The sequence below is a fragment of the Haliotis rufescens genome, unplaced genomic scaffold, assembly GCF_023055435.1.
Source record: "Haliotis rufescens isolate VD_foot unplaced genomic scaffold, xgHalRufe1.0.p SCAF_8, whole genome shotgun sequence".
Lineage (NCBI taxonomy): Eukaryota > Metazoa > Mollusca > Gastropoda > Lepetellida > Haliotidae > Haliotis > Haliotis rufescens.
Genome location: NW_025964372.1, coordinates 39,564,989 through 39,686,119, shown reverse-complemented (window position 1 = coordinate 39,686,119; position 121,131 = coordinate 39,564,989). Strand labels below are relative to the sequence as shown.

The following is a 121,131-nucleotide window of genomic DNA, read 5'->3' as shown; positions in this document are numbered from 1 at the left end:
AATCCGATACCTTTGTATCTTTGAAATAAGACTGTTTCTTTAGTGCCCCCCACATAGTGTTTCATTTGACCCCTACTGAAGTTCAGATATATTTTTAAACAGCTCCCTCCTCCACTGAAGTTCAGAATTCAAACTGTGAACCCCCTTTGACACACACAACCCCACTAAAGAATTTGAACCTGCTCCCTTTAGGAATTCCTGGATCCAACCTATGTGTTTACGATACCACTGTATATTTTGTATTGTTTCTATTTGAATCAGTAAACATATAAAGCCAGATTGTTTTGTCTTTTGTGATTTGGCATGAGCCAGTGGATAGATTCTTCCTTTCAGATTGCAGCAGACGTTACAGCAAGTGAATGAATGAATGTTGTGATATTTGGCTTTTGAGGTAGCTGGATTTAACACTGCTGTGAACAGTATACCAGTCATATCAGCTTAATGTTGGTGGAAAGCCCCAAGTGATGCAGGTCTCAAGACGTTTACCATTTTGGTGAAACCCACAAGCATGGATATGGTGTTGACAAACCTAGTACATGAGGGACTCCAGTCCATAATCGTTGATTTCTGGCGTGTCCAAAGGGGGCAACTCTGCCACCCATTCCCACTTTTGGCTTTTGACTCAAAAACTAAGCTTTGGAAATTGGATGGGGAATTTATCCAAATAGAAAGGAGATAATAAACACTAGATAATGGAGGATGTCATTGCACCCACAATGCAGATCCTAATCAGTCATCTACGAACAGCATGTTTTAAGGTTATACCTGAATTTGACAACCGATACTGGGAGGTTTTGGAACCACACAGGACTTAAGGAAATAGCATGCATATCTCCATTATAAACCTGGAAAATGTTTTTGACACATTGACAATAATTCAAGAATTTATGGTAGGTCAATGAAACTTGGTACTTCTTTCTTAGGGCAGGTCCAAGATCGTAAAACGTCAAGAGTGACCTATGTAGGTCAAGGTCATACCAAAGGTAATTTATAAGGTGTCCACCCAGATATTGACCAAGTCTTACACATGTAGCATGTTACTATAAGAACCGTTACCCTGTAAGCCGTCGCAACTGGTTTTCCGAACCACACATTTTGTAAAAATGTTGGAGACTTCATACCAGATACCTCCAAAATAGTCAATGTCACACCACATGTCAAAGCAGATTGTGTACATGATAACAAGAGTATTCATACATGAGTAAACAAGTAGGGGAATCCCAACATCAGATTTTGGGTGACCTCCACATAAGGTCAAGGGGTCAATTTACAAAACAGTTCAAATTACATTAACTTTTGTTTCATTCATGTTAAAGTTACACATTATAATGTAGGGTTCTTGTAGTAATATTGTGCTAGCCTCCATACACTCGGTGCATTTCGAACAAAGTCACTTGCCTAAATGTGCTTCAGTGTGGGTCAGGACTGATGCCCTAGAAACACTGCAGAACGAGGTCACCCATCCAACTACTCTCCCAGACAGACATTGCATTACTTCACCAGTGCACAGGGACACGTACCAACACATTTTCCCATCATTTGAGATAAATTTACATTAATGAACTCAATACCTGTCAAATGTCAAAGTTCCTTTGAAGGTCACTTACTCATATGACTGTGACACCATGTAAGTTTGCAACAAGTAACACATTACTTAATGCAATCTTGCGTGGTGTTTCAAATTTCCAGCATGGGACTGGATTACATTGAACGTCAAGGTCACTTGGTGTGAAGAAGACGTCCAAAATATTTCTATAAATCTTGAGGATTTATAAATGGTATTTGATATTCATAATTTCTAAGCAGTTCACGCATATCAATGATACTCCTGGTCATGATACTGGTAAATACATATATGTAACAAATGATATCCAAAGGTGTCCTCTTCAGGACAGCATGATACTGTTATAGCAGCACATTGTGTCAGGCTAGTCACTGCTTGGGGACTGACAATTTGATATTCTGAGGGAGAGCCTGGGATTTTATTGGACAAAAAAATAAGTTGTTCCTGAAAAATATTGAAAATAAAATATATATGCTTGTTGGAAAAAAATAAAATTGTCTGCCACAATAATGTCAATTGTTGCAATGTGTATTAGAAAAAAATATTTTGGTTTTTAGTTTTAATCAAAAAAATATATCTGGGTTTTGCAGCTGAAGCTGAAAAAATGTCTGGTAAAAAATCCCAGCCTCCTGCTCCTCCCCTCCACGAAGGATACGAAGTGGTTGGTTCCTTACTTGTTTATTCCATTTGCTATATGGATTCAGGGAAGCAACAAGTATATGAAAATCACTGCCAATCATTCCTATTCATTGGGGTCCAACTGAGATCTTCTTGTTTGTCAACCAGCAGGAAACAATATATCATTAAGACTATCATATATATATAACCTTCATCCATGCCTTTTACATATTGCCATCAGGTCATTTATACAATGCATCACTTGTCTCAAACTGAACTTTGTCAAGTGACATGTTCATCCCTGATATACCAGTCTTGAAATGAAAAAGCAAACAATAACTTTATAAATGTACAAGCATTTTTATTTTTTTCATTAGCTACATACAGCTGTAATTTGCAGCAGCATAGATCTGAACATACATACACAAACATACAAATGATTATCTTTCTTCAGACCCATTAAAAAAATGTCAAAGCTGGAATGATTGCTCATCGTCCAAACTTTGAGATTTCCAGTTTGAAAAGTGTTGAGATGTACTCTGGACAACAAATGAGGGACATTCACGGATTCAAACCACGGGCTAAATACAACAGGCATAGTACATTCCTCACACACAGTCTTGATTTATCAACTGTGTTCACGCACTCACCCGATAGATACATTTATCCCACATTCGATCTCTCACTTGTAACATGCTCAACACAATTACTATAAATTAAAGTTAAAACAGTGAGGAAACACCTATTAGTTAGCTAGAGAGAACCCACAAGGCAAGCATGTCAGATCCGCTAACCCGGGGCACTGGGTTGTTGCAGAGTCTGAACACACTGCCAAGCCCCCTTCACAACAGGGGTATGGTAGTTCAGTTAGTAGACAAGATTGCAGGGGCTATGCATCCTGTAAAACATCTGGGGGCACCATAGTTCCTTAGAGGAATTTCTTTCTACACATTGTGTGTAATAAAAAATTTGATCGAACCACAATTTTCAATCGCCATTTTGGTAAACATCTTCATCATTAGGACCAGGGTGACTCTTTACGTCAATATATTACTATAGATTGAGTCACAAACTCTACCAGTTAGACCTTGGTATTGAGCCATAACACCTTACTCCACCTTCCCACATCATAAGAAATACTTATACCACAGAAATGTTATTTCTCCATCATGTTAAGAGATCTGGCTTTCATACAGAGATTTTAGAACAAAGCCAGATTTAGGGGCATCGAGCCAATGTGTACACAAATATACTTCCCCAGCACATAGCTGTCTAAGGCTTTGATAAGCATCATATTTGCCCATCTCCCACACCAAGTATTTCTTCTATGGGCACGTCATATTAAAATCATCAGATGCTATCAAGACACCTTACCACCTTTCTCTTAACCACTGCCACCTTGCACAGGACACTTGGGGCTATGAAACTGCTCAAGTAAACCTTACAGACTCGACAACACCTGAGATTCGTTTTCTTCACACATTCGGTACTTCACCCTACCTCATTAACACAATGTCCAATTCACATTCCTTGAGCTGCGAGTGCCGATTTCACGCCTGGATGGTTTATCAGCCTATAATACCGCATCATCTTGGCACATATCACCTTCACCTCCACGGAAGCGCACATAACTTGACGAGTAAGGTTCTTCAGGCAGTCTTAATACACATAAAAATCCAACACTGAACATGTCCGTGAAAAGTCACACAGAATAATATTCATCAACACAGTTTCTAAAAGTCAATGATGCAACTGCTAAACAGAAATGTTCATCACAGTAACATTGGTTTGGTACACTACACAATAGTTTCTAGTGGTTACACATTTGTATTATGGAGTTCGGAGACTCGTCACACGTCACTTGAAATCACATCAGAAATAATTTAATTCTTAAACTCTTCAGTTATCATAGAATATATAGTCCACAATAGAAACAACAGGTTCCCAGGTTACTTCTTATCCTGGGAGACATCTGTAGGTTTGGTTTCATTTGTGTTTGTGGTTGTCGCAGCAGCAGAAGGGTCAGTCACACTGTCAGCCTTGGATGTGTTTTTCATCGTAGTTTTGTTTTGCGGGTTCAGGAAATTTTGGGCTAGAGCCAGAGCTTCCTGCCTCTGTTTGGCTTGCTGAGCTTTCAAGGAGGGTGACTGGGTTGTGTGTCGTGGTTGCTGCTGCTGCTGCTGCTGCTGCTGCTGTAGCTGCTGTAGCTGTTGTTGCTGCTGTTGTTGCTGTTGTTGCTGTTGTTGTTGTTGCTGTTGCACTTGGATCTGTACACCAGGTCGCTGGATTGGGTTTGGGAACGTTGGTCTCTGCTGGGGAGGGGGAGCACTGGAGCGTACAATGTTCCCTACCATCATCTGATGTCTCACCACTGGAGCAGCTGAAATGGGTGAGAGTACATTAACCAAGTTGCAATCAACCAAGTCAGACCCCCTGATATGTATCGTAGACAAGCATAGGTTGCTGGTATTGGTATCATATCATATCTGTTACAGATTCAAAGTATTATTTCCAACAGTGTGTGTGTGGTGTGTGGTGTGGTGTGGTGTGGTGTGGTGTGGTGTGGTGTGGTGTGGTGTGGTGTGTGTCAAATAACTATAAGTCTGCAAAACAAATTGAATCAAAACAAACAATCATTACAACATACCTTGAGTCTGCATGGGCTGTCCCAAAAATTGAGAACCAAATTTTGGTTGAAACTGCTGAACATTTTGGAACCTCTGTTGAGTTGTTCTGTTGGAGATCTGCCCACTAAAATGCTTGGCATTGGAACTCTGAGACTGCGATGAAGAACTCAGCAAGTTCCCCGACATGCTCTGAGGGGGAGACTTCATCTGCAGGAACACAAAACATCAGTCAGTATGTAGTGACAATTTCTAAACAATTTGTTTGTTGTTTAACGCCGCACACAGCAATATTCCAGCTATATGACGGTGGTCTGTAAATAATCAAGTCTGGACCAGACAATCCAGTGATTGACATCATGGCATCGATCCACGCAATTGGGATCGATGACATGTATCAACCAAGTCAGGGAGCCTGACATCCGATCACGTTAGTAGCCTCTTACAACAAGCATAGTCGCCTTTTACGGCAAGCATGGGTTGCTGAAGATATCTAAACAAATGACTTTGTAAAAGTACAAGTGGAAGGTACATAACAGTCAATGGTTACAGCTATGGACACTAGCACCTGAGGCACCTTGACCGCCCTATCTAAAATTAAGGATGTGTGGTTCCTTGAGCTAATCAAATGTCTGCTTTCTAAAATGATGTGGTTTCATTTCTTTGCCACTTCAACTTGGAAATTTCTCTTGTAACAATAGTAAGCACATGTAGGACACAAATATGCCTTCAATGGTACTCTAGATTGTGTCATGGGGATACTGAATCCCTCTGGCACAAAACAAAAATGACTACTATAGCATAGGCGATTGTCAACTTACTGGAGTGCTCTGTGGTGACTGCTGCTGCAGTACAGGGTTGTTATACTGTTGTGAGGACTTGCTGGGCTGTTGTGGGTTGAGACTGAGCCCCTGACCATGGGTGTGACCAGGGGGTGTAAGAGCAAGTCCAAGTCCACCCTGGCTCCCAAACGTCTGCATTGAGAACTGCTGGCCAGCTGCCGCTTGCTGGAGAGCACCCTGGACAAGAACAACATATTGTACAGGAACCCATCAAAAACATCATAGTGAGGGAGTTGGGCTTAACACCGCTTTGAACAGTATTCCAGTCATATCATGGCGCATCAGACTGACGTGGGAGGAAAGCCTGAAGTGATGCAGGTCTCCAGACATCTATCATTTGGTGAAACCCACGAGCACGGGTATGGTGCTGACAGAAAACACTAAACATCACACACATCAATAGAAACTACATCACTTAATATGGACTGGAAAAGATTCCAATATGTTGAGCATGAATATATCAGCAATTTCACTTCAGGGGACACCAGTAATAGACTTCACACATGTACCAAGTGTGGAAATCAAGTACAGGCCAACGCTTCACCATTAGGCTACCCACTGCCCTCCAAGATGCTGAGTCTATAAGGACTGCATACAAATGTCAAAATATTTCACGGGAGAAGTGTGTAGAAGCATCATCATCACTTTCATTAAATTATATAAGCTACTATTTCTACCTGTAGTGCCGAAGTCGGCTGCTGAGCAAAGAAGTTCTGCTGTAGTGAGGGTTGCGTCTGTTGGAAGAAGGATGACGTCGGCTGTACAGGTTGCACATTCTGTACTGCATTCCTGAACACAAACAATATGGTTTAATCTTAGTCCCCTTCAACATGGGATGTATTACACCAAGGGAGCTAATGGAGAGAAGCATGACCTCACAGGCAGGATTCAGAAGCCATAATATATTCATATATTCAAATCACTGTTTAGACCAAGGAAAACAGTGGACGACAACATTGGTATGGGAAATGGTATCATTGTTACAAATAGATATTCTGATCCAAAACAGGTCACATTTTCCATGAATTTGACAACAAGCATGTTTCCACATTGGATCAAGAATAAAGAAGAAATGCATAGTGTGAGATGGGAAAAGTTTCAAAATTTCTTTTCACAACTATCATGAAAGCATATACACCAGGCCTTTTCAGTTGAATTCAACACTTGCTAGATACACAATGTTAATCCACCTGCAATTAGAAGTATGAACAGAATTTATGGTTACCTAGGCTGCATTAGCTGTGAGCTGAGAATCTGCGAGTTGTTCTGAGGATTCTGTGTACTCCCTAGTAAGGGACTTGTACCAAACAGCTGACTAGGGTCATATTGAATGAACATCTGTGATGGCTGCAGGGAATTGTTGTTAAGATTCTGACTGAACTGCAGCGAACTGGGGCCCATGCTTGGCATACTCTTCTGGAGCTGACCTGAAAGATTGAAAATGTATGTGAAGATGGCTACTACCATTCAATAAACACAAACGTTCTTCACAAATAGTAAACAGAGCTGTACAATAAAGATCATGATCAAGAATCCACTGCAATGTTTGCATCAAACTTAATATTTTCTGAATCGAGATTACGAGCACCAAGCTAAAAATAAACCTACACTTTGAGTGAGTTTGGTTTACGCCGCTTTAAACAGTATTCCAGTTATATCACGGCGTGTCAGCTTAATGTGGGAGGAAAGCGCAAAGTGATGCAGATATCAGACGTTTACCACTTCGGTGAAACCCACAAGCACGGGTATGGTGCTGACAAACCTAGAAACAAATGGGGCAAACCAGGATTCGAACCCACAATCATAGGTTTCTGGCATGCCAAACGGACGCAACTCTGCTCAGCGAATCGCGGCGCCTTAGACGTCTGGGCCATCCTTGCCCCACTACACTTTGAGTCAACTCAAAACCTGAAATCGTCTGTGCATCATTATGTAGATGTAGACCACTTCTCCACTAAAATTTTACACCGCAGTCAGCAATGTTCCAGCCGAGGACTGGTGATCTCTAAATAGAAGCCTGAAGCAACGTAACCGTTCGAGGATTACTTTATTTGCTGGAGTAATGTGGATCTATTATGCTACAGAATCCCATGGGTGCCCTCTATAAGTGTGTATGTCAACATAACATCACACTGAGCTATGTTACAAACACATGCCAGCAGCCTGTAAACAACAGTCCATACAAACGAGGGAGTGATATCATGAGCTACATTATATCTTTAACACCCAAGTATATGAGAAGGCTCAACCTACTGTATGCATTCTGTGTTGGTGGTTTGATTGTTGTGGACATGAGAGAGGAGGTAGCTGAGGACACCATGATGGTGTTCTGTTGTGCCGTCTGTCCATACGGCTGGTTACGAGCAAATGCAGAGAGCTGTGACGGGAACAGGTCCGGCTGTGTAGGAGTAGTGGGCAGGAAGAGACTAGGCTGTGTCAGAGTAGCCTGTCCGATCTGCGCCTGAGGTTGTGACAAACTGAACCCGTAGTTGGGCTGTGAGAACTGGAAAATGTAGAGTAAGAAAACAGCATTATTTCAAAGACAAATATTTACAACAAAGGTAGTGTTTTAATTAAAAGAGGTTCCGGAGTCCTTGAGGTTTGCTGCCCTTTATTGACAAGGATCCCTTGACTTTCAAACTTAATTTCGAACCCTGGCAGTATTCTGCAATTTTACAGTTTGTACATGTCAAAAACAGAAAAGAAACAAGGCCAAAAGTGAGCAGGGCTCACTTATACCCCTGACTTCCGACACCAACATATTTCTATGTTCAAAACATGAAAAATGCAATATTTTCTCACAAATTTCTCTTATCGAAATCAAACTTTGCACTGAACCTTTCCTATTAGAATATGATCAAGGAAGTAGTTATCAAGTTATAGGTTGCACAAATGTTGAAGCCATAAAAAACCATTCAAAGTTCAAAACGTAAAAATTCATATTTCCTCAGAAATTCCAAATATCAAAATCAAACTTCGCACTGCACCTCTTCTATTGGTATAGAAAGTGTTAACCAAGTTTGAAAAGATCTATGCAGTAGTTTTCAAGTTATAGGTCGCACACAAAAATGTCCTTGTAAGGGAAGACAGACGGACAGAACTATATACATACCCCACCATTTTAGTTTGGGGATATAATAAAAATCTAAGAACTTAGCCATCAATTTTATGGGTGATGACGTTAACAGCACTTTAGATGCATCTGCACATTTTTCTTTCAGCTAGTGATGGTAATGTGCTGCACATTGTTTATAAGATTTCTGATTCCGTGGTGAATCAAACTGATAATCATCCTTGCACCATTATCACAAGCAAAATGACTTACCCGAGAGGGCTCCTGTGTCAGCAGTTGTGACCCCAGCTGTATGGGCTGGAAAGGATGCTGACTAGGCAGGACGACGGGGGGACTGGGTACAGCGGACATGTTCTGGAGCACATTGGACGTGGGCTGGCCCATCGAGTTTCCACCGCCACCGGCACTGTGAGGCTGAAACTGTTGAGGCTTTACCTGCAAGATGGGCAGACCAGGTTGTGCCTACAGACTAGTTAATTGAATGGACGAACAGCTAGCATGACAAGCAATGGAAGACAATGAATGTGACATCAATTACAGTTAGCATGGATGAACAAAATTCAAGTTATTTCATCTGAATGTTTGCAATACAATAAAACAAATAATTTGAAACACGAATGTCATGTTTAGAAAAGGATAGGAATTGAGCAGTTTTCAGAAAAAATGCTGGAATCATACTTGGAAAGTGTCAGCATCATAGGCTTTGTGGTTTCACAGATGTCAAAACCTTTCTACAAGAACAATGAGCCTCTACATAGGCTCACATGAAGCTTTGGTTCAGATGAGCAAACAGAACACACAATTCATATATCTACACTCTTAATATTCATTCAAGCTTAAAAATATCTAATGCTATCAAAAGTGAGTTATTTCAGTTTAACAATGCACTTCAAGTATTTAAGTGCCTCGTAAAAGAAGCTGAACTCCGCAATATTCCAGCTACATGACGGCAATCTGTAAATAATCGAGTCAGGTCTAAACACACAATCCAGTGATTGACGTGCATCGATCTACGCAAATGGGACACGATGATATGCCTCAACCAAGTCAGCGAGTCTGATCACCTGATCGAGTTAGTTGCCTCTTACGACAAGCATGGGTTAGTTAGGATGAGTTAAAGTATGGCATACTTACTTTGCAGACATTAGAGGGCTCAGCCATGGGCATCTTTTCATGATGTTTGAGGTCAGGCACCTCTGGTACGAACACCTGTATGTCCTGTGGTCGAGGCGACAGCGTGCTGGGACCAGGAGACAGACTGCTGGTGTTCTCATTACGATTGACAACTGTTTCCAGGACAACTGATGTTGCTGACACAATGGTCTCCACCTCGGACGTGAACGTAGGGAACGTGTTGGCGCTAGCCACGCTGTCACTGTTTGTTGACAGAGCATTAGCCAGAGAACATCCACTTGAGATTCTGGAAACATCAATTATCATACAAATACCTCTCAAGGAAGAGCAAGGCTACATAGGAAAATAAATTTTCAAGGTACAAAACAAATGAATGAAGGATATTAAAAATACATACTATTTTAATCAATCAATTCCCTCATGTCATCCATTGTTTCATGAGTAAATGTTTTAATCAGCTACATCACGCCCGCCACAAAATATTCAAGTGTGGGTAAGAGAAAGCAATGGTTGATTGCATTAGCAACGATCCATGCTGTCAGGGTACAATGATACACATGACCAGCAGATCATCAGGAAGTCGTACAACAAGCATGGGTGATGAAGCCGATTCTGCCCTGGATTCCAGAAAGGGGCTTCGTTCCATGATGCTACTGCATTCCATATAGATATCAAATATTACCAGTTACATACTGAAACAAAGACTACTACGAGTCATGAACAGAAAGTTAGCCAGTAATTAAGTGATTATTACCAATCACAACCTCACATCACGCTGTTGTCCCCATTCACCTGCAGACGAGTGAGTATGGTTTTACGCAGCTTTTATCAATATTCCAGTAATATCCACGGGAGACACCAGAAATGGGGTTCACACATTGTACCCATGTGGGGAATCACACCCGGGTCTTCAGCCAAAGACATTTGTGTGTGTTCCCTGGTTTCTTTACTTGATGGAACAAACAATATCAGTAAAATCAACCGTTAGCCTTCACAGGAATCACCATTTCATGTTCACAGATGCCTTGAACAGGTTAAGAATTTTCTAAAAATGCCTCCTATTTCGCATTCATAAAACTGTGGAAGAACATTTCAAATTAAAATGACCATAAATTGGCTAGGGCATCAATGAATATTTTACAAGCTGTCAACTTACGGTTGCTGGTCAAAGGGACCAGGTGCCATTTCCCACACACTCTTCACTGAAGCTATCTTTAGGTTAAGGTCCTGGGTAGCATGGGCAGTGGGGGAGTTGATACCAAGTCCATTTGCTGAAGTAACATCATTGGATATTGTCACAGACTTCGGGGGTTCTGCAATCTCAGTTTTCTCTGGTTGTTGAGGTTCAGCCTGGTAGCTCGTCAGAGCTTCATCAAACTCAAACTCCAGTTTCAGCTCAGTATCATCACTCTGTAAGTTGAAAACATGAACTGTTCACAAAACACTCTTTTCACTAATCAATTACCTCTACCTGAGGGAGACCAGTGAAGCTGTCTGCACATTTTCTAAAAATTACAAGTATTTAGCACATATACAGCATATAATCTACACAATCTCATTAAAATCAGATCTTAGTTCTCACCATCGCTAAACAAAGATCTGAGGACATCCCATTACGGGTCATGTCAGAACGACCTTTCATCCGACCAATCAAAGTGTCGCTTACCAGAAAACCTTGAAAACATTAACACGGTGTATTCAGAACGACAGTTACGGCCTGTACGACTGATTCCGTCAAAATTATCGTCTATCTCTCAATTCCGAGGGATAAACATTTGAACGGAGGAGGTGTTGCACAGTACGTGAGAAGCACTGCCATACAATCTCAACCATATATTACACATTCCAGAATGTTTGTTTGTTCAGTTTTCAAAATTTTAATCAAGAACTGTGTCAACATATTTTTCAAGCGTAGTTTGAAATGGAAGTCGCCAGGTTGAAACGAGTGCCGTAAAGCTCGAGAAAGCTGCTTTCTAATTGGCTGATGTCGACTTCTTGTTAGTCATATCAGTTGTCGGTCAAAGTTCGCGAAAGGTCGTTCTGACATGACCCATAATTGGATGTCCTCAGATCTTTGTTAAGCGGCAGCGAGAACTTAGATTTTAATGAGATAATCTACAATGCAGTATTGTAATCAATAGTATGAATAGTTAGTAAAATATCTTAATTGTTGGAATAGGTCACAAAAAGACTCAAAATTACAGAAATGTAAGTGTTTTAAAATAATTCAAAGGATACATGTAAGTACAAGCTACATTCAAAAGCACTATTATGTTCAATCATTATTTAATTCAGAGAAACACTAACGGCAATAAATATTACAGCAATCCCCAGTGTTTGTCTGCCTGATGAGGATAATGAAACATCTATAAGAGCTAGTGCCAGAACCATGAGACATCCAACCAATTATGGTTCAGCTTGAACACAAACTTGCCTTGAAGAAGCGGTCTTTGATACTAGGCGGCATCTGAATGGGGTCGGGCTTCTTATCTTTGACCAAGTCGGGTTTCTTCACAGCCTTGTTGCTCTCCTTGTTCAGGGCCTCCTTCACACTCATTTTTTCACTGCGGCTTGGCTGAAAGAAACACAAATCTTATAGTCTACCCAACATGAAGTGACTCACACAGCAATTAATGAGAGTAGGTTTTTATGCCACTTTGCGTATTATTCCAAATATATCATGGATAGGACACGATATTTGGGCTTCACACACTGCGCACACATGGGCCTTCGTCATGGTGAGGCAACACTTCAACCACAAGGCTACCCCACCAGCCCTACACTCCAATGGATGAACACAACTAAATAACTATTACTTAAAGATTGACCAAGACAGTGCCTCACATGAGAAAACTTACCATGAAGCGCAATGCGCATCATCAAATTTGCTCATGTGAGGCACTGTCTTCATTGGCTGATAAACATCAACAAATACAACTTCAATCCTTTTTTGACAGATACATAAATCATAACGAAACAAGCCTTAAACATCAAACTTTGGATGTGCATTTGAGTCATACTAAGGCTAGATGAGTTGCTGATGACAGGGATGACCACTTGAGGCGGCCTGGCTTTAAGTCCCGATGCCTACACGACAGTGTGGAGCTTAGTGATTTCTTTTGGTAAGTAAAGCATTCTCGGTTGTAACGTCAAATGAACACTTCATTTTCGTGACTGACATATAAAGATCTGTCTGGCTTCAAAGCCTGCATCATTTCTAGCCTGAATCGCATGATGATACCGACCCTATTTGACGATATTTTTAGATAGAGGAATTCCCCTTAAGAAGTTCACGTGACATGCTGACGCTCATCTGAAAATGAACGACAGTTAGCTTGGTAGTGTTCATCTAGGCAAGGTTACCCACTCCTGTCAATATATCACAGAAATATTGTTCACTGGTTGAAGACAACTACCACTTTCTTAAAATTCATGAGCTGGGCATGAAGCTGCAAGTGTTTTGCGGGAGACAAATTGCATTAGGACACTTTATTAATTGTATAAACTTTTGAAAAAGATCTTCAGGCCATTTTAGTTGACAATCTGTCAATATGTTAATTAACTAAGCTGATAGCCTATACTGTTTGTTAGTTGTTTAACGCCGCTCTCAGCAATATTCCAGCTATATGACGACGGTCTGAAAGATTATCAAGTCTGGACCAGACAATCCAAGGATTGACATGAGCATTGATCGACATAATTGGGATACGATGACATGCAACAACCATGTCGATGAGCCTGACCACCCGATCCCATTAGTCACCTCTTGCGACAAGCATAGGTTGCTGAAGACCTATTTTACTCCAGATCTTCACAGGTCGATAACCTCCCACAGGCAATTGCGATTTGAAAACTGTGCCACTAGTGCTGTTTACGCCACAAAGGTGGACAGACAAGCACATGGCTGAAATCACACCTACATGCATCAAGAGAAACTAATACAACCATGTGAAAATCGAGAACTGATCATTACCCAAGTAACATTAGTGACAAGTTAAAAGTACCTTAGGTTGCCTCTGTGGCTGTGGTTTTGGTGCATCAAAGTTTGGTGTGTCTTCCAGCTCTTTGTTTATTCTCTCTTCCAGCATTTTATCCTGAAATAAATTGAGATGTATAGCAACATTCACATTGTGTCTTCTCTCAAGAAGCAAATAATTGAAGATTTGCAAATCATAGTCCTACATTCTGAACTTAAACTGGGGAATTCTAAATATAGTTAAGATGTAAAAAGAAAATAACATCAAAATCAACCAAGTGTGACACTGATGTAAAAAGAAGCAATGAAACAGACAAAACATATTTAGACAATAGCAAAATCATCTAGAATTGGCCAAAAGAAAGCCCAGTTCATGCTAACTTATCAACAAGTTATTCATTAAGGTATGGGAAAGCAGTCTAGAATTAGTCTAACAGAAACTATATCAGTCCTACTACAACCATGCTTACAGTCTAAACACATAATACAGGGTCTTCACTTTCTCCGAACCTGGTATCCAAAGAAAACTGGAATCTTTTGGTGATGAGAACATTTCTGTAGCATGCAGGGTACAAGTAAAAACTCAAACTGAACCACAAGAAACTACAACCAAACACGAGGAGGCTGGACGACAACTGTGAGGCAAGCCGAGCTCGTTCTCTTTCAATATTGCTTCTATACCTTAGACTCATCCTTATGCTTGTTTTCTGCGCTTGGGGAGCTCCGGGTAGATGAGGCGGTAGAATTAGGCTGGTCACTTACATCTATCCCGCTGTCGTGCTGGTCGCCCTTGTCCATCTTGTTATCCACCGCTACGGGGGACTGCGATGGCCCCAGAGTCATGGAGAAGTTGATGGGCTTAGTCCACGCACTCACAGTAGGGATAGGGGCTGGCGTCATCGACAATGGTGGCACCTGGGACTGCATACTCAGCTTCTGGGAAGACATGGCAACAGTCATCTGTTGGGATGGCTGCTGTTGTTGCTGTTGCTGTTGTTGTTGCTGTTGTTGTTGTTGTTGCTGCTGCTGCTGTTGTTGTTGCTGTTGTTGCTGGTTTGACTTGGTAGCAGAGTCTAAAAGTTAAGAAATTACTTTGAAATACACCAGTAAATAAAACTCTTGCGTACAGATGAAAATAATGTGGTTTTCTTTAATAACATTAAAACAAATATATGAAAACAATATTCAAGCTGTTCAAGATGTCTTCAAAAGCTGTTGGGAATCAGGCTTCAAATTAGGTTCCCAATATACGAACATGAAAATCATCTCAAAATGATGCAGAGACAAATACGAGCAAGTAGACGAGAGAATGTTTTTGGAACAGACTCACAGTACAATGTATCTTGTTTGAGAGGTCCATAATTTGGAGGTATTGAAATCTTCTAGTATTGCATTTGTAATTTAAGACTAGAAGTTACACAACATTCATGCCATGTCAACTATTTGCTAAATACTGTAGTCAACCTTTCGGATGTTTGGTGCGCTAGACTATTTTATTGACTATTAGCTGAGCTTACTAGACCAAATAAAGATTTAGTCACAAGGCTTCATACTACTGTCTAAACTCAGATTGTACTGTGAATAGCATATACCACAAAATATTTAATTTTGACAAATCAAAATCATGCAATACAAGTGCTGTATCACGTCATCTAAATCCCATGACCATGCAAAACTACATAAACACGAAGCCCCATCTTACAGTATTGAAAGTTTGTATTGTGTACACTTACTATTGACGTCTCCATTCGTGAGGTGGGCTGGAGCTGGGATGTTGTTAGCGAGGTCATTGTTCCACTGTTCAATCTTGGGCATAACATCCAGGTTGGCCTCTTTCTCCTTTTCCCTCTGCTCTTTTTGTTTGGCGAAACGTGGTGGCAAACGACTCATTTTGCAGAATCGGGCACGCTCTATCTTTGGTGTAAGACCTTTCGGTTTCGCAATTACCTGTAAAAATACATCATTCAACATTGAAATGGACTTTATAACACCATTCTGTGTTGTGGGGCATTTCACAACACAAGTAATACTTGCTGAGGATATCCCAGTTGTCTGTAAATAATCAAGTCTTAGCCAGGCAAACTGGTAGTTGAAATCATGGAGTAACAATCGATGCCATCCAGATAAAATAAGTCAGCCAATCCTCACTTAACACACATGAATTTCAACAACCAACAAGCATGCTCAGATGCTATTGAACTCAAATCACAGTTTTCATTGGATTGACAGATTACAAACATTCATCATCGCATGCTGTTGGTGTGATACAAATATCAACCTGACATATTTCAACACAAGAAACACCTGTCCTTCACCTGTGACAGCTGAAATATCGGAGTGCAAGTGGTTCCTCGTTCATCAGCAGTTATCACCCTGTTTGCGGTATGAAGGACTGTTTGCAATGATCATCAATGTGACAATCATATCACAATGGTAATCCATGCAATGACTGCAGTGTTAGAAATTGGCACTAGTCCTGTAGTCCTTGCCAAACTGCCCAATAGTTGAGGGATCATAAGGACGAGTAGAAATTTGTCATTTTTAAGGGGATTGCTATATGTTATAATTATAAGGACTAGTGGGCATGTTAGTTTTTACGACTGTGACTGAGTTTGGAAAGGCCATTTGGTCTGGGTGAGGCCACATCTCTGAGGGGACAGTTGTTCTACACAGCAATATTCAAGCTACATCATAATGGCCTGTAGATAATTGAGTCTGGGCCAGGCAACCAGTGGTTGATAGCACAAGCATCAATACCAGCCATCAGGGTCAATGGGAGTCAACAAGGTCCAATATTGCAAACACCTAATCCTAATTATAGTTGATCTTACAATCAAGGGCAGGCACTGGGGAACTATTCTGCTGTTGAATCCCTGAACTGATCCCCTGTCAAAGTGTTGTTAGACAACAGGAAACAGCAGCCATAAAATGTGGTACATACCTGTACCATATCCACCTAATGCATGGCATCCTTAAATATGAATCAAAATATACATGGAGCCATATTTGCATCTCAAAAACTTCTTTTGGGCGATAGAAATAACAAACTGCTCTATGGAAAACTTGGCACGAGTAATTTTACCGCAATTTGATTTCATTAAATACCCAGGACCAGTGAATGCTTAGTTTAGTGTTTGTCCAAACACTGCTGCCTGTACACTTATTTAGACAGGCAGCCAAACAGTGAAAGGAATCCCTTCAAGGGAAGATACAAAACTCTCTGACTATTTGACTGATATCTCGTACCTTTGATGCTGGGTCCCGTTTCTTATGAGTCTCTGACATTTTCTTCATCTCTGCTTCCTGCATCTTTTGTTTTATTTTGATGGCCTTTTTTGATGTGACCTCCTGAAAGCCTTCATTGTTCTCAAACAGAAAGTTGGGGTCATCGATCGTCACTTCTGGCTGATCATCAATAACCACCACACCTACAACAAGCAAACAATTGGTAAATAAACTAGATTCCACATGGCATCTACTCTTGAGAATGGTATCAGAGATCAACATGTTTCCTTAGCTTGCTCAGTTGCTTTAAAGTATAATCAGCCAATATAAATTGTCATTGGATTGACAGATATAAGAATCATCATTGCAAGCCAAATATGTGGAAATCGCACCCAGTAAATTGTAAATTGTCAATAATGAAAAAGAACAAGTACATAATATCAATAACATAATTGCCTTAAAATATGGTAGGTTCATACAAATGGCACAATAAGTTTGATAAAAAAAATGCTTTCATGTTAAATGTTTGAGTAATTCATGTGAAGAAAATTCTTTATAGTAAACAGTATAGTAAACACCTATTGCAAATTAACAAAACATCTCTTAAACTTTGAAGGCTTTCATAAGTTTAGCAGAATAAGTTCATACCTATCTTTGCAGAATTCTTTTCTAGCCAAAACATTTCAAGAATTGGATAAATATAAGCAATAAGCATCCATTCTAGGTTCATTTCTATGCACTACAGGCATTCCTTCCTAATTACTGATTCCATATTAACATACAATCTTAAAACAATCTATCATATTCCAACTAGTTGCATTAACCAACAAGCATGCTCAGGTGAAAAAGAAATCAAATCACAGTTTTCATTGGATTGACAGATTACAAATGTTCATCACTGCATGCTGCTGGTGTCAAAATTAGAGGTATCTATTTGTCATTTTTCATATCATACCCCAGTTTTGAGGGTTGATTTGTGGTCACTCCTTACTTGCTAGTTATTTCCTCATTATCCGTAAAGTGTAAGGATTAGACTGGGAAATGGTGAGTATGGTTTTATGCCACTTTTAGCAATATTCCAGCTATATCACGGCAGGGGGACATGAGAAATTAGCTTCACACATTGTTACCATATCGGGAAGCGAACCCAGGTCTTCAGCGCTGCGAGCGACCACTTGGACCAATAGGCTACCCGACCACCCCAGATTGGGAAACAGTTCAGATAAGCTATGTAAACATTCTGAGGAATTAAGAACTCAATAGAGAACTCAATTAAGAACTTGTTTATAGTATTTTAGAACTTTAATCCTAATGTTTAAGTGTGTGAATGAATGCTGCTTAACACCACAGAAAACAATATTCCGTGTCACAAGACACCATCCCTCAATGCTCAAATCTAGCAAGCATCGTATGCTCTGGTGCAATATTCCCTAGAATCCCTTCAGGGGCCATTTAACAAGTAGATCAATATCAATTCAACTGCAATGGTTAATGAAATGTTACTTACTTGCATAGTTGTTTATGTCAATATTAGCCAAGGCGTCTTTCTTCTCCTTCTCATTTTTCAAAGGTTTTGATACGTCTGACAGGTCCGACTTCCTCCCCATGTTCTTATTTCTGAAACAAAACAAAAAAACAACTAAAATTACAATGTGTTATTTCTTAAAGGAAAGTCAGAACTTTCAGTCCTAGTCTATAATGTTCCTGTATCTCTTGCTTACATTTTATCCCCACAGACAATTTTTTTTTTCAAATTTAACTGGCATATTTTTCATGAATTTTAAAAATGAGTTTCATAATTTCTCAATGTGGTTACCTTAACCATTGACAAACAGATGCCACTTTTTAGGCAGGGTGCCCATCCAAGATAAGTATGCTAAGGTTAGTGATACATTAATACAGTGTCCAACCAAGAATTGAAAATCAAGGGGGGACTTGTGCCCCCATCATGTAGAAAGTAGGGGGGATTTTGAAAAAGAAGGGGGGGATAATTGCTTTCTTCAAAAATGTTTTATTTTGTATTATGTACTGGAACATCATCATATAAAAGTGTAACAGATCAGAATAAAGAACTGAAATGAATAATGCTTTGTGCTTTTTTCTATTTTGATTAAAAAAGTCTGTAATTCTTTTGTTTTTGCGCGACATGGTCATTCACTATTCAAAAGATTGTCTGCTATGACAGTCGGCGATTCATATTGTGTGATTTCAGAAACGAAACTAAAACGAACTAAAATGCTCAAAAATATTTTCAGAACTATTCAAGATAGAATATTTATTTTCTTAAACATCTTGTCAAAGGTTTTTGATTACTAAACAACAAAATACAACATAATTTTGATCAAAGTTTTGATACGTTTTCTACTAAAGTAAATCAAATTTCGTTTCCTATGCCAATCCTATCGATAATTTATTAAGCAACCCAAGGGACGTCACTCGTGTTCGAACTCCCAGTTGTTATCGATCGGTCTTCGACAGTTGTTTACAATGTTTGCTGTGAACTGTCTTTCTTTGTTAATTGATTAAAGATTTAGTGAGTATTGAATCTAAACGTAGGGATAAACAGCTGATAAAGTAAGTGACTGTACAAGAAATTACTGTGCGCGACAGATCGCGCTTTGCTTTTTTATGAGGGGCGATTTGATATTTTTTAGCAGTCGCGCGGCCTGGGTTGGACACTAATTAATACATGGTAGAATATTTTGTCAAGCACAATTTATTGATAAACCAATATGAAAACAGTTATTGAAGCCTCAAAGGTGTTTTTTTTCCAGGTAGTCAGCAATATTCCAAGTATATTCATGTCCTGAACCATTGAGTACTTGGACATCATTTACCAAAAAAAATTACAAAACAGTATTATGTTAAGAAGACAAGCCATCAGTATTATGGGTGATAGATAGGAGTTATCACTGCACATAGCTCAATCAGTTAGTGCATCATCTGGCTGACAAGATCTACTTCCAAGTTTTTCATTAATTACAGAGTAATACCAGGGGTTGCCAACATATAAAACAAACTATCCCAGTCATCAGGTTACAGCAACATAATATTATGGCACACAATCAACCAGGTGCCACATTGTGACCACCAGTCACTAAAAGCAGAGTAAACAGTAATTAAGTCTCTTGAATCTTCGAGATTCAGGGGGTCCCTGGATTAAAAAGCTATGATTCGTACGGGCAAATCTCAAGGACAACCCTCATTGAATATGTACAAAAACAGCAAATTATGTTTTTCAACTATTTCTGCTGCCAGCACCTGCATAAAGGATTCAATTTAGATTTTCTATCTCACCTGTTGTTCATACTGTTAATGGCGTTGTTGATGGCCGTGGGATCATTGGGCACAATTCCATCCACACGGTACACCGTCTTCACATTCTCCTTATGGTTCACATTAACAGTTGCCTTGGCTTTTGGTACTGAGTTCGCCGGACCTGCCCCGTTTTTTGTCGAGTTTGGGGACTTTTCCTTATTTGAATTCCTCCTCTCCATGCTATTGGACTTCCTAGAATCCACACTATTATTTACACGTCTATTTTGGCGGTCATTAAGAGGCCGCTGGCTGGAAAAACTTTTTTTCGAGGGTTGATCGCGCTTATCTTTATTAGCGTCTCTTATCTCGTTTTTTGGATCCTTTTTTTCAAGGACATCACTACTTTCAGAAGCAGTTTCCCACTCTTCCCCTTCATTTGACGCTTGCTTTGTCAATGGGGGTTTCTTAGAATTGGTTGTAGGGGGAGCACTTCCTCCTCTCCCTTTTGATCGACCACCTCTACCACCACGTTCAAAACCCCGTCCTCGTTCAGCACTCATACCACCTCTACGGGCAAATCTCGGAGGAGGGGGGTTTCTTTCTTGTCTCCTATCCCGTCTGGAAAGTAAAATACAGCATTAAAATAAACTCACAGAAGACCTTAAAACTTCATTATTAATATGTTTCTAAATAGCAAAATTTAAGCAGCCTCAGATAGTCAAATTCAAATTTAATGTTGCTTGCCAAATAATTCTAATATCATTTCAAATTATATAATCTGTGATCTTGAAGGTGTTTCTTGAGTTTCAAGAAATTTACTGTCAGTCCTATTATGGTTAAAAATAATCTTTTCTTGATCAATACAATCCTCCAAACAACTCAGAATATCATTTCAAATATCATAAAGTATTCATTCATCATAGCCATCCACTGAAGAGTCAACAACCTGTTCACTAACCTGTTTTGAGGTCCCATGTCACCATAATCTCTTCTATCTCCATTGGTCATGGGTGGGCGACTGTACCCACCCCTCTGAGGTGGGGCCGAGAAGTACCTCCCTCCTCTGCCTCGACCACCCCTCGGCGGACCTTGACCTGCATTTCCACCTGGATGCAACACATCACAATTAATACAAAACAGGTACATGCATTGGGAGTGTTTGAGTTTTAACAAGGTGATTAAATCAGGGATTAAACGATTATGGAAAATGGTAAGGCAATTGATTTTCATCAATGTCTGCCTCACTACCAAACACCCTGTCTCATATTTTCTTTTTGATAACTGAAAAATCCTAATTTGCAGTGTGCAATACAAAACAGGTGTGCAATCCTTGACAATCATAACTAAACTTCAATTAAGCATTCCCTTTAACTTTAGAACGCCCTAAAGCAAGTAAAGTGTTAAATGACAAAACCTGTTGCAAATGAACTCACCTCTCCCTCGTCTTGAGGGTTCCCCTCTCGGTGTGAAGCCCCCAGCATTGGCACTGGCAGTTGCACTGGACTGTCGATAGCCACCTCCCCTTTCCTTACTATCGTCATCAAGATCAGCACGTTCCCCATAGGGCTTTGGCTGAAATCGGTCATTATTTTCGTACCGTCTATCTCGCATCCAGGGATTATTACGTGGCCTACCCCGCTCTTCCCGAGGATGAGGTGCACCTTTGTCCTTCTGCTGACTTGCAGATTTCTGAGTGTTGTTGATCTCCTCCTTTGTTTCTTTCGTCAACTTCACATCCTTGTTCTCCTTATCCTTTCCCTGAGAAACTTCCCTGGCTTCCGACGTCCTCTCACTCGAGCTTTCACTGTAGGTACCACTTGTTTCATCCACAGACACATCACTTTCCTCATCACGTCCACGTCGCCTTTTCGAAGTGTCTACATCCTCCCCCTCAGCTTGATCATCTTCAGGCCTGTCTTTCCAGTGACCGAAGGACTGACCCCTGTCTGATCTTTGACCTCTGAATGGTCTATCCATACTGTGAAAGTCTCCTCTTCCACGCCCTCGGCTAGAACCAAGTCCACCTCGTGCACCTCGCCCCCTGCCACGTCCTCGACCACGCACAAACTCTCTACCACGACCAGGAACACTTCGGGTTCTGTCCCTATCACCACGATCTCGGTCACGGTCTCGCTCAAACCTGTCCATGTATGGCTCCTCTTTCTTCTTTTTTGCAGGCGGTCTGTCCTTGCCAGGCCCTCGATCCCGTCTGTCGTCAAATCCATCCTTCTCAATCTGGGGTTTTTCCTTCTTGTCCTCACGACGTTCAAATTGTGGCTCAGGGGCAGATTCCTGTTGTTTCTCCTTAGCAGCATTTCTGTGTGAAAACAAAGAAAAAATATTTTGTACTGTTATTCTCTCAAAGTGAAGACCAGACTATTCAGTTTATTGTGCATAGCTTTAGTCCATATCTTGTTTAACGTATTCTCACATACTTTTCACTTTGTCTTCTGCTCCAGACTGTTTCGGCTCTGGAAGAATCTGGGACTGCCACTACCTCTCTCTGGGATTCTTTCTTGATCGACTCCTACAACAAAAACAAATATTAGTAAAATTATACTAACATTGATCACCAGCTCATGAGAAAATCACTTAATAGTCTTAAAAAATAATGATTTGCCTTCAATTTTAACAGAATATGGGGGGCAATTCTCATCAAGGAAGTCCTACCCCACTTGTAAGTAGACTGCATTTTCAATTTGTGTGCAGTTTCTTCCGTAACATTTTCTCAAATAATATTCTTGATCACATTTGAAACTGAAAAACAGACTGTTGGTCCTACCCTGCTTGGTTCTTTCCTCAAGCTGGTTGGTTTTTCATGGAGAACTGGCTCCTTTGGTGAATCACTTTTCCTTTCTGATGATGCAGCCGAGCTGGTTGAGTTGTTGGATGCACTTCGCTTGAGTGACATGAAGTTGCTGCGTGGTGGTGGTGCAGACTGTGCCTGTTGTGGAGGTATTGGTGGTGGACAACTTGGGTGATGGTCTCTCCCTGACAAGACACGAGCGTGTAATCAGTACAAACAAAGAGCGATTTTTTTTCTTTTAGTCTTGTTTCTCCTTTAATGAATAATCAAAGTTTGCAAAAGTTTTTAGCAGGGCTTTTCACAAAGCAATCTAATCACTAAGCTATTGTTATTTTGGTTTGCGCCGATATCCTAGCCATATCACGACAGCCTCTAAATAATCTTATCCCGGGACACTATTTTAACTACTTGCTCAAATAATGAAAAAATAAGGACCGCACTTAAACCATAAAATTCTACCAGCCTTCATTGGATATGGTGATTGATAATTGGCCAGGTCACATTCACATGTAACTACCAAAGCAATCCAAAGTAATATTTCTTACGTGATTTGCCTTCATCGACTCCTCCCCATGCTCTTTGTGGTTGAGATGGTGGGCCTCTGTCGTGTCTTGATTGTGAGCTTTGAAAATTATGACTTCCCCAGTCCTTCATTCTCCTGAAATCAGACTCCTTGTCCTCCCTCTTGTCCAAGTCAGGCTTCTGCCTTCGGGGCTCTGGTGGAATTTCTTCAGATCTGAAATTTATGATTAAAAATATATTGCATACGTTCCATGCTTCAGTGAAAAGAATCCTTTCCTTTATTAAGTGAATTAGTGTAAACAACTTTTCACCTTGGTCATGTTATTTTACAGAGCAGTCACCAATTTTCAAGTTATATCAACACCACCTTTAAATAATCAAATCTGTATCATTCAGTAAACTACTCACTTTTCATCAACATCCCAACTTTCCAATTTGTCATCTTTGCCAACTGCTTCATCAAAGGGATCTCTCTGTACAACTGGGCTCCTTGTCACAGAGCTTCGATGTTCAAGATCCTTAGGGGCTTTGTCTGCAAGTGGGGGTCCATCCTGATCAATTTCCTTATCCCTGTGATCATCTCTGTCACCCAGCTCCCCCTGGTGCTCATAATCTCTGAAACAACAGTCAAAGCATATTAGAAAGATGAAGAAGTTAGGATAAACATTTGAGGTGAGGTGGGTTGAAATGAGGTTTAAATTGTCGCGTTCAAGATTATTGCACTTACATAGCAAGGGGCATGCACACGTGCGTGTACTCATCTGGAATAATGCTGATTTGATCATGCTAGCCCACTGAGATACCATGCTGCAGTTTAACATGAATACCCCAATCAGACACAGTATACTGACACTGAGCCGACCAGTCCTTGTTTTTGCCCCTTAATGCCGAGCGCCAGACAGGGTGGTCAAAAGGCTGAAACCCTAATAAATTTTCCATGGTTCATACAGATAGTTGGGAAGAATCTTTTAAGAATTTTTTTAAAATTTGTAGGCTGACGTGGCTGAAAATATTAATCATATTGAATAAGAGAAGCAAGTTTACAACCTATTCATTACAATCATTAAATTTGCCATCAGACAAAAGTGCATGTAACTATAGACAAAATAACTCACTTTCTATCATAGTCGTATCTTTCATAGTCGTGGTACATCCTTGGGTCAAAGTATGGACCTCTTCTCATCTCATCATATGGACCTGGGGGAAATAGAAGAGATTTTGTAACTAAAATACTTTAGTGCCACATGTACTGAATTAAATATGCACTGTAATATATTAAACAATTCTAATTTCTATAAAAACAGAAACATCATCTCAAACTGTAACTCTCTTATGACCAGTGAAGATCCGGTAAGGTCTTCAGCAACCCATGCTTGTCGCAAGAGGATCAGGTAGTCAGACTCGCTGACTTGGTTGATGCATGTCATCGTATCCTAATTGCATGGATCGATGCTCATGAGATCAATAGGTGGATTGACTGGTCCAGACTCCATTATTTACAGACCGCCATGCTATAGCTGGAATATTGCTGAGTGAGACGGTAAACAACAAAAGAACAACTCTCTTATCACATGTTCAAACTTATCAACAGAATCATGTGATGAAGAATGGAATTGAACCATCTTGGCAGATGTGTTTGTTGTCTCATGACAGTCAATATTCTAGCTATATTATGGCTGACCTGTTAATAACAGTGTGGTTGATATGAGCATACCTCAAAGTACGATAACGCACAATCAACCATGTCACTGAGCCTGACAACCCAATCCAATTTGGTCACCTCAATAAAGTAATGGGGGATACATTCTCACAGGTACCCAAGGGGTTCCTGGCAACTGAGGTGAGGGTCCTTACCAAACTGTCCAATAGTTAAGGTATCCTAAGGACTAGTAGAAACTTGCAATTTTCAGGGCTTTGCTATATGTTATCATTATAAGGATTAGTGGACAAAAACTGTTAGTTTCTATCGCATCAAAAATTCACGCTGAGGAACAGTATTCACACACCTGGTGGGGGAGGTGGATATCCTCTCTCCATCCATGTACGTGGGTCTCGTGGATCACGTTCATACTGCTCTGGCTGTCGGGTCTCGTTGTCTTGACTGTCTGTGCCAGAGCCATGACTGTCTGTGCGGCGACGCATTGGTGGGGGTGGGTACATGTGCATGCCTGCAAAATAGAGTTTCAGGTTATACATAATCAGTGTAAGAAATCACTTATATTTTAAATTAGCCAGATAGACCAGTAGTTTTCCCAATGGTACTGACAAGTAACATAAATCTGAAGTCAACAACTATCAAGGCCAGTCATGATAACAATGCTCAGGTCTGAAACAATATGTTCTTATCTGCTTCATTCTGGATCAATACTTATTGCTTCATAAATCTTATTTATCAGGTCTAAGGATAATCTTTAAATTTGTACTGGTAAATCCTCATATCAAAACGATTAAATCTGAGGGTGCATTGGCTTTGTCCTAGAATTACATGAAATTTAACAGCAAAGAGTGACATTTGAATATAAATGAGCAGTTGTATTCCTGTCATATCAAAGTAGAATATATTCACTTTTCTCATCTATCCTATCATGATACGTATCAAATTGTGTACAAGTCATTGCACTACACAAACCATGCAGTTTTTAAAACAAAGGGTCCTTGTCATCATCATGTATGTTGCTAGCTTGAGACAGAGGGATTAACACAACTACTACTATACCACCAGGGCCTCCCTAAATTTCAAACACTGCCACCTCAAAGTTACGGTTTTAGTCCAAATGTCTGTCATACACACAAGGAACATGACCTGGTGCTACAAATTGTTCCCATGTTTCTATTCAATCACCAGTACACGCTTGTGGAAAGGGAGAGCCTCAGCCTGCACAATTTCAACACACTGAAAAACTCACCAGCCATTTCCATCCTTCCAGCATATCTGGGATCCATGAATGGGGGTGGTGGCATGCCTCCCCATGCCCGGGGATCGTAGGGAGTTCCTACCCAATGAGGTGGTGGTCCTTGCCCTGGCCGGAAGCCCTGGGGTAACTGGGGGTGTTGCCCTGACCCCTGCTGTGCTGGCTGCTGCTGCTGCTGCTGCTGCTGTTGTTGATTGGGGGTCTGGGAGGAGGGGGACTGCGACGTCTGCTGCCGCATCATCTGCTCCTGCTGTTGTTTTTGAAATCGTGGAGGCACATTCCGAGCATAGGCTTTGGAGAAGGTCTGGTTACTCTGTCAGAAATTGAGATCAGAGACTAACTCACCACTGAACTGGGTCTAGCAAGGGGCAATCCGATAGTTATTCAAGATAGGTATATATAGGTACCACATGGAAGGAATTTTGGATTTTCTTTCAGGCAGAAAAGTTAGAAAGTCTAACTACAGACAGACAACACAGTAAGAAAGATTGGACAGAGCGCATAGAAAAGATTATATTGCAAAATAAGATAAAAAGGTCAAGCTCCCATTGATTATTTGAAAGACAGGACAAACAAGCTTCTTTCATGCATATGTAAAAACATGCATCTATGATACAATGAAAATAGTAAAAGCAGATGTGACAACAGTTTCACCTCAGATACACCCTTGCTGTGAGTTTAGTCTCTGAGCTAAATACACTGACTATTTCTATAACACATAACCTTCTCATGCACAAAAGAAAATGCTCGATTTCCAGGACAATTACAGATTTAGTTCAAATGATTTTCTTTTATCAATTACAGAACAAAATTCAAAAGGCTTTTATTCAATGCGTCTGAATAATGAGCATTTCTCATGTTAACATTCACTCGTTCAGTAGCCATTTTGCATCTTTCAAGGATAACTTGAAAGTATTAAGTCATTAGAACAATGAACTACATAAGACAAAACACAAACAAACATTTTGTTTAAAACTCAAATACTGACACCAAACTACCAGTCTACAAATAACTAAACCAAATCCATGCAATAGTAGTAAAATATAGTAGCATCTCTGAGCACAAAGGTGACCCAATACTAAATCTTAATACTGTCAAGTAGAAATGCATTGTCAGGGATAGAAATTGGGACTAGTCTGTCAGTCTAATGTGACAGTTATCCTGAGGGCTGGTAGAATGTACGCTTTTAGGGATGTCCCTTTTACTCATCAGGCAAGTAAATTTTTCACACTGATTTATACTGCTGCATTTTGTAATGAAAGCTCAATTAAAATAGATTGGCATCACTGTAACTCATAATATTGGGTCGCCAAAGTAAGAGATTGTAAAAATTTAATCTAATAAATAGTGAAATAATCACTCACTGTTGCTGGGTATTTTGACAAGTCCCGATGAGATCTGTCTTTTCCATCCCTTGAATCTTTCTCACTACTCTCACTTGGAGTACGACTTGATCGACCACCGTCAGATTCAGCTCCATCTCGGCTCTCCTGGAACCGAATACAATTTGTTTTGAAATGTACAAGATGTAGGAGACAGCTTTTTCCATTTTACTCTCCACCATAATGAAATTCTGCTAACCTGTCTTATGTAAACAAGATTCTTAGACAAGTTAACCTTTCAATTAAGTAATTGTTCTCAAAATTAAGAAGGAAAGAAGGATCACTGTTAATTAATACTGTCTGTAGATAGTATCATAACTTGCCTTTCAAGCAATGACAACAATGAGTTGTTCAAAAATCATTGATTAAATCCATAAATCCAGAACGCTGAATAAATAGTTGACTGATGATGTTCTTGTACATTTAACTCTTTCAACACTACTGTCTGGTATTATTAACTTTTTCCTCTAAAGAATATTTAAAAAAACTATGGGACACATGCCTTGACAACGGGTCCATAGTGTAGATGTCGAAGAACAATACAATAGAAAGACGTTTCACGTAAATCATTAAACAAATCATATAAAGTAATCAATAAAATCAAAAATATTTCTAAAATTTATCAAACTTACATCTTTTGATCTAAGTTACTACTATCTTTTGGTGTGATCATGTAATGCAAGTCAAATGACATTTCAGCTTTTGACACCTTGTTTGATTTGGCTCCGAAACAATGTTTAATGCCAAAACATATGCAAGAGAAAACTTCTCTCAGGTCGCAACCTAGCATGATGTCCACAAAGTTCCACATCTTAAACACTGATTGCTCTTCCTTGGTGCTTAATCTGGATCTTTGAATGTGTTACATTTTCACTAAAAACTAAATTTTAAAAGTTTTAAATGCATTACTTAAATAACGTGGTAAACATAACTTTCATATTTTTCATACAGTAGGATCAGACCTTTCAAATGGTGTAAGCATTGTCGAAGCAAAGATGTTATACATGCTTATCTTTTCCCTGATATATGTAGGCTTCATCTATCAGCCAAGAGTCTCTGGGAACTTGGTGTGCCGCTTGACTGGTGTTGAAAAGAGTTTATGTTATTCATTGTAAATGTCTTGGACATCAAGTCAAATAGAGACCCACCTTATCCTCTTTCTTTTTGCCTGTCCTCTCATCAAGCTGCTTTAATTTCTCAGCAGCAGCAGCTTTCCTCTCAGCCTCCATGCGTCTCTCATCTTCTTCTCGTCGCTGGCGTGCTCTCTCTACAGCTGCATTGACTTCTTCTCCATGTTGTCTCCTCTTCTGTCTCCAAATCTCATCCTCATCCTCTGCTCCAGAGTGTCGGTTCAATTGTGGTGGGTGTGGGCCATATGGGGGTGCCGGCCTCTGGTTAGGGGGTGGAGGTGGCATACGGAAATGGGGAGGGTATGGCCCTTGTTGAGACATGAAGTTGTAGGGATGCATCGGCCAGCGCTGAAGCAAAAGTAGACAATATACCAAGGGCTATTACACCAGGTTGTAATTGTCCCTTAATTTTACTGTCAGAGTCTGATGACACTATCAACCAAGTCACCTAGCCTAAAAACCTGATTCATTGTCAGCTCTTACAGCCAACATTAGTTGCTTGATGGGGACCTCTTCTAACCCGGAATCCCCACAAGGGTATCCCATAGGCAAGGCAGAGATTTAATAAAAACACATTTAGCCAAATATCTGAAGCGAAAGTATTTCTGAACTGAAAAATGAGACGATAACTAGTTAAAAAAACATCCATACTGTTAAGTTGACAGATGTAGAGGAAGGAATACACACCCCATCCATTCCTGGTGGTGGTGGCCTTGGGCCACCTCTGTACTGTGGGGGTGGTGGTCCATGTGTCCATCCCTCTCGGGATTTTGGAGGACCCTGGTCATCCTGAAAGATAATGAAGAGATTGCAGGAAAGGATCAAGCAAGAGTGATAAACCATTCCTCGTAATACCCAAGTAGTGAACTCATGAGATAGCCATCAGGTTTATGGGTGATAGATAGAAGTTATCATTGTCAAAACTCAATGCAAAGGTACATCATGTGGCTAGTTCATGACAACTGAATTTCATTACTTTATCAAGCCAGATAGAGATACAGAAATAGAATAGCAATTTTTCATTGTTGAAAGCCTCACTCAGCAACATTCCAACTATATGACAATGGCCTGGAAATAATTGAATATCACAAAGACCTCATGATACATTTAATTGCCTCTATGATAAGTATCAGTTGCCTTAGACCTAAAAAATTCAACACAACCCGAAAGGAACTAGTTACCTTATCTTTGTCGTATTTGGAAGTTTCCCTGTCCCGATCGTGTTCAGAATCCTCACTGTGTCGGTCACTGTGTCGATCACTGTATCTTTCCATCGGACGATCTCCATGCCGATCTGGTCTGTCATGTGGTCTGTCATGCTGTCTGTCATGCTGTCTGTCCATCTGGCGTTCACCTTGTCGGTCTCGTGGATCTTCTCCTTGTTTACGAATATCTCTTGGTCTCCGATCTCTCCTAGGAAATGCAAATATTCAAATAATATTCTAGCCAACAAAACCCGACAAGTCAAACATCTCTTAACAAAAGTTCTGAATACATCTCTTGAGAGAGCTAGCAGGAACGCAAACCCAAGTCAGCTTGTGAAATCTTACAGGTATTCTAAGGGCTAGTAGAATTCAGATGTTTTAGGGGGTGTCCTTATATGTTAAATGGCTAGTAAATTAAGTTATGTTAATCCCGGGATTGTCATATCACACTTACTTTCGCTCTTTGCCTGACTCGTCTTCATCATCACTGAACACAAGCTTAGCACTGAAAGGTAGAAAAAGAACGGTTTGTATTTCATCAATGGATATCTTCATTTAAACCTTGGAAAAATGCAAGATTATTTTCAACAGCTTATACTAAAGCTTTGAAGTATATAGTTCTAAATCTAGAGCATATTTTGAAACAGATTTTTCAGAATCATTGGTTCCTTTCAATATAAAAATAGATGCCAAATACTGTTTACTGTACATTGCATTGTGGTTAACAGAACTCAGATAGCCATTAGGTTTATGGGTGATAGATAGGAGTCGTCACAGCCGAGGCTCAACATTTTGCTACATCACCTGGCTATTATGCCATTAACCAATGTTGCGTTTTATTCATTTTTCCAGTCCCTTTCTTACCTATAATCAATTTCTCCTTGAGCATCAGCCCATCCACCATCATTGGGCTCTGTGCGTAAAAGATCATCAAACTCTTTCAGGTCCTTATCCGATATGATGGCAGGTCTCTTTACACCCTCTTCTCCTCCTTCTCGATCTCCTCTGTCCCGGTCTCGATCACGATCTCGTTCTCGATCCATTGGCCGTGGTGGCATGTGTGGAGGTGGGCCTCTGTATCTAACACGTCCAAGATGAAAGTATCAGTCAAAGGAGAAAAGCTGTTTTTGAATTTAAGAATGCAAGTCACGGTGTCCTTGCGTGTGTGACCGTCACAAATTCAACTTAACCAATGTTGTGCTTTTATTCATTTTTCCAGTCTCTATCTTACCTATAATCAATTTTATTTGCGAGACAAGCCATCAGTATTATGGGTGATAGATAGGAGTTCTCACTGCACAAAGCTCAACTTAAGAGTGCATCATCTGGCTGTCTAAGACTACTACAAAATAATCAAGATACATGCCTTTAATATATTTTTAATTTATTTATTACCTGCCAATCATATTTTCATCACTTTCATCACAACTACTTCTTTTTTTAGCGACACATCTTACATATAAAGATTTTCTGTGACAACTTAGTGTTTAAAAAATATTATCAACTACACAATAAAATTCTCAATTTGACATTCACACATTTATGCCAAATCAATCAGTTATAGCCAGTTTGATTGCAGAGTAAATTTAGAATTGTTTGCCGAGGTCCTTTATCTTACCTTCCATCATAAGGGTAAGGTGGCCGTGGCATCCCTGGGTAGTTAGGTGGATAGCCAGTCGGCATTCTGCCAAACATCTGAAACCAGATTTTAGTACATAAATCACAACACTCAAAGTACAAGCATGGGAGTGAATATCATCTAAAACAGCAACATGTAGGTCATGGCAGTCTGAATATAATCAAGCATTAGCAATGATTAGTGTGTGTTTGTTTGTTGTTTAACACCGCACTCAGCAATATTCCAGCTATATGACGGCGATCGGTAAATAATCGAGTCTGTAATAATCAGACAATCCAGTGATTGACATCATGAGCATCAATCCACGCAATTAGGATTTGATGACATGCATCAACCAAGTCAGCGAGTCTGACCACCTGACCCCGTTAGTCGCCTCTTACGACAAGAATAGGTTGCTAAAGACCTATTCAACCCCGGATCTTCCAGGTATCATGCATTAGTGACTGTGAGGCAGACTATTGGTAGATAGAATGAGAAAAAACAACAACACTGCATTCAATAACAGCTGGAAACACCATGTCATATGAAACTAGTCCGACTCATATCGAACTTGTGGTTATGTAAAAGAACTAGATTTGTGGATAAAACAACTAGTCCCTCTGGATGTTTAGTAGTCTCTAATGACCAATGGTCATATCTAGCCCAAAATGACATTCAATAAGCAATGCACATATCAGATTCTCATTTGTGACTGATATGAGCACAAGATGAAAGGGACCTATTCTGCTAAGTAATACGGCAATATAATATGCGAGACAGGCCATCAGTATTATGGGTGATAGATAGGAGTTCTCACTGCACAAAGCTCAACTAAAAAGTGCATCATCTGGCTGTCTAAGACTACTACTAAATAATCCAGATACAGTAAACTACGGTTATAACGAACACGCTTATAACGAACTGACCAATATAGCGAACTTACTTTTTGGTCCCGACTACTTGCTGTAGTCATGCTGTATATGTACTTATAACGAACTACGGATATAACGAACTAAAATTAGTAGTCCCATTGAGTTCGTTATAACCGTAGTTTACTGTACATGCTTAAATATGAATACTTACATAGGGTGGCATCATTCCTCTGTATTGGGGGTGTGGCATGCCCATGTGAGGTGCCATGGGCATGGGGCCCTGTGTTGATGTGGGGCCCTGGTTAGAGCTGGGTCGTGGGGGGATCTGCGGGGAGGGAGAGGGGGTGTCGCCCCCACCGGGAGTCGGGGGGCCATTCGGCTGTGTTTCTGTGAGGGTCTGTGATGGTGAAGACGTCGGTGATAGACTGTCTTGTTTTGGCTGTGGTTGCTGCATGGCGCCACGCCCACCTCCTTCTCGCCAACTCCCTACATCTGCAATTCACAATTTCCATAATAAACAAAGGATCAAAGTTTAGCTTAATGAATGTTTCAAACATCCTTAATTTATCAACTGAGTGATTGAGTGAAAGGGTCTGGTCAGACAGACTTGCATATAAGGTAGTCAGGAAAATTTACAAAGTAAATGTAAATCTTACACAGAGATTGAAAATTATCAAGTGCTTTGGATCACATATAACTCACTTTGTGGTCGCAAACTTGGCCCTGGTCCATATTGAGTATCTGTTTTTTCTTCCTTCTTTTTTATGTCCTTGGTTTCTTTTTCTTCCCCCAATGCTAGACTTGGAAATTCCTCTTGGAACAAGGGTGACTGATGACTCACAAGAGATCCTGGCAATCAAAACAATAACTAAACCCCGGATTTTCGTTTACGTTCTCATAACGTAACACAGCTCAACATATTCATATCAAATTCATGAATAGAAGCTCAGTGAATGAAATGTGCTTATACAACATGAATATATAAATAAAGGTATAAACAACATTCAGTTATCATTAAAACTTGTTTCATTTGACTAGTGATGACATACTTGCCAAGAAATCTTTTGAGATGCTGAGATTAAGGCAAAAGTTGTGTGTCTTATGATGGGACAAGAACTTACCCTGTGAGGTGCCCCCACCAGTAATACTGCTCCATGACTTTACCCCTGTGTTGGTGCCCCCAGATACACTGGTCTGAAAACAATTTTATTCAAAAATTTGAAAGACATTCATCTTAGAAAGTTTGGTCCAATCTCGACAAGCAATTTTAGAAAACTTCTCAATGGCTCAGGATGAATATCAATGACAGTAAAAATATCATCTAATTATTTTGGGCTCACCACAAATGTTTGAATAGCAAGATACGGTTGGATTACAGTTGGTAACTGGCATACATTTGTGCAAACCAAAATACCAGAATAATGTTTATTTGTTGTCTAATTTACATAACAAGCAAACAAATGAGTTTAAGTCAAGAAAGTGAGTCTTGAACCCTCTTACAACTGACCTTGGTAGTTGGTACTGCTGATTGCCCAGATGGCGCCGACGTAGCCGGCTGCTGCGGCAACTGTTGCGGCGGTTTTCCACTGGCTTCCTCTTTCTTCTCCTCTTTCGTGCCCCATCCTGCAATGGACATCTCAGAAATTTACACAACAATGTAGAGACAGAGAATTGAGATCATTTCTTCGCAGAAAGTATATTCATAGCATTTACATAACATTTGATAATTGACCAAAAATGTTTATAAACATTTCACTCAAAAAAGCTTTCAGTACATATAAATATATATGTCACCCACAATTTCATTTCCCAGACTTATGTGAGATTGCTCATGCAATGTCTTAATCAGCGAGGGCCTAACATATTTGCTATTCCAATTCAGGACACTGTTCTCAGAATATATGGAATTGGTAGATTTTCACTTTCAACTGCAAATAGCATTTTAAATTTTTATCAATGAAATAAGAATGAGAATAAAGTTGTTCCCAACTTTGTCAATTAAAGCTCTTAGGGTATGGAAAAAAAGATGTTTACCTGAACCTCCGGTCGGAACAAGACTGATATTCGGGTCGTTTCCACTGTTCTCACTCTTCAAACTGGGCAAATTAGCCGGAGGCGGCATACGCCGTGCTGTTCCCACCTTACCCAAGCTTTGTAGCCCATGTTGACGAGGGACTACAACAAACAAGAAACTGTTTTTAAAACGAGCTTCAACATCACATGACACAAATAATTCCTTATCAGAGCTTAATACTAAGTCCAAGGCTCTAAAAATCCACTCATCCACTCGTATGGACGATCGGAAGCATGTGCAGGGCGAGAAAGAAGTGAAGAACACTTGTATTAACAGGCGAGTACATTTATTTTAATCATGTCAATTTATCTCAAACTGTCTTCAATCAAATATGCAGGATAATTTCAAACCGAACATGTTTTCATAGTAGTAATAATGAAATACATTCTGCTTTTATCATAAAAAGAAGGCATACTTGGCAACTGTCTGTTAAATATATAAACAAAAGAGCGTTTACATGGCAGTCTCGAAACTATTTTTTAAAGGGATGCAAACATATTTTGTTGTAAGCGACTTGTTACTGATTCTCAAATGACAGAGAAAGTGAATGATCTTGTGTGGGTAATCATGCAGCAATAGAAACTAACAGTTTTAGTCCACTAGTCCTTATGATAACTCGCAAACCCCTTAAAAATTGCAAATTTCTACCCGTTCTTATGAAACCAAACTATTGGGCAGTTTGGAAAGGGCTATAGGACTAGTGCCAATTTCAATCACTGGTATTGGCTGTTCTTAATCGGGAATGGTGGGATTGACAAGAAAAAACATGATTTGATTACCAAACAGGCCAAAAACTTAATTTAATTTTTTTTTAAAACAGCATGACTAAAAAATGGAAACGAAATGTTCATGGCTGAATGACTTTGAATGGGTGGAGATGAATGTAGGTAGCAGGTGACTTTAATATTTTGTACTGTCAGTCTTAAATACCTTCAACTCGAAGGTTAATTACAGAAAATAGTAATAATAACTGAGAACATAAAACTATACAAAATTTAATAGGATCAAGTGAGAACATTGCAGGATGAGTACAAAATATCTAGTTGCCCCTCAGGACAGGTTGGGTTTAACAAATTTTTCGAGCCCTGAAATCTGCACCAAATACATCGGGTCTATCAGCCCAAACCTGTTTCTTGGAACATTTTCTGTGGTAAATAATAATATGATATCTGGAAAAACTGTATAATGTTGACAATGATGTGAATAAAGGGTTTATGCTATTTGTTCCGTTTCGAATTCATGATGACTGTACATGAAAACCTGAACAAAAGAACAAGTGGTCAGAAGTATCCAAGAAAATGAACCGATCTCAAAATCTGCTGTACCATCAACTGACATATCACCATTCCAGTCAGCTTTTCACAATTGTGATAGAATGACTCAAAAAACACCACTGAAATAAATTCGTCAGAAATTGAAAACTTAATCTTGCTGGATTTCAGGTTGCTTCATTTTACAGGACACTGAAGTCCATCAAAATATGCTGGATTTTTTTCTCCAAATTTGGTATTAAATGATACAGAAGAATTATCTTCTCAAAGCGAGACAATAATCATGAAAATGTCCTAATGCCATTAATTTTGTCTCTTGCAAAATCACTGCAAGTAAAATGTCAGAAAAATTGTACTGACTGACAGTTGGCAGAGCCCATTTCAACTTACCCGCAGTCTTTTGTGTTTCAACGGTTTTGCCCTTATATATGTTGTTGATATTTATCGCCGTGAACTTGCCCTTGCCTTTCTCCCCCCTATTGCCTAACCCCGAGACTGAGGACATCTTGCCGAAGCACACACATTGAAGGCTTTCTCGTATACCCTATGAACGAACCGCAAGTATCTGAAACAAAAATAATTGCAATATAATACACAAAAAGGAATTGTTAATGCAACTCAAAAGTCATTCTTTTCCAACTCATCCCATTGTGGTGATAGCAGCAGGCCTAAGATTGATGTATTGCTCGAAAGCCATCAGTATTCTGGCTCCTGAAACTGGGATCAATTTTAATAGCTGTCGTCACCAAGAGGTGAGAGACGCAATATTTACAAGGCGACTTCATTATGGAATCCAAACCAAGAGTTTGGTCACAAAATGGTCACCATATAAAAGGCCTCGCAGAGAGGGAAATTGAAAGTTAAGATTTGAATTTATAGTACTCCTGCCATCATTTATTGAGTACTATTTATACACTTACTATTAGTACATTATCACGCACATTCCTGTAGCTGATTACTTTATATAAATATGGGGTCTCTTGACAGGTCTAAAAAAAATACTTTATTAATTGAATGTGAATTTGCTGTTTTTCGTTGTCTCATACATCTCACTGTAACATTACTTGTAGTCAGCTATGCTGCATCAACAACCTGCAAATCCGGTTTTAAGTTTATACTGACCGAGAACGTGGCCTCATAAATTTTCCAAATGACCCAATATTATTGTGTCAACAGAGCACTTGTCCCCACTTGTTCAATTTCTTGGCACTGCCAATCAATTCATAAGATGTAAATCCTACAGTGCAAATCCACTAATTCTATGATCCGTAGCACCCCGGTAGTGACATAATTAAAATGATATTAAATGAGGAATGGATGAGGATTCAGAAACTGCAGGTGAATTTGAATCAAGATTAATAAGCATACACACATAACAACCAACAATAATCACATATCTTAAAGCTGATGTGTGTTCGTTCATATCTGTTTACGCAAAAATATACCAATGGATATCTAACATATTTCATCAGAGATATCTTGACAAAGTCATACAGTGAATACTGAGGTCAGACACTTGGCTCCGTGATAATTTTAACCAGTGGCATTGTACAGCTGTTCGGTGAGACACAAGACGGGGATAAGCAAAGATCAGATATAATATGTCAATCAAAGTATAATACCCCAAACGATGTGTTGTCTGTACCCAAATTGACATATAACAAAAATTGCGACATTTTCAATACCACTCATTAACGAGATGCAGTAATTGTCTCTGTAATAATAATGGTTGTTTCATAATCGTTGGGTAAAGTAAGTTTACGGATGAACGACAGGTTAAATGATCATAGAGCAATAACAAATATTGCTAAAAATTGGATAGTTTTTAAACTGAAACATAGCTAACTAAGTTACAAGTATGAAATATAAGTAAGACTTCCACCCCTAAAAAATATATAAATTTTAGGGGTTGAGTGGCAATGCATACATAAATAACTTTGGAGGGCAGAAGTCATTTTGAGATATACACTGAGGTATAATACCTTGTTATATTAAACCCAAATCTGTGGTTCTCATTAAAATAAATCAAACTGAAATATGCCAAAATCAGATATGTTAAAAAATAATTATGCTATATGCCTTTTCCACCATCATTAAACAAACACTAGATATATACCTACTATTGACTTGTGGACCAATATATGCATCATGGAGTAGAGTCTAGTATAGAGTCTTGACTAGATGAAGCCATTAATTTGGGTATATTCATAATTTGTGTTGATTGCACACGTAGTTTACACACAAATTGTAATTTTTTGTTGATGGTTCATCAGAAACATAAGTTTTACTTTCGTTTGCACAGTAAACAGCCACTATTTAGGGGTATCAAAGCAACAGCGAACTGTCACGTCTAAAAATATTTCACAACAATGAAGTCGAGTGGTCCGATAAGGGATCATTTCCAAGAAGCGTGTGAAATAGAGGAGCTATATACGATTGTTTCCGTATCAAATCAGTGCCTTCGGAATTTCACTGGAATTGCTAGAAATGTGAATATTTAAAAAATCCTGCTGTCTGAAATCGATCTTCGGCAGCAGCGAGCTGCTCAACCCTGGCTATTTAGGGGACGAGTCTAATGAACAATGGTCTAATAAATTTATGCAGAAGAAGAAAAACAGGGGTATGTAGAATCGATGTACATATCGACTATACACAACCTTTCACAAAATCAAATAGTGGCAAAACACTTTTTGCAGCGGAAGTCGGTGTGACTCCTTCGCTTGCATGTGTCATTCTGTGTGTTGATCGAGTAAAAAGTGAAGTCAATCCTTGCATAACTTCCCGATAATTATGCATCAGACATGCATAGTAAATGTGCAAAACACAAGCATGTATGTAATAAATGTGTATGCATCGTAATACATGAAGTATTTGTGCACCCGATTCGCTTAAATTGCATTTTGAGAAGGAAAGCTGAGTGACGCTATGATAGAATATAACGGCAAGCTCTGCCGAAACGAAACAAAGATAAATAGATCACCCCGGGTCGTTCCGGATTGAATTATCTCGGCTTGTAGGGAAAGTAAAGCATACTTACGCCGGCTCGTTCCGTTGGGTTTGTTTCTAGATCAAACTGACAAAGAAATAATCAAGAAGCAACGCGGATGGCTTCTGATTTTTGTTGGATTCTTATCCAAAACACTTGTGTATTAGATGCTAACCAAAATGGCGAGCATACAAATATGTAAATGAGCTCGATGATGTCATAATTTCCCAGGGTGCACCGCGCTAGTGCGTAGCGTGTATTGGCTTGTAGAGAGTGAATGACACAGTGTGCGATAGATTTAGTAAAATGTGTAAAATGGGGCATTCTTGAAAATAATACTCATTTTATTTTGGGACAATGAGACGAAAATGTAAGGGTTTTTTTATATGGTGAAAAAAAAGAATATGTGAAAGGCCGATTAAAGTTCCAATGCGAACTAAAATGACACGGAAATAAGTTATTTCTGGAATGTTGTTATCTTGCTGACAAGTTATCGAATTTCCGTTTATTGTCAAAAACGTCATTGTTTATTACGTTTCTAGTCATACCTACACACTTGTCGATCTCGCACACCTAAAATCTTTCATTTAAATTATTTCTCTAACCTGTCTAAGTTATTTCTTCTTCACAATTAAAAAAAAATATATCAAAATAAGTTTATTGAAACATATACAGTGCTTTTATACACGTGATTGAATCAAACAGTCTCACATTTATTTCTTTAACTTCGTCACGAATTCTGATCCAAAGGCAGATGACCAAACACTTACAATGATGTCGTTTACTGCACTTGATGAACCTATAGCAAGTAAGTGCACGAGTTCTGACCTTCCCGCGAACAATACAACACCAAGGGTTCTACAGGTATGTAAACACTCTCGCTGATCGAAGCACGTGTAGCTAAGAAGGCGGTGTTGTAGTGTTGTGTGTATGTTATAAATACGCATTCGGTGAACGACTGTTTCTGGCGCTCTGTTTTACGCGCATGAACACACATATCGTATGCGACTGAGTAATGTGTAATTACATGTACTAGGTTGGTTTTGGTTTGTTGCTTACCTCGGCAATATTCCAGCTATATAACGACGGTCATAAATAATCGAGACTAGGCAAGACATTCCAGTGATCGATATTGTTAGCAACGGTCCACGCTGTGGATCGTGACGACAGTCTGACAAGTCACCGGGGCTGACCACCCAATCCACGTTGTCGTCTCGGGCGGTTGCTGGGGGCTGTCAAGCCCGGAATTCCCAAATTACATGGGAAAACATAACATATTTCGCGCGTTTAAATGTTGAATATTCTTATTGAATATATAATAACATTCAACGACACTGTTTACATGTTGTTGTTTTTTTATAAAATGTATGTTTAAAAACAAATTAATATTAACACAGAATGCCATTTAGAAAGTGGTCAAATAAAACAAATGTTATATTTGGGATAACGCTTTCTGAGTAAAGTACAGATTCTCTTACTTTTTGGAGTCCCGTCTGGGATTCGAACCCACGTACACCCTCGCTCATGATATCAATCATTAGTTTGTCTGGTCCAGACTCGATTATTTACAGACCGACGTCATACAGCTGGATTATTGCTGAGTGCGGCGTTAAACAACAAACAAACAAACAAACAAACTAAACAACCACAACTGGAATACACGCCTGATCAACCGACGCACCGAAAGAAATAAACCCCTGTCTGAAACTAATAGGTTATGTTTAAACCCTTTTCCTTAAAACCCATAATCGAGTAAACAGACTCTCCCGCGAGAAAAAGACACTGGAACGTATTTTCAAGGACTTACGGTACGCAAATCTGGAACCGAATCTCGTTTTATTTTGTGTTTCAGGCACACCTGTCTGCCTTTGAAGATTCCGCTGCAATTAACGCCTACAGTCGCAAGTGACACCTGCGTTAATCCGGCCTAGGGTATTGAATGTGGATTACATGTTTGTGTGTATAACACTTAATTGCCTCATAGTTTCAACGAACAGGCATTAAAACAATAAATACTTGTACGCTTTTAATTGAATAACTAACTTACCAGTTTATCTTGTAACGGTACGCCATATGTCATCTTATAGTTCGGTGTAATGAGTGAGTGAGTGAGTTGGGTTTAACACCGCTTTTAACAGTTTTCCAGTTATATCACGGCGTGTCAGCTTAATGTGGGAGGAAAGCCCGAAGTGATGCAGGTCTCAGACGTTTACCACTTCGGTGAAACCCACGAGCACGGGTATGGTGCTGACAAACCTAAAAACACAATCGGGGCGAACCGGGATTCGAACCCACAATCATAGGTTTACGGCGTGCCCAAGGGACGCAACTCTGCACAGCGAATCGCTGCGCCTTAGACGACTGGGCCACCCGTGATACGAGAGGTTGAATCTGATTGGTCAATAGGTGATGCATAGAAAGGACATAACTCGTAAGAGCCACTGGTGGCGCTACGATCGAGCCCAGGAATTCCAGCCTAGTTCGGCAAGGGTGGAAACTGGACTTTTAAAGTCAGTTAACTCTCTTGCCCCGGGAAGATGCGCTTTAAAATGCATTTCAATTGTATTCCGATCCGAAACATTGTAGGTCTTTCCTATGTGGCGAAACCAATGAGCACGGGTATAGTGCTCGCAAACCCGTACTCACACGTTGCTGTGCACAGTTGCCTCCCTTGGGCGTGGAACAATCTGATGATTGTGGGCTCGAACCCCAAGTTCGCACTGATTATCATTCTGGGTTTGTCAGCACCATCAAGTGCTCATGGGGTTCACCAATGTCTACACGAACTGCTTCACGTTAGGCCTTCACATCCCATATTAAACCGACACGCCGTGATATATACTATAGTAATTGGAAGCACCGTTAACCAAACTTACAACTCACTCACCTATGTATTTTAAACTTTTCGGTAAAAAACATTGGACATTATAAGTTTTCAACATGGGGATATTGTTATTCGGTGTATATATTATGAGCTGTTCACCTATACATCGTTTGCTAGGCATGCAGTACTTAGAAGTTGACGGATGACAAAGTAGACACAAGTTTCCCATGAATTGTGTCTACTTTGTGCTCACCTATATGCAAATTCATTGTTATCATTAATTTAAACCATATCTATATAACCTCGGGGGTATATGAAGAATTTTAACAATTACTTTGTCACAATTCTTCTCAGCGATGAAAAGATATTCTTATTTCAACATAGATGACAGCATGTATTGCCAAGAGGCATAGACACACGTTATTATGATACAACAGATGTCCATCCTGTAGTCCCTCTCACAGTCCCTGGACCATATCATTACATACAGCCCTTTGTAATGCAAAACTACTAAATGAAGCAAGTCTGGATTTACCTCAGGTTCTGAATCTCCCATCTCACCTGGGATCCTTTTCAATTCAAAGGGATAACCGATAATATATTGATTGATTGCTCGTTATCTAACTCAATGGATTTTTTTAGGAACCGAGGACGTTATGAAAATAGTTGTCACGTGGGCTTTCTCAGCCGACCTTTGAGACATGACACCTATGTGAAACAACAGAAACAATCTAAGTGATCAGTTGAGGAACGAACACCGGTCCTACTAAATAACGCCCGGGGGCGTCCGGAAATGTCCGGGAGCGTTCGGGAGCGTTCGGGAGCGCCCGGGCAATGCCAGGGAGCGTCCGGGAGAATGATACTAAATAATAAAGTGTATTCTATATAATTGTGTTATTGTATTAATTATACAAAATAACATATAGCTGGAATTTTTGTACATACACCCCTATTCTTTTTAAATGGTGAATCTGCCAAGCAAATACGATTTTATTTTATTCGAACTGACGAGGTATTCGTAACGTAGGCTTTGAAGGATACAATGTAAATTTGCTTATGGAACAAAAATATTGTTCTTTTATAGTGTCATATTCTGTATACTAATCCATAACTAATACTGAAACACAAACGTTTCAAAAGTTCATGCGTGGCCCCAGATGGTTCACTGAGTGTAAAACGTCCGGTACTATAGCAACGTCGGGGAGCATCTGGTGGGAGCGTCCGGGAGGTTTCATCAGACGTCCGGGAGTTTAAAAATACAGTGCAGTCAATAAAACATGTCTTTCTCAGTTTGGTAAGATCGTGAGAATATCAACTGGCTTACGTGTTTGCTACGTGCAGCGGCCAGAAACTTCCGGGTACTGCAGTACTTCCATTTTCTGGCCGCTGCACGTAGCAAACACGTACGCCAGTTGATATTCTCACGATCTTACCAAACTGAGAAAGACATGTTTTATTGACAGCACTGTATTTTTAAACTCCCGGACGTCTGATGAAACCTCCCGGACGTTTCCGGACGCCCCCGGACGTTCCCGGGCGTCCTCGGACGTTAAAAAGTAGGACCAACACCAGTTGATATTCTCACGATCTTACCAAACTGAAAACCTGTTTTATTGACTGCACTATATTTTTAAACTCCCGGACGTTGCCCAGTCATTTTGACTTATAAATCTGTCCATTTCTTTAACAGATTGACTAAAACTGATTAAGACGATCAAAAGGGCCTATTTAAACATCACAAAAGATTATTATGTAGGATTAGAAGCCAAACAATATGGAAATGTACTTTTAATCCTAACATTTTCAGTCTCTTGGTGATGATATTAAACATAAAAATGTTTGGAATTCGTTATCATAATAATACAGATGGACATATTTTTCAGTCAATTTGTAAATAACTGAATATTCAGGCTTTTAATAAAGTTCCTAAGTGAAAATTTTGCACATTTTGACTGTAAAAAATATAAACACGATAAAATAAGCAATGCTCAGGAGAAATATTTACTTTGTGTTGCAAGTCAAAATAGTGTAAACGAAAATCGCACAATTACCAAGCAAGTGACTTATCAAAAGTTCGTCACCATTACCGATGCTACCCACAAAGATACCTACATTTCCTTATTATTTCCAAAACTGTAGTTCATTTTGTTGATAGATGTGACCATACGCCCTTATACTATCAATAAAAGTGACAAATGCGCTTACGAATTGCGCAGCACAGGTCGCGAACTAGTCTAGGTTTCTGCTATATCATCCGGGTACTCACGGGAAAAAACAATAACAAAGGCAACAACCAGTCCCGGGGAATTGCTTTAGATCAATGCCCCTTTAAGTTTGTATTATTTCGGCGACTGTTTTCAGCCTATAGTAACGTTTTGATAACCTTTGTAATTTTGGGGTCAAATCCAATTTTCAAGTGTATACTTCTTTTGACCGGCAGTATATTAAAAATAGAAATTGTATTACGATAGCCTTTAGCGAGTATAAAACCTAATATATTTTTTCCTAGTATTAACCATAAGGAAACACACGAGGGTAATGCTTCCTTTATCGTATAATGTTTTTCTTAAAATAATGGACGTTTGATACGTAATTTCACTCATTGAATTAGCTTTAGAAACCGCGTATGTACACGCTTGTTGAGTGAACCGCCCAATGTATCATACAGTGTCAGACGACCTGTAGCCATGGTGACACGCACCAACCAAGTCAGCGAGCCTGACCACCCGATCCCGTTAGTCGCCTTTTACGACAAACGCTTCAACTACTATTACTAAACTGACGGCCAAAAGAAACGTTACCAACGATATTTCTAGGATAAAATATGACCAACACAATTTGAAGCAGCAATAACAATTGTATTGTAGAAATTCATCATTCAGAACAGTAAAATGCGAATTTACTAATTCAACAACAAAGTCCTTGACCTCCAACAGGGACATTCTTGACAAGGGTCATTCGTCCTGTATTCGATCAACAACATTGGTTACAACTTTAAGGTGACGACGGTCCAGACCGTTCAATACGGGATATGACCTCCATGAGTGGCAATGCATCTGCGAATGCGGCGTCGAACTGAGTAGACAAGCGTCCTCACATCGACTGCAGGTATCCGATTCCATTCCTCACGGAGGGCAACGATCAACGCTTGTCTCATGAAGGGAGGATGTTGACGTTTCCGAAGACGACGCCCCAGCTGGTCCCAGATATGTTCTATGAAGACAGATCAAGGTCATGCCCTTGAAAGGGCGATAAGCCCGGAGACCATAATGTCGTAGTCGTCTGGTCACTGTTTGTCTGCTGATCGGATGTCCTAAGCTGTTGGCAGCTGATGACGTCACAGTAAGAAATCTGTTCCTCAGAGGGGGCACGGGTGGCCCAGTCGTCTAAGGCGCCGCGATTCGCTGTGCAGAGTTGCGTCCCTTGGGCACGCCAGAAACCTATGATTGTGGGTTCTAACCCCGGTTCGCCCCGATTATGTTTCTAGGTTTGTCAGTACCATACCCGTGCTCGTGGGTTTCACCAAAGTGGTAAACGTCTGAGACCTGCTTCACTTCCTCCGCCATGAAGTTGACACGCCGCGATATAACTGGAATACTGTTAAAAGCGGCATTAACCCCAACTCACTCACTCACTCTGTTCCTCAGATGAAGTCATCCTGCGGGGTCGGGACCTTTGGTCTGCCACTCCGTGGTCTGTCCGCGGTTCTGCCAGTCTGTCGGAGACGTGCGACCAGTCTGGTAATGGTCATCTTGGAGCAGTTCATGTTAATGGCAACCTCTCTCTGTGTCGCTCCCATCTGCAGCATACCTATGGCTCTCTCCCTCTGGACAGCGGTCAGTCTTGGCATGTTCGTTGGTGTTAATCATCGCAACCAATGATAGGGAACAGATCCGTGCGTAATTTATACCCGGAAATTGCGCGATAATTTGGGAAAGAATGTTTTAAAAAATGGCTGAAAAACACCAATATCTCCCAAAATCCGCAAAGAACGCGCAAAGAACGACCGATAACATGAAGGCTGTATTCGTGAGATGTGTTCTTTACTGTTTTTGAACAGGTTGGCATCTTTGTTTCAAAGTGGCAAATCAGTAAATGTTGGTAACGTTTCTTTTGGCCCTCAGTTTATATAGGTTGTCGCACCTTCTTCTCAACCAAGGGTACATTTTAAAACTAATTTACTGTATAATAAATAGTAGGTGAGATGAAATGGGGTTTAACGTGGCGTTCAAGATTATTGCACTTTTTAGCGATTATGGAGGCGGTCAATAAATGGCAAACCTGTCTGTTGATACATGACTGTAAGGTATCAAACCTGCATGTCTGTTGATATATGAATGTAAGGTATCAAACCAGCATGTCTGTTGATACATGAATGTAAGGTATCAAACCAGCATGTCTGTTGATACACGAATGTAAGGTATCAAACCAGCATGTCTGTTGATATATGAATGTAAGGTATCAAACCTGCATGTCTGTTGATATATGAATGTAAGGTATCAAACCTGCATGTCTGTTGATACACCAATGTAAGGTATCAAACCAGCATGTCGGTTGATATATGAATGTAAGGCATCAAACCTGCATGTCTGTTGATATATGAATGTAAGGTATCAAACCTGCATGTCTGTTGATACACAAATGTAAGGTATCAAACCTGCATGTCGGTTGATACATGAATGTAAGTTATCAAACCAGCATGTCTGTTGATACACGAATGTAAGGTATCAAACCAGCATGTCTGTTGATACACAAATGTAAGGTATCAAACCTGCATGTCGGTTGATACATGAATGTAAGTTATCAAACCAGCATGTCTGTTGATACACGAATGTAAGGTATCAAACCAGCATGTCTGTTGATATATGAATGTAAGGCATCAGCTTCTACTTGTTCGGACTGATGCCGATTCTAAGGAGCTAGTCCGCTAAAATACCATGCCGCAGTTTAACATGAATACCCCACTCAGATACAGTATAATGACTCCGAGCCGACCAGTCCTTGTCGTAGCGCCTTAATACCGAGCGTCAGGCAGGGTAACAACAAGTACCATCTGCTAACGTCTTTCGGTATAACGCGGCCGCGGATCGAACCCACGACATTCCGCTCCCCGGGCAGACGCTCTATCCACTAGACCAGGGAGGCGGTCCCCTCTCTTGCAGCACACACGCTCACACATTCACGCACACTACATACACGTCGCTCGCTATATAAGCCACATAATCTTGATCGCACCGTTAAAATACCTATTCACCTCACCACTCATTGATGAGAGCGTTAAGCCACGTGACAGCATCTGTTGCAATCGACCCTTTGTTGTTTCGTGATTACAAACGCTTTCCTTTCTTAGTAGGTTGGTGAGTGAGTTTGGTTTAACGACGCTTTTAAAAGTATTTCATGTATATCATTCCGGCGTGTCATATCATGGACGTTTATCACTTTAGTGAAAGGGACGCAACTCTGCACTCCAAGTAGGTGGCCATACTCAACGACTTGGTTGACGCATGCTCTTGTCAATCACTGGATTGTCTGGCCCAGACTCGCTTATTTACAGACCGCCGTCACATAGCTGGGATATTGCCGAGGGCGGCGTTAAACAAACAAACAGGCAAAAATTAAACAAACGCAAATGATCATGGTTAATATAGACTTTGTACGGGCTTACGGGTTATCTGTCCCTCTGACAAAGTCTCGCGGGCTTATATAACCATTCATCCACGAGCAACAACCCCCGTGAGAAATCCGCGTCAGATTCTTCAGCAACCCATGCTTGTTGTGAGAGGCGACTAACGGGATCGGGTGGTCAGGATCGCTGACTTGGTTAATGCATGTCATCATATCCCATTTCCGCAGATCGATGCTCATGATGTCAATCACTGGATTGTCTGGTCCAGACTCGATTATTTACAGACCGTCGTCATATAGCTGGAATATTGCTGAGTGCGGCGTGAATCAGCGGCAACAAACTAACCAAACAAACTGTAACGACAGATATCAATCCCCCGTAGCTAGCATTGCATTGTGAAAGCTTAGGATTAGTGGATGAGAAAAGTTACATTATTCTATAATGTTATCGGGGGCACGGGTGACCCAGTCGTCTAAGGCGCCGCGATTCGCTGTGCGGAGTTGCGTCCCTAAGGCACGCCAGAAACCTATGATTGTTGGTTCGAATCCCGGTTCGCCCCAATTATGTTTCTAGGTTTGTCAGCACCATTCCCGTGCTCGTGGGTTTCACCGAAGTGGTAAACGTCTGAGACCTGCATTACTTCGGGCTTTCCTCCCACATTAAGCTGACACGTCGTGATATAACTGGAATACTGTTAAAGCGGCGTTAGACCCAACTCACTCACTATAATCTTATCAATCTTGGAATAACTCCATGAGTTCCTGGGTAGAACTGATCTTCAGCAACCCATGCTTGTCGTAAGGATCGTTTGGTAAGGGAAGCTCAGACGTTCATACAGTTTGGCCCTCACTGTGGAAGTCCATGCACCAAGGAAATCTTACAAAGTGAAAGTCAGTTCTTAAATATATGATAGCTACGCAATAAATTACAATGTCAATGAAGATCGAAGCGTGGTTTATTCCACGATAAACCATCGTCCTTTCATGACGTCATTTCTGGACATTCGAACATACGCTCGCATCTTGATGGCGTAGTTAGTTGGACGACGTTATTTTTTAGAGGGATGTGTCTTGAGTGAGTTGTTCCCCATAGATGTTACTGGACAACGCAGATAAACGCTATGGCCGAACGATTGCATCCGGGTACAGAAATTCGAAGTGAAAATTGTGAAAATATCCGGGAAATACCAAACGTAACCCCCCTGTTCATAAAATGGACTTGTCCGACATTGCCGAAGTCGGATTGTAACGCTCGTCCATTATATTAGTGAGTGAGTGAGTATTGTTTTACGCCGCTTTTAGCAATATTCCAGCAATATCACGGCGGGGGACACCAGAAATGGGCTTCACACATTGTACCCGGGTCTTCGGCGTGACGACCGAACGCTTTAACCACTAGGCTACCCGACCGCCCCTCCATTATATTAACATCCTTAAAGAGGCTGTACATAATGTTGCTGTCTCATATAAGAAATAAATGAAATAATCTGAAACGCGACGCTTAACCCAATGACACGTAGCTCATCTCACCTAGAATGACCGCCTCCGTGGTCTAGTGGTAGAGCGTCCGCCAGGAGAGCGAAAGGTCCGGGATTCGATCCCCGGCCGCATCATAACAAAAAACGTTAATAGATGATACTTGTTGTTAATTTCAAAAACACCTTGTTTGCATGAAGCGTATCCGTAGCTGTAATTCGATTAACAAAATATATTGTTAATTAATTTTCTATTCCATTCGTTTAAACCAAAATACGCGAAGAGACATGCATGGCTATCCGTTAAAAAACGTTCATTTATTTACATCAGAATATAATCAGATCCCTCCTTTAACTCGCTAGCGTAGCAAATCGGAGTACATTTTTTAGTAAATTGAATAAATTAAATGTACGCGTGCGCGTGTGTTTGTGTGTGTGTGTGTGTGTGTGTGGGGGGGGGGGGGGGGGGGGGGGGTCTTGTACTAGTCAAGACGTATGCTAGTTTTAGTGCTAGCCCACTGAGATACCATGCCGCAGTTTTAACATTGGTACCCCACTCAGACACAGTACTGACTTCGAGCCGACCAGTCCTTGGTTTAGCCTCTTAATGCCGAGCGTCAGGCACCGTGAAAGCATGTGCAATCTTTGGACGTGTTTTGGTATGACGAGACCAGGGCATCGAACCTCAGACCTTCTGCTCTCCGGGAAAACTTTGACGGTAAGTCATAATGCATTATTACCATGGTTAAATAAGTAATGCTGCAATGAATGAACAGGTTTATGGGGCGCCATCGAGTCCCAAGTCCATAGAATCCCCACATGGGTACAATGAGTGAAGCAATTCATTTTCTGGTGCGCTGTTGCTGGATTATTTCCAAAAGCGGGGAAAACGATACTCGTTCACTCAAACGCTCAAACGCTATGTATGCGCCCCAATGCTTGTGGTCATCGGCCATTTTGCATCTTCCCGAGGCAAGCGAGTTAACTGACTATAAAATTCTAGTTTCCACTTTTAAAGTCAGTTAACTCTCTTGCCTCGGGAAGAAGGCCATTTTGAAGCCTCTGACGTTTATTGTTTTACACCACACGCTGCAAAATGTCCTATATATTTAAGAATTGACTTTCACTTTGTGTGAGTTCATCGGAGTATGAGCACGGAGTATCTGGTTTGTTGCTGGAGGTTCCGATTCTCAATAAACTTAATCCACTTGGGACTTATAATTCACAATTATGATCTTCTACTTTCTTCTCGTGTGGTTAAAGCGAAGGCAGGGTTCGATTCCTCACATGGGTACAATGTGTGAAGCCATTTTCTGATGTCCCCTGCCGCATTAAATTGCAGGAATATTGCAAAAAGCGGCGTAAAACCATACTGACTTACTCAGTCTAAATCTACAACAATCGTCATAAAACCACCGAGTTTCTGCCGGACCACCGTTTCTCGGCGGCTAAATAAAGTGCCCGTAGCTACGACTGTCGTAACGTAACTGCAAGCTGACTTAAGATTAGGGTACTTCGCAACTGATGGAACTTTTGCCAGTATTAACACGAAACAAACCCAGATTCCATTGGGCGTGAAAGGAAAAACAGTGAACAGTATATGAATGGATCACTGAAAATCAGGACCCTTCACTCGCATTAGCGAAATCCTTTACCTTAGAACCATAGGTTATATGGGAAGACCAATGTGTATTTACAGAACATGTACTACTTCTGTTGCTCAGCTGTCCGGATCTGCTGGTGGTTGGTTCGAATCCAAGATTCGTTCTCTTTATGGCCACTGGTTTGTCTGCACCATACTTCAGCTTGTGGGTTTCACATCAGAGAAAGTGTAAGCACAACTAAATCAAAATTTCTTTTCTTTACTGCAACTCTGCACTTATTGAAAGAGAAGGGTCCGAGTTTAATATATGTTAGTTTTGAACTTAATGATTTCTTTTTGTTTGAACTAGATACATGTTATATGGTATTATACAATAGTAGGGGAGGGAGAGGACTTGACTAACCCAATATCTCTTTTTTCCATATTACCACTAAATTATTGTTCAAGGAGAGTGGGGGCGGTCGAGTAGCCAGGTGGTCAAAGCGTTCGCTCGTCACGCCGAAGACCCGGGTTCGATTCCCGACATGGGTACAATGTGTGAAGCCCATTTCTGGTGTCCCCCGCCGTGATATTGCTGGAATATTGCTAAAAGCGGCGTAAAACCACACTCACTCACTCAAGGAGAGTGAGTTTTTATACCATAGGTGGTTTGTGAGCAGGACCTGTAATACACGAATATACAACATACGCCATGTCAACATTAAGGTGTGTCTTAAAAAGCATTTACCTTTCTCTGTCCACCAGATGGTGATACATGTAAACATGCTTCATGTCACAACGGGGCGGTCGGGTAGCCTAGTTGTTTTAAGCCTTCGCTCGTCACGCCGAAGACCCGAGTTCGATTCCCGACATGGAATATTGCTAAAAGCGGCGTAAAACCATACTCGCTCACTCATGTCACAGCAGTCTCAGACTCAGAGTGATAGAAAGCTCATGACAAACTTAATGCCAATTTGTCAGGTGTTTGTCCACCAATATCTCAGGTCTGTTGACCTTAGAAATGTTTTGGTGTTTTTTTCAAAATAAGTCATATTAACAAGAACAACTTTATTACAATAATATTCACATACATATCATGAACATAATACATGGGAGAATGTTGTGCAATGCCACAGTCAGCAATATTCCAACCCCATCAAAGAACCTGCAAATAATCAAATCTACAACAGCCAAATCAGTGACTGATATTAGGAGCAACATCCTACCTGTCAGGTACGATGACACACGTCAGCCAAGTTACTGAATCTGACCACCTGATCAGTCACCTCTTACCACAAGTAACAGTGTTGGGGACCAACTGGGGATGCTGGATACCAACTGGGGATGCTGGCGACCAACTTGGGATGCTGGGGACCAGATGGGAGATGCTGGGGATCAACTGAGGATGCTGGATACCAACTGGGGATGCTGGGGACCAACTGGGGATGCTGGCAACCGACTTGGGATGCTGGCGACCAACTGGGGATGCTGGGGACCAACTGGGGATGCTGGGGACCGACTGGGGATGCTGGGGACCAGATGGGAGATGCTGGGGACCAACTGGGGATGCTGGATACCAACTGGGTATGCTTGGGACCAACTGGGGATGCTGGCGACCAACTGGGGATGCTGGGGACCAACTGGGGATGCTGGCGACCGACTGGGGATGCTGGGGACAAACTAGAGATGGCGAGGACCAACTTGAGATGCTGGAGACCAACTGGGGATGGCGAGGATCAACTTGGGATGCTGGAGACAAACTGGAGATGGCGTGGTTTTAAGGACCAACCGGGGATGCTGGTGACCAACTCAGGATACTGGGGACCAACCGGGGATACTGGGAAATCAGAAAGCTAAGGAATATAATCAGGGCTGATTTTTAATTGGAAAACACAAGCAGATTCTGGCAAGCAGAGTTAATTGTGTACCTTAGACCACCAACATTCTACATGTGCCGCTCAAGAAAGGTGTGATTATGTATTTGTTAGGAGACTGATGCAAGATCAGTCGTTATGGTAATAAGATTTGATCATCATCTATTATCCAGGGAATTAGATCTCCATTCTATTACTTAAATACCCTGGACCCATTGACCACCAAAGCTTTGTTTTGGAAATGGTGTCACAATCTCTCCTCTCTAGAACACAGACTTAATCTCACTCATGACAGTCATTTGATTGGCAAGCTATTTTGGGCTTCATGTTGTACAAATCACGCTCTAAACTAATATATGAAGGCCAATCAGTCCAGAGTATTAATAATACTTGTCGTTTGTTGTTGCTTAACGCCACAAAATTCCAGCTACATGATTTGCATCTGTAAAGAATCAAGTCTGGACCAGACAATCCACTGATTGACACCATGAGCATCGACCGAACCATTTGGGATACGATGACATGCATAAATCAAGTCAGCATGTCTGACCACCCAAGGGACCTTTTATGACAAGCACGGGTTGCTGAATACCAATTCTAACCAGGGTCTTCACAGGGTTATTAATACTGTTTGTTCGTTTGTTATTCACTAACAGAATGAAGATGTAATACACTGAATAATGGATCACGATATCGGATACTATGAAACACATCTACCTAATTAGTTACACATGATACATGGATATAGGTTTCGGGTACAAAACATAAATGCTGATTTTTAAAACCATTGTCATACGTGATATTACAACAATATGATTTTTTTGTTTGTTGTTAAACGCTGGGCTCAGCAATATTCGAACTATATGACGGCAGTCTGTAAATAATCGAGTCTGGACCAGACAATCCAGTGATTGATATCATGAGCATCGATCCACGAATTGGGATACTATGACATGCTTCAACCAAGTCAGCGAGCCTGACCACCCGATCCTGTTAGTCGCCTCTTACGACAAGCATATTCGCCTTTTACAGCAAGCATGGGTTCTATTCTACCCTGGATCATAATGCAGTTACAACATTATGAATTAAATGAATTCACTTTCGGAAACAAAAATATTCACATTTCTGCAAAATGAGTGATGTATAGTGTGTCACTGACAGATCACTTTTCTTGTTTTATGTTAAAAATACAAAATTTTGGCATACGTAACTGAAAAAATGTATCTTTGTTATATTAATAACAACCTTTAAACCTTTTGTGTGTGCTTTTCTTAAAAAAAAATCTTTCAAATTTCTTTCTGAAGAAAATGAAATTTTACATATATTTTTATTGCTTTCTTAAAATCATTTGTACCGAAAATGACAACAGATGAACCCTGTCAGGCTACCGAAACTCATGGAAATTCAATTTTATTGTAAAATGAGATATTGGTCATAAGTAGCATTTGTGTATTTATTTCTCGTTAAGTTTCAATGTATATGACTATTAAAATTGATAATAATAAATCATCGTTACATGGCAAGAAAACACATTGAATAACACTGTTTCATAAAACCATCCTCTGTATCGCCAGGGCTCTCATTTCGGAAAAACCTACACAACCCCTGCATCAATTCCTGTGGTTCTTGCAATCTCAAATTACCCGCCCTTGATTTCCATCAGCCAATTTGATTTGTCCCGCTACTCAGTCTAACGTACCAATCAGAACGCGAGTTACAAACCAGCATCAATGTTGTGTTGGTGATATCAACAACATGGCGGCCAATTCCGATTTTCTCGTGAAATTCAATGTTGAAAAAATGACTGACACGCAAAATAAAGGCTTACAAAATCTGTTTGATGGAAAGGATCAATGTCCATCAAAACTAGCAGTGACAAGTCCTCCCTTGCCCATTTTCTTTTCCCTTATCTCAACGTTTGATTGGCGGTTAAATGTTGATGAAAATCAAGGGTTGGTTGGTTTGTTGGTTTGTTGTTTAACGCCGCACTCAGCAATATTCCAGCTATATGACGGCGGTCTGTAAATAATCGAGTCTTGACCAGACAATCCAGTGATTGAAATCATGAGCATCGATCCACGCAATTGGGATACGATGACATGCATCAACCAAGTCAGCGAGCCTGACCACCTGATCCCATTAGTCGCCTTTTACGACAAGCATAGTCAACTTTTACGGCAAGCATGGGTTGCTGAAGACCTATTCTACCCCGGAATCTTCACGGATCCCAAGGGTTGGTAATTTGAGATGGAGAGAAACCACAGGAAAGGATCCAGGGGTCAGTGTAGGTTTACTGTAATGCAAGCCCTGGAGATAGAGAGGATGCCATGAAACATGATAATTGATACTATGAAATGAGGTGTGCGCTTATGACACCATATTTGGTTGACTTTGTACATAATAATAACCTTCATAAAATCATAATAATACAACTGATTCAAAACATCTTCACATGCACATTACTAAACTACATACTGGAATTACTCCCAGATGAAACATGACAAACTGCAATATATTTATACACAAACCTGATCCTCATAGTTCTCAAATGTATCATTTCTCCATTCTATTCTCATAAATACTCTGGACACATTCGCCAACAAAGCTTTGTTTCAGAAGTAATGGCAGCATCTCCATCTCGATCAACACTGATATTTTTAAGCACAGAATTTCTCTCGCTCATGAGGATTTAATCTATAACCAAGAAATATTTAAATAGTTTATTATTGAGTTATCACTGATCTACTTTCAAAACTACAGCCTCATACGAGCAAGCGCTCAACATAGTTGATGAATCTCAAAAGATTGTAAAAAACATGAATATTTAGCTGAAATTTGTTTTCTCCTAATCATCAACATTGGGCCCTTATACCATCAGGGGTTCCCAGTTCCAGATCGAGTACTGGCCAATCAGAGCTAGCTTCGGGAAATAAGAGAGAAGACAGACAGACAGACAGAATTATTTCGTATATGTGGCCATAAGGTTCATGAAATGATGGTGTAATTTGATTAGCTGGCTATTTTTAGCATTGTTTCATACAACAATTCAAAACGGAGGTATAATAGCGAATGGTTGCAGGTCATTTATCATCAAAGGATTGAAAAATAATACACTGGATGAACGAGGATGCTCAAAAGCAAGCATACTAATATATTTGCAAAGAGTTGTCAGTGCGTCTGCTAATAAGCAACATTGCTGTTTGAGTTAAATGTTGTTTCAAGATCTGTTGAAACAAATCATAAAATATATTACATGAGTGTATCTCCCCGGAATCTGTCACAAAATACAAGCACACTATAACAGTGAGTGAGTGAGTGAGTTTGGTTTAATGCCGCTTTTAACAGTATTCCAGTCATATCACGGCATGTCAGCTTAATGTGGGAGAAAAGACTGAAGTGATGCAGGTCTTAGACGTTTACCACTTCGGTGAAACCCACGAGCACGGGTATGGTACTGACAAACCTAGAAACATAATTGGGGTGAACCGGGATTCGAACCAACAATCATAAGTTTTCTGGCGTGCCCAAGGGACGCAACTCTGCACAGCGAATTGCGGTGCCTTAGACAACTTGGCCACCCGTGCCCCCCACACTATAACAACATGCTGTGCTGGTATGCAGGTCTTTGGTGTTTTAGGAAAAGGCTCTTACATTCTGAGGAACCTAAAGTTATGAAAAGCTGAAATATAATAAAACTGAAAGTATTGTTTCTGTCCACTGAATGCAACTTAAACGTAAAGGCCTCAAAACAACTGCTACATGAATACAGAGTCCAGGATATTTTCTTGTTTTATAGATGTTCCTAGTCAAAATGCCATGAGGCATGAGGCCAAATATAAACATATGTCCGCATGTAATTTAACTTCAAATTGACATGGGCAGATTTATAGATTAAATAGCTCTTCATTGAAATCCCAATAGGTACTTGCAAACTGAACCTCATCGAGGCTGTACTACGGCCTGCACATAAGGCCTTTAAGAGTCATTTCACATTTTCAAGACTTGATCCAACAGCCATTATGTACAGGATGGATCATGTCATGACAAACCCAGCAGGGTGTTTGAACATTGTGAATTTTGTTTTGTTTTGTTTGTTGTTTTATGCCACACTCAGCAGTATTCCAGCTGTACGACGTCAGCCTGTAAATAATAATAATTGAGCCAACCAGAAAATCCAGTGATTACAATTTGGAGCTATGATCTACACCACCGGTGTACTACGACGAAGTCTGACCATCTGTTCCCTTTGGTCCCCTGGGCCTTTTCCAAGTTTTCCTGATAAATATTAAACACATGCAATAAATACTGGATGTGATATTCATATCACCACCCCAAATGACATTTTTTCAATTTTAGGACTTGACATTTTCAAAAAAGTATTCATACTCAGTAAAAAGTCAGTGACTATCCAGCACATCTTGAGAACACATCCACGACTCTGTCTGGGGCATATTGATAAACAAACAAGTTTGAGGTAAGTCATCAACACAAATCCTTTCAAGCAAATACATGGATAACAGTTTTAGTTGGTCCCCATATTTATATGAATTTGAATTATGCAAATTCGAAATTACCTGATTTATGAATATTAAAACTATCTGAACACACCTTATTCTCAAGTATTGTTTGCTGAAAGAAAAATGAAAAACCAGAACTGCAATAATTCCTTGCCGAAAACATGAATCAAATAATAAATGATACTGGACTAAAAAAATAATTCAAAAAGAAAACAGTGTTATTACTATCCCCCGCCATGGGGCATATTAGAATTTTGTTTGTTCATATAGTAGAGAATATAAACTATAAAAAACAGCCTTAAGAAGAGATAGGCATTGGGCCGCTTTGTCATCAGAAAAAAAAAAGATTAAATGTGAAATTACTACACACAAAGTATCTCTTAAATAAGCTAATTTCAGTAGTTTCTGAGAAAACTCCCCATTGCAGACACTGTGCACCAAGTGAAATAACAAGGGCCGTAACTCCGTAAAAAAATAATTTACTGGGTCAATTTTCGAACTGAGTCTTGACAAGTATGTCTTAGGGAAGCATGCAAACTTTCATTCATGTAACTTCAGAAGTTTCGGAAAAATACTGTCCCCATTTCACAGAGTATGTATGCATCAAGTGGGAAAGCACAGAACAAGGGCCATAACTCTGTAAAACAACAATTGACTGGACCAGTTTTTTAACTCATTTGAGAACATGTCCAGTAACATCAGTGTGTAAAATTTCGTTCCTATGACCTAAACAGTTTTTCATAAGGTGATGGACGGACGGACAAACTCCGTTCCTATATCCCCCGCCCCACTTCATGGCAGAGCGATAATAACTGGCATAAGAGTAATTCTCCCAGAGAGCAACTGACTAGGCTGTTTCTCAATACTACCATAAATCCATTTACAAAATTTAATGTAAAAAAGAAAATGTCTCCAAATAGATATATTGTTTAAAGCTCATAAATGGGTATCCTTGAAATTTTGATTTCAAGGTTAAAAATACAGAGACTAACTGCCAAAACAACGCATAATTGCCTTCTGAATTAAAACACATCCATCATGATCTTCTGAAACAACATATCCCATGATTCCTTTCTGAAACAACATATCCCATGATTCCTTTCTGAAACAATGTATCCCATGATTCCTTTCTGAAACAATGTATCCCATGATTCCTTTCTGAAACAATGTATCCCATGATTCCTTTCTGAAACAACATATCCCATGATACCTTTCTGAAACAATGTATACCATGATTCCTTTCTGAAACAACATATCCCATGATTCCTTTCTGAAACAATGTATCCCATGATTCCTTTCTGAAACAATGTATCCCATGATTCCTTTCTGAAACAACATATCCCATGATTCCTTTCTGAAACAATGTATCCCATGATTCCTTTCTGAATCAATGTATCCCATGATTCCTTTCTGAAACAACATATCCCATGATACCTTTCTGAAACAATGTATACCATGATTCCTTTCTGAAACAACATATCCCATGATTCCTTTCTGAAACAATGTATCCAATGATTCCTTTCTGAAACAACATATCCCACGATTCCCTTCTAAAACAACGTATCCCATGGTTCTCTAGGGCACACTGTTCACAGACACTCCCAACAAGACGTTAGCCACACTACACAAAGAAGGTGGGCTGGCTCCTACTGGCCTGGTGTGGCAACAGACAAAATGTACATGAAGCACCTTTCCTTTCAACCTATGACAACAGTATCTTTTAAAGCAACTTTCAATGTTGTTGGCACTTCAAGCTGACATATTTGGTCTCGTGGAACAAACTTGCGAACCACCTGCATGCACCTCTCTTTAAGGGAGTACACTGAAAAATAACATAAACATCTCAGTTATAAAAACAGAAAAGTCAGTACACCATTAATCACAAATATTGATGCAAATTTGAAAGTACATAATGAATAATAATATTTGTTTTGCTTGTTTGTTGTTAAACGCTGCTCTCAGGAATATTCCTGCTATATGACGGCAATAAATAATTGAGTCTGGACCAGACAATCCAGTGATTGACACCATGAACATCGATCTACGAAATATTGATACTATAGTAATATGATTTGTTTGTTTATTTGATTGTTGTTTAACGCTGCACTCAGCAATATTCCAGCTATATGGCCGCGATTTGTAAATAATCGAGTCTGGACAAGACAATCCAGTGATTGACATCAAGAGCATCAATCTACGCAATTGGGAAACAATGTCATGTATTAACTAAGTCAGCGAGCCTGGCCACCAGATGCTGTTAGTCGCCTCTTACGACAAGCATGGATGCTTTTTACGGCAAGCATGGGTTCCTGAAAACCTATTCTATTTGAATAATAATAACCACAGCAAAACTAACCTATGTAATCATGAATGATAAGGGAGATAATTGGAGTGTGATTTTCCCAAACGGAATAACATAATTACCTCCCTTAGTTAATAACTCTGCTTTGTAGCTCACCTGACTTTGTAATGTTTTCAAAAAAAGAGGGCCATAAAAAAGGGTGTGAGAGAGAGAGAGAGAGAGATATGCTATGCTGGGTAATAAGTACTGTCTTTTGGTATGATGCGGCTAAAGGAGGATTGAACCACTCCATTAATTGTGAAACATCTGGTGCCAAAATGATGGTTGATGGACTGTAGATCATGGAGGTTGTCTTTAACCTTGAGAGGTTTATGTAAGGATATGGAAAAAAGTTCACTGCTAATTAAAAGGATGGATAAAGGATGAAAACCCATGTCATAAGCTCACTTTGATGATGCCAAGGTGGGCTAAAAACAAACCGATTCATTACTGAGTTAACATACAAAAAAGAGATACAGAAATATAAAACATTCCAAATGTTTTCCATCATCTTTTTTATCAAGTTGTAACAATAAATTGATAAATATAACAAAAATATAAGAATGAGTGAGTGAGTTGGGTTTAACGCCACTTTAACAGTATTCCAGTCATATCACGGCTTAATGTGGGAGGAAAGCCAGAAGTGATGCAGGTCTCAGACGTTTACCACTTCGCTGAAACCCACGAGCACGGGTTTGGTGCTGACAAACCTAGAAACATAATCGGGGCGAACCGGGATTCAAAACCACAATCATAGGTTTCTGGCATGCCCAAGGGACGCAAGTCTGCACAGCGAATCGCGGCGCCTTAGACGACTGGGCCACCCGTGCCCCCGATTCCTTATTGAGTTAACATACAAAATAGATATACAGAAATATAAAACATTCTAAATGTTTTCCATCATCTTTTTTATCAAGTTGTAAGTTGTAGTTTTTGTAACAAATGTGTTGGACTTTTACACGTACCTGGAATGGAAATATGTACGACCTTTCTACATGGCGGCCATCCATCATGCTGTGTCCAGCCAACTGGTTCATATATCTCCTTCAGCTGCACGACCAGGCGATCTCCGGACTCGGAGTCGCGGAAGACCCATGGATGTCCAACAAATGTGTTGACATCCACAAACTGCTGAGGCGGCAATGTCCGATATTTGATTCGAGCACCTTCATAGTTGAGCCAGATAATGTCCACTCTTCGCCGTGTGTTATTTACAAACCTCACAAATGAATGTGCAGTTGATTTTCCAGATTTTGGACGGCCATTCCCTGCGGCGTTTCCTTCGTTGCCAGTCATCGTAATACAGAATAGTCTGCAACAAGTACATCATGTTTTGAGCAATCATTGCAGTTCATTAGGAGACAAACTCGCTGAGTTGAATTCGTAACCCAACTCCCTCCAGCGTGATGATTACATTTAGAGTGGATAAATCTACAGGTAACCTAGCTCCAAATTGATAACATTATCTTTCTACCATCATAAAATTAAACGCAAACTCCTTGGTTTAAGCAAAGATATTCTAAAAAGTGATCTCTACATTATGTAACATATAATTGTACATATCATTTCAAAATACCAACAGACAATGATTGAGAGAGAGTGAGTGAGTGAGTTGTGTTTAACGCCGCTTTTAACAGTATTCCTGTTATATCACAGCGTGTCAGCTTAATGTGGGAGGAAAGCCTGAAGTGAACCACTTTTGTGAATCCCACAAGCACGGGTATGGTGCTGAAAAACCTAGAAACATAATCAGCGCGAATGGGGATTTGACCCACAATCATAGGTTTCTAGCTTGCCCAAGGGACGCAACTCAGCAAAGCAAATTGACGACTGGGCCACCCATGCCCCAAATTGAGAAAGAAGTAAATATTAGCTTTTTTGCTTACAGCCCTGTTCAATAATAGTTGCATTATGGGACCATTAAGGGGGGATAATTCGCTAAGGGAGGCAACAACCCTTATTGAACAGAGCTATGTGGCTTCATCAAGGTCAGTATGGCTCTTACTCAAGTTCCGATAATAACACGTTTCTGATAAAGCCATCTTATGGAAAAGTCTTTAACACGTAACATCCTTCCTTTCATTAAGTAATATGTACGTGAAACACATATATGATATTGCTGTTTTTCAAGTCAAGTTGACCTACATGTCAGTCATGATTCATTACAGCAAACTACCATCATTAGTGACCCGTGAAGATTCCGGGGTAGAATAGATCTTCAGCAACCCATACTTGCCGTAAAAGGCGACTATGCTTGTCGTAAGAGGCGACTAACGGGATCGGGTGGTCAGGCTCGCCAACTTGGTTGATGCATGTCATCGATCCCAATTGCATGGATCGATGCTCATGCTGTCAATCACTGGATTGTCTGGTCCAGACTTGATTATTTACAGACCGCCGTCATATAGCTGGAATATTGCTGAGTGCGGCGTTAAACAACAAACAAACAAACAAAACCATCATTAGTGATGTGAGGATGGTTTTAAGCAGCTTTTATTCCAGCAATATCACGGAGGGGAACACAGGAAATTTGTACATTGTACCCATTGAACCCCAGCATTCACCATGACAAGCAAACACTTTAACCACAAGGACATTATCATCTATCACTTGCTTCAAATACAATAATTTTATCAACTTCGACAAAATACTTGCAGCGGATGATTTTGTTTAGTAATTGGTCAACTAGAGAGACCATGCTGATTGATATGACATATATTTGAAACCCAAAGTTTACTGTGAAAAAAAGCTCTTAATTTACTTGATAATGACAGAATTTCTGAAAGGATTATTTTTTACTTTTTCAAGCTCTAAAGCACATAATTACTCCATGTTCTTACACATAAATCTACAATTAAACTTCTTAGAGTGATCTTCCTTTGTGAGTACTCAAATCCTCAATAATAGCTTCGAGTCTTTCTGAAAACAACTCGGCTCTTGAGTACTTCTTGAAGCCCTACTTAATTTTTACCAGTGAATAAAAGTCATTGGGTCCTGTAGACTGTCCACTGTTGTCAGGGAAACCACAAGAAGCTAAACATGCCGAGACTGGCTATATTATCTTTTTTGAGCGATCAATATGACACAATCAAAATTTGTTGTAGGAAAACAGATACTTTTCAAAACATTTACATTTCACACCATAATGTACAATGAATCAGAGCAGTACTGTTGCTCTGGACAGTTGCGGTCACACCTGGGGAGGCAGAATATACAAACATGCACAAGTAAGCCTCAAAATAATAATAGTCTTGGTTCTGAGGCACGGCCAGCATCATCATAAAGTTTTTATTTCTATTTTGAAAAAACAACAACCCAAAAATCCTTTAATATTCCAAAACCAACTTAGTCAAATACTGTATTCCAGTATTTTACTCATCAAGGAATACATGTATGTAGGGAGGCCCCTTGCCAGGTTGATTGTACACATTGTTTATTTGGTTACACAACTGTTTATTTGGTTTCATACCAGTATGAACAACCAATAAATAAAAAAGAGACTCCGCCCGCCCACACTATATTTTCAAAAACCATTGCCTGAGAACCAATTCTTTTATTTTTTTTAAGCCTAATTCTGTGAAATTTATTAATGAATCTTTTTAATGAATTTTATCAGTGATTCAGAGTCCCAGCCTTGTGAAAGTTCCATACTGGTAAAGTGAAACAGTGTCATCTGAGAATTTCAAGTTTGACATGTCAAACAAAGGGACCCTTCATTTATTATTAGGGGGGTGGGGTTCATACGGAATCAGGGGAGGGTCACCAAAAATATGACAATCTCCATGGGATGGTCATAAAAAAAAAAATACACATCTTTGGGGAGGGTCATGTATACAGGGCATTTTATAACATAATATACAGTACTTTTTACATTTTGTATTTCCGGGGAGGGTCATGGAAAACATGGACAAGGACATGGAGAGGGAAATACAAACATATGACAAGCATTAGGGGAGGGTAAGTTTTTTCAGTACATTAGTGCATTAGAAACCCCTCTGTCCCCTACCACCCCCTGTAATAAATAACCGCTCCCGAAGTTGAAAGCCTGGTTTGCTGCGTCCAAAAATGACAGGGAAAGGGAAAAACTTCCGCCCGGACCCCGCCTCAAAAGTTATATACGAATGCATTACCGCTCAATCCTTACAATCATATATATTTTTGAGTGGGGATATGGACGGAAGTCTTACCATTTATTTTAGGGAGGTGTTTCTTATTGCTACAATATCAATTTGCTTCTTGACGAGTTGAGAATTATTTTTTAAGCAAGACGGATTATATAGCCGAGGCGGGTGTAAATTTTGAAACACTGATATAGTATGCTCAAACATGATGACAATTCACCCAAATATGTAAACATAAATATTACGTTTGCAACAATGAAATAGCTACATTCCTGGTGATAAATGTCTTACTGTGGACATACGACAAACCGAATCAAGATTTCATCTGTCAACTCAAGATTCGGCGGCCATGTTGATTTAGTTAGCATACTATATTCCCCAAAACAAATGACGACCACCTGGATCGCGACCGGTCGGATCCCGAATTAATAACAGACATACTGTAGGTCTGTCGGCTATCACGTCGTCAGTATTTCGTTCTTATTTTGTCAGCTGCGATTGTTAAAAACAAAGCAGAAAGAAAACTATACCATTTTATCAAAATTGACATAATGACGGTACGTTAGTTTTACACCACAATAAGAATGGACTGCACCCATTATACCCATTTTGGAAATCGAACTCGGGTTTTCAATGTGACGAGCCATAACGCTTTCTCCGAAAGCTAGGCTATCTACCTTAGATCGACCCTTTACTAATTAAAACGAATGCGCCTGCAAGATAAAATGTACCAGCATTGTCGTGTTGTCCGGAATTTATTTGAAAGTACTTCCGGTTCACTTCCTGGTTCACTTTCACGTAATGACTTTGCTATTTTATCGAGGCTAAAATGCTGTCGAGCAGGATCTGTTGTGTAACGAAAGTTCTTAACCGGATTTCTCAGGTCACGCCGGTATTATACCCAATATTTTGCACGTACCTACAGCAAATTCATTCCGTAGGTGGATATACTACTTGTCACGGAGCAAGTTTTATATCCCGTCAAACCGAAGCGTCAGGTGTTAGGATGGAGTCCGACTGTTCAGGCCTACCAGCGGACAAGACGATACACGCGGCACATATAGATGAAATTCACAACGTTCCCATCAACATACTTATCAGGCCAATCCCTTCCATTTTGGACGAGATGAAAGTTTTGTCGCTGATGGAGACTATTAAGGTTGGTTATTGTACGTAGAACTTTACACTAATGGTGAGGTGAGGTGAAATGGGGTTAACGTCACGTTCAAAATCATTCGCACATATATATCGAAGTGCACGCACGTGTGTGTGGCTGATTTTACAAATCGGGACTTATAAATGATGGTTATTTTGTGCTAGCCCACTGAGATTTTATGCCACAGTTTTAACATGGATGCCCCACTCAGTCAGTATATTCACTCGGAGCAGACCAGTCCTTGTTTTAGACCCTGAATGCCGAACGCCAATGGGTAACAAGTACCATCTTTTAACGCCTTTTTGTATGACGCGGCCGGGGATCGAACCACTGACCTTCCGCTCCCAGGGAAGACGTTCTGTACACTAGACTACCGACGCGTTCAATTATAACAATGGTGCACGCCAGAAACCTATGATTGTGGGTTCAAATCCCGGTTTGCCCCGATTATGTTTCTAGGTTTGCCAGCACCATACCCGTGCTCGTGGGTTTCACCGAAGTAGTAAACGTCTGACACTTCGAGCTTTCCTCCCACATTAAGCTGACACGCCGTGATATAACTGTAATACTGTTAAAAGCGGCGATAAACACAATTCACTGAATGAACTAATGGTAACGCAAGGGACTTATGTGGTTTGAGCTAAACGGCAACGCAATTATCTCAGTAAAACGGCACCATGTTTATAATTAGATTGGGCCGATTACATTTTTCGAATCGGGGTCGAAACGAAGTTATCTAAGCAAATGGGTCGATGGTATTTATCCTGACAGGGTTGAAATATATAACTCTATATAAGATAGCTACGCGATAAATCGCAAAGAACAATGAAGAACGAAGTATGGTTTATTTCGCTCGATACTTGATGACGTCGTCTATTGGACGACGTTGTTTTTGAGAGGAGTTGTTACCCATAGATGTATAGGTGGGCATCACAGATAAACACGATGGCCAAACGATCGCATCCAAAAGTGGGACAGATATGACAATCGTCATTTGGAGAAAAGGTACTGGTAATCGACGTGATGATTGTGATAATATACTGAAAATACCCACCTGTGCATAAAATGGCCTTGTCCGACATTCCCGAGGTCAGTTTCTATCAGGGGAGTCATCATTATTAAAAAGCGGGTAAATATTTTGAAAGCTTGTACATTTTATCATCATCCTTTAAGAGGCTGTACATAATGTTGATATCTCATATAAGAAATAAACGACTCATGGTCGTTGTTTATCGTACAATAAAACACCACGGGGAGAATAATCCTATAATAAAAGGGTTTATTCTCCCTGCAGTGTTTTATTGAACGTGAAACAAATCCCACTCGTCCTTTATTTCTCAAGTAAAATCATGATAATCGAGAATGCTTTTATTCCATCTGTATTCAGAATCCCGACACCAGTGATGATGTTCCTCCGATTGACGTGTTATGGATCACGGGCCGACAAGGGGGAGACTACTTCTACTCATTTGGTGGTTGTCATAGATACGAAGCATTTAAAAGATTGAAGAAGGACACCATTCCATGCAAACTTTTCAAATCAACAGTCAGTGATCTGAAGACCTATCTTGGAAGTTCTACACCTGATTTGTTATAACTTGCCTTACGTACAATATACATGCACGTATAAAATGAAATTAAATCTACGCTTTATTTCATGTTTTAGTATGGTTGAGTGAGTGAGTGAGTGCGTGAGTTGGATTTAACGCCGCTTTTAACAGTATTCCAGTTATATCGCGGCGTTAGTAAGTGTAGTAACCATTTGAACATATATCATCATGTCTGCAGGATGTGGGAGGAAAGCCCACTGAGGGATGTGATCTTAGTTTTTCATCAAACCTAAAATTTATCAGGATGCATCGGGAATCGAACCAGCGACAAAGGTTTCTGGCACGCCACAGGGAAGCAACAAATGCGTCTTTGGGACTAGTTTAAAAAATCGATGTCGGATAAAAAACCGTAATTCATCAAGTTTTGAGACATACCCATACCCCTTAAAAAACTATTCTGAAAATGTAATCCTGAGATAACTGGCCTCTTTGTCACGCATTCTCGTGTTTTATACTGCTTTTTAAGAACGTTTATTTAGTAGGTGTTGAAAATCATTTGTAGTTGATTTTTTATAAACACACTATGTCATTTTAGAGAGTGGTCAAATGGCACAAATGTTATATTTGGGATAACACTTTCTCAATAAAGTACATATTCTTGTACATTTTTGGGTTGAATCCCACCCGGGATGCGAACCCTCACTACCAGACTACCTTACTCAGCAAGTGTTATCCCAATAATGACATTTGTTGGTTTTTCTATATATTCAACCTGTCATTCTATATTACATTACGCACTGCAGTAGAAGGGCTTACTACCAGTACCGGCTACACTCTAAACCCAAGTGTTCTACTTCTGAACACTAGACAGAACACTTGGATGTAACACTTTTAGAACGCGTCCATGTGTTCTGAAAATATTCTTAACACTAATGTTCTCGATCGAGAACACTACTGTTCTGCAAGCATATTTAGAACGGCTCCACGTGTTCTGGTGATGTAACACTTTTAGAACACTTGTAAAGTGTTCTAGGTCGGTATTCAGAACACTACTGTTCTACAAGGAATAAAGATTAAAACCATAGATACACCTCAAACTCTCTGATAATAAAACACAGACGAAATTCTGAACTGTTAAAATGAATTATTTATTATATTATTTTGTTATCTATGTGAGTTTCAAATTCATATTTCAATAGCACATGAGTTCTTCATAAACAGAACGTCTGCAGCAATCACTGATGTAAAGCATGGAATCCATACTTCGCCTGAAATGCTTATTTCTCACTTTCTTCCTGGCCCTCGCGGTGAGCAACTTCAGCTAGCTGAAATTTCAGGTCTTTCATAAAGTGTTTGTATTTGGCCGATGTTTCGCGTTTGTAAACCTCCTGGAGTACGATGGTTTGGAACACGGCCATAACCATCGCATATGCCTTTGGGAATTCCATGTCAAAGATGTAGTACATGGCGATCAATTTGATAACTGCCGCCAGCACACCGCCCTCCTTCTTCACCTCTGTGTATACCGTATCTCCAACCAAAAATATTCCTTGGACTTTGTCACCATCCATAAATATAACTATTCGGGGGGATTCCAACACTTTCGTCTTCAGGGCAGGCATGATGTCAGACTGTGCAACGTCCTAGAACACAAACCAATTTCTCATGATTTTTTTTCAAACTTGTTCATACTACCTAAGCCATTTCTCTAACAAAGTTTCAGGTGTGGACACAGTTGGCCTAGTCATCTAAAACAATGAATTTCGTCGTGCAACGTTGTGTCCCTTAGGCGTGCAAGAAACCTATGCTCGTGGGTTTGAATCTGCGTTTGCCGTGGTTATATTTCTAAGTTTTCAGCATCATATCCTTGCTAGTCGGTTTCAACAAGGTGGTAAACGTCTTAGCCCTGCATCACTTCGGGCTTTCCTCCAACATCAAGTTGACATGCTGTGAAAAACTGAAGTACCGTTTAAGGCAGCATTTAACCAAACCCTCTCACTCACTTTAACAAACAGTGTAGGTAAGCAAACAAAAGATTACCATGACAATCCCAAATGTTTCAATATTTACAGGCTGTTACACTCGAACAAAATGTTTTGTTTAAAAAGTCATTTGACTTCCAAAATTATCACCTAGAAACTTACCCAAAGGTCAAGAATAAAGTGAATATGTACCTTCTTTATTTGTACAATTGACCCCATGTTTCGTTTTCCTATCCCCCCTTGATGCCTCCGTGTGCTGCGTTCTATGAAGTTGATGACATTGATCATCTTCAATGCATCCTATAACAGAAACAAGAAAACATCTGTTTCTCTATAATATGCCACATGAAGAATGCCTAAAACATGTTCTGGGTAGGTGTAGGTTAAAACATGTTCTGGGTAGGTGTAGGTTAAAACATGTTCTGGATAGGTGTAGGTTAAAACATGTTCTGGGTAGGTGTAGGTTAAACCATGTTCTGGGTAGGTGTAGGTTAAAACATGTTTTGGGTAGGTGTAGGTTAAACCATGTTCTGGGTAGGTGTAGGTTAAAACATGTTCTGGGTAGGTGTAGGTTAAAACCTTCTCTGGGTAGGTGTAGGTTAAACCATGTTCTGGGTAGGTGTAGGTTAAAACATGTTCTGGGTAGGTGTAGGTTAAAACATGTTCTGGGTAGGTGTAGGTTAAACCATGTTCTGGGTAGGTGTAGGTTAAACCATGTTCTGGGTAGGTGCAGGTGAAAACATGTTCTGGGTAGGTGTAGGTTAAAACATGTTCTGGGTAGGTGTAGGGTAAACCATGTTCTGGATAGGTGTAGGTTAAACCATGTTCTGGGTAGATGTAGGTTAAATCATGTTCTGGGTAGGTGTAGGTTAAAACATGTTCTGGGTAGGTGTAGGTTAAAACATGTTCTGGGTAGGTGTAGGTTAAAACATGTTCTAGGTAGGTGTAGGTTAAAACATGTTCTGGGTAGGTGTAGGTTTAGTTCTACAAATGTTCATTACATACTTACACTAGTCTCCCCAGAGATGTGTTCAAAGCTGCTCATGCCTTCGCAAGCCAAAACAAGATTTTTTAGGTTTGTTGCAGCCAATTTTGCCCTTTCATTTCCGAACATAAGTCCGAATTCATACAGCACCTGAAATATAACATTGCATTTGCTATTTATTTGCAACCCAGGTTATGTGTAATACATGACATGTGTTACATCCTTGCTAATCATCCTCGAACTAAAGGATTTACAATGAGCATAGAAACATATATTTTTGATGAGTTGACAATAACACTAAGTACGGTATGATAGGAGAAAGGGTGTGAATATACAGATGTTTTTATTTATGTCTGATGTACCCACTATTCGTTTCTATATATGAAACGAGCACTTACATAAGATCCATCTCTGAAGCATGGATACTTGTCATACAAGGATGATATTGTGCCATTTGTCGCCTTACTCAGCATATCCACTCTGTCATGACGGGTCTCCTTTAGGAGTTTCCTGATATGGAGTTTATTGCGCTGTTTCGGGGTTTTTTCCCATTCCCTCTGCAGCTCTGACACATGACGTTCAGTGTCTTCATTTGAAATTTGGGTCGTTTCGGTGACAGCTTCATTGATTCTGAAACAATTCCTCTTAGCTGGTGGGGAAAGGGCTTGATCAGATGGATTTGTACACTGGCTCTTTACCTTGAGGTTGAATCTCATGTGACGGATTTTCTGAGAGAGGCTTTTTGTAAAAGCGGACTGAAATGAATATCGGTATATAAAGAGTGTTACATGTTTTATCTATGATGTCTCATTTGCATTAAACCATTATATAATGAAATACATTCGAGGAATACCTGTATTGACAGCAGTCCTCGCGATTTTTGGGCGTTGGGGTAGCCTAGTGGTTAAAGGGTTCACTCATAACACTGAAGGCCCGGGTTCGATTTTCCACATGGGTACAATGTGTGAAGCCTATTTCCGGTGTCCCCAGCCGTGATAATGCTGTAATGTTGCTAAAACCGGCGTAAAACCATAATTACCTACTCATTTACCTCATGTTTTTGGAGATTTTTTGTAAATGTGCTGAGGGCTCGAGAACCTGGGGAAGGTAACAAGCATACAAACAAGCATACAAACTTTTATATCGATTCTGTCCCAATGCTTTTTGAAACTCACCCAAGGATTTTCTCCATCAAGCCCAATGCTGGGATAGTTTGCATACATCGTGCTGCCAATTATGCGGTAATGTTGATGCTCATTCATATTAGGCCATTTAGTATAGTAGTGGTTGGCACACTCGGCGATCATGAGGTTCCAAACTCTCTCGGGTATGGCGTGTTGACCATCTAAGTGTCTGGCAACCATTGGACTGAATGTTGGCAAGGGAGACCTCATTAGTGCTTCGGTCACTGAGAATGCATCTGCAAAATAAATATAACATGAGAAAAGTAAACATAACATTTCTGGATAGGGATAATCACATTGGTATTCTGTATGATTGTAATAATATATGTCTATATAAATATCACCAACTTACTTAGAGAGGAAGCACTTGATGAAGGTGTAGAAAGTTGCATCGGGGTTGAGCTGTTTGACAAAGTGTTTATACAGGAATCTGCCCGTGGACTGACTGCAGGTGAAACAATCGTTGGTTGGTCAGTAGAGGAAGAACTTGAGTAACTCTCACTAGCTGGGGTCCATATTTCTTCAGGGAGGAGGAGGAGAAGAACTTTTTCCTGGAAAGCCTGGAGAATTTCATATTCGTCAATCTCAGTTCCATCTTCCTCGAGAACAACTGTCACCTTTTCGCTGCTGTTGAGATTCAGTTTACGAGACCCTGAAACACACATAAATAGTTGACCATCACCATTTGTCATTAAGACCACAACCACAGACACTTATTTCCACTTATTGTGTCAATGCAAACTGAGAGACCACATTACTAATACATTAATTTGAATAGTTAAATATATAAGAATAGAAAAAACAAGAGCCTGGTAATGGTATATTTGAGAATAAATGTCATCATAATGGTACATTGATTATTTATTATACTGAGTAGTACGTTTGAATACTCACCTTTGTCTAACAGGTCTTCAATCGAAGAGGCAATTACAGACACTTTTAGTGTCCGAGTCACATTCCACAGTTTATAAACTGACATGATGTCTTACCTAAATTACAAAATAATTATAATTCTATCAATACATGGGAAGAGTGGTCAAATGAAAATGATCATGCCGAATGCCCACACACTTTCTATGTCTGCCATGTTTGGAGTGAAGGGTATTGATGTTCAAGCTAATGAAGTGCAATTATTTATAGTCTATTGTCTGTGTTTTCTGAATTCAACAGTCCATTCAAAACAATGAACTAAGCCCATGCCGCTCAACGCAATATCTTTGCTAACACCAAAGATTTTGTGATTTATTTGTTAATCGTTTAATGCGCATTCGGTTCCAAATTCAATTTAGCGTGGTTAAATATACCAGTAACCAAGCTCTGAACTGAAAACACTATGTTAATCTCCACCTTCCTGCCCAAAACATTTCTAATGTACGAAACGGTAACTTGCTAAGGAGCCAGATCAATCAAACAATAACATAAACTCAACATGTAAAATCATTAATAGTTTATCCTTGGTAAGAAACAAATTGACCAACTGCACTCAGTGTATGAACGCACTGATGAACAAATACGACCTGTATAAAACGATCAATAACGAATAAACCAGCAATTTCATACATGAAGTCTGGAACAAGACATTTCAAACGGGATATCAAAATGGATAGGCATAGGTGTGACTATTCACGTTCATCACAACGCTCTTCCAATTGAATGTATATACACTCAGAGGCCATTTGAATTTCAATGTGGAATGAGGGACAATGTCTTTAGTACCTTCTTTCGAAAGTATGTAGGACATTATATGCATATCATATTCAGACACCATCTTTTCAAAAACGAAGAATTTTCTGTGATCAACAACGACAACTGATTCCAGCAAGCAAAATATCGGCATATCTGCCACATATTCCAAAACGAAGCCACATCCGCGCCTGTATTCCAAACCATGAATTGTTCCTGATTGGCAAGAGTATACCATATGAACATGGGAAACTAGAATGTTCTCTAAAACCTCCAGAAGATCAGGATATACTTCCCGGAAATCAATCACACATCCTGGTCCCAACTGATCACCTAGGTAAAGAAAATTGGGGGATCTCCCACATTCAGAACCACTTTGCATATAGGCCATGTGGATCTGGTGCCTATTAGCCAGAGACAACGGCAGGTTCTTGAAATTCTTATATCTCTTGTTGGCAAAGAAACCATTTTTGCCTTCATATCTCATACACCAGTGGTGACGGAGTGGACCGTAGGCCAGGAGCTGTGAGGGAAAATGTATCATGAAATGCATTTTTGGTATTATTGACGCTTCTGAATACAACGTTTGAAAGTTGTGCAAGTACTGAGCAATGAGAGTACGCAGATAGAACGCAGTATCTCGTGAACAATAGGATGCAGTGCAAAACAGAACAATTTGCAAAATACGAAGAGTATTCATCCAATATGCATCATTTCTGGGAATCTTGCATCCAATCAAAATCGGCAAAATATGTACCAGTGTGAGCATTCCTGCTGCTGTTTGTTTGATTCTCTTTTTGTCATTTATATGCTGCTTCTCAATTATTTCTGGTTTTGTTTTGCCATGAATATAAGAATACTGAAAAGAGGAAATGGCTGTGTTAAGCCACTTCAATCCGAAGTAGTGCTTTACATGTATGAACTGATGTAACACCAAAGACAATTCATATGGCACAACACCTTCTAACAAAACGTGCATTGGATCTTGAACAAGACCGGAAATACTGTTAAACCCAGTAATTTTGAGAAGACAGCTGGTGTTAGAGATTCCCCAAAGCTTACTCCAGTACTTCCTTGTGCTGGCACTACAATTCTCGAGTTCCTCACACCTTTGAAGATGAATCTGTTCACTTCTCATAACAACCTCTCTCTCAACAAATATAGATCCAACATGAGCATTTTCAATCTCACACCGCCTACATTTTTTTAGTGCAAAAGATACTCCCTCTTTAAATCCTCCTATCCAGTTTGACGCGAGTGTATCAGCACTAACACTAACAAGAGTTCCTTTTACTGAATGAATTCGGCCATGAAGACGCATGCTTATGCCATCACTTGACATTCGATTCAGGGTATGAACAAAGTCTGATAACAGTTTTTCCTGAGCTTGTCTCTTTCGTACATCTTTGGATTTACAAATAGCTAGGAGTTGTACTGCCTCTAGTTTAGACCTATATTGTGGTGGTATATTTAACAAAGTGAAGTAAAACACAGTTATTTTGTGCTTCCTGATATGACTGCCAAGTGGGTTAACAATTTCAAAATCATCACAGTTAATAGCGATTTGAAGGGCACTCGGGTTGCTACAGAAGAGGGGATGGTTTAGCATAACATCTCCATCACAAACATCATGCAAATACTCATCTCTTGACAGGTGTGTGTTCTGCACATAATTCCAAACCTCCGGTATTTGCAACAGGTTGTTAATACTCTTTTCAAAGGGAATTATATAGCCAAGAGCAGGCTTTTCTTGAATCGTACCATTTTTGGTTATAAAAGTTGTTCCCATCACAATTTCTTCCGGCTGTAAGTACGTTTCCAAGTTCTGTCTGTAAAATGTGTGGCGTTTCTTATGCGTTTCAAAGACATTCAAATGTGTTTCAGTTGCAATACCATCAACAAAGTCAGGGTTAATCCCTATGTCAGTCAGTTTCGATTTGATCTGCCTCTTAAAACCATTAATATGACTCTCCACCAAATCACTGACGGAGGACACAATGTTATCGATTCCTACTTGTGACAAATTATGTTTAGCCTCCAATGACAACGTGAAATAGGAATTAAAATTCACTGGGTCAACACTGACTGTAGCCCTAAGCTGATCACCCTCAATTCCACTCAGACTGTCACAATTTTCAGTTCGTATCTCATCATCAGATAGGGCGGTCGGGTAGCCTAGTGGTTAAAGCGTTCGCTCGTCACGCCGAAGACCCGGGTTCGATTCCCGACATGGGTACAATGTGTGAAGCCCATTTCTGGTGTCCCCCGCCGTGATATTGCTGGAATATTGCTAAAAGCGGCGTAAAACCAAACTCACTCCACCACTCATCATCAGATACATGATTTACAGATGTAATGGTTTCTTTATGTTTTCTGTGCATATGTACTTTGAAATTCCCCCACTTATTTGTTGTGTATGCACACGCACCAATACAGCAGGCTACATAGAATTTGGGGTCATGTTTGTGGCAACGAACATAATGGTGTCTGAAAGCTTCAAATGCTTTCGTGCTATACACACAGAGATTGCAGCAGAAATGTGATTCACTCATTTCGCTTTTTGTATGGACGTTTAAATCAAAAGACACACGAGAGATGAAAGGCCAACAGGAAATAAGAACAACACTGAATAGTGCCGCTACTACAGTGACGTCCATGTAACCTGCATGCCCTGTGACCATACTTACATTTCAAATGAACATGATTTGGGAAATTTGTCCTAATAGCCACAAGGGCAGATACAAACTTTTTATGGTAGCAAGGCTTTGATCGATTTCATGTCACAATTTACAAGTAAAATGACAGACATGCCGTTAAATGTGGCGACGTGTATGTCGTCTGCTGTGCTTTTTCAATTGGCTGTTATTACATTCTATGTGACCATCATGTGATTTTATCAACGAAAGATAAACCAGTGAAAGTTAAGGATAAACTATGAAACTAAATGTTCCCTAGATGGATTGTTATTACCACAGATACCGTTAGATATTGTACCCCGCCAAATGTTGACGTCACGCCAGTTTTCAAGCAGAACGGATGTTATTCACAAGGCATGGGCAGTGTTGAATGCTAGTTAGAAAAATAGAACACGCATGTTCTCACATATATAGCTCTTTATATATATAAACGCATGGGACGGATTGTCTCTGTTTCTCATGTTTACGCTTTGGTGTGCGTCAGTTATTGTCACATGTATAATCATCTTGAAAATCACGTTTAACGATGAACACCGTAACGGTAAGTTGCAACTTTACTGTGACCGTCTATCATAATAACTTTTGTGGTGAGAGTTACCACCCTTCGTTCAGACAATGCTCGAGCTCCTTCCCAGCGCGTGCCACCTTCGTCACCCTGCATGGGACCGCCTTGACAAAGAGAAAATGGAAATGTTTTCTTCGAATTGTACTGTAGCGGCGCTTCGGAGGTTTAACATGAGTAAGGCATTGCTATTTGAGCATAAAATAAAGACATTCTTGTGAAAATATGTCTATTTTCAAGGGAATGTAGGTCATTTCGGTATTTTATGTAAATGCCTCTTACAGAAAAATAGCAGTTAAATCACAGTTATCGTGCTTCTTATGGGTGAAAGAGCGAATGTTGATTTGATATATCTATTTCCGACTTTATTATGTTAAACACATGTGATATAAGGAAATACGTATTATTGAACACATCAGAACACGCGTTCTGTGAGAGAACACGTGTTCGGCAAATAGACCGCATATGTTCCATAGCACACAAAAACGATCCAGGTAGCATTAGCCAATAGAATACCAGTGTTCTGAAACATGTAAATATCCCGTAATGCAAGCAAGTTATTTTCATGTATCATCAATAAGATGTATTTAAATATTTTTTCCTGTCATATTTAGTCAGGCTACATATGAGTTATTATTTAAACAAGATAGAACAATTTATAAACTATTTGTTATTTATTTAAACCCAAATATCACATTTCTGATACCAATTTTCAATATCTTTTTTACAAATCAATCAGCCTGTCTTCATCTCACAATAGATATTATAAGAAACATATTTCTTTTGTCGCGTGAAATTTATTTTTCATTATTAATCACATGCATGCTCCTGTAATGTGGACTTTTGATCAGGAGAGAACACCCGCGTTCTACAACAGATCATAGACGTTCAGCAATAGAACACGCGCAGTCTGTAATAGAACACTCGAATTCTGTGGCAGAACATGTGGACGCGTCCACTGTTCTAAATTAGAACACATAGGTTTAGAGTGTACCCGTGAAGATCCGGGGTAGAATAGGTCTTCAGCGACTCATGCTTGCTGTTGGTTGGTTTGTTGTTTAACGCCGCACTCAGCAATTGTCCAGCTATATGACGGCGGTCTGTAAATAATCAAGTCTGGACCAGACAATCCAGTGATTGACAGCATGAGCATCGATCCATGCAATTGGGATCGATGACATGCATCAACCAAGTCGGCGAGCCTGACCACCCGATCCCTTTAGTCGCATCTTACGACAAGCATGGGTTGCTGAAGCATCGGTTGGTCTTTAACTTCTTTTCAGTACAATAGTATACATTCGTTAACATCCTCGGTTGTCATTCTTGTATCTCATAACAAACTGGAGACACAATACCCTTGATAATCGAGGATGATACCTTGTATGACTCCAACTAAGAAAGTGGGTAAAAGGGCCATGAAGAGTGCGTTAAGACGCCAATCGTATAAGCACATGAAGAATGAGCGAGTGATAAACGTCACATAACGGCGAGTTGTTCACAGAGTGAGTGAGCGAATATTCGTATTAGGCTTTGTCGTCATCAAAGAACCGTTCCCTGCCATGGCCTTGCTGATTCTGTACCCTACATGGTATGTCAGTGGACAAGCACTATAAAACCGGCATTAAGCCCAGATTAACTCAGCAAGTGTTATCCCAATAATGACATTTGTTGGTTTTTCTATATATCCAACCTGTCATTCTATATTACATTACGCACTGCAGTAGAAGGGCTTACTACCAGTACCGGCTACCCGTGAAGATCCGGGGTAGAATAGGTCTTCAGCCACTCATGCTTGCTGTTGGTTGGTTTGTTGTTTTACGCCGCACTCTACACGGTAGGTCAAAACTAAGCAAACACTCCTATCCTATTTTCATGAATATGATGTTAAAGAGTTGTCATTAAACGAAGAGCCCCGTGAAGGTCGCACACGGCAATATTCCAGCTATATGACGGCGGTCTGTAAATAATCGAGTCTGGATCAGACAATCCAGTGATTGACAGCATGAGCATCGATCCACGCAATTGGGATCGATGACATGTATCAACCAAGTCAGCGGGCCTGACCACCCAATCCCGTTGGTCGCCTTTTACGACAAGCATAGTCACCTTTTACGGCAAGCATGGGTTGCTGAAGACCTATTCTACCCCGGAATCTTCACGGGTCTCATGCTTGCTGTAAAAGGCGACCATGCTTGGTTGATGCATGTCATCTAACCCAATAGCGTTGATGGATGCTCATGATATAAATCACTGGAATGTCTGGTCCAGGCTCGATTATTTACAGACCGCCGTCATATAGCCAGAATATTGCCGTGCGCGACCTTCACGGGGCTCTTCGTTTAATGACAACTCTTTAACATCATATTCATGAAAATAGGATAGGAGTGTTTGCTTAGTTTTGACCTACCGTGCACATTTCTTGTTCTATATCTCAAATATGATTAGGAAAGAATATCATAGTTGACTCCTGTTAAGTGAGATGTGTTTGTTGGGGATCTCAGTTTAGAACAACCTCGATTATCCATCAAAGCTAGAATATACGCTGGATAATCGAGGGCGAGGCCCAATAGGCCCCATGGATCATCACGCCCTTGTAGGAGTCGACTGTTGATCGTGTGATTAGAAAATGCGACCTTTAATTTTCTGACTCTGTATGTGTAATGGTGTACCTATAGCCTTGAAAATTGTTCATGCTGTCGCCCACTGGTTTGGTTTGGTTACCGACAGGCAGCCTTGCTCAAACTGTACTATTGATTGATACGGAGTTAAACATTAAACTCACTGTAGGTATCTTTCTGGGTCATGCCCCACAAAGCGACTACACATAATTTATATACTACTGAAAAGAAGTTAAAGAACACCCGAATTTTGTCATATGACTATAGCTAATCTATAGTTATATAAAAAATCAGGTATTCTTTTCCTTCTTTTGAGGAGCATACTTTAGGCAGAAACAATGACACAATAAAGACTTTGAGATCATATATCAGTGATTTTGCAAGAAACAAATGCAGTATGATTTGATTTATTTTGGTTAGGTCATTGTTCTATATTTTATATTTACCATATTTGAAACATCTTTAGGTCATTTTGGATGACAATGTCCCAGAAAATGAACCGATGCTTGTCTGGGGCGACTAACGCGACCAGAGTCGTTGACTTGGTTGATGCATGTAACCGTATCCCAATGGTACAGATCGATGCTCATGATGTCAATCACTGGATTGTCTGGTCTAAACTCGATTATTTACACATCGACGTCATATGGCTGCGATATTGCTGAGTGTGGCGTTAAACAACAAACAAACAGACAGACAAACATTACAACCTGAGATGGCCTAAAAAATTAAGGAATTAGGGTTTTTTTTATCCGTCATCGAACTTTTGTACTGGTTCCTTTAACTCGAGCGCTTTGAGCCAAAAACAAATAATATGTTATCGTCGTGCCGCCAAGCAAGAGTTTCTCATGAATATGCATATCAGACGTAGTAAGATTTATGTCTGCTATTTGATTGGCTGATAGCCGATATTGACCATCGTGACACTTCGGGATAGCAGACGACATGCAATATCGGAAAACACACAGCAATGCCAAATATATCTGTCGATTGAATGTTATGAATGGCAAACTGGTTGCTCTTCGAAAGTGATTTCCTGCACAATGAGTTGCTGCTCCAGTGGCAGTGGTTTCAATCCATCAACCGATTGTTTGTAAGTACTTATGTCTTCCAATCTCCATGATTGTATTATAGGCGATAATTAAATGGCCGCCATTACAATTTACCACTGATTACTTACTTGCAAGGCTTTCGTTACCTCAACATAAGATTCATATATTGCTATGGACATTATTCACGCGGTGCGAATCTTAAAGTGAGTGCGTAAATATAGTAGCAATATTCCAGCTATATCACTGACGGGGACACCAGAAACTGGCTTCACACATTGTACCCATGTTGGGAATCAAACCCGGGCTTTCGGCGTGGCGAGCGAACGCCGAATATCGTGAAGTTTATACATATTGACGAACGCCTGCTCCTGGAATGAAGTGAATAGTTTGTCTTGTGAAAGAAAATACTTTTTCACTTTGTCAGTGCATTTACACTTGTATCTGATCCTTTTATAATAAAGTTTATATATTAGGTGGAGGCGACTATGCTTGTCGTAAAAGGCGACTAACGGGATCGGGTGGTCAGGCTCGCTGACTTGGTTGATGCATGTCATCGATCCCAATTGCGTGGATCGATGCCCATGATATTAATCACTGGATTGTCTGGTCCAGACTCGATTATTTACAGACCGCCGTCATATAGCTGGAATATTGCTGAGTGCGGCGTAAAACAACAAACCAACCAACCAACCAAAATATATTAGGTGGATTTTATTCCAAAGGCCGAAGGGTCAGTGGACGAAATATATATATGATGAGACTCGTACGTGGTATAAGTTGAAAGCGCTAGCCGATTAAAACTGTGTTCAATCTTACTCCACTGATTTAATCATTACTATATATATATATTACATAAATAAATATGTTATATAAGTGTTTCCAAAATATTGCAGATCGATTGCAAAAAGGACAAAACAGCTTTCGAAATTCGCTCTAGTCCTCCAGCCCGAGACTACAAAAGTGTATGCTGAAGACAAGTAACGAATACAATGATGGTAGTCCTCGTTGAGTAGGGGCATTTGAAGGCTACCTGTTCACAAAATAACTACTACCACTACCACTACCACTACCACAACTACTAAAACAACTATAAAATAAAACAATATACATGTATACAACACAAAAAGTGCATCAAGGCTGCCGAACAGCCTGACAGTGTTTATATATTCTGGTGTAAATGTAAGTCCCTATCAATATAATATACTTTTGAAATAAAGGACCGGTTAGGCCATTTTTGTCCCACTGTATGGGGAGGAGAATAATGGCATTCACATCGCTAATTCTCTTTCTCATTATCCTACAATTATGACACAAGGCCCAGCATTAGCCCCTATTAAAGTTTAATTCACAAGGGCTCGTGAAATAATGTTGTATGACACTACGTCCCTGAGTGTCCAGTGGGAATTTCTATAACTTTCCACTGAAGTGATCTATCGATCACGTCACTTCATAGTTACAAGAACATTTTCAAGAAGAATTTTAGGATTCCGCATTTTGTCATATACAGGGCTGCCGAATTATCGTAAAGAGGTGAGGTGAGGTGAAATTGGGTTTAACGTCGCGTCCAAGATTATTGCACTTATATAGCGACGTGCATGCACGTGTGTGTGTGTGTGTGTGTGTGTGTGTGGCTGCTTGTACTAGTCCGGACTGATGCCGATTTATAGTGCTAGCTCACTGAGATACCATGCCGCAGTTTAACATGAATACCCCACTCAGACACAGTATACTGACTCCGAGCCGACCAGTCCTTGTTTTAGCCCCTTAATGTCGAACGCCAGACAGGGTAACAACAAGTACCATCTTTTAACGTCTTTTGGTATGACGCGGCCGGGGATCGAACTTATCGTAAAGACAGGAAATAGGATATTTTCAGAAAAAGTTGAAAACAAATAGTATGCCTCAATTACGTATCATGCTGTAAGATTGTTGTATGTATTTCATTGGCGACCAAACTAAATTTTGTTGCTGGTAGTATGATTTATATCACAATTGATCGATGAGAATTTTCAAATTAATAAGGCGAGTTAATTTAAAGTCTGTAAAAGAATATCAACAAAATGGTTACCTGCGATTTTTTCTTTGATACCACGAGGCCTATGTAAAGCTGTAAGTTTACAAGAAGGAACCCCCCAGTTGTATAACTAAACATGCTAATATAGACAGATTCTCTATTTTATTTACAGTGTTAATGAGTCAATGGCCAAAATGAGTACTTTCAGGATTTATTTACCCTCAGCAATCATTTTCATGATGCAAACACATTTCCGACCCAAATATGTTTGAAACACCTGGTGCAGTGGACAATTCTCTTGCAGAACTTGCCTAGTTAAGTAATTTTTGCGAAATATTGAAAAAATAAGAAAAAACCCTTTCATGAATCACAACCACAACCCACTGATTTGTCCTCAAAGGGAATGTGATATGTTCCGGTAGTAGGTCACATGCAGCCCATCGATATGTACAGAGGCAGATCCAGGATGATAAAAAAGGTGGGGGTCCATTTGGGCCATTTTATTAATCATATTACTTTAACATCCAAACAACATGTTATCATGGTAGGAAATGCTCATACAGAATATCAGATGTACAAAAAGGGGTGATGGCCACCCCCACCCCCACCCCATCCCCATCCCCACCCCCATCCCTCGATCCGTCACTGGATGAAACATGCTTCACATCATTGACCTATCCAAGAAACGGAAACGACCATTGCATTTCTAAACAAAAAATTGATCCACTGACCATATATCTCAGAAACTCACCAGGATAATAATTTCTCGGGTTGCTTCTTAAGCTTGTATAAGTATTCAGATCTGTATTATGTAACGCTTGATTCTATATATTTCTCACGCTGACCCAAACTGTCCTTATCAAATGAGCATGCGATTCATATGCAAATTACTTAGCGCATGCTTTTGGCGAGCCAAAACGGTCTTCTTCATTGGTGAGTGACATGTCGTTTACCTGGCCACGCTCTGAAATCGACATCGATTGGCTATCGGGTGGGAAAGTAGTTTGTACTAATCCGGGTAACTTTGTACCCAGCGTTCCTGGTCAGATAACAGACCCTGTTACTCAACTCGTTACCTGCTATGTCGTCCAAGTCGGACAACGCGAATGACAGGGCTATTGATGAAAACAGCTCGACTTCAACTAACGAAGCGGGCGATGGTAAAGACATGCGAATACCGTCCATATTAGACAATAACTCATGCCACGAAAGCACTGACGATGCGACCAGTATTTGCAGTGAGGGACTATTTCTCGAAGAAGTTTATTACACCCCAAGCACAAGCACCCCACAAGCTTTGAGCCCCTCAGATCCATGGGTGAGTTGAAAAAATAAAATATATTCTGTAAACATACCTTTCACAGTTCCATAAGCTTCGTCCTTGAATGTATCCGGAAGTGCTCTCATGTACACCCCCCTGATACATGACACATGTTGCCCAATCGCGCCCTGAAAATATGTCCAGGTGTAACATGTCCTATTTTCTTGATCGCTACTGCCGACGGACTAATCAGAAATGTGATGCTTTTCTTTATGTATGGAGTCAGCTGGTTGCTGACGTGTATTTATGAATATCATTACAGAACGTATTCCTAATATGATTCATATTGAACAATACAGACTATGTAAAGAGGTGATATATTAAATATCACATACTACAGTTCCAAACATATAAGGATGTGGGTTGGATGTCAAATATGTTAATGTATATATACATTTGAATTTGTCAAATCATTAATTACTAAAACGTAAACAAATAGCCGAAACATAAACATTGAGATCACGACGCGTTTATTATGATCAATGGGGGGACGATGGGAGCTCTTCCAATCGATATGTTAGTTTTGTTCACTACCGAACGCTGTTTAATATAAAATGGTTCCCCGCAACCTGTACTGGTCGTATAAAGTTTTCAGGAAGCGACCAAATGACAGACTGTGTGACTGGTTGATTGCGTGTATTCTCTTCCGGAAGGCGTGGATTGTTGATGACAATATCAGTCATTGGATTGTCTGGTCCAGCGCTGTTATTTAATTGCTTGCATTGTAAAATCCCCGATGCGTTGATTTCGTGGAAAATGTGCAGGTCTGTTCACCTAAAACTAAGATTGCTCGGAAAGCACTAGATCGGAACCGGTTAGTTCCTAGTGTGGTCTACCTAGGGAGCACGGGTGTCTCAGTCATCTAAGGCGTCGCTATTCGCTTTTCGGTGTTGCGTCTCTTGGGCTCGCCAGAAACCCATGATCTTGGTTCGAATCCCAGTTTGTCCCGATTATGTTTCTCGGTTTCACCGAAGTGGTAAACGTCTGAGATCTGCTTCACTCCACATTAAGCAGACACGCCGTGATATAACATGAATAATGTTTAAACCGGCGTTAAACCCGACTCACTCATAGTGTGGTCTCCTTTGGGCACGCCAGAAACCTATGATTGTGGGTTCGAATCCCGGTTCGCCCCGATTATGTTCCTAGGTTTGTCAGCACCATACCCGTGCTCGTGGGTTTCACCGAACTGGTAAACGTCTAAGACCTGCATCACTTCGGGCTTTCCTCCCACATTAAGCTGACACGCCGCGATATAACTGGAATACTGTTAAAAGCGGCGTTAAACCCAACTCACTCACTCACTCACCTAGTGTGGTCTGTCACATACATTCCGCAACCCTGTCGCCTTCATCTGTACTATGTTTTTAGAACAGCCATTATTTCGAGCGGACAAGGTTATTATTTTCCATATGTTTTTAAAAAAAAATCCCAAACGAACCCGAAGATGCTCTCCACAATATCAAATGATCGGTCCCTTGAGATAAATTAGACGGCAACATTCTTACTGAAATCAGTAGGCAGTAGCGAAACCATTCCGCGAGAGATTTTGTGACCTATACATACTTAATTCACAGATGGGTAGGGGCGTTTTGGTAACCTGGTGGTTAAAACGTTCACTCGTCACGCGGGGAGACCAGGGTTCGATTCCCACGTAGGTACAAGGGTGAAGCTCATTTCTGGTGTCCTGTGTCGTGATATAGCTGGAATAATGCTAAAAGCGGCTTAAAACTACACTCACACACTCACAGACGGGCACTGCATCATCTCAAATACTACTCCCGAGTCGACATACATTTTGTTTTTCTTTCATTGGACCGGGATGACAGTGGGTTGAATCAAAGTTGTACATATCAGCGAGCTGACGCAATTTGACATTCACCCCGTGGGGATCCCGGGTTGGTCCCCAGTAATACAATATGCTGTTCGTTAAGGGCGACCAAGTGGATCGAGTGATCAGGCTCGGTGACTTGGGTGAGTACGTGTCAATACACCGACGGCGTGGATCGTTTCTCACAGCATCAATCATTGGATATCACATCTTCATGGATGGCGAGGGGCGGTCGGGTAACCTAGTGGTTAAAGCGTTCGCTCGTCAGGCCGAAGACCCGGGTTCGATTCCCGACATGGGTACAATGTGTGAAGCCCATTTCTGGTGTCCCCCGCCGTGATATTACTGGAATATTGCTAAAAGCGGCGTTAAACCATACTCACTCACTCACTCATGGATGACGTTTGGTGTTAAGCCTTTTTTCCTCAAGTACTTGATCATTGCACGTTCCTTGAGTTTGTCCTTTTTCCAAAGGTCACTTGGTGCCCGCTAATTTTACTGACTTGTCACAGCGAAACAATTTGCTCAACCGACTCAATCTCTGTGCGGATATGCCTCTATAACATCATTTAATGTCCACAACAAAATAATTCACCATACACATTACCTTTTGTGTGAGACTTTTCAATCAACACTCGTACATGTTTTGTTGGTTTGTTGTTTAACGCCGCTCTCAGAAATATTCCAGCTATATGACGGCGGTCTGTTAATAATCGAGTCTTGACCAGACATCAACCAAGTCAGCGAGCCTGACCACCCGATCCCGTTAGTCGCCTCTTACGACAATCATAGTCGCTTTTTACTGCATGCATGGGTTGTTGACCTATTCAAACCCCGATATTCACGAGTCGACACTCGTATAAGGCAGTCCCCAGCGTGTCGTTCGAAGCGCGAATGAATAGAACGGTGGTGAATGGTTGATTGCGTGCAGTTGTACCGGCGCGGACGGCATGGGAGGGTGCTCATAACACCCATCACTGGTTTGTCTGGTCTAGACTTTCGTGGGTTTCACCAAAGCTGTAAATATCTGTGACCTACGTCATTTGGGGCTTTCCTCATGCTACCACGCCGTGACATAATCAAAATACTGTTCAAGCGACGTTAAATCTACTCATTTACTTACATTGAATCAATCTGTATCAAGCTGTGCGATGATGCATGCACATTACGTGTCACTCGGTGAAAGCCATTTAGATGTGAACGCCATGTAGATATGTCGTAATGATGTGTATGTGTGACGCTCGGGTGATCGGAGATGATATTCTAATCTGGAGTGTGTGTCGGGTAGCCTGGTGGTTAAAGCGTTCGAACACCGAATACCCGGGTCGATTCTCCACATGTTACAATGTATGAAGTGTATTTCTGTTGTCCTCTCCCCGCCGCTATTGTGCAGAGTTGCGTCCCTTGGACACGCCAGAAACCTATGATTCGAATCCCGGTTCGCCCCGATTATGTTTCTAGGTTTGCCAGCACCATACCCGTGCTCGTGGGTTTCACCAAAGTGGTAAGCTGCATTCAGGCTTTCCTCCCACATTAGGCTGACACGCCGTGATATAACTGGAATACTGTTAAAAGCGGCGTTTAACACAACTCACTCACTAACGTAACAATAACCCATCTCTCCATAGTTTCGTGGAGAAATAGCAAACCGAGTCTATAAGTTCTGCTCCAGAAACAAACGTCACAACCAAACTGGGTAACCGACTTGTTTCGATCAAATGTAAGAAAACAAACGCATAAATTGCCCTTGAAGCACAGGGTTACCTGGCTTTCCTCGCACATCAAGCTGACGCGTCATCACATCACTTTAATATTGTTCAATGCGGCGTTAAACCAAACTCATCAGCTGGTTGATACATGAAGGTTTGTTGTTTTACGCCGCACTCTGAAATATTCCGGCAATATGACAGCGGCGCCTATTTCTGGATTGTAGGTCGGGACACTGTGAATTTCGTTAATCTCTTCCGGTGCATGACAAAGTTATTGACAAGGCATTTGGCTACCTTTATAAGAGAGTCATGGTTTCCGAAACCGAACGACGTAAATATGGGGCGGTGTAAGCGTAGTGGTTAAAGCGTTCACTCGTCAACCCGAAGGCCTGGTTCGGTTGCCCAATATTGCTTACAGCGGCGTATAACCATATTCACTCACTGACATTGTAAGTACAAATTCACCGTGTCGCCGTGAAACCTTGCACCACATTTTCCATGAGTATTCTGGGCCAGAATGGATTACCAGTAGTTGAACCAATGCTTTTATGTGGGACGAAGACGAGGAGGCACTGGTGACCCACTTTTCCAAGGCCCCGGAATTCGCTGTACAAAGTGAAAAAGAATTGCAGATCCGCTCCGATTATGATGCTTGGTTTGTAAGCATCATACCTGTATTAGGTGGTGTCACAAAAGTGGGGGTCGGTCGGGTAGCCTAGTGGTTAAAGCGTTCGCTCGTCACGCCGAAGCCCCGGGTTCGATTTCCGACATGGGTACAATGTGTGAAGCCCATTTCTGGTGTCCCCTGCTGTGATATTGCTGGAATATTGCTAAAAGCGGCGTAAAACCATACTCACACTCCCAAAGGTGGAGAACGTCTAAGAGCTTGTGTGTTTGTGTGTGCGCGCGTTGCGCGAGTTAATCTGGACTTAATGCCGGTTTTATAGTGCTTGCCCACTGACATACCATGTAGGGTACAGAATCAGCAAGGCCATGGCAGGGAACTGTTCTTTGATGACGACAAGGCCTAATACGAATATTCGCTCACTCACTCTGTGAACAACTCGCCGTTATGTGACGTTTATCACTCGCTCATTCTTCATGTGCTTATACGATTGGCGTCTTAACGCACTCTTCATGGCCCATTTACCCACTTTCTTAGTTGGAGTCATACAAGGTATCATCCTCGATTATCAAGGGTATTGTGTCTCCAGTTTGTTAGGAGATACAAGGGTGACAACCGAGGATGTTAACGTATGTATACCATTGTACTGAAAGGAGTTAAAGACCAACCGATTCTTCAGCAACCCATGCTTGTCGTAAGAGGCGACTAAAGGAATCGGGTGGTCAGGCTCGCTGACTTGGTTGATGCATGTCATCGTACCCCAATTCCGGGGATCGATGCTCATGATGTCAGAAACTTGATTGTCTGGTCCAGACTCGATTATTTACAGACCGCCGTCATTTAGCTGGAATATTGCTGGGTGCGGCGTTAAACAACAAGAAAATATCGGTTTTTTTCAGTAGATCGGTGGTTTCGTAGTCCAGTGTTTCGCCACGAATCTGGTTCGATTCCGGATTTGGCCATTCTTTGATGTCCTCTCTGATAAAACTGTACTAAAACGGCAAAATGTAAGAGAAATTATTGCCCAAGTCACCCTTCAGTATCTTGTCAGTCTTTTGTGCAGGGGATTGACTTTGAAGCAAACGACAAGTGGGAATTGTTTTTCGTACAAAAAACACTGCAGGGAGAATAAACAACGAGGGGCATACTAGGCAATTATTGTATGATAAACTACTTCTACCGGTCGTTTACTTGTTTAACGAGATATGAACATTATGTACAGTCTCTTTAAGGATTTAAATAAAATGTACATACAAGCTTTAAAAATATATGTGCCCGTTGTTCCATGAGGATGACTCCCTGAATACAATCCGACCTCGGCCATGTCGGACAAGTCCATTATATGAAAAGGGGGATAACATTTGGTATTTCCCGCATATTCTCACAATCTTCTCGTCGATTGTCTGTACCTTATTCTCCAAATACCGATTGGGGTGCGGTAGTTCGACCATTGCGTTTACGTTGCCCAGCTCCATCTAATGGGAACAACTCAACTCACAAGACACTTACCTCTCAGAAATGACGTCGTCGTTGCGAGTTCGAATCTCCAGAAATGACGTCATGATAGAACAATGTTTTATCGTGGAATAAACAACGCTTTGTTCTTAATTGTCTAGAATTTTAATCGGTGACATAGTGTTGCTCACACCATCGACTACTGTGTCAGTGTCGGATTTGTCTGTTGATTTCTCTATCTTCACTTTAACAATGACGGTGTCAACCTTCTCTTATTGACCATTCCGGGGACATGGAAGGCGCCGCAACTCGCTGTGCCAGAAACCTATGTTTGTTTGTCCCCACCATATCTGTGCTCTTGGGTTTCACCAAAGTAGTAAACGTCTGAGACCTACATCACTTCGGGCTTTCCCCCCACGTCAGGCTTACACGCCGTGATATAACTGGAATATTGTTTAAAGCGGCGTTAAACCAACTCAGTCACTGACCGACCATTCCGTGGTTTACAACCGGCCGTGGTATAATAGTTATAGTGCATATAACTGCGCCAACTGTCTCAAACTCACCATTCTGGGTTTAAAGCCGACTGTGGTATAACTGTTGTATTTCTCTTTACCGCATAAGCCATTCATAACTTTTAATGACGACGAATGCCATTGGACGACACGGCATTTCCTTGAAATGTTATCCAAATGAGTCTCATATTGTCAAATCGGTTATTGTTGGAAGAGGTGTGCGTCGACCCTGAACGATAAATTGGTGCATGAGATATACGAAATATGAATTACCATAATGAATAGTTGTAGAATTGTATACTACCCCACTTTTGATAGGGATATTTTTTATCTTTCTACGATACACAACACTGATCATAATATGTCAAACATGATACTGATTATCAAAAGTTGAGTAGTAGAGTTGGCAATACCTTGCGGCATCGCATCGCATCGCATCGCATCGCATCGTGAATATGTGTATGGTTTAAGTCTGTGTGTGTGTAAAACAATTTTCGCTGACTTGATCGATGCATGTCATCGTATCCAAATTGCATGTCAATCACTGGATTGTCTGGTCCAGAATCGATTATTTAAAGACCACCGTCATTTAGCTGGACTATTGCAGAGTATACTAAACAACAAACAAAGTGGTTGTCCCGGGCTTGTGGACCAGCGCGTATTTCAAAGGGTGTTCACAGGCCATCGTGATACAACAGTTGTATTAGACATTGGCGTAAGGCAACAACTACACATTCACTCCCAAGCATCTGCTGTGGTGTGGTAGCCCCAACTGGAAAAGAATCCATGAAGTATTTTTCAAGTTTTGGGTCGCACAAATGTTGAAGTTAAAGAATTTCTAAGTTCACCACTAACAGCGGCGTAAAACCATACTCATTCTCTCGCCCACTCCTGCCTATCGTGCGTCTGTTGTTTGTCTGCTTCAGGCCGAACAATCACCTGGTTTTACGAATGGTTACCCCGGCGTACCCCCCACAGTCAACAGCCGAGCTATCCCACCTGGCCGGGATACTCCCGAATTGAAGGTAGATTTATTAATAAGTATTCCTGTTGTTTTTCTACAGTAGTACACCATTTTTATATTATAGGTGAGGTGAAATGGGGTTTAACGTCGCGTCCAAGATTATTGCACTTATATAGCGACGTGCATGTACGTGTGTGTGTTTGTGTGGCTGCTTGTACTAGTCGGGACTGATGCCGATTTATAGCGCTAGCTCACTGAGATACCATGCTGCAGTTTTACATGAATACCCCACTCAGACACAGTATACTGACTCCGAGCCGACCAGTCCTTGTTTTAGCCCCTTAATGCCGAGCGCCAGACAGGGTAACAATAAGTACCATCTTTTAACGTCTTTTGGTATGACGCGGTCGGGGATCGAACCCCGGACCTTCCGCTCTCCGGACGGACGCTTTTAATATTATAAAAGCTGTAGGTTATTTAGCTTCTATACAATGCTCGGCTTCTGCTGTACCAGAACAATTAACACCTCACCAACCATTTCAGTTCCTGTCGAGAATAATCTTCGGAACTATCAGCTCCGTGGTGTAGTTATAAGAGCGTCTGGCAGGAGAGCGGAAGGTCGGTGGTCGCGTCAGACCAAAATACGTCAAAAGATGGTATTTTTTATTACCGTGCTCGGCCTGGCGTTCATCATTGAGGCGATAAAGCAAGGACATGCCGGTTCGGAATCTGTACAATGTGTAGGGGTATGGTAGCCATGATATATCTCATGCAGTGGCTAGCACTAAATCCGGCATGTCAGGACATGCACGTGCAAACACGTACGTACGTCAGCGCAATAATCCCGAACGCGACGTTAAACCCAATTTCACCTTGCCGTTCATTATCCTACTTCTATTAATGAGTGTGCGAATGTTGGATTATGCAGAGCTGTTGCGGTTTCCACAATTGAGTCTGCATAAGCAGGCAAATCCTTGATTTTTACGATCCACCCCTTTGGGGTACAATGACACATTCAGCTCTTGTCCCACTGTGACTACCCCGTCCTCATTGTAGTCGGCCCTTACCGCATGTACAGGGTTCTGGAGACCTACACATGATAACAGGGTTGGTTAATGCCTTCTTTGGTGCAATCCAAATCCCCATCCATGCCTCAAACATGCTGTTGTAGTATTAACTCGAACAACCAATTCCATCACACTCGAACTGGCTGATCTCATTGTCGTTACGAACGCCTCCATGGTCGAGTGGTAGAGCGACCGCCCGGAGAGCGGAAGGTCCGGCCGCGTCATACCTAAAAGACGTTAAAAGATGGTACTTGTTGTTACCCTGTCTGGCGCTCGGCATTAAGGGGCTAAAACAAGGACTGATCGGCTCGGAGTCAGTATTCTGTGTCTGAGTGGGGTATTCATGTTAAACTGCAGCATGGTATCGCAGTGGACTAGCACTATAAATCGGCATCAGTCCGGACTAGAACAAGCAGCCACACACACGCGCATGCACGTCGCTATATCAGCGCTAATATCTTGGACGCGACGTTAAACCCCCATTTCGTCTCACCTCACCTTATTGTCGTTACAGATTATGAAAGTTTCAAGTAGTCAATACGATCGACATTTGGAAAACATTCCACGGATTCACCGTTAGAATACGCCCGCATTTAATTTGCACGTGCCGTGCGGCTTTGTACAAGCGCGTGATCGAACACGTGCAGACAGTGATGTCTGAAAAGTGTTACATGTACGCTCTGACAGCAGTTCGAAGGGAGTTGCTCGTGATACGAACACTCTAGAAACGTGACGCTTCAGCAGAAAATGAAATTTGAAGTAGGTGTGATCGTTGACTTTCTATCCTATCATTGTGCAATTTCTCCAGTATCTTGTCAATATTTGCCCAGTCAGCGTTAGAAATTGGCACTAGTCCCGTAGTCCTTACAAAACTGCCGTTTCAGACGCGCTTTTATTTAATTCATAAACTGGCGCCAAGTTTGCCCCTCAATGTGCTGCTTGATATTGTGATCTGGTAGTTTATACAGCGTGACATAATGTTCACGATGGTAACAGTTGATATGTGTGGTATAAACACTACAAACTACACGTCCATATTTCGGTATATTCTTGTATCCATGACAACTCAACGGGTGGCCCAGTCGTCTAATGCGTTGCATTTCTTGGGCACGCCAGAAACCTCTGATCGTGGGTTCGAATCCCTGTTCGCCGCGATTGTTTCTAGGGTTGTCAGCACATACCCGTGCTCGTGGGTTTTCACTACAATGGTAAACGTCTGAGACCGGCATCACTTGGGGCTTTCCTCCCACCGTAAAGCTGACATACCATAATATAACTGGAATACTGTTTAAAGTGGCATTAAAACCAACTAATTCACTCATTGACAAGACCATGTAATAAAATAAAACAAATAGAAATAAAATAAACATAATACATGTTAATTAAACAACGTTACGGGAAGTTAGAAGCAAGCAAACTTAACAAGTTGCACATCAGCTGGGAAGTTAACGTGACTATTTTGTTACCAACTGAAAGTAACTTGTGAGGCAAGGTATGAGTATAAAGAAGGTATCAGCCTTAATCACAAGGGGTGTATCAAAGTAACGATAAACGATGAAAGAAAACGAAGAATCCACTCAACCCATTCTTGAGGGATAAAAACACAACAAAATAACTCATTTTTTTACAGTATTGAAAACAAAATAAGTTACTCACTTGTTTTAGAAGTTGTAAGTAGCGCACTATGAAAATATTCCCGAAATCCAATTGTCACTGAAAACGGTACGGTTTAACCTATGGCCATATATTTGTTCCCAGATCACAGAATCAGAGCTCAAGTCACTGGTTGTGGCGGACGGGCAGGAAAGCGCTAGACTGCGCGAGCTCATCGGCCAGGTTGTGCTGGAGCACGAAGTGCACGCCTACAGGCACGAGGAGACATTCGATGCTTGCAACAACAACGTGTATCAGCTGATATGGATGAAAATGACCGTGCCAGCCAACCAAGAGACTTTGAGTCTCTCCACCTCCATTAGGTAAAACACGGCGCGCAGTCAAGATATCCTTCGACCTGATTGGTTGAAAATAGGCTTATGTTTGCTTAAGTTTTGCAGCTTCCTTTAAAACCAGTTTTGATGGACAAATCGTTTCAAAGCAAATGATGATTTAATCATAATACGGTTTTTATCACTTGTTTTTCTGTTTACCCGTTTTGAATATTTATGACTTGATTTTCAGCAACGAGACACCTTAGCGTTGTTGGCATGCATAATTTCATGAACCCGTGAAGATCCGGGGTAGAATAGGTATAAATGGGGCCTTTACACAGGATGGCGACCTTTGTGCCTCCCGTGTGCGACCATAGAATTTGCCAGTTCGTCGTTGGAGGCTCAAAGGAGGCAGAATGGTTGCCTAGGTCGTTCCTAGGTGGTTCACAGGAGGTTCAGACTTCGCCATGGACGCCATGGTCGCCGTGAAGTTTTGAACATGTTCAAAACAGTCGCACAAAGGTCGCCGAGGACGTTGATTGCTCAAAGGAGGCAGAAGGGAGGCACAAGTATTGCCGTTGTTACAGAAAGAAGGCCCAGTGGTCGCCCAATGGTCGTCAGGTAATAGATGTGTCTGCTGAAATGTTGTCCCGTAAATCTGGGCGATGCTTCTGCCTCCCTTGTGCCTTCTTTGGGCGACCAACAGCGTGCATTGAACGATGAGTATGGCAACCGCCGTGCCTCCATTCGGCGACCACGGCAACACTTGAGACACCACGGCAATACTTCTGCCTCTTTTTCTGCCTCCTTTGAGCTACCTGTAGTCCCTCCTCAGTCTGCCTATAAAATAGAGTGCTTGTACCTGCAGTGTTTCATTGTGGTTGCATGCGTTGAACAACTCGAGCAGTTACTGCTGAACAACTGCTGGAGCAGTTACATGGAAACATGATTTTCTGGGTTTGGGCGACCATTGACCGTCCTAGCCAGTTTTTGATCGCTCGAAGGTGGCACAAAGGTCGCAGCCCTGTGTAATGGGGGCTTAAGCAACACATACTTGCCGTAAAAGGCGACCATGCTTGTCGTGAGAGGCAACTAACGGGATCGGGTGGTCAGGCTTGCTAACTTGCTTGATGCAGGTCATCGTATCCCAATTGCGTGTATCGATGTTCATGATATCAGTCACTGGATTGTCTGGTTCAGACTCGATTATTTACAGACCGCCGTCATATAGCTGGAATATTTCTGTATGCGGCGGTAAACAACAAACCAACCTTTAAGAAGTATAAAATTAAATTTCATCGCAGTAACCAAAGCTCAAGATAAGATACGTATTTGCGTAAAAAACCCTGAAATACTGCGTTAATTACATAACCTAGTTGATTTTGAGTTCCTTGCGTATAATACGCATGAAAAAGTGAAAACAACAACACTAGTAAGAAAACATACAACTTTATGGACAACTTCTGGTTTATCGCATATAGGGACGTTTCCATTTAGATTCTTACACAGTTTTCAAGCTGAAGTGACTATGACCAAGTAATGGGGTCTATGAACATATACTCAAATTATTAATGTTAAATATTCAGTGGGTAAAACAGTTATCTGGAGCTCAGCGTTACCCAGGGTTGGTAAAATCAGTGGCGACTAAATTGTATTGGATGGTCAGGCTCCATCACTTGCCATCTATCGAGGGGCGTGTCTCATAGTATCAACCACACGTTTGTATGGAACATGCTCAATTATTAACATCCCGCCATGACGTAACTGAAATGTATCTGACTGTGGCCTTTGATTGTTTGTTGTAAATAATCGAGTCTGGTCCAGACAGTCCAGTGATTGATATCATGAACATCGATCCACGCATCTGGGATACGATGACATGCATCAACCAAGTCGGGGAGCCTGGCCACCCGATCCTGTTAGTCGTTTCTTGGGATAAGCATGAGTTGCTGAAGACCAATTCTAACCCGGATGTTCATGTTTCGGTAAAGCAGGGTAACACCCTGCCGCGTTAACACACCCATCTTGTCTTTATCACAGATACGCCAGCAAGTCCAACCGTGGGACCATCATTCTGGGAATAGCAGACATTCAACCTGATGGTAATGTCCAATGTGTTCCTTCCTTAACGCCAAATATCCGCAATATTTCAATCATACAACCAGAATTTCGACTAAAGCTATTAGTGGTGTGCCGACTAGAATCTGATGATCGCGGGTTGAAATCCCATATTCGCCATGGTAATGATTCTAGGTTTGTCAGCTACATACCGTGCACATGGGTTTTCCCAAAGTAGTAAAAGCCTAAGATATGCAGGGAAGTTTCCAGTTCAATCAAGTACAAAAGTAGTTTGGTATGAGGCGGCCCGAGGATCAAAACATTGGCCTTCCGTTCCATTAGGAAGGGAAGCGGCCAGTTATAAAAACGTATTATTGTATTTGGTTGAAAGAACCCAGTGACTGCCATACATTAACATTGACTACGACACTGGTAGCGCTGAGATCGCCTGTTGATCGCTCCAGCAAGGTCAGGTGTTTGTTAAAGGGGGACTTCGCTTTGGTAAATTGGCAGTCCCACCACGTGTGATTTTAGTCGTGCAAATAACAGTTTGTCTTTTCTCCCAACTCACATTGTGTTTATGTATACCAGTTTGACAGGCAATGAAGTTGGCTTTGTAAGTCTTTGAAACAACCAAATTGTTTGTCTGCCGTATTTATGTATGGAAATTTGACAGTTTGACAGTAATATTTACAAAGAAGCTATGAGATGGACATGGGCACGAAACTTGAACATAGTTTGATTCTGATACCCTTTAATTCACTTCCTGTTTCAGTTGACTTACGGCTGCATGGCATTGACGAGGTGTTGGTGGGGCCGTTATCGAAGACCATAGTGAGGCAAAAATACATGAAATGGACGTCCGTGCAGACCGTGCATGGTGAGACGCCGAGCGTGCACTATGTATACCCGCACGTGTTCGGAACGCTCGTGGCAGACAAGCTTTGCACTTGGACGGCTCATGGATCAGTAAAATCGATATTCGAGAGTGACACTGTAACCCGTATGCGGGTTTTCGCACTTGTTATTACCTACAAGTGTGGAGCCCGAAATGTTCGGTTAGGATGGTCGTTAACACGTCAGCTCGCCGTGACGTATCGTTCTATTTCCAACGTGGATTCGATTTGACGGTTCAGTGTTTTACCCGATAGCTTCATTTAAAACTTAGGAAAATAACATTGTTTTTCCAATAGCCGGTATTATTTCCTTTGATGTTTTCATGGCAACAAATGCCTCTCAGATATCGCATATGTTGTATCTGAAATATTACACGTTTGGGCATCGCTGATTGGTAACTCGCCCAATACAATGTCAAAAAGTCAGGAGAAATAGCAACATTGTAATTACATCCGTTATAGTAATACACTGTAAAACAATGTAGACACAAAGAAGTACCGACATTCGTGGTTAGATTGAAAAGTTTTGGCCCCTCTTTGTCAGACATTTTGAAATGATGCATTGGAGACCGATTGATGCAAAATAGTCCCCGAAAAGTCTTGAAAAAATATTATGCTTCAGACTGTTGAGAATAAAAGGTAATTGCGTTAGTTAAATATTACGTTGTTGATAGGTATTATTCCATAGAATAAGATTGAGGCTCAAAGTGTTAAATATTACACACACAAAAAACATATTTTTTTGTATCTGTAGCTGAAAAAAATATTTAATCTCGATACAAACCCCAGCCCTACAATTTACCCGACACCACTGCAAGAACCCATCGGGCACTGTCCTCCGACATATATACGTGTTGATGAAGGCTTGTTTCTATTGGCCCTTACTTGAGGCTTGTGGTGTCCTCAAGACCACAGAGTATGAAGCCCATGGTGTCCCCCGCCGTGATATTGCTGGAATATTACTAAAAGCGGCGTAAAACCATACTCACTCACTCACTCACTCACTCACTCACTCTAGACCACAGAGAGTATTGCGTTCAATATCAGGTTGTTGACGGTGTCACAACAAGGAATGTTTTGATGGTGGTGGGTCTACCAGAGGTGGGTATCTTCCAAACTCTCTCTCCCGCGCGGAGTTGCGTCCCTTGATTGTGGGTTCGAATCCCGGTCCGCCCGTTTATGTTTCTAGGGATGTCAGCACCATACCTCTGCTCGTGGGTTTTACCAAAGTGCTTAACTATACTGCATCACTTAGGGCTTACCTCACACATTAAGCTGTCAATCCGTGATATGACCCGTGAAGATTCCGGGATAGAATAGGTCTTCAGCAACCCATGCTTGCCATAAAAGGCGATTATGCTTGTCGTAAGAGGCGACTAAAGGTATCGGGTGTTCAGGCTCGCTGACTTGGTGGATGCATGTCATCGTATCCCAATTGCTCATGACGTCAATCACTAGAGTGTCTGGTCCAGACTCGATTATTTACAGACCGCCGACATATGGCTGGAATATTGCTGAGTGCAGCGTTAAACAACAAACAAACAAACAAACAATCCGTGATATAACCGAAATATTGTTCAAAGCTGCGTTAAACCAAACTAACTCTAGTCAATGAAGTTTAATGCGCTTATTGTTCATTGTCCGTTTGCTTTCTTCTATGATGTTGTTAGTGGGTCAACTAGAGCGAGGGTCATCTTCCAAACTATCTCTCTCGCGCTGAAATTCCTTCTCTCAGCGGTTAATAACGGCACATGATGGGTCAGCCTCTCCATAAACAATATTCAAGGTAAAACATTTGATGATTGCTTTATACTCAGTTTTGTGGCATTTCAATGCCAAGAAGTCGAGTACCTAAGCGGCGCTGGACTGAATGGACAAAGCGACCACGGGTCAATACCAATGTATATCCCGCGTAAGCATAACAACAACCTAGATATGTCAGGTTCCACTCTTTCTGATACCCCTCGTATAACTGAACTGTTTAACTCACTCATTCTTCTAAAAAATAAATGCTTAAATTATTGACATTTTCTACAGCCATACACACTGAATATTCATCCGAAACAGATGTAATCCAAAAGTAGTACAAAGATGAGAAAAATCGCTCATGCTCAAGCTGTAATCAAACGGTCAGATTTTGGCAGACATATAACATCTTGTATTAGTAAAAAGGATGTTCCCCATTTATTAATTGTTAAAAATTAAAAGTACAAAGTATTAAATCATATATTTATTTTACTCTGTCCACATACATGGCCATCTCTCCGTGGGGAATCCGGGTGTGAATATACAAATAATTGACCCCCTGGATTTTTTTTATAGAAAACATTTTTCCTTGAATAAGAAATGATTAATCTTATTTGCCCCCCTGTCAAAAAAAGTTAACTACGGCCTTGACATGATTAGTTAAGCTCTGTCCATTAGCCTTGGTTGGATCTGCTGTTGGTGGCTTCAAAAGCCAGACAGATTCCGATAACGCTCCTTTGTTTCTCATTTCGGCTGCGTTTGTCTTTAGAGTTGTAGAAATGTCCGGCCTGCGTCATCTGGGATGTTATTAATCAAGAATCTATTAACAAAAGTATTCGCGCCTGTGGGAGTTCTTGGTTAGAATAGAACGTACCAGGCGACTAAATTGATTGTGTGGACAGGCTCGGTAACTTGGTTGATTGCGTATCATCGTACCCCGACGGCGTGGAACGTTGCTCACAACATCAATCACTGTATTGTCTGGTCCAGCCTCCATTATTTACAGGCGTCGTCATGTAGCTGGAATTAAACCGAGTGAAGCGTTGAACAACAAACAAAACCAAAAAAGGTGGCTACTGCCTTATCAACGCAACTGTAGATGCAGTCAAGATACGACTGTTCACATGTTTTTCACGACTGGTACCAGTTACATGAGTTAATGCACGGTTAGGCCAGACACGGCTTTACAACGAATCCTCCCATAGCAACCTGTTCTAGGTCTTAGCGCGTGGTACTACTTGGATAAATTAGGTTCCCAGCAACCAAAACTTGTCCTCATGGGTGAATCAGTGGATAGGGTGGTCGACTCCGTAGTTGATTGCATGGTCAACATAATCCGACTGCGTGAGACGTCGCTCATAATATCAATCACTGGTTTGTCTGGTTCAGACTCGATTATGTACAGGCCGTCATATAGCTTGAATATTTCAGAGTGCGGCATTACATAAAGCTTTATAAATGCAAAGCATGGCATGATAGGTTTAACTAGTCATATGTAAACATCGTGTGTTCCTTAACTTCTTTGTAGTATACATATGCAACGGCCTTGATATAACTGATCAAAAGAATTTATGTTCGAGCAGGTTTATATTATGCTACACAATTTTTGAGCCAAAATGTAGTCGCTTCTCAATTTCAGCAAAGAATCAAAAGAAATTGAAATCTCTATAATACCTGTAAATTCGATTTTTTTCAAGTACTATCCTAATATTTAAATTTACGGAAATTTAAAAGAAGTCCGTAACATCATGCGTGCTTCAGAAGAAAAGGAGGCATGGGTGACCCAGTCGTCTAAGGCGCCGCGATTCGCTGAGCAGAGTTGCGTCCCTTGGGCACGCCAGAAACCTATGATTGTGGGTTCGAATCCCGTTCGCCCTGATTGTTTGTAGGTTTGTCAGCACCATACCCGTGCTCATGGGTTTCACCGAAGTGGTAAACGTCTGAGACCTGCATCACTGAGGGCTTTCTTCCCACATTAAGCTGACACGCCGCGATATAACTGAAATACTGTTAAAAGCGGCGTTAAACCGAACTCACTCACTCAGAAGAAAAAAAAGCAGCATCGGAACGATTTATTAAGAGTGACCTAAATGAAAAAAACCCAACTATTGGGACAATGCCTTCTTGACTACGGCGAAAAACATCAATTTGCTTTTTTGTTTCAGTGGACGACCCCAATCTGTTGACACCGGAGTGTCCCAAGACCCCGACCACTCCCTCCTCAGCCTGCAGCGACACCGTCACATCAAACCTAAAGTAGGTTCCCGGTAAATGTAGGGACGTTAATTTAAGGCATATTTTAAAGACACTTAATTTATGAAACAGTCGTGTCAACGGGCGAAAAAGATAAACTTGAAAATAATTATCTGATAACTAAATAAAATACACAAATAAAAACACGTAAATGCAAATGGTATTAATTTCCAATAAGCCCATGTAAGTATGTCAACTTAAATAAAAAGATTTTCATTGGATGCCGTCTACGTTCTGTAAACAATTTCAGTGCAAGCCAAGACTTGAATTTGTCGACGTCGCCGGAGCCACGTGTCACAGCGCAGTCTTCCTCTGGAAGTGAGATGTCCAGTAACCTTCCCAGTGTGACGACTAACGCCACGCCCACCTCCAAGCACGGGTCTCCCGGCACCCCCAGTACCGTCCTCTCGTCGCTCAGGTATACATGGTGACGTGTTATCAAATTGGGAAAACATATGTTGGTAGGCACTGTATACTTCAGCACTATATCATTCCGCGGCAGCAATGGTCTATTTGTAATACATGTAGATCTGTTAAAAGTCTGTGGGGACATTGGAGTTTATGGGTAATTGTACAGGAATTTCATGCATTGGAACTAGTAAACGATTATTTTATCGGAACGAGTATTTTTTTTGTCTGTTGATATAACATTCTGAATAACTATTTTCAGAATGTGATTTTTGTTTGTTTGTTAAAGTAACAATTTTAGTTTCTTTAAGATATTATATTCTTTTGCCATTTTCGTTCCTATTTCATAACAAAATTAATCTAAACCAGTCGACGTTCACATCGGGAGTTCACAGCTTGTGTTAAATATTTTTGGGAAATCGTTATATTGTAAATTTAATCTGATAAACAAAGAATTTGCCGCCGTGGTGATACAACGCATCAAAGGTTTTCTTGTTTTCTGTTGTACATTCTTGGCTGATAAGTTGCCTTGTCATACCATTTGCAAACTGGTTGCCGTGAAAACTTGAAAAGAGTTTCACAGAGGATTAGAAACAGTGTTGCCGCAGTAAAACGGAAAACTGAATATCAAACGGAAACTCTTTTCTTTCGACACTCTGGCATGCAGGCACTGAGACAACTTGCTGACTCTACCCATGAAGATCCGGGGTAGGACAGGTCTTAAGGAACCCATGCTTGCCATAAAAGGCGACTAACGGGATCCGGTGGTCAGGCTCGCTGACTTGGTTAATGCATGGCACCGATCCCAATTGCAAGGATCGATGCTCATGATCTCAATCACTGGATTGTCTGGTCCAGACGCGATTATTTACAGACCGCCGTCATATAGCTGAAAGATTGCTGTGTGCGGCGTTGAACAACAAACAAAGAACTTCTTTCGAATGACATGATTATGTATAATTTTAATGAAAGCTGTAAATCCTTGAAATCTTATGAAAATGATGTCGTGTGTTCATTTATATGCAATTCCGCTTCTGGCGATGCAGGAACTTCAACTTGCAGTCTGTCACCTATCAGCCGCGGCCCGCACGACCGACAATGGCGTCTTCGGCTGATCACACCACAAAGGAAAAACTTCGCAGGTACTTTATACATTAGGTACAGTGGCCGCAAAGCGATGCCTTGCCAGGACCCGCCCAACATTTGTTCGAATCCCATCATTGGGGCGGTCGGGTAGCATAGTGGTTAAAGCGTTCGCTCGTCACGCCGAAGACCCGGGTTCGATTCCCGACATGGGTACAATATGTGAAGCCCATTTCTGGTGTCCCCCGCCGTGATATTGCTGGAATATTGCTGGAATATTGCTAAAAGCGGCGTTAAACCATACTTACTCACTCACTCGAATCCCATAGTCGTCCCTGTTGGCGGGTCAAGAAACTGTGTGCACCACTCCCCTTGTTTCAGACACCTTAGGTGTCAACCAGTTCTGTGTGTTTTTCAGGTGTAGACATGGGTAGTTTGCACCCACATGTTTCGCTCTGGTTTGGAGGATGCCTCATTGGATTGTTTAAGCAATGCCCACTAATTTCGTCTCGGTGGCACCAGTGGCCCAGTCGTGTAAGGCGCCGCAATTCGTTATGCAAGGTTTCGTCACTTGGGCACACCAGAAACCTATTATCGTGAGTTCCAATCCCGGTTCGCCCCGAATATATTTCTTGTTTTTTCACCACCACATCCTATCTTCACGAGGCAAGGGAGTAATGAACTGGACATCCGGTTCGTAAACAACATGAATTTCAAGTGCAGGATTTGCAAATGATGTTTACTGTGTGGGCGTTAACAGATACTTTCCAAATCTTTTCATGTGTTTGATTAAGGTGCTCAAGTGATTTGATGCACTTCGTGAGGTAAGACCCGTTTAGTTACAATATAGATCTTGATTATCGATGAGATCGCCGCCATATCGTTTGCAAGGGCAAGTGATGTGAGAGATGGAATCTGATTGTCAATATGAGGGACATAAAAGGGACACAACTCGTAATAGCCACCGGTGGCGCGACGATCGAGCCTAGTTTGGCAAGGGTGGAAACTGGACTTTTATGGTCTTTTAAACGTCCTTGCCACGGGAAAATGTAGTACACGTGATCGTTGGTTTACCATAGTGGTAAACGTCCAGGACCTTCATCACTTCGGGCTTTCCTCCCACATCAAGCGTGATATAACTGGAATACTGTTAAAAGCGGCCTTAGATCCAACTCACTCACTTACTATGATTAAACGCGTCAAAACATGCGGATACCTTGTTGGATACATGATACACGCTCTCAAAACAATGATACCTTACGGGATCAATGACTTTGTGTAGCTTCGCACTGACACCCCTGCTCTAATATCAGTACTGACTGAACAATTATAATCACTCCGAGTTTTCCTCTTTAAATCAGCTGACCTGGTGTGATATAACTGAAATATTGTTCATATATGCGGTGGGTGGTTAAAGCGTTTGTTCGTCACCCCGAAACCCTGGTTTTGATTATCCACATGGGTACAATATGTGAGTGAGTGAGTTGGGTTTAACGCCGCTTTTAACATTATTCCAGTTATATCACGACGTGTCAGCTTAATGTGGGAGGAAAGCCCGAAGTGATGCAAGTCTCGGACGTTTACCACTTTGGTGAAACCCACGAGCACGGGTATGGTGCTGACAAACCTAGAAACATAATCGGGGCGAACCGGGATTTGAACCCACAATCATAGGTTTCTGACGTGCCCAAGGGACGCAACTCTGCACAGCGAATCGCGGCGCCTTAGACGTATGGGCCACCCGTGCCCCCTACAATACGTGAAGCCCATTTCTGGTGCCCCCCGTCATGGAATATATTGTTTAGCGGCCTACGTAAAACCATATTATCTCGCTCAACAGTGCGTTACACCAAATTCACTCGCTCACTCTCCCTCTGTCGTCTAGAGAGAGGATCAAGGACAGCTGCGACCAGCTGCGGGTCCTCCTGCCGTACATCAGGGGCAGGAAGACGGACATGGCATCCATCCTAGAAATGACGGTTGACTATCTGAAGATAGTTAATGCCGCCATACCGGCTGATTTTCAAAACCAGGTAGGCTCTTGTCGTTGAACGGTCATAAGAAGCAAAGTGGGAAACGTCACACGTGCCATGCATTTTGTCATCGTCTTAATCAAAAATAAGAAACGAGGTCACAAATTGTTTTTTTTGAGCGAGTTAAGTTCTGTGCTAAGTCAGAGAAAGATTGTGAAGGTGATTGGGCCTTGGGTATATACTAGTATTTATTACACTGTATACTCAGGTTTGAAACGTACATGTGAATTTAATAGTACAAGGGTATTTATGTCCATGTAATTGGTTTCAGCAACCCATGCTTGCCGTAAGAGGCGACTTACCGTATCGGGTGGTCGGGCTCGTCGACTTGCGTAGATCGCTGTTCATGGTGTCAATCATTGGATTGTTTGGTCCAGACTAGGTTATTCATAGAGCTGGAATAGTGCTGAGTGTGGCGTTAAACAGTAAACAAACAAACAAATCGCGGGGTTCTTTTTGTGATTTACCCATTGTAATACATTATCAACCACAGGTTTCCCAGGTCCAGAATCACTTGTTTACAGGCATGGAATGCCCACGCTTGTGCTTTCAGGTCATAACGCTTATGAGTAAGGGGGCAGTACTGCCCAAGATAAAAACCGATGGAGGGCGGGGTTCGGCAAGACGGTCTGGGAGGAGAGAGCCGGACCCCCCAGAATCTCCGTCAACCACCCGAGTATCTTCAACCATGGACGCCAGGTACGTGTTGTCTATTATCGCCTGCAGCAATGATGTGGCCAGTATTATGAACAGTATCCCTTCACGTTATCGCAGGCTTCACACACATTGGAAGCCCGTCATACCCGTGAAGATTGGGAGTAGAATAGGTCTTCAGCAACCCATGTTTGCTGTAAAAGGCGACCATGCTTGTCGTAAGAGGCGACTAACAAGATCGGGTGGTCAGGCTTGCTGACTTGTTTATGGGTATCCCAATTTCGTGGATCAATGCTCATGATGTCAATCACTGGATTGTCTGGCCCAGACTCGATTATTTACGGAACGCTGTCATATAGCTAGAATATTGCGGCGTTATACAACATGAAACAAACAAACAAACAAGGAAGCCCGTCACTGTGCAGAATCTTTTGATCGTGGATTCATATTTCTTATTACCCCTGGTTTTATATATAATCATATATGTGTGTGTTTCAAATTAAGTACTTGTACTTAGATAGAAAAGAGACAATGCTGATACTGTCCAGCATCTCTTGCGGCTATTGACATTAAACTGTTGACTTCAAATCCAGGTGATCTACAGTGTAATCAATGCTTTGTTCAAAATATATTCATGACTTGTCTTTGTGTGTTTGCAGTGGTCGTAGTGAAGGCAGCAATATGGCGTCTGGCTCGAGCATGTTTGACATGGGTATACCTCATAGTCATAGCCCAATGTCCACGCCCACTCGAGCGACGCAGGCGCAGATGACCATGGCGGGAGGAAAGAGGGGTAACTCTTCATGAAAGCATCGACTAACCACAAAACAATCTGTAGCAACATAAGGATCTGACACTTGAACCCGCAGATCTGCATTATCCGTGCAGTCGATACAAGGAATATCAACTCGTGGGCCAGTCATTGACTAATACACATGGGGCATGACCTCTACGCACATCGCGTCACAGTCTACCACAGTTCGACAGCGACAAGTTGGGTGCGATGAACTGTCATCACAAACGCGCGACCTATGTAAACTTCCCGCGTTGATTCTGAAAATGACGCGAGCTCACCTCAGTGTTTTTGTGGTGCATATACAGATGACCAATGAAGATCCGGGGTAGAATTAGTCTTAAACAACCCATGCTTGTCGTAAAAGGCGACTGCCGGGATATGGTGGTCAGGCTCGCTGACTTTGTTGATGCATGTCATCTTATCCAATTTCGTGGATCGATGCCCATGATGTCAACCACTGCATTGTTTATCAATTATTTACAGACCGCTGTCATATAGCTGGAATATTGCGTTAAACAACAAACAAACAAACGAAAGCATATACAGATATAACCGTCGACGGAACATGCTTTCGTCCAATACTATGTCGACGCGAAGCTTTCGAACATTACGGGAATATGGTTCAAGAAATGAGATTCATCCCAAATACCGCTGCCGTTACTAACTTTCGAATGGCGACCACAATTTTCAAAGAACTGCTATCACAAGTTGGACCATGGATAGCCAGGCAGTCAATCGATGAATTTTCAATAATTGTTGTCGTTATTTTGCCTTGATGCCCAAACAGACATTCGTGGAATGAACTTGAATGCATGAGCATGGTTTGTCAGTTATAACAACGCGGCATGCAACCCCGCGGCATCGCAAAAAGTCAAACATCGGTGAGCTCTGCGACGGATGGTGTGCATGCAGCTGGCGTTGAGCGACAACACGGAAATGCATCGCTGTTAATGCTCGTGGCTCAGGAATGTTGGCAACCTGGACTCTGTTTATTCTCTGAAACGACCATCGTCGGTGGTACATGAGCAGAAATTACAATGGTCATATACAGGACATTCAAGATGGTTTATACATAAATTATATTAGAATATATTTCATCATATCATACATGTCTGTTTAAGGAGGTAATTTCATTAAGTGCTTATGCTTGTCAGATCGGGTGGTCAGGCTCGGTGACTTGTTTGATGCATGTCATCGTATCCCACTTGCGTGGATCGATGCTCATGTTAATCACTGGATTGTCTGGTCCAGACTCGATTATTTACAGACCGCCGTCTTATAGCTTGAATGTAGGAGTGCGGTGTTAATCAACAAACAAACAAACAAATCATTAAGTGCTTTGATGAAATACATTGTGAAGGTAAGTAAAAAATAATAATTTGACATGTTTATGGGTAATATTTCCGCCCGTATCCCCCTCATATATATATATATATATATATATATATATATATATATATATATATATATAATTAAGATCATCGAGTGGCAATGCATACATATAAAACTTTTGGAGGGGTTACAGGCGAAGTCTTTCCGACTTGTTTAGAATCGACCTTCAGCAACCCATGTTTGTAAGAGGCTTCTAACGTGATCGGCTGTCAGGCTCGCTGACTTGGTTGGTGCATGTCATCGTATCCTCATCGCATAGATCGATGCTCATAATGTCAATCGCTGGACTGTCTTGTCCATACCGGATTAAATACAGACCGCCGTAATATAGAAACATTGCAACAAACAAACATTATGCTGACACACCTTGATAATGATCTAACTGCTTAAAGAGAGGTTAAATCCTACTCTCTCATCATTGCTTGGCTGGGTCAACTTTAAAGTATGTTGCTGGTTACATTTTCAGAATCAACAGACAGTTTCAAGGATATTAAATCTGGCAGCAAGCGAATGCACATCTCCCCCCTCCCCATGACCTCCCCAACCACCACCCAGTCCAGCCAGGGGCTGATCTACATGCAGTCCGACACGGATGGGAGGACGGATGCCAATGGTAACAATTGATCCTCTTTTCGAGTGAATGACTTTTCACGGTAATCACATCAACAGGCACAGCGCTCCAGGGTGTTGATTTTCAGTGAACTCCGATAATACTATGCATTTAAGCAGTTATTTATTTGGTTGAATTTTGTAGAAACTGTTCTATTGGTTCAATTTAAGTATCAACAAACAAAAGGGCAGGTGAAAAAACATAATTTATATATTATTTTTTTGGAGTTTGATAGACGGCTTTTGACTTCGTCTGTAAATCGAAAAATGAAAATATGCTAAAGTTACAGATGAAGCAGCATATATACGAGGTACATTTTAGTTTCAAATGGTTGTATTTGATATGTACATACTCCGGATAGGAAGTTAAGTGTTTTGCGTAGAGACTTGATTGTCCGAACATTCCTAAATACGAATAGATCTTGCCCGTTTATGGCTAGCGAACCGTTGCATTGCAATCGGATATGCTCGGTTAAGTTCGTTAAACTGCATTTATAGTTCAGTTTCAAATCATTGTAATCGCACTGGTAACATGTTCGGGCTATATCAATTTTGTATCTACCATGTTAGTGTATATGGGAAACATTCAGTAACCAAATAGAAACGAGTATTGTATTACAATGTAAGATAATGTAAATGTGTGTATTTTACATTACGTGTAAGCAAATTATGTCAGTATCCGTCTGTGATGTGATTATTCTTTGACAACATTGATTGAGTCTTTTAATTTGACTGTCCAGATCCGAACCGCGACACGAGCTCTCCACTGCACCTTCAAGGAGTGCACATACAGTCGCACATTTACGGCGATCTGGACACCAACGCCAACCGCATGTACCCTAACACCTTTCTCTCTCCCGACTACCCCATTTCCACCCCTGTCGGCAACGCAGCAGCCAGGATGTCGAATCTGGAGAGAGATGCATATGGGATGTACGTGGAGAATGCCTTTTATCAGTACTATGGCCAGCCCACGTCGACCGCAAGTTACAATGCAAACTCTCTGTCGGACTACGTCAACCCAAATGCTGTACTTCCGGTTGGACCCCAGAGATACTAGGGACGAGGCGTGAGATTTTTGATTGGAAAATATCTAATTCAATTTTGTGGAAATTTGGAAGGACATGGTGTTGTCCTCGGCAAAACTGACGTTCCAGTTTGTTTTGGTTTTTAGAACTGGGAGAACGGTTTATATTCACACGAATGGAGTTTTCGTTGGTTTTGTCTTTTGCGAACCAAACGAGTGGATATTTGAAAGGACAATGGGTTGGGTGGCTCAATGTCAGAGAAATCGATAAGATGAAAGTTGATAATTTTGATTTTCGAGTTACGTATTCCTTGTTATGTTTTTGTTTGAATACTTGTTCCATACAAAGTATTCTTTGCTTTGAAGAATACGTAACAGAATCTTCGATTATCCTGTGCATTTATATACTTAAGGTCTTAAGGTACTATTTATTTAATCATTCATTCATCTTGGCATTCTGCCTCAGTCTTTTATGACGCATTATTTATTTTGTGGCAAATTGTCCTTATTTATTATCAATTTTCATGTTGAAGTAGATAATAGTTTCAATAATTCATAAGATAATTATTACATATTTATTTGTAATGAGATTATGTATTTGTAATCTAAGATATTTTACCCACTCTGTGATGATAAAGAGTAAAACATTCTCGATTCTTGTTTTAGAGAACTTTAACTGATTTGCTTTCTGCAAAGTTCTTAAATCAAAAGATATTGAAAAATGTACATTCCTATATAAGTTTCATTACATTCCCGTAGTCATCTCTAGTTCTGATTTTATATTAAAAAATTCTTTACTTGGTATTTTACTTGGAAATAAAGTCTTTCATTTGCTGCATAAATCATGTGCGGAGTTTCTGTTAGATTGTGTACACATCTCTTTGTATATAGCTATTTGCACCCTTTTGGCGTGCTAGAAATCTGTGATCCTTGGTTCGAACCCCAAATTCCCCTAAGTTAGTTTGCATCATACCGCTAGGTTTAACCAAAGTGGTAAAACGTGTTAGACCTGCATCACTTAGAGATTTTATCTCTCGCCAACCGCTTCTGTGGTCTAGTGGAGAGGGTCTAAGAGCGGAAGGTCAGTGGTTCGATCCCCAGCCGCGTCATTGAAAAGAGGGTACTTGTTACCTTGCCTAGCTAGCGCTCGGCAAGAAGTGGTTAAACAAGGACTGGTCTGTATTGTGTGAATGGGGTATCCATGTTAAATTGACACACACACACACACGGACGTCGCTATACAATTGCAATAATCTTGAATACCATTTCACCTCTCCTCCACAATATTGTTATGCCCAAATGTGTTACTTATGTATAATATCAACTTGTTCCCAACGCTATATGGCTGAAATAATGCAAAGGCGACGTTAAAGTTTAACACACTCACTCACCTTGTCTCCCATACCGATCTGACAAGGCGTGATATAATTGAAATAATGTTCACTCACCTTTCGCACATATCGACCGACCTTATTCTATAAATCGCGAGATACAACCGTCTGTGCACACTGAATTTCAACACCTGGATGTATATATACCTCGGCTATACACCGTCATAACAAGACTAGGATAGAACTAATTGGCAGATTTTATTGAAACTAGTCGTTAAGAACTCACTTTCTCAGTCTGTTGAGTCTGTTGTCTTCTACTTGTATGCACATCAGTATTAAAGTTAATGATAACCTTATACAAAGACAATATCACAATTCACACAACACTTATTGCGTGTAGTCCTGGACTGGAAAGGTGCCCCAGATTTTGGTTCAGGTACACATGCAGTATGTCAGCTGATGCTGTGATATCCAGATACACCCACAAACAGTTTCGCTGAACACATAAAGTTATATTAAATACTCTTTTCAAGAAATGGTGTATTAAATAGCCATACGAGTATAGTACTAAATAACGATACATGCTTACTGGTATATATGCTCCGTGGTCTAGTGGTAAACCGTGCGCCTGGAGAGCGGAAGATCCGACCACGTCATACCAAAAGACGTTAGGAGATGGTATTTGTCTGGCGCTCGGCATTAAAGGGTCGCCTCGAAGTCAGTATACTGTGTCTGAGTGGGGTATTCTTGTTAAACTACGTAAAGATCCGGGTAGAATAGGTCTTCTTCAACCCATGCTTGCCGTAAAAGGCGACTATGCTTGTAAGATCGGGTGGTCAGTCTCGCTTTCTTGGTTGATGCATGTCATCGTATCCCGATTGCGTAGATCGATGCTCACGATGTCAGAAACCTGACTCGATTATTTGAAGACAGCCGTCATATAACTGGAATATTGCTGAGTACGGCGTTAACAACAAACAAACAAACCAAACTGCGGCAAGGGGGCGGTCGGGTAGCCTAGTGGTATAGCGTTCGCTCGTCACGCCGAAGACTCGGGTTCGATTCCCGACATGGGTACAATGTGTGAAGCCCATTTCTGGTGTCCCGCACTGTGATATTGCTTGAATATTGCTAAAAGCGGCGTAAAATCATAGTCACTCATACTGCGGCAAGGTATCTCAGTGGGCTAGCACTATAAAATCGGCATTAGCCCGGACAAGTACAAGCAGACACTCACACGCTATATGAATGCAATAATCTTGGACGCGACGTTAAAACCCATTTCTCCTCACCTACTGGGGCATTTTTGAAACATGCATATACAATGTGTTGTTTTATAGGCATCTTGCAACTCAGTAATGCCTCGCCCAACCCCTGTCCAGTCTCATTAAAACAGGACTGTTTAGCTCACCTGACGGAAAGTTAAGTGAGCTATGTCATGGCCTGCTTGTCTGTAGACACCATCTCCTCTAATCTCCATTTGACCTTTGCACTTTGACCATGCTACTAAATTTTCTCATGCATTTCCTCGCACTGCAAGACATTATCTCCTCAGTATTCACAGGGCTAATGAGTCTGAATCAAAACATGCTTGTTCCCACCAATGATCAGGATTTGTTCAAGAGCTATATTACAAACGCTACATATGGTCACTGTTCTGCTATTTCTGATCAAAATGTACTGCTAAGCTATTAAACACTGCCCCAACCGTCCTTCTTGCTCTTTGTATCACTCAAGGGTATCACAGCCCAGCAAACAATCGCCATCACCTGAAGCGGTTGTCTTTCGTCGGTGTTGACGTCTTGTTGAAAGTCCGTAAACTGTGAAGATGAGAGATGATAGTTAGTGATCATGACTGACTATTAAACGAGTGATCTCTTCGAGGGCAACTAATAAACAGATTATTAAACGAGCATGTGTGTCATACTGATTTTAGCTCCCCTTTAGAAAAATGCACTGATCACGACTGTCGTCTTAGAAAACCATAATTGTCGAATGACGTCAACAGCTTCAGACGTCGTTTCTAGTGTAACGTCATTTCGACCTTACGTCACAATAAGATTCGAAGAACGTCAACAATGCCGTCCACATGACGTAAACAATACACTGGTCATATTTGCACAAGAGCACATACGATGTTTATGAACTCGGTAATTTCTAACCTTATGGGTGATAAACTTGATTAACCCCCTGGACGCTACGGTGACACACATGACTCCTCCTCAACCCTCACTTTTAAGTCGAATATAAAACACATCACGCACACAAATACATCGACTAACATCTAATCTCTGAAATGAACATATCGTACAGAAAAAAACAGTTGTTCAGTTATCTTAATAAAAATATAATAAAAAGGAGTCCAGTGACTCTCTTCATTTTCACAGTTTTGAATTTATTGGGAAATCCCATGTTCTGTGATATCATTCAATGTCATTTTAAACAAAGATAAATTTCTGAAACGGCCCCTAACAATTAGGTACATCGTTAATCTCGCCATTTCTGACATTACTAAATCACCATTGATGGGGTTAGTTCGTGGATGTTTTGAAATCTAAATATCGGATATTTACTCGAAGGATGTAATTACAAAAATAGGATATTAGTGATCACGGGTATCTGTAATGTAATAAATCACAAATGATCATTCTGAAACGTCACCAATAACCTTAGAATCGTTTAGAATGTTTTAGAAAATACGCAAATATCATGCCCCACCGGTTGCACCGGTCACAAACACATGCAAAGACAAGTGAATTGTTTCCCTTAAAAAGCACGGGTACATATGGTACAATGAAAATAGTAAACACTGGACAATATGGCGGAAAGCTCACTTTGTCGCTCCTGTTTACATTTTCAGCAATTTCTTGTGCAGCGACTGCTTTCGGCAACAGTCGCATACATGAACAGGCTTTACAGTTGTCTCGTAAAAAGGCCAAAATGTAAATTGGATTTTAAAGGGCATGCGCGGCTGTTTCAAACGGCAAAAAATAAACGAAAGCAAGTAATTAATTGGATTAAGTACTAACATCTTGACCCTAATTTACGCCCTAAATAACAACAGTAAAACAGTGATTAGACTATGGTCTTTGAAGTGGATAAATCTGTCTTTAAATGCGATGACTAGAGAGGAAATTAAGTCGAAATGCTTATAACGAACTACGGTTATAAGGAACTAAAATAAGTGGTCCCTTTGTGTTCGTGATAACTGAAGTGTACTGCATACATCAATTGGATCTGACCTAAAAAAATCAAATCAAAAGTTACGAGACTGAAAACAGTCGCCGAAACACTGCAAATCTATGTTTCAGAATAAAATATGATACCCGAATCCAATACACAAAATTGAGTGGGTGAGTGAGTGAGTTGGGTTTAACGCTGCTTTTAACAGTATTCCAGTTATATCGCGGCGTGTCAGCTTAATGTGGGAGGAAAGCCCGAGGTGATGCAGGTCTCAGACGTTTACCACACATCGGTGAAACGCATGAGCACGGGTATGGTGCTGACAAATCGGGGCGAAGCGGGATTCGAACCCACAATCATAAGTTTCTGGTGTGTCCAGGGGACGCAACTCTGCACAGCGAATCGCGGCGCCTTAGACGACTGGGCCACTCGTGCCCCCCACACAATTGAATAACCATTTCACGTTTGTTTCATTTTCAGTGTGCCATCAAACATGAGTGTATACACCCGTGGAGATCCGGGGTAGAATAGGTCTTCAGAAACTCATGCTTGCCATACAAGGCGACTATGCTTGTCGTAAGAGGCCACTAACGGGATCGGGTGGTCAGGCTGCTGACTTGGTTGATGCATGTCATCGATCTCAATTGCGTGGATCGATGCTCATTATGTGTCACAGGATTGTCTGGTCCAGACTTGATTATTTACAGACCGCCGTCATATAGCTGCAATATTGCTGAGTGTGGTGTTAAACAACAAACAAACAAGCAAAATATTTTATGGGTGTATACTTTCTTTTGCCCGGTAGTTTAGATGACTAACCAGGTTCAACATTACGGCAAACGAGGTTACGCAGTGTGGCCACCTTCTAGTTTTTAACCAACTTTAAACAAAGTAGGGCAGGGTATTCTGACCCTATTACAAGGACACTGTAAAGAGTAGTATTTCATGTCCATTATTATACATTTAATTCAACTAAAATTAATAAATGTTTGCTTCGCATGCACAAAACATTTCATGATTGGATACAATCGTGTTCTTCCAAATAAATGTTCCATGTTACTGAAAAAAAAGTTCGTGAAGTTTTCCAAAAAACGAAGTTCCATTCACCCATAGTGGTGCTTAAAACATATTTTGATCTGACCCCAAATCTAAAATACCACCATAGGGGAAACACCTACTTGTTTTTCTGGCATGGACTCCCTCCCCCTCCCACAACAGTCGACAGATCAAACAGCTCTTCCTCGGAACTCCCATCACTGTCCACAGAGAAGTTGGACTCGTCCAGTCTAAAACCACGAAACCATGACAATAAGAAAAACTTTTGATTTTCTCAGCACACGTTTGAAAAATGATAGCAAATAATGTCAAACTGTACTGACGCTCAGAGTTTGAGGAAGTATTTGGATTATTTGTCAAACGTAATGTCATCACAAAAATAATAAGGTCTTCACAGAAATAATACTGTAATAAATAAATAGTAACGTCATCATCAAAACGTTTGAATTAAAGAACACCTGAACATTTAGTGTGAAACCGAGTTAATGATACATTTATTTCCAATAGGAATAAACGAATTCATTAAAACGTAAAGTTACCAAAGGCAGTTGACAGTTGTAAACAGTTTCATTATTCTGGCGAATACACCACGTAGGAATTCCGGGGGAATCCCCTGGTGATGTCAGAGCAGAATAATGAAACTTGTGTTACAATGTGGGACCTGACCTACTGCAGGCCATGGTGCCACGACAGCGAATAGGGCGTAAAACAACATTCACCCATTGTTGGCATTATTATTATTATAATTATTATTATTACTTTTTGTCACGCACGGCGTTGACCGTTTGTCATCCAAGCAGTGGTTGACTTGCCCAGACTCCATTATTGTTTGTTTGTTGTTTAACGCCGCACTCAGCAATATTCCAGCTATATGACGGCGGTCCGTAAAATAATCGAGTCTGGACCAGACAATCCAGTGATTGACATCATGAGCATCGATCTACGCAATTGGGATCGATGACATGCATCAACCAAGTCAGCGAGCCTGACCACCCGATCCCGTTAGTCGCCTTTTACGACACAAGCATAGTCGCCTTTTACGGCAAGCATGGGTTCCTAAAGACCTATTCTACCCCGGATCTTCACGGGTCTCAATTATTTACAGGCCCTCATGAAATGGCTGAAATATTGCTGAGTGTAGCGTAAACCAACATCCCCTCACTCATCCGTATGAATACGAAATTCAGATTATGAGCGATCTTAAAGGTAGTTTTGTGGTTTGTTTTGGCAACAGTAGCCAATGTACATGGGGTAATTGTGTTTGTTATTTAGGCCGTGGCCTGTAAATAATCAAGTCTGGGACAAACAATGCATTGACTGATGTTATAAACAAGTTTAAAGCAACGATTCACGCCATGTAATCATACGTTTTTAAGCAGCATGGGTTGCTGGGGACCTATTCTACCCCGGTATCCCCCAGGGGTCACTGCCAACTACTTACACTGTGACGACATAGTTGGGGCTACGTTTGGGTCGATGTAGTTGAGACAGTTTGATGTATATAGGTTTCTCCTCTTTGGGTGTGCCAAAACTCACTTCCTGTAACTTCGCACATCGAGTCCTTGAACAGAAAACATTCAAATAGCTACCATCCAGATGATTGAGAACCAACCCGCAACCTGCATCACACAATGATTCGCAAATGATTAAGGAAAACAAAAGCGGATAAAGCTACTTGTAAAAGGGGCACGCACAGCTATTTGGAAAAGGGGCACGCACAGCTATTTGGTGTGTGTGTGTGTGTGTGTGGGGGGGGGGGGGGGGGGGGGGGGACAGCTACTACAGGAATATCTGGGGTAGAAAAGGTCTTTAGTAAACCATGCTTGCCGTAAAAGGCGACTATGCTTGTTGTAAGAGGCGACTAACAGGATCAGTGGTCCGGCTGGCCGGCTGGCTGGCTGGCTGACATGCATGATGCAGGTCATCATATCCCAACTGCGTGTATCGATGCTCATGATGTCAATCACTGGATTTTCTGTTCAAGACTCGACTTTTTACAGACCGCCGTCATATAGCTGGAATATTGCTGAGAGCGGCGTTAAAATACAAACAAAGAACAAACATGGGATTTTTATGAGATTGAAGCTGACACAATGCGAGATCACTTAATACAATGTCAAACTCACTCACTCACTCTGTTTCTCCTCAACATTCTCACCTGCGTCGTTTGAGAATCAAGTAGATGGCGGTTACCATCAGTGCGACTATCACACTCCCGGTCACTCCAACACCTGCCCCCAGCAACATCGGCGACTCTGTAAATACAACGTGCAATCTGACTTCTCCAAATGGAACAGACGTCGCTCTGGATGTAAAAGTGTGATTCTACGACGCTTCAACAGGTTTTTAGTAAGATTTGTTTGTTGTTTCGCACTCGGCAATATATTCGAGCTCCTTCACTGCGGTCTGGAAATATTCCAGAACGATCAGACAATGTTCCAGCTAAGTAACCCATATTCCTAAATCGCACCTCCTGATAAATACGTGTGAATTTAACAGGAATAATCACACAAAAACCCTCTGGACGATAAATATGTATGCGCGGGACAAGTCCAGGTGTGTGTTTATTTTCGGTAACGTTCCGAGTTTTCATATCTCGGATTGGTTTAAAGGAACCAACATGCAGGGGCGGATAGTTAATTGTTTTGAATACATGTTCACTGTTATTGATAAGCAGGGATTGAAATGTATTGAAGAACCGTTAAATGTTTTATTTTAAGACTCCAGGCTTACACGTTCTGTCTTAGATGACATCTAGCAGTGTTTTTGTCAAAGATGAACCAGCTCAAAAATAAAAACAGAATAGTTTTTTACTCTAAATTCTAAAGGTCGGTGAATGCCAAGTCATCATGAGCTAGACAAGCTGTTGTAAGTTAGGACTTTGTACGCTTTCCTAGTCAGTATCATTAATAAGATCCTTTTCAATTTTTAAATTCCTGGGTTTATTTTATATACTGTGCAATCAGCGCGTCCATTTGTCACGAGACGACTAACGGGATCGGGGAGACAGGCTGATGACTTGGTTGACGCATGTCATCGTATCCCAGTTACATAGATAAATGCTTATGATGTTAATCACTGGATTGTCTGGTCCAGACTCGATTATTTACACACCGCCGTCATATAGCTGGAATGCTGCTGAGTGCGGCGTTAAACAACAAACAAACAAACGGTAGGCGTCAGACTATATCAATTCTGAAATAACAATTTTTCTCACTTGAACACTTCAATACATATACTCACCTTGGACCATGTGGGAAAACTTTTGTCTCTGAATTTCTTTCCACGTCAATGTTTTCACAATGTGAGAAACATTTCCGTTACCAACAAACATGTTTGTAGTTTTTACCGTGGAAGAAACGGTATATTCCCGACGAGTTGCCAAGCCAGCATGTCCAAGTTGAAAATGGCGTTTTCCACTCCTCACGCCGTCAATTTCGTTTGAATTTGACTCAACCACTTGCTGCGATTTTCTGACAGATTGAGGTTGTCCATGACTCTCAGCGTCGTGTCCCCCCGCGCTATCATATTCTGTGTTTGTTGGACTGGCCGCATGGTTGAGAGGCGTCTGTGATGTTGGGTGAGTCTTTTTATTTTTATTCATACCAAATATAACTCGGAGTTCTTCGTAGGTGTTCCCATGGTAACGCGACGTATTTATTTTGCGAACGTTGTTCACCTCTTGCGAAAATTCACGCTTTATTTGAGCGTGTGAAGTCTGTGTGTTCACGCCGTCGAGAACTGAAACAATTTTGATAAACATTTGACAATGAAGAATGACAACAGATACAACAAATGAAAATAATTAAATAAATTTGAAGATTATATACACTTTACACTATATCATGTGCGATATGACGGAGTGAATGGGTATGGTTTTACGCCGCTTTTAACTATATTCCAGCAATATCACGGCGGGGAACACCAGAAATGGGCTTCACACAATTTACCCGTGTGGGGTAGCCTAGACATTAATGCGTCCGGTCGTAACGCCAAACATCAGGGTTCGATTTCCCACATGATCACAATGTGTGAAGCCCATTTCTGGTGTCCCCCGCAATGATAATGCTGGAATATTGCTAAAAGCGCAGTAAAACCATACTCACTCACTCTGGTGATAATGCTGTAATATTGCTTACACGATGTAAAACCATACTCACTCACAAGTGTTATGGTTTTTGTGATAACGGATGATCACAGTAAAAATTGTTATTATTTTGACAAGTGTTTTTGCTAGAATGGCATCAACTCTGCAGACAGGAAGCGTGAACTGTGTCACATGGTTTGGTGGACAGAGCTCAAAGCAATTTTGAAAACAGGAAATTTAGTCAAGAAAATTTGAACTGTTATCGACTGAATCAATGATCTATAAAATCGCGAATCAACAACTTGAAACTGTTTTATGGTTTGCAATATTTTGTGATTACTTTATTTTTTGTTGTCATTATTTCCTTTTTAAATTACCCTGAATTTCTTCCGATTTAAGTGTTAAGCTTCTTTTATGAGCTTGTGGGTATTGAAAAAGAATTAACCGTGGTCGAAAAACAGATAGTTGTTTTTTTCTTGGTGAATTTGAACGTACGCGAAATGACATTTAATCAATAATTCGTGTCATAATACTGTACTACGTCAGTATGAATTATTTTTTTAGGAAATAACTATGTCATGCTTCAATATATTTAGCAAATTTGAACAAAATCTCATTGGGACATTTTGGATGACAATCCCAAGCTGTCAGTATCCTAGTAATGGACCATATGGAAATCTGGAAATGATTTGCGAAATTGAAATAAATACTTATTCTCGTATCATCCTCGATGATCCAGTGTTCCATTTCTCCATGGGACATTGCACTGACACAAATCACATCCATGGCATTAAACATAAACTCATCACGTGTGAGGTGATTTTGCTTGAGTCAAAGGTAATAGAACATTTTCAAGATTTTGTCAACTTTTGACAGGACATTCTTCAGAAAACTTCTTCAAGACATCCCGGATGACAATCAGTGAATGTCCTTGGAGAGGAACCAAAATGAAACCCTGGTTTACAGAAATATCTAAACTCGCATTTTCAGTTTTTGTGTAATATATTTTGGAAAGTCTATACTTGTTGAAAAGCATAAAACACCACAGTACATAAAATGGTGTCCGATGATGAAATTGGGATTGTCAGACTCAGAGATTCAGATCAGTTCTTTACCTTGGTCATTGACTGACCAACTGTATAAATATAGACTATTCATTCAATATCATGGTTTATAAAATCACGAAAATGTCCTAGTCCGATTTATCTTCAGCAAAATTATTGATAGTTCACAAACTATGTTGAATTTTTAACGTGATTTATTCTCTGGGAGACAGTTACTTTTTTCCATCCTCGATTATCAAGTGTATTATATCCACATTGTATTAATTATGAACAATATTTATGATACTTTGGAGAAATGATGCACTGGATAATCGAGGGTGACACTTTGCTTGATGGCCAACATCTCCACCGAAAGGGATTATCCCCTTACACACCCTGCTTACAATATTTACATGGGTCTACAGCGTTAGAAATTGGCACTAGTCCTATAGTCCTTGCCAAACTGCCCAATGGTAAAGGTATCATAAGGACTAGTAGAAATTTGCCCTTTTTAAGGGTTTTGCTATATGTTATCATTACAAGGACTAGTGGACGAAAACTGTTAGTTTCTAACCCTGGTCTATCAATTTTCCTGTCCAAGGGGGTCTCAGTAATATATTTTGGGGACCCAGGAAATTCACACTGGTGTCTCAAGCTGTCGACATGTGGCACGATTAAAAAATAATAATAATCACTGTACATGCTCAGAAGCCTTACGCCTACTATAGATGCGGGTTTCAATGTACCGTATTCAATGTAATAAGCGCCCAGGGTGCTCTCAAAATTAGAAATAGGGGGCCCTTATTAGAACATTATTTTGGTGAAAAAAACCAGAGTTGAAAGATAAATTTCGTGGTTTATGCTGACAGCCTGAAATGTTTATATACGACAGATATATTTTTCCAGAATTAAACTGCCCATAATAAGGGTGCATATAACACACGAGTGCGTATTATTCGCGAATAAATAAGTCTTTTGTGCATTGATTAATCGGAAGGGGTGCTAATTGGGATTGTTCACTAGCCAATATATTAGCAAATATCGCCGTGGGCGCTTATTACGTCGAATACGGTAATATGCAATCTACAATTTTGATAAATTTAACGACTCAAACATATATATATATATGTTTGCTTCCCCCATGACATCATTTGGGTCCATTCTCAAATCGTATGCGTAGAGGACGCAGTATATTAAATTTTCGTCGGGCAAAAGCCTGTAAATCAAGCCGTGCAGGGAATGGTTTAACAACTTGAAATATATTTGTTTGGCAACTGTCAACACATGCACTTTTGTCACCCCTCGAACTTCATCACGTTGTTGATGCAAAAACGGAGCAAAATTATTTTTTCCCGGATTAGATTATATTTTTTAGGTAAATCTCTTCATTCTCTCTGGCAGAATCTAATTCGAAACAGAATGTAACTGTGAGTGTGTTCTGTGAGGAATTCGGAGGGAGATAGGTAAGGGAGATAACTCTTCACGTCAACGCTGGCCTCGGAGCAATTACACTGAAAGGCAGATGGGTTGGCGGGACAGAAAGAAATGATGCAACCCATCAGCACCTGCAGCTGATAACCGGATAAAGACAATAGTTCTAGAGACAAAAACAACAACATGAAGCGAAACCGTAGAATGAAGATAACTGTGGATATTCGAATACAACAACTAGGAACCGAAAGGCTTATTTGAAAATGAGGCACCGACAATGATTTAACTTCTACTCGCCTTACTGCGAGTTCAACATAATTTAACAGCACGGCATATATGAAATATCTTGTGGCTTTTGTTGTTTCAACATGACGGACGATATTAATGTTGATTCATCACATGACCAAATATAGGCCTACTTCGCCTATGTCGCCATTTTGGGGGTATCCTTTCCAAAACGCGAACAGTACCCTGGAAACATGTTAGTTTTTGTCATGTACGCAAGCTTACGTACATGTACAATCAAACATACATGAACCGCTATCTTCATACTTACCTACGAGCAATGCATAGATAATACTTAGGTGGCCAAAAGTCCAGACAAAACGAAAGGTTTGCATAATGTCGAATCTTGCGTGTACTCATTCTACCGGAAGTTATGTGACGTCATAGATTGACGTCACGATAGAAGTACAGACGTCACCGAGAAGACGAGATGTCACACTGACCTTTCAAGCTCATCTGATGATGTAATGTTAGTATTGTACGACCAGTTGTTACTGAATCTAGATTGCCTTGGTTTTGGAAACCAATTTGATTGATTTGTTAAATACCGAACTTGATATGGACGTGTTTATTAGTTTGTAGTTATACCCCCTGTCAGCGATAATTATAATCCAAACCACGGACTAGATCTAGATCTACATATATTTTAGTATTTGTTCATTGCATAATGTATTGAAAAAAATATAGTTTTTTTTTTATGAGTCAGGTTCATTTAAACTGGCGGGCAATAGAAAGGTTACACCCACATTTGATAATGACTAAAATGAAACAAAGAAGTGGTTATTCGATGGTGATGTTGTTTTAGGACCTAAAGGGATATTCTACTGAAACTTAACATTAGTACATGAAAAGCAACCACAAGAAAAATATTATTCAGACAAATTTCACTTTTGAAATTATACAAGTATGAGAAATATCAGTTTGCTGTGTTTCGGCGTCTGTTTTCAGCCGAGTAAAGTTTTTATAACGTTTATATTTTTGGGCCAAATCCAGTCTTCAAATGTATACGTTCTTTTACCCGGCAGTTTATGTAAGGCCACACTTTTATGGTTGGCTGACTGTTTTCTAACATTTATATTGGGTAGGTCGAATAAATAGAAGTTTGTGTTGTTAGATATTGTCAATTTACTTTAACATATAGTTGTTGAAGTCCGTCGGTTTAGAGTAAGTGAGTGAGTGAGTATGGTTTTACGCCGCTTTTAGCAATATTCCAGCAATATCACGGCGGGGGACACCAGAAATGGGCTTCACACATTGTACCCATGTTGGGAATCGAACCCGGGTCTTCGGCGTGACGAGCGAACGCTTTAACCACTGGGCTACCCGACCGCCCCTCCGTCGGTTTAGAAGGGAAACTATATGCTAAATCTGTTTGAATTGAAGGATGTTTGAGTTCGGACTTGCCAATGATT

The 121,131-nt window shown here is 40.8% G+C and overlaps 5 protein-coding genes and 5 non-coding genes across 18 annotated transcripts; 1 reads left to right on the top strand and 9 right to left on the bottom strand.

Annotated features, from left to right (window-relative positions):
- Positions 1 to 2,522: 2,522 nt before the first annotated feature.
- Positions 2,523 to 39,301, bottom strand: LOC124138406 (protein PRRC2C-like). Of its 5 annotated transcripts, none has more exons than XM_046505039.2 (39): positions 39,144 to 39,301; positions 36,497 to 36,671; positions 34,796 to 34,936; positions 34,269 to 34,384; positions 33,883 to 33,955; positions 33,464 to 33,610; positions 32,973 to 33,253; positions 31,890 to 31,966; positions 31,136 to 31,351; positions 30,726 to 30,776; positions 30,248 to 30,479; positions 29,754 to 29,855; positions 29,085 to 29,414; positions 27,919 to 28,044; positions 26,549 to 26,867; positions 25,649 to 25,810; positions 24,758 to 24,839; positions 24,051 to 24,257; positions 23,666 to 23,856; positions 23,097 to 23,305; positions 22,750 to 22,841; positions 21,748 to 22,631; positions 21,273 to 21,420; positions 20,354 to 20,932; positions 18,564 to 18,673; positions 17,078 to 17,259; positions 15,565 to 15,778; positions 14,513 to 14,904; positions 13,860 to 13,949; positions 12,290 to 12,430; positions 11,012 to 11,265; positions 9,856 to 10,141; positions 8,974 to 9,183; positions 7,902 to 8,151; positions 6,874 to 7,075; positions 6,326 to 6,437; positions 5,628 to 5,825; positions 4,830 to 5,016; positions 2,523 to 4,562 (listed from the first exon to the last, which is right to left on the bottom strand). In XM_046505039.2, the coding sequence occupies exons 2-39, from the start codon at positions 36,609 to 36,611 to the stop codon at positions 4,132 to 4,134; spliced, it is 8,139 nt and encodes a 2,712-aa protein (XP_046360995.2). In that variant the 5' UTR covers positions 36,612 to 36,671; positions 39,144 to 39,301; the 3' UTR covers positions 2,523 to 4,131. The 5 variants fall into 5 exon arrangements, with proteins under 5 accessions (XP_046360995.2, XP_046360996.2, XP_046360999.2 ...); XM_046505040.2 differs by having other exon boundaries at positions 8,974 to 9,156; XM_046505043.2 differs by having other exon boundaries at positions 8,974 to 9,141.
- Positions 19,932 to 20,004, bottom strand: LOC124138454. The gene has a single exon (XR_006861631.1). It is a non-coding gene; the product is annotated as a small nucleolar RNA SNORD83 (small nucleolar RNA).
- On the bottom strand, positions 29,944 to 30,015 carry LOC124138456. The gene has a single exon (XR_006861633.1). It is a non-coding gene; the product is annotated as a small nucleolar RNA SNORD83 (small nucleolar RNA).
- Positions 31,009 to 31,080, bottom strand: LOC124138457. The gene has a single exon (XR_006861634.1). It is a non-coding gene; the product is annotated as a small nucleolar RNA SNORD83 (small nucleolar RNA).
- On the bottom strand, positions 31,529 to 31,601 carry LOC124138453. The gene has a single exon (XR_006861630.2). It is a non-coding gene; the product is annotated as a small nucleolar RNA SNORD83 (small nucleolar RNA).
- On the bottom strand, positions 32,669 to 32,741 carry LOC124138455. The gene has a single exon (XR_006861632.1). It is a non-coding gene; the product is annotated as a small nucleolar RNA SNORD83 (small nucleolar RNA).
- A 16,641-nt stretch (positions 39,302 to 55,942) lies between the features above and the next one.
- On the bottom strand, positions 55,943 to 63,838 carry LOC124138405 (von Hippel-Lindau disease tumor suppressor-like). Its single transcript, XM_046505038.2, has 3 exons — positions 63,743 to 63,838; positions 60,296 to 60,642; positions 55,943 to 58,811 (listed from the first exon to the last, which is right to left on the bottom strand). The coding sequence occupies exons 1-3, from the start codon at positions 63,817 to 63,819 to the stop codon at positions 58,687 to 58,689; spliced, it is 549 nt and encodes a 182-aa protein (XP_046360994.1). The 5' UTR covers positions 63,820 to 63,838; the 3' UTR covers positions 55,943 to 58,686.
- Positions 63,839 to 67,434: 3,596 nt separating this feature from the next.
- Positions 67,435 to 69,597, bottom strand: LOC125377026. The gene is made up of 4 exons (XM_048389811.1): positions 69,523 to 69,597; positions 69,149 to 69,274; positions 68,332 to 68,439; positions 67,435 to 67,800 (listed from the first exon to the last, which is right to left on the bottom strand). The coding sequence occupies exons 1-4, from the start codon at positions 69,595 to 69,597 to the stop codon at positions 67,435 to 67,437; spliced, it is 675 nt and encodes a 224-aa protein (XP_048245768.1).
- Positions 69,598 to 78,490: 8,893 nt separating this feature from the next.
- LOC124138403 lies at positions 78,491 to 109,282 on the top strand. Of its 4 annotated transcripts, none has more exons than XM_046505036.2 (13): positions 78,491 to 78,960; positions 89,316 to 89,414; positions 92,179 to 92,396; positions 94,389 to 94,450; positions 95,182 to 95,286; positions 99,214 to 99,304; positions 99,552 to 99,719; positions 100,756 to 100,851; positions 102,678 to 102,825; positions 103,379 to 103,524; positions 104,139 to 104,272; positions 106,134 to 106,280; positions 107,017 to 109,282. In XM_046505036.2, the coding sequence occupies exons 1-13, from the start codon at positions 78,871 to 78,873 to the stop codon at positions 107,334 to 107,336; spliced, it is 1,824 nt and encodes a 607-aa protein (XP_046360992.1). In that variant the 5' UTR covers positions 78,491 to 78,870; the 3' UTR covers positions 107,337 to 109,282. The 4 variants fall into 4 exon arrangements, with proteins under 4 accessions (XP_046360992.1, XP_046360990.1, XP_046360991.1 ...); XM_046505034.2 differs by lacking the exon at positions 78,491 to 78,960 and adding an exon at positions 81,933 to 82,251; XM_046505035.2 differs by lacking the exons at positions 78,491 to 78,960; positions 89,316 to 89,414 and adding an exon at positions 81,933 to 82,251.
- Positions 109,283 to 110,225: 943 nt separating this feature from the next.
- LOC124138402 lies at positions 110,226 to 120,097 on the bottom strand. Of its 2 annotated transcripts, XM_046505032.2 has the most exons (6): positions 119,991 to 120,097; positions 116,117 to 116,614; positions 115,032 to 115,128; positions 114,315 to 114,434; positions 112,996 to 113,103; positions 110,226 to 110,454 (listed from the first exon to the last, which is right to left on the bottom strand). In XM_046505032.2, exons 1-6 carry the CDS (start codon positions 120,052 to 120,054, stop codon positions 110,400 to 110,402), a joined length of 942 nt encoding a protein of 313 aa, XP_046360988.2. In that variant the 5' UTR covers positions 120,055 to 120,097; the 3' UTR covers positions 110,226 to 110,399. The 2 variants fall into 2 exon arrangements, with proteins under 2 accessions (XP_046360988.2, XP_046360989.2); XM_046505033.2 differs by lacking the exon at positions 114,315 to 114,434.
- Between the last annotated feature and the right edge of the window lie 1,034 nt (positions 120,098 to 121,131).

Bases quoted from the DNA above. Each gene is read 5' to 3' on its own strand.
- LOC124138406 (XM_046505039.2), bottom strand. From the start codon at position 36,611: ATGTCCTCAGTCTCGGGGTTAGGCAATAGGGGGGAGAAAGGCAAGGGC. The intron at 31,352-31,889 runs GTAAGATAAAGG...TGGACGTGTTAG, and splicing joins CCTTACCCTTATGATGGAAG to ATACAGAGGCCCACCTCCAC. The intron at 22,632-22,749 runs GTATGTGAGAAT...GTTTTCACACAG, and splicing joins AGCAGAAGACAAAGTGAAAA to AAATGCTGCTAAGGAGAAAC.
- LOC124138405 (XM_046505038.2), bottom strand. From the start codon at position 63,819: ATGCTAACTAAATCAACATGGCCGCCGAATCTTGAGTTGACAGATGAA. The intron at 60,643-63,742 runs GTAAGACATTTA...TACTTGTTGCAG, and splicing joins CGGTTTGTCGTATGTCCACA to ACTATTCTGTATTACGATGA. The intron at 58,812-60,295 runs GTACGTGTAAAA...GTTATTTTTCAG, and splicing joins CGTACATATTTCCATTCCAG to TGTACTCCCTTAAAGAGAGG.
- LOC125377026 (XM_048389811.1), bottom strand. From the start codon at position 69,597: ATGCTGAGTAAGGCGACAAATGGCACAATATCATCCTTGTATGACAAG. The intron at 68,440-69,148 runs GTAAGTATGTAA...TTTCTGTTATAG, and splicing joins ACATCTCTGGGGAGACTAGT to GATGCATTGAAGATGATCAA. The intron at 67,801-68,331 runs GTACATATTCAC...TTTGTGTTCTAG, and splicing joins CAATTGTACAAATAAAGAAG to GACGTTGCACAGTCTGACAT.
- LOC124138403 (XM_046505034.2), top strand. From the start codon at position 82,015: ATGTCGTCCAAGTCGGACAACGCGAATGACAGGGCTATTGATGAAAAC. The intron at 99,305-99,551 runs GTAGGTTCCCGG...AAACAATTTCAG, and splicing joins ACCGTCACATCAAACCTAAA to TGCAAGCCAAGACTTGAATT. The intron at 102,826-103,378 runs GTAGGCTCTTGT...TTGTGCTTTCAG, and splicing joins CGGCTGATTTTCAAAACCAG to GTCATAACGCTTATGAGTAA.
- LOC124138402 (XM_046505032.2), bottom strand. From the start codon at position 120,054: ATGCAAACCTTTCGTTTTGTCTGGACTTTTGGCCACCTAAGTATTATC. The intron at 116,615-119,990 runs GTAAGTATGAAG...AAATTGTTTCAG, and splicing joins TATCTATGCATTGCTCGTAG to TTCTCGACGGCGTGAACACA. The intron at 115,129-116,116 runs GTGAGTATATGT...TTGTATTTACAG, and splicing joins GTTTTCCCACATGGTCCAAG to AGTCGCCGATGTTGCTGGGG.